This window comes from Centroberyx gerrardi, chromosome 5 (assembly GCF_048128805.1).
Source record: "Centroberyx gerrardi isolate f3 chromosome 5, fCenGer3.hap1.cur.20231027, whole genome shotgun sequence".
Classification (NCBI taxonomy): domain Eukaryota; kingdom Metazoa; phylum Chordata; class Actinopteri; order Beryciformes; family Berycidae; genus Centroberyx; species Centroberyx gerrardi.
Window position 1 is genome coordinate 7,371,921 of NC_136001.1, and position 141,448 is coordinate 7,513,368.

Genomic DNA, 141,448 nt, shown 5'->3' on the forward strand with positions numbered 1-141,448 from the left:
AGCAACATGTGCGCCTCTCATGTGCCTACCGTGTACCAAGACACAGAAACCGTAGCATTCTCCCTTCATCTACAAAAGGCAAAACTCGACGGAAACACCACAAAAACACTCAACAGTTACTCTCCTGTGATGACAACATATACACAATGGGCCTCATTCACGAAACGTGCGTACGATCAGATTTGATCTTAAAGTGTACTTACGAACGTTTCCACGAACATTTCGGCATTCATCATTTTTTTTCTTACCTGAATTTGTTCTTTGGTACAATCAAAATCTACGTGTGTTTGGAAACATGCGTGGGGCATTACGCATGAAGTGGTTTCTGCTTAAAATGCCTTATTCTTTAAGGGAAATCTATTAAAGCAGTCCCAGACCTCATATCAACAACAAAATGTGTTTCAGGCCATTTGTAAGCCTGGTGATAATAATCATATTAACAAAGCTAGGGATATGAACAAATTCATAGGCAATTCTATTCAATTGGAAACATGAGTGATTAAAGTGATTAATTAGTATCGTATATATATTATCATATTATATTATTATATTATTTATTGATCAATAAAGTTCTATCTTATCTTACCACAGGAGCAATAGACTGTGCACATCAAAGCACCATATCCAAACGCATTTCCCTATTTAAATCGCAAACAATAACACACCATAAACATTCAATTAGTTTGTGACGCCAACCTAAACCTCCTACATGTGGTTTCCAGCTGTCCAGCAGGGAGCCACGACTTGTTGGTGCTGCAGAACAGTAGGGTGTCGTGCGTCTTGAGCAGGTGCTGCTGGAGACGCACGGCGCATATTGGACTGAATGGAAGTTAAATTAACCAGAGTCTCAAGACTAACTAGTTTGTCATGATTATGAGATACTAAGTCATAATTATGAGATACGGAAGTCATAATTATGAGAAACCATCTCTGATTTTTTTTTTTCTTTGGTGAATGCAATACGCTTCCCTACAATACCTCATAATGACAAAGCGAAAACATGTTTTTTTAGGAATTTTAGCAAGTTTATTAAAAATAAAAAAACTGAGTTATCTGTTGTTGTTCTACTCTGTTATTGTTAATTATAATTATAATTTATGTGTGCCCCATATTGGACGATTTTCAGTTTGATTTTGTATGGTTCCACACACTATTATTTTCATTTATCAATATCTGAATGTATAAATATGCAACTTCAATGCAATTGAATCATTATTATGATAATGTAATTGCGAAAAACCTTAACAAAAAGAGAAAAATCTCTGACAATTTCATCAGACAGTCTAGAGGGAACATTGGTTCTGAACACTCTCCTGATATTCCTGGCAATTTTTCCTTTCTGTTTGCTCGCCATGATTTCTTTCCTAAATTTGCAAAAGTCTAAAAGACCATTTTGTCTAAAACATGCTGTTCCACTTTATCTAGCTGGGTCTGATAAAGTGGCATAACTCAAAAGTAGATTACCTCAACAAAAACATCAATACTGTCAATTAGAGGTGCACAGTGATACCAGTCTAAAATGTAAATATTTGGCATTGGTGAAGTGAGCCGATGCCAAGAGATCCGTTACCGTATAGGCAGTGCGCACTCCTGCTTAGGCTGCAGCCTGGGGCTTATGTGTTTCAACTGTTTTAAATACCAAAATGTCAGCGATTTGGAAGCATTTTACTGTGAATGATGACAATACATCTTCAGACTGCTAGGTGTGTGGTGCTACTCTGAAGAGAGGAGGGGAGAATCTAAAATCGTTTGACACCTACAGTATGTACTTGGATTGGAACTCCTTATCGGGGAGTAGGCTACTCAAAATAAATTACTTGTACTTCTACTGTCTGAAAAAATGGTATCGGTGCACCCCTACTGTCAATGGTTTATTCACTTTTTTGTCTTTAGAACTTTATTTATCCTTATCTAGTACACCAACATAGTCACATATATCAAACGGATCAAAGTCACAAACAAGATACAGTCTCAAGTGTGCCCTTTCAGTGCAATCTGGGGATTGGTGCGTGCGCTCACTGTACACAGCAGGTACCTTTTCAAGTACCTCCTGAACGTCTGGTCTCGCAGCCCGTACACAATGGGACTGAGAAACCTGGGGAGGATCTGGATGATGATATAGCAACCAAAGAGTGTGTTTAAATAACTTTTAGGGAACCGGTACAGAAGAGCTTTAACTAACACAGGGCCTATATAGGTGAGCATACACAACAGTAGCTGAAAGCCATGAAGCAGGATAGTATTCCTGGCCTTCTTAGCATCTCCTTCAGCTGCTTTAGCAGCAAACAGGATCTTGAAGTATATATAGAGGAGAGTGAGCCAAATAACAAGTAGGAAAATGATGTAGGACACTTCCCTCTTGTGTATGATTAAGGGGTGTGTGAATATGTTATCCCTCTCACAGACGATTCTGGAATAGAAGAATCCTAGAGATTCTGTAGCTATCATAATGAACAAATCTGGAAGGATGGACACTGCACTCGTGACCCAGATCAAACCAATCAGAATGTATGTTCTCTTGACTGTACAGAATTCAGCATGGCGGAGTGGTAAACAAATAGCGATGTAGCACTCTACTGCCATGCCAGCTAAATTTAATGGGGTGTTGAAGGTGGTGAAGATAGCAAGCATGATGAGGAGGAAACAGAGGGAGACATTAATTTTGTAGAAAGTGTAGGTAAGGATGAACAGGGTGATCGTTGTAGTAAGCTGGATGATATCGTTCACCACCAGGTGGATGAACAGGATGTAACGAGGATTCACATAAAATATCTGAGAGGAAGAGGAAAGGAAGGGAGAGGAGAAGAGAAGAATTTGTCACAGTCATCCTCCCTTTATATATCTTTATCTCTTTCTTCTGCACATAAAAAAGGCGTCTGACCTGGTGTTTGTTGAAGGTGTGGATCAGGGTGCCATTGATGTAGCTGATGGTGAGGCCTAGAGCCACAACAATCACATTCTTGGTCACAACTGTGCTGGAAGTTTCCCGATAGCTCAGAACAATCGACACATTATTGCCTTCTGATGAAAAATTCATCAGGCTTACTTGAGGAAGCTGCAAGTAACCCAGTTACAAAAGACATGAATATATTGACATGTTATGTGAATGTTAGTTTTACATGCCAAATTTAAGCTTTTACAAAATAGATCTCATCTATTTTGTACCAAAAATAATCTTGAAATGTGAACAAAGTTGCACAATACTGTATGTCAGACATTCAAATTATACTAGAAAAGGTACATTTACAATTTAAAACCTACTTGGTACATATGAAGGGTTTCATTTCCAAACTGTCCATTTTGGAAACTTTTTTTAACTTCATCATGAACATTTCAAAACCACAGATGATTTTATGCTGATTCTAACTGTTTTGAACGCAGAGGTCTTAAGATTAGGGGTGTGCATCTCATCATCCGAGCACGATTTGATTTGCATCTCGATACGCGATCCACGATCCGATGCACCTACATACATTCTAAGCAGCCAACAGATTGATACAATTCAATTCAGCCCTGTCTCAATGCGATATGATACGATGCTGTGCAATACGATGCGGTATAATATGTGTAACATATAAGCAACTGTGACTGGTTGCAAGAGGAAATCCTAATAGGTATACATCTTCTCAATCCAGTAACGGATGAGTGAGTGAAGGATTGTTTTCACACCCTATTTTGAATCCCGTTTGTATTAAAACATGAAAATCAGTCAAACAGGCAATTGTTTATTAACAAATCATTTCTGCAATGCGATAATTGCTAATAACAATGTGGAAACAAGACTAATAGTGTAACAGCCCCGCAACGTTGAATTTTGTGGAAGCGTCTCTGCCGGGAATCAAACTCGGGTCTCCTGATTGAGAGTCTGCAGTCCAATTCCCTGCGGGCCACGTGACCCATAAAGTGGTGAACAATGTTTTTATTTAAAAAAAGGCTGACTGCCAACCTACTGTATGTAGGCCCTAGACTATGTAGTGGACTTTAAGTTTTCAATAGTCCGTGTACAGATTAGTTGTGCTACCATCCTTGCAAAGGATGGGGGGGGCTTGACCCATTTGTGAGCCTTCACTCGCAGGAGGACCCACAGGCAGAGAGAGAGAGAGTGAGAGAGAGAGAAGCGGGTAGCTTTGGAGAAAACATGCCTGATACAAGCTGTCTGAATCGATGTAGCCGTATCTTAAACATTAAGCGTGATGCATCGCTTTAAATCATCAAATCGTCACACCCCTACTTAAGATGACTCACAACTTTAATACAACATAATAGGCTTTACCTTTATGCCAGCAATCATTTTCTTAAGTAGGCATCAGTTTTTTTCAATGATGGGTATCTTATTTTAGAATGAAACTCTCTCAATGCCCCGTCAATGTTTCCCAGAAAATATTGAATTACATTTCTTCCTGATCCACATACTACAGAAAATGTGATAGATTCAAATAGACCAACAGCAACAGATAATTAATTCATGTGAGAGAGTAAAGGGGAACAACTAATTAGCTTCTCTGAGCACACAAATAATTTGCATCTTTTTTTAAAGTTTATAATAGGATCATCAAATGTTTGAATGACTGAATAGATATGAAATAAATATTAAAACGATATGGAATTACAATTTTTAACAATACAGAGAATTCCAGTAAGTATCATTTGTGTATTTTGTAGTAGAGATCAACACTGTTTTCCACTGTATGGTTTAATACCCAATTTAAAAGAATTAGAAAAAGCGGTGCTCAGACATTTTATACACATACAGTGTAAATGCTACATATAATACAATAATAAAATACTGCAGTAATACAGTGTGATAGCACATATGATGTCCTTACCTCAGATATGCCACTTAGTTCTGGAGTCTAACCAGACATGAGTCTAAAATCACTTTTATGACTTTATATACAGTAGGTTGGTTCTTGAGTCCTGGGAATTAGAATCTCAGGGACTCCAGAACAGACATCGGATGCTGCGCATACTGCTACCAGTCACTGGAGATGATGTCATCCAGATATTCAGCAGCGTTGAATATCTGGATGACATATTGGGTGCCAGTCAATCAGTTTGAATGCAGTGGAGAATGACATTTTCTCCTCAGAGTCTGGTGACAAAGGAATCTGACAGTGGCCCTTGGTCAAATCCAGTGTCAAATAAAATTGAACAGTACCCAACCAAACTTTATCAACCCTGGACAATGGAGTGCAACCAAACTTGCCATCGAGTACACAGAACCGTATAGTGCAAGCACTGCTTCGAGCGTAATACCCGGAGTTTGCCAGCACAAACTGAATTTGAATTGCACATATTTGACTTTTTGATGCTTAAATGTAATCATTGTATGCAAAAAATGAAACTGAATGTAATGGTTTGAATTTGAATTTGGTCGTTGTTGCTTTCAACTTTTGTTTAGGTTAGGTTTACTCTTTTGTGGCGACATTCACCCCTGCTCAGGTCCCAGCAACACCTCAAAATTAAACATTTGTCCGACATGCGAAAAGGCCGTAAGAAAAAACAGCAAATCGGGTGCATGCGACAAATTCTGACTTTTTTGTTCACATTAAATGTGGAAACATCAATGTCTCAACATACAACAGGGCAATAAAGGAAGGAGGATACATGCCATTTGTTTGCAACGGATGCAGTCTGAAAGCAGTGGCCAACGTGGAGTGCCTGGATTCCAGCATGTACAAGTGTCATGTCGAGGATGCGGAGAGTGCGCCACCTGTTACGCCGGTGGCTGACCAGTTTGCTGTTTTTCGCGGGAGGGGGCTTAATTTCATTCATGTGAATGCTCGGAGCCTGATCCCCAAAATGGACAAGATACACTAAATTGCAACTCGTTCCAAGGCTGCGGTGATAGCTGCGTCAGAGACTTGGCTAGATGAATGTGTGCTGGAGAGTGAGATTGATCTTCCGGATTACGTCATCCTATACAATCCGATCGCAATTGAAATGGAGTTGGAGTCTGTCTGTTTATTAGATGTGATGTTATGTTTAAGCATCGTCCTGATATCTATACAACAGGACTGGAAACTATCTGGGTTGAGATTCTGCTCCCTAAAACACGACCGCTCCTTGTTGGTGTCTGCTACAGACCTCCCAAACATAGCGATTTTTATGAACTATTAGAATTGGCTTGCAACAAATGTAAAGATTTTATGAAATTTCAATCTATTATTCTTGGTAATTTTAATACAAATGTACAGTCATCTTCAAAGAAAAATGGCCTGGTGGACTCTTTGTGCAATTTTAATAGATTGTTTGGCCTCCAACAGCTTATAACAGAACCAACTAAGGTGTGTGCTAACAGTGAGTCAGCTTTAGATTTGATATTGGTTTCAGACATCGTTAAAATCCGTCAGTCAGTTTTAGATATTGTGATCAGTGACCACAAAATTAGCTTTTGTACTCATAAGGTAACCAAATCAAAAGTCAACCCAGGACAGCAAAATTCAGTCAGGATTAGATCAATGAGAAAATGCTCAAAGGAGTTATTTGTACAACAGTTAAATGAGATAGATTGGTCTGCTCTTTTGGAACATGATGATGCTGGAGGTCAGAATAACACCTAGGAGTGGTAAATGGATCACTACTGAGATTCTAGATTTGATTAGGCAGAGGGATAGGCATCTGGTGAACTTCAAAAAATCTAAACTTCAGGCAGACCATGAGGCATATGTAAGGTGTAGAAACCATGCTAGATACAGGATTCAGAGTCGCAATTCTATATTGATGCAGTGAATGAAAATGTACAAAAAATCTTTGGAAAGTCCTAAAAGACCTTGGTTGTTCAAACAAAAGTAAAACCAAATCTTGTAACATTAGCCTGAACATTGACAATGTTAATAAAATGAAGATTGCTGGGTATTTTAATTCATTCTTTACAACCATCGCTGCTTCTCTTGTTGTAAAGCTTCCAGCTGGTACAGGACAATATGGATTGCTTTTCCGTAAATGTTTTTATCATAGGTTTATAAAGCGCTACGTTTATAAAGCGCTAAATGGCATTGCACCAATTTATATCAGAGACATGCTTGCCACTTACGAACCACAACAAGCCCTCAGGTCATCAGGCAGGGGCCTTTTATCCATTCCCTGGGTAAGCTCTAAAGCAGGGGAAGCTGCTTTCAGTTGCGGTGCACCCAGAAAGTGGAATGCTCTGCCAGAGGACCTGGGATGTGCCCCAACGCTAACTTCTTTCAAAAGCAAACTGAAAGCAAAGGAGCTAGCCTTGAGAGAGTTTTAAAAGTGATTAATAAAATGTTTAAATCAATCCTGAATTTTAAACAGGCTATAATAGGGGTAATGTGATCCCTTTTCCTGGTGTTGGTCCAAAGTCTGGCTGCGACATTTTAAACTAGAAAATATGCTCAGTAGAGCACATACCTCTGCCATGTCTGGCAACACCCCATGTTACAGTTTAATTCTTTTCTTTTTTTTTTTCTTTTTTTTTTTATTTATTGAGTGAGTAAGGGTCTGAATACAATACATTCAATATTTCAACATGTTACATAATCATCATTTCTTCAAGAAATCAAATTTCATGATTTGACCCTGTTTGAGTTGCTCATCCACAAGTATCATACAGTCACATACGGTTGTCATCACAGGTAATATAGCATCCCCACCCACACGAACATATACACACTTATCACACATACACACACACACACATACATACATACACGCAAACACACACACACACACACACCAAAACAGAACAAAATAAAAACGAAAACAGGGTTCCTTAAATTTTATGGATGTTGGCTGATTGTGATTTTGCGGCTCCACTATCTACAGAGCTTCGTAAATTGAGCTCCATATCTTGTGAAATTGTTTCTCTTTGTTGCTGTCCTCCGACATTGTCCTTTCAATACTCAAGTAATATTTCATTAATGTTTTCCATTTTTGAAGTGTAGGTGCTTCTTTATTTTTCCAGTTTTGCAATATTAGCTTCTTATAAACTAATGACGAAAAAAGAATTTGCCATCCAGTTGGGTATCTTATTTTCCCAACATTTTGAAAGAGACAAATCATTGGTGAAAATGCTACTTTACAATTACAAGTTCTTCAAAATCCATCTTTCAATGTTCTCCCAAGTCTTTCTAATTTTCTCACAATACCAAAAGGCATGTATGAGGGAGTCACTCTGTGTGGCACATTTTAAACATCTATCAGCGGAGCTGGTGTCAAACTTATGAATTTTGTCTCTACTATAGTATATTCTTGTCATGAATTTATACTGTATTAGACGTACATTTTCATTAGTGGTAATTTTATATGTGAGTTGTAAACATTCCTTCCATTTTTTTTTTGCATCTACCATACAAAGATCTTTATTCCATTTGTTATATATATTTTGTAGCAGTTTTTCATTGCCCTCACCTTTGGTAAGAATATTGTATACAGCACCTGCTAATCGTCTCTTTTTATCCTTTTTATTTAGAATTTCCCCTATCTCAATTGAAACTCTATTTCCGAGGTCAAAGTTATCTGTTATCCAGTTTTTCAATTGCAAATACTTAAAAAATTCTATGTCTTTTAGTTTATATTTATTTTTTAGTTCCTGAAATGAAAGTACTGAGTTATGGTTTATAATATCCGATAATTTCTGAATTCCACAGTTTATCCACGTCTCCCAGTGTAGTTGGGCGTTTTGAATAGTTATTGATGGGTTATTCCAAATTTGCATATGTTTGGGGATTTCTATTGCTTGACCTAGTATTTTTTTTTTTCTTTCCCAAGCATTTAATGTACTATTAATTACAAAATTTACTGTTTTGATTTTTTGCTTGGCGAAAAGAGCTAGAAGAAAACTATTAGGCTGTAGCTGATGATTTTCAATATCTATCCACGGTTCCTCATTTGTATTGTTAATTATATGGTCGATATAAAACATTTGAGCTGCGTTGTGATAAAGCTCCAAATTAGGAAGGTTTAGGCCTCCCTCCTCTCGAGGATAATGCAATAATTTTCTCCTTAATCTGTGAGCTTTATTAGACCAAATAAACGAAGAAATAAGTGAGTTCACTTCTTTAAAGAAAGATTTAGGTGGGGTAATAGAAATAGTCTGAAATATGTATAGAAATTTTGGCAGCCACATCATCTTGAACAGGTTTATTCTACCTATTACAGTTTTTTACGATTGCTAGCAACCTTTTATCAGTTCTGTAGTCACATTTTCATAACTCTTAACACAGTTAGCACAACATCGGTCTGTTGCGGGCCATACCATTAACACATTTCTTGTTCCTTTGACACAAAATGCATTCAGTGAACACATTTTAAAAACTCTGGAATTTCTTTTACACACAAGCTCAACCAAGACCAAAACTATGGATTTTTACTGCCAAATTTACAAATGCTTGCACACTGTATGTCAGAACAGATAACCTCATGTTCTAAACCTAACTTATAGGCTACAGTTGAAGTGAACAGCAGTTCACATTGTATATTGAAACACAAATATATGTCCTATATTTTTTTTATTGCTATTGAGAAACAACTGATTGAAGTTATGCAAATAGACCAATCACAGCTGATTCCCATCTAAGTTGAAGACATACGGTGTTGAGGTTATTTCAATTGCATGACCATATACGTAAAAAGGGGAGCTCTTTGGACTGATCTTGTTCAATGTGGACACAGAACAATATAGAGCAGCAGAAAGAGAGGGAAAGACGCCAAATGCAGAAGACCGGGTAGATTAGAAAAGGACTGTGTATTTTTCTTTTTTTTTCTTCTGTGCCTTTTTCTGTTTGTATATTTTATTTTTACACAACTGTAACCAGCAGCTATATTACAGATTTTTGTTGATCTCTTGCAGTAATTTCCTATTGCAAATAAAGCCTTTACTGCAGCAATTCTGTCACTTATTCCTTTTTCATATAGTGTACATTCTATAAAGTAAAGATGAGTCATTCACTTTTGATATAGAATGTTTTCAAAAAAGAAGACAAAAAATACGTACATTTACTACACTCAAAAGAAAAATGTAGAGTGACTTCAAAAGAAACTGCAGTGCGAAAAACAATTGACTATCAATATACTGTCTATTGTATAAGGGTAGAACTGACACATGTAAAGTAATACATTTTCTGTAATACCATCTGCTGTTAGTATTTTGTATGTCATTGTGCTGTGATTGACTAAATGTTCCTGTTGGAAGAAAACATGTGTTAGAGTTTTGAAAGAATTATTTGATTTTGAGACATGTTTGCAGTGTTTTGGTAGAGTTAGTGTATTTTGACAAAGTATTCTTGCATTTTGAAAATTAGTGTTGGTGTTTAGTTTACAATATGTGATTTTGAGCATAAAATTAACTGTTTTGCCAGCTGTGTGTTGTAGGTGAGTTGGTGTGTGAAGAGTTTAGAAAAAGTATTATAAGTATTGAAAAACGCTTGCTAGCGATCGTAAAAAACTGTAAAATAATCTTCAAATCAGACCACCTTTCAATGTCTTGCTTAAGGTCTTTAATTAATGGGAGAAAATTGTCTTTATACAGCTGTAACTTATCTGCACTAATATAGCAACCAAGGTATTTAATATTCCTTGTTTGCACTTTAAATTGTTTTAGGTTTTCCAAGTTATTTATACTTTTGTCAATTACCATTAATTCTGTTTTTCCTTCATTCATTTTATAACCTGATAGCTTCGAAAATTCTGTCATAATTTCAATTACATATGGAATGGAAGTGTTTACATTACTTAAATAGAGTAATAAGTCATCAGCAAATAAACTAAGTTTGTATTCCTTCTTACCAATTGTAATGCCACTTATTTTTTCTGTCTGTCTAATTTTTTGAGCCAATGGTTCGATTGCTAATGCAAACAGGGAGGGCGATGAAGGTCATCCTTGAGCTGTGCCTCTACTTAAGGGATAGGGCTCAGAAAGAATTCCATTTGTATATACTTGTGCCTTTGGTGATTTGTAGATTGTTTTTACCATATTAATAAATTTCACTGGAAAGTCATAAACCTCTAGCACTTTATACAGATAAGACCATTCAACTCGGTCGAAAGCTTTTTCTGCATCAACCGCCATTAGTGTTAAATCCTTCTTATACTTCTTTGCATACTGTATTAAAGATAGACATGTTCTAGTATTGGTTTTTAAATCTCTGTTTTGTATAAATCCGGTTTGATTATGATAAATAATATTTGGTAAGATTTGTGCTAGTCTGTTATTTATGACTTTAGTAATTTTTTTTATCACAGTTGATTAAACTAATAGGTCTGAAATCAGAGGGCCTATCACAATCTCTGCCTGGCTTCGGTTGCAGTGTAATTCTAAATGATGTTTCAGCACCTCGGACAGCGCTCTAAGGAAGTGCGCTATGCTTCATTAGTAGTAACTCTGCACACCTGAGAGATAGAGAGAGAGAGAGAGAGAGAGAGAGAATTCGGCTGGACGGTGGACAGGCCTATATTTAGTGTTGTCCTGGTTGGGGAGCACTGAATCAAAGATAACATTTATGTTACAGTAGGATACTGGAGACATGATTAGGACAGTTTTATTACATTTTGTATGTAACTATCGAATTTTGTATTTGCTTGTATATTGCTTGTCATCAGACAAGCAATGAAAATACTGTCTGATCCTTCCCATGTTCTCCACCAGCTCCTGCCCTCTGGCAGATGTTATAGAGTCCCTCACTGTAAACTCAATTGTTTTAAAAATTCATTTGCACCTACCTCAGTTAGGTTTTTGAATAAGTAGTGTAGTATAAGGCTATAATGGCTGTGCAACATTACATCAAATGTGGCCAAAAAGGCTGTGCAATAATAGCAATAGGCTACAGGGGTTGTGTGTTTAGTGCATTAGTTACACAATATGATGCGATGGGGCTGTGCAATGGTTGCTTTGCATTCTTTGTATTGGTAGGTAGGAATATGTATGTTAAATTGTATGTATGTGTGCGTTTTTAATTATGCATGTAGAACTGATATGCATAAAGCAACACAGAGTCCAAGACAAATTTCCCCCATGGGTACAATAAAGTATATCTTATCTTATTATCTTATTATCCAACTTCTGTAGTTTGATTATCTAGCTATTTATAGCTAAGGCAAAGCTAAATGGCTCATGTTTGCTATCTAAGCCTGTAAACTCTTGTTGACATCTTTAAAACATATCTTTAACCTTAGCCTTGTTATTGTTAACACAATAACATTTATTAACTCTTGTATATGAATTCACATACAGTGGTTCTGGAAAGTATTCAGACCTCTTCACTTTTTCTGCACTTTGTTGTGTTATACATTTGATTTAAAATGAAGTTATATAGTTTTTTTTGCCATCAATCTATTTGAAATAGATTATTAAAAAATAAACTAAGTCATGTGTTGTTAGTCTTCTCTGTTATTGTTAATTATAATGTATGAGTGCCACACATTGGACAATTTTGAGTTGCATACTATATTTCTATGGGCCCACACACTATTATTTTCATTTATCAATATTTGAATGTATAAATATGCAAATTTAATGCAATTGAATCATTATTATTTATAATGTAATTGTGGAAAGCCTTAATAATAATAGGCAAAAAAATGCAATGCGCTCTGCAACAATTTCGTCAGACAACAGTCACAGTCGTTTTTTAGATGTGACATCCAAATAGATTTCTTGCAATTTTTTCCTTTCTGTTTGCTCGCCATGATTTCTTTCCTAAATTTGCAAAGGGTCTAAAAGACCATTTTGTCTAAAACATGCTGTTCCACTTTATCTAGCTGGGTCTGATAAAGTGGCATAACTCAAAAGTAGATTACCTCAACAAAAACATCAATACTGTCAATTAGAGGTGCACAGTGATACCAGTCTAAAATGTAAATATTTGGCATTGGTGAAGTGAGCCGATGCCAAGAGATCCGTTACCGTATAGGCAGTGCGCACTCCTGCTTAGGCTGCAGCCTGGGGCTTATGTGTTTCAACTGTTTTAAATACCAAAATGTCAGCGATTTGGAAGCATTTTACTGTGAATGATGACAATACATCTTCAGACTGCTAGGTGTGTGGTGCTACTCTGAAGAGAGGAGGGGAGAATCTAAAATCGTTTGACACCTACAGTATGTACTTGGATTGGAACTCCTTATCGGGGAGTAGGCTACTCAAAATAAATTACTTGTACTTCTCGTCTGAAAAAGTGGTATCGGTGCACCCCTACTGTCAATGGTTTATTCACTTTTTTGTCTTTAGAACTTTATTTATCCTTATCTAGTACACCAACATAGTCACATATATCAAACGGATCAAAGTCACAAACAAGATACAGTCTCAAGTGTGCCCTTTCAGTGCAATCTGGGGATTGGTGCGTGCGCTCACTGTACACAGCAGGTACCTTTTCAAGTACCTCCTGAACGCCTGGTCTCGCAGCCCGTACACAATGGGACTGAGAAACCTGGGGAGGATCTGGATGATGATATAGCAACCAAAGAGTGTGTTTAAATAACTTTTAGGGAACCAGTACAGAAGAGCTTTAACTAACACAGGGCCTATATAGGTGAGCATACACAACAGTAGCTGAAAGCCATGAAGCAGGATAGTATTCCTGGCCTTCTTAGCATCTCCTTCAGCTGCTTTAGCAGCAAACAGGATCTTGAAGTATATGTAGAGGAGAGTGAGCCAAATAACAAGTAGGAAAATGATGTAGGACACTTCTCTCTTGTGTATGATTAAGGGGTGTCTGAATATGTTATCCTTCTCACAGAAGATTCTGGAATAGAAGAATCCTAGAGATTCTGTAGCTATCATAATGAACAAATCTGGAAGGATGGACACTGCACTCGTGACCCAGATCAAACCAATCAGAATGTATGTTCTCTTGACTGTACAGAATTCAGCATGGCGGAGTGGTAAACAAATAGCAATGTAGCACTCTAGTGCCATGCCAGCTAAATTTAATGGGGTGTTGAGGGTGGTGAAGATAGCAAGCATGATGAGGAGGAAACAGAGGGAGACATTAATTTTGTAGAAAGTGTAGGTAAGGATGAACAGGGTGATCGTTGTAGTAAGCTGGATGATATCATTCACAACCAGGTGGATGAACAGGATGTAACGAGGATTCACATAAAATATCTGGAGGAGAGGAGAGGAAAGGAAAAGAGAGGAGAAGAGATTGTCACAGTCAAACCAGCTTATACATTTTCATACTTCCTTTCATGTATCATTATCTCTTTCTTCTGTATATAAAAAAAGGCGTCTGACCTGGTGTTTGTTGAAGGTGTGGATCAGGGTGCCATTGATGTAGCTGATGGTGAGGCCTAGAGCCAAAACAATCACATTCTTGGTCACAGCTGTGCTGGAAGTTTCCCGATAGCTCAGAACAATCGACACATTATTGCCTTCTGATGAAAAATTCATCGGGCCGTTTTGAGGATGCGGCAAGTAACTCTGTTACAAAAGACATGAATATATTGACATGTTATGTGAAGGTTAGTTCTACATGTACGGGATACATTTTGGAAACTTTTTTAACTTCATTATGAACATTTCAAAACCACAGATGATCCTATTCTGATTCTAACTGTTTTGTAAGCAGAGGTCTTAAGATGACTCACAGCATAATATGATTTACCTTCATGCCAGCAATTATTTGCTTCTGTAGGCATCAGGGTTTTTTTCCAATGATGTGTATCTTATTTTAGAATGAAACCATCTCAATGCCCTGTCAAAGTTTCCCAGCAAATATTGAATTACATTTCTACCCGATCCACATACTACAGAAAATGTGACAGATTCAAATAGACCAACAGCAACAGATAATTAATTCATGTGAGAGAGTAAAGGGGAACAACTAAGTAGCTTCTATGAGCACACAAATAATTTGAATAGATATGAAGTAAATATTAAAATGATATGGAATTAACATTTACATAACATAAGTTGATATAGACTGTCATTTTTGTATTAAGTTGAGATCAATCATTTTCCACTGTATGGTTTGATCCCCAATTTAAAAGAATCAGAAAAAAAAAATTGATTCTCACAGTGGCAGTGCTTAGACATTTTATACACATACAGTTTAAAAGCAGTACAATATATGCTACATATAATACAATAATAAAATACTGCAGTAATACAGTGTGATAGCACATATGATGTCCTTACCTCAGATATGCCACTTAGCTCTGGAGTCTAACCAGACATGAGTCTAAAATCACTTTTATGACTTTATATACAGTAGGTTGGTTCTTGAGTCCTGGGAATTAGAATCTCAGGGACTCCAGAACAGACATCGGATGCTGCGCATACTGCTACCAGTCACTGGAGATGATGTCATCCAGATATTCAGCAGCATATGAGTTATGAGGTCGCAGTCAGTCGATTCAAATAGAGTGGAGAATGACATTTTCTCCATAGAGTCTGGCGACAAGTGAATCTGACAGTGGTGAAATCTTTGTCAAATAAAATTGACCAGTACCCAACCAAACTTTATCAACCCTGGACATTGGAGTGCCATCAAACTTGGACACTGCATTCACCTTGCAGTGTACGTGTTGTACCCCTCAAAAGGGGGAGAAAATGACACAGTGACTCGATGCGGTGTTTCTTCACTAAAGCCTTTATCACGAGTTTTATGAAGTATTAAACAATACATTTTTCCATACTTTCAATATCCTAGAAACACATTCCATTCCTAATCCAAATAAACATACGTTTACATTTTGTTTCAGTTTGGATGAAATAATTGTCTAACCAAAGCTTTTACTCTTTTTTTACATGTTACTCTTTTACACTTACAAAATATATTTTCTTTTTATAAATGCTAGAAACAACACAAAAACAAACATTGTGAACTAGCAACATGTGCGCCTCTCATGTGCCTACCGTGTACCAAGACACAGAAACCGTAGCATTCTCCCTTCATCTACAAAAGGCAAAACTCGACGGAAACACCACAAAAACACTCAACAGTTACTCTCCTGTGATGACAACATATACACAATGGGCCTCATTCACGAAACGTGCGTACGATCAGATTTGATCTTAAAGTGTACTTACGAACGTTTCCACGAACATTTCGGCATTCATCATTTTTTTTCTTACCTGAATTTGTTCTTTGGTACAATCAAAATCTACGTGTGTTTGGAAACATGCGTGGGGCATTACGCATGAAGTGGTTTCTGCTTAAAATGCCTTATTCTTTAAGGGAAATCTATTAAAGCAGTCCCAGACCTCATATCAACAACAAAATGTGTTTCAGGCCATTTGTAAGCCTGGTGATAATAATCATATTAACAAAGCTAGGGATATGAACAAATTCATAGGCAATTCTATTCAATTGGAAACATGAGTGATTAAAGTGATTAATTAGTATCGTATATATATTATCATATTATATTATTATATTATTTATTGATCAATAAAGTTCTATCTTATCTTACCACAGGAGCAATAGACTGTGCACATCAAAGCACCATATCCAAACGCATTTCCCTATTTAAATCGCAAACAATAACACACCATAAACATTCAATTAGTTTGTGACGCCAACCTAAACCTCCTACATGTGGTTTCCAGCTGTCCAGCAGGGAGCCACGACTTGTTGGTGCTGCAGAACAGTAGGGTGTCGTGCGTCTTGAGCAGGTGCTGCTGGAGACGCACGGCGCATATTGGACTGAATGGAAGTTAAATTAACCAGAGTCTCAAGACTAACTAGTTTGTCTCTAGGTGATAGAGGTTATGCCTTGACCACATTGCTAATGACACACCTGATAAACCTTCAGACCCCTCAGCAGAGATCATATAATTATCATACGTGCACTCGCTCCGCCACAGAGCGAGCGCAGCATACTGAGCTGGAAGGCTGTTGGATGTGCTTGGACACCGCAGGAAGAAAGCTCCTGTCAAGAGCTACAGTCAAAACCAGCAATATTATTATAAAGCCTAAAGTCTGAGCTTACCATCAGATGGAGATGCTGCTTGAATTAAACCAGTGTCCAACTCCGCTGATGACTGGACACCTGACAGCACAGTCTCCATATTATTTCCCCACACATTTTGGCAGCGCCCTGCCGTCCACCTGGAGCTAGTAAACTGCATCTATTTGGAGTTAGACTATTGCCCTCGCTTTTTAGATTCTAACTGAAAGTCAAACTGTTTCTTTTTAATTTAATTCAAGGTGTGTGTTTCTGATGTTGCAGCATTGACAGCATCAGTAATTTCTTGCCATGTTTTCTTTCTCAGTTGCTGTCACTCCACCGCTTACACTTTTAAAAAGTATATATATTTTTTTCTCTCACTCCCGACAACAACACTTCTATTTCAGAGTTTGAATTTTTCTTCTTGGGTCTGTTTGCCATTCTCCACCACTCCAGTAATGCTTTCCATTTGCGCACGACCCTTCAGACAGCAGGCCTTTTATGGAGTTGTCAGGGCGTCTACCTATGCTAATCAGCATCAACAGGCACGCGCATCCAATTAAGGAACAAGTGGCATTCATCATCAGATACACCTGGAATACGCAAAAATCGAGACTCTGCGCATGCTTTATGAATCCCACGTTGGTTTTGCGTAGGCATGTTTCTTAAGAACAAAAGTAAGAACAATTTAAGAAAAGTTTCGTGAATGAGGCCCAAAGAGTCTACAACTATTTTAACACTATTAAAAGCAACACATACCTGAAAAGGGGGAGAAAATGACACAGTGACTCGACGCGGTGTTTCTTCACTAAAGCCTTTATCACGAGTGAAGAAAACAGCGCGAGCTCCCCCTACTGCACAAAGGCAGGCATAAGCAACCAATTATAGATTGTCGAAGGCTTTTCAGTAGATTACTGATTTTACGATTACTGAACTTACTTAAAAGATACATAACATAACATAACATAACAAAAAAAAAAGTTTCTTTTAACTTGTACTCTCATGAACTAACATCAACCATGTAATATCCCTATATAATAAAAACATGTTCATTATTATAGAAGTTAATACATGCACACATTGTTTTCAACTATCACACATACGCAGAACTGTATAATGCCATCGGGCTTCAGCACAAACATGATATGGGTACACCAGTTCCTGCATGACTCTAACCCACACATTGTTTTCAACTATCACACACACACTACAAAATGAATGTCGTCCTGACATTATCACAAATGTATATGCCCCACAGTCTCTCAGGAACTAAGTTCTGAAGCCTTCTTTCCTGTATTCTGTGAGCAGGTGCCCACCGAGGTCAAAAGTCACAGTCCATTCAAATGTCCAACACGTAGTGGGTCAACTGTCCATGATCTATAATCTGGCAACAGTCCATGCAGAATGTCAAAAGGTCATTGCACGATCTCATATCAACAGTCCATAAACACAGTTGTTTCCAACATGTTATGCATTGGTTGTAACAGTCAAAGTCAACAGTTCACAAATTGTCAATAGTCAGTGTCAACAGTATGTCACATGTCCACAGTCTGTAGGCTCACAGTCACTGGAGTCCATACACATAGGGAGGCTGGTAGAAATATGGCTGAGGTGGAGGCAGCCATGAAACCAGTCTGGGCGTGGTGAAAAGGGGCAATAGTTGTGGGGGCTGGGCACTGTTTGCTTGCCCAGCACTGTAGCAGACAGGAGTCCCTAACTGGTCATACGTGAAGACTCGAGGCGGCCGTCTCTCTCTCAGAGGTACTCGCTAGGCTTGTCCTTCAGTATCACTAGCATCACTCGACGAAGGAGATGGAGGCACTGGTTCGTCAGCAGGTAAGTTGAGCTCCTCCTCCTGATTCTCCTCAGCTGGTGGTGTTGGCGGTGCAGCTTGTTCCAGTACTCCATCATTTTGCTCCTCTGGCAGGGCCCTATCCTCAGGCTCTGCCTCTCGTTCATCCTGTTTGCCATGTCTGTCGTCAGTGATATTTTGACCTGTGTGACCTTGGGCTGGCATATAATGAAAGTCATACTCATCATCACTCTCTTCATCAAAGTCCCGAGGAGGAGAAGGGAGCTGCTGCAACATTTTTTGTTTTGGCTGTCTTTTACTGACTGTAGAGTCTGGTGGCACCTCAAAAGGCAAATGATCACAGGGCATTAGAAGATTTCTGTGCAAAACTCTGGAGCGCCCTTTACCATGTTCTGGTCTCACTTCGTAAATGGGCAAGTCAGGCCCGACCTGTCGCACAACGGTGTGGATATTATCTTCCCAGTAATTGTGGAGTTTACCTGGTCCCCCTCTGGGTGTGATTCTTTATCAGCACCCGCTCGCCTGGCTGTAGCACTGAGCTCCTGACCTTGCTGTCGTAGTGTTTTTTACTCCTTTCCGCAGCCTTCTGGGCGCTTTTGCTCGCAATAGCATATGCTTCTTCCATACCACGCTTCCATGTCTCTACGTAGTCTCGCTGGTTGCTTGAGTCTGACTCTGAAGTCAGGCCGAACAGCATGTCAACTGGAAGTCTGGGTGAACGCCCATATAGGAGGTAAAACGGTGAGGAGGTTGGCAGCTGTCTTCCCTGACTTTGATGTGGTGGCGTACGCTTGGCCAAAGCGTGTGAAATGGTCTACAATGATGAGTATATACTCATATCCGCCTTTACATCTGTCGAGATGAAGAAAATCAAGAGACACAAGCTCAAAGGGCTGTGTTGTCACTATGTTTGTTAATGGGGCTCTTGTGTCATGACTGGGCTTCTTCTGCTTGAGACAGGTGCATGCTTTAGTTACATAATGCTCTATCTCTGACTGCATGTACGGCCAAAAGAAACGATCACGTACCAGAGATACTGTGCGGTCGACACCTTGGTGGCCCATATCATTATGGCGTTCCTGCAGTACAGTCATTTTCTATTGCTCTGGTAGGACTAGTTGTTTGTGTGCTGCAGTGGTTCTGTGCAGAATGCCTTCACTGTCTAATTTGAGTTTTTCCCATTCTCTGAGGAGGCATCTTGTTTTTGGACTGAATGTTTTCAGTTCTTTCGCTGGTGGCTTAGAACCTGATAGGATTGTAGTCTAGCACTGGGCAGATGGTTGAGTCAGACTTTTGTGCCTCTCTCAATTCCTTGTTTGACAAGGGGACAATGGATGCAGTGGCTGAATCAGTTTCAACTGATGACGACTTAGCTGCAATTGACAGTGACCAAGAGGCATTAGAGTCTTTCTGTACCTCAACAGCTTGAATGGTGGCTCCAATGGCATCAGATGACAGCTCTTGACAACACCCCTTCATCAGTGACTCCACATCAAGAGGCATCCTGGACAAAGCATCTGCGTCAATATTCTCCTTCCCTGGTCTGTATTAGATTGTAAAGTGAAACTCTGCTAACTCTGCTACCCATCTGGAAGTGGTGGCGTTCAACTTCGCAGTTGACAAGACATAGGTTAGAGGATTGTTATCACTATACACGGTGAAGGTTGGGGCGTAGTATAAATAATCACAAAATTTTTCAGTGATTGACCATTTCAAGGCAGAAACTCTAGCTTTCCAGAGTGGAGGTGGTAGTTCTTCTCAGCTGCAGTTAGGGTACGAGAACCATAAGCAATCACTCTAAGCTTGTCATCTTGCCTTTGATACAATACTGCCCCCAAGCCTTGGTTAGATGCATCCGTGTGTAAGACAAACGGAAGAGAGAAATCAGGAAAACCTAGCACAGGTGGATGAAGCAGGCAGTCAATCAGTTGTTCAAGTACACTCTGGTGCATGTCAGTCCAAGTGATGGGCTTACTTGAAGGCACAACGTGGTTGTTTGTCTTTGATTTCGCTTTTCTGGTATTGTGAGGCACAGCGGCACCATCTTCTGGGCTCCATTTCTGCAAATCATACAGAGGGCTGGCTATTCTAGAGAAATCTTTGACGTACTGTCGGTAGTAGCTCAGTAGACCAAGTATTTTCCATAGCTGGCCCACAGATTGTGGTCTGACATCTTTCAATGCTCGCACAGCTTCAAAGTCAGCAGGATCAACCCTACTGCCCTCAGCTGAAACAATTCGCCCCAAGTAGTGGACCTCATGTTTGAATATATCGCATTTACTTGGCTTGAGCTTGATGCCATACTCTTGGAGGCACTGCAGCACTTTTCATATGTCACTCACATGTACGTCGGAGGTTTTGCTGAAAACCAGTGTATCGTCCAGGTACGGAATGCAAATTTCATCCCGGAGACCCTCCAAGCACTCCTCCATACATCGCTGAAAGGCAGCCGGGGCATTCATTAAGCCAAAAGGAATGCGGACCCACTCATAGAGTCCCCAGGGGGTAACAAAGGCTGTCAGTGGTCTGCTGTCTTCAGACATGAACCCCTGGTGATATGCTTTTCCTTGGTCAAGCAGGGAAAACCAGGAATTACCACCTAAGCTGTCCATGATGTCTTGGACCCTTGGGATGGGCTGGCGATCTGGATGTGTCTTCCTGTTGAGGTCTCTGTAATCGATACACAAGCGGCGAGTGCCATCTTTTTTTCGAACACAAACAACAGGGGAGGAGTATGGGGAGTTAGACTTCCTGAACCAGCCTCGTGCGATGAGGTCATGCAGATATCTCTTCATCTCCTGGTACAGAGGCTTTGGCACTGACATATATGTGCGTCTGACTGGCTCTGGGTCTTTAAGGGAAATACGCATTTGCAACTTCTCAATGCAGCCAATGTCATTGTCTGATCTTGAAAAGGAGTGGCATTCCTCTCTGAGCATCTGTTGTGCTACCTGTCTCTGATTTTCATTCAAATGGCTTAGATCAACAGGTGGATCCCAAACCTCATCAGTTGTGCTGGCAGGGTCTGGTTCACAGTGGCGGGTTTTCAGGCTCTCTCGTGGACCTGTGCAGGCAAGACTGTCATGACTGGTTGCACTGTGCCAATTTGGGTCCGCCCTGCTAAGACAATGTCATGATCAGTTGGATTACAAACATCAATTGTAATGACTGGAAAAGCCCCCTTTCTGATGTTGACAAGGGTGTCATAAAACTCAAGACCTTCTGTCCACTGAGGGTTCACATCTGGTTCAAAGATCATAGTTATGTCCTCTCTGAATGGTTGTGCGAACACTCTGCACTCAATCATTGTACAGCCGTGTGCTTTGGGACTTCAACCACCTCTTTCTTTGTTTTCACAGCATACTCACACATCTGCTCTGTGCCAACAAGCTGTATGAATGCCCTGACTTTATTCTTCTTGAGACTTGGGAAAGCTTTCCTCACTGTTCTGTACTGTTGGGTCTTCTCCGTATTGGTTATGATATGCTCAATTACATTAAAGCCAATAATAGGGTGGGAGAGGTGTCGACCCTTCATCACCAGTACTGGGATGATGAGCTCCTTGCTTTGGTCCAGTTCAGATGCGAGTCTGAAAGTGGTTTCAACCCACCCCAAGTATGGCATGTCCAATCCGTTTGCAGCTGTCAGTGTCAAGTCATCAGGTGAGTCAATAATTTCTGAAACATCTCTCAACTTTGCGGTTGGTAAGTACTCCTCTCTGTATTGTTCATCAATAACACAGACCTGGGACCCAGTGTCCCACAGTGCTTGAATTTTGCGACCATGGAAATAGCACTCAACAAGGCATTGTCTGCCAACTAATGAGGTAGCTCGGTGGTGTCTATTAACTTGGGCTGAGGACAGTGCAGTTTGGACACTCACTCCTCTGGATGGATGCTGATCACTGGATTCTGGCAGATGAGTACATTTTTCCTTATGTTTATGCCAGTGGTCTTTTTGACATGGTTTGGAGCAGTACAGGGTTCTCTTACAGGATGAGCATTGCTTCAGTCTCTCAATTTTGTCTGCACTCCCACAGGTTGTACAACTTTGGGACTGATCACTGCCTCTGGTTAACACCTGTCCCGTGGTGATAACCATTTCCCGTTTAAAGGACTCTCTCTCGAAGGTTTAACTCCCCTGATCCTGCAACCTGCTTGAAAAAGCTCACCACTACCACACCGATAGCAATGCATGCAGCGTTCATCTATTCCTCTCTGCTGACAATTGAAACATCGCCTTGGAGCATGGCTAGAGCTGTTGTAGTACTGCCTAGGAACATAGTGAGACTGTATTGGGGTAGGCTCCCAGGCCTGGCTATGGCTATAGATTGGTTGGTACTGCTGTGGCATCACTAGTGGTTTCTGACACACAGGCTCTCTATCAGGCCTTCTATATGGGGGCAGAGCACAGGGCTGCAGCACAAACACAGGCTGCTGAATTGTCTCTTTAATCTGGGCTATCTCAGCACTGAGAGTTTTCAGTGAAGCTACATCAGTTCTTAGCTCTTTTAATTCTGACAATACATCAGAGGGTACTTTTGGGACAGCTCCTTTGACTGAGCTCTTATCAGCATGTATATCTTCTGACTTAACTACATGAACAGCTGTGGCTGGCTGTGGAGTATTGAATTTCTTTTTGTTCCTTCTCTCAGCTTCATTTGCACACGCTACATTCAGCCTCTCCAATAACAGTTCATCTGAAGTCTTAGTATCTAGGAGGAGCGGCTTCATATCTACCTTGATACTGTCATTCTGGAGATCAGTAAGTACAGTGTGCAAAAACATACTCTGAACTAAAGCTGGATCATACTTGAGCCCTGATTCTGCTTCTTGGGAGGCAAACAATACTTTCTGCCGCAAGTCCAGAGCACGCATAAGGAAATTCTGAGGGGTCTCCTTGCCGTTCTGAGTTTCAGAAGTGAGTTGCTTGTACAGCTCTGTAGCACTCTTTTCTTGGAAATGGGAGTGCAGAATTCGTCTGAGTGTGGGAAGAGTTAGGTTAGGTTTCCCCTCTAAGTAGCTGCGCAATTGTGAGCCTGGAGAGATGGCCCTAATCACGGCATCCACTATCTCTATCTCAGGATAGCCCCTGCTCAGTCCATTCTCAATCTGGTGAGCTAGGCTGGAAAAGTTAAGCTTATCCTTTTGACCCGGTTCGCTTATCTGACCAGAGATTTTGAAATCCTTGCGCCAAGGTGGACTTGATGACTGAGGCTGAGCGTTTTGACTAGTGGCTACAGTGCCCAACTGTTGAACTTCAGCTTCTTTTTGTCTAACAGCATTTTGCAGTTCCTCCAATTCCTTCTGCAATTTCTGTCTCTCCTGATCTGGGTCAACTGCCACACTTTCAATGACACTAATCAGTTCTGTAATTTTATCCTTCAATTCCAGTAATTCTGACATCCCTCCATCCTCTAATGTGATCAGGGACATGCAGGATTTTCCTGTTACATTAGCTCTTTGTACTCCTGATATGTCAAGGAAATCACTGACTTTAATTAAATTGTCTTTAGTCAAGGTGTACAGCATTTCAATCACCTCATCTTGCAGTTCTTCTAGCACGGTGGTCGACATCTTTGCTGTATGGAAACTGACCTTAAACTGAATGGACTTGACAGCACTTGATGATCTCTAACTGGCCCTAAGTGGTATGCACTTTGCCATCAGCTTCTCTGTCTTTCCTTGACACAGCAACGTCTTCCTTACTGTGGACTGCCTGGGTAGTATTATGGGGTAAGCTGCATCAGAAGTCGTCCGCCTGGTTGTGGACAGCTGGCTTCAGAAGAGCTGATCCCGGCGGTGCCTCCAAAATGTTGTACCCCTGAAAAGGGGGAGAAAATGACACAGTGACTCGATGCGGTGTTTCTTCACTAAAGCCTTTATCACAAGTTTTATGAAGTAATAAACAATACATTTTTCCATACTTTCAATATCCTAGAAACACATTCCATTCCTAATCCAAATAAACATACGTTTACATTTTGTTTCAGTTTGGATGAAATAATTGTCTAACCAAAGCTTTTACTCTTTTTTTACATGTTAAAAAATAGTTTCTTTTAACTTGTACTCTCATGAACTAACATCAACCATGTAATATCCCTATATAATAAAAACATGTTCATTATTATAGAAGTTAATACATGCACACATTGTTTTCAACTATCACACATACGCAGAACTGTATAATGCCATCGGGCTTCAGCACAAACATGATATGGGTACACCAGTTCCTGCATGACTCTTCTATTACTCCCTTTCAGACCCAGGCCTGGACATTGGAGGGCTCTGATGATGAGTTCACACAGTCAGCTATCTATTCTTTCTCTGTGGGTCAGATTTAAGTGCTTGTGCTTAGCAATGTACTTGGCTAACCATGTGCTTAGCTAGCCAGCTAGCTTACTGGAATATAATATGACATCAAACAAATGTCAACATGACATGAGTTAATAATACTTGCACCAAACATTTTGCTTCCATTCTGTCGTCCTCTTTCCTTTTTTCGTTTTTGTGCCCTTGACTAATAGTTCAGTAAAAGATAGGTGGTTACCAGCCAGCCAGTACATGACCACCACCATAAAGGTTCTTACTCCCTGTATCTTGCTGATGTGCAAGCTTGTGGCCAGGTTAGGTCAATGAATGCATCATAGTGCTAGAGGCTCTTTAGTGGCAAGCGGGGCCCTAAGCAGCTGCTTAAATTGCTTAATTGGTCGTCATTTAAACATCAGTTTAATTAATAATTTTATCAGTTGTTTTTAACTGTATTCATTAATCAAAGATAATTAATTACTGAAATAGACGATATCATTATAATTACAGCAGGTTGGCACAAAAATGCTAAAAAAGTAGGTAGCATAGTCTTTCTTTGAAGCCAGATTAATTGTTTCTGATACTAGGGTGCTTGGTGGTTCTCACTCGGCAAACATGATGCTTTAGTGGTTGAAACAGTGGTGCACTTTGTCATTCTTTTTGCTTTGTTATGATAGGGACTTGACTGTTCTCCGTGGTGCATTCTAATTATTTAATTAGTACATTGTTATACATTGTAGTGTTGTTACCTCCGCCAAGGAGGTAATGTTTTCACCTGCGCCTGTGTGTTTGTCCATTAGTCCGTCCGTCTGTTAGCAGGATATCTCAAAAAGTTGGGGACGGATTTGCACAAAACTTGGTATGAAGGTTGGTTATGGGCCAAGGAAGAACTGATTAACTTTTCAAGTCGATTGTCGATTGGGGCATGGTGTTGGGCGTGGCACCAAAAGCATAACTTCCTTGCGGGGTGGTCTGTGCTCTACTGAGCATATTTTCTAGTTATATCTTGTGATTGTTTATGGTTGTATGTTACATTTTAGAGCAGTTAGTAGGATCTATTGATAGTATTTTAATGCCCCTTGTAAAGCCTTCTAACCATGTTGTGGGATGTTTCAGTTGGCACATTTTTAATCTGTCCTTGAAATGGGAGGGTCTATTAGTGAAGTATGCAATTTTGAGGAACTTTGACTGAACACCTTTTATACAAAGGTCATGAATTTGATATCTGTCTCATATTGGAGTCAAATATTGTAATCTAAATGTTTTGATTGTTTCATTGTTTTTTCAATGGAGGCCAGCTGCTCCTTAAAAATTAGAATTATGGGGGACCTTAATGCTGAAGCATGTAAGGAGTGGAATGTAAAGATGTCACATATTCCAATGTGCATGTGTAATAATATGCCAGCAATATTATTACTGTTGCTAATAATGGGTTAGTATGTTAATAATGTTTTTCTCAAAATTTATTAAGCAAAAGACTAACCCAAACACAATATGAAAAGCATCATGTAAAACATTATTTTAACAGTGAAGTCTGTGGATGGGTGCTTATGGTTACTGTACACAGGAGATGCCTTTGGAGGTACTTCCTGAAAGTCATATCTCGTAGCCCGTAAACGATAGGACTGACAAATCGTGGGAGGATTTGGTTTATAGTAAAGATGGCAAAGTTTGCCGATGCTACCCCTGCAGGGAACAAGTACGTCAGAACTTGAATTAACATAGGACGCACATAGGTGATCATACACAACAGTACCTGAAAGCCATGTAGGAGGATAGTATTTCTCGCCTTTGTAGCATCTGCATTAGCCGCTTTGGCAGCAAACAAAATCTTGAAGTAAGTATAGAACAGAGTGAGCCAAACCAACACCAGGAATATTATGTGGGATGCATCCCTCTTCTCGAGGCTGTAGGTGCTCCTGAACACGTTATCCCTGGCGCAGTACACTCTGGCATGGAAGAACGTTAGAGGTTCAGTGGCCAAGAGGATGAAGAGATCTGGTAGGACAGAAAGCACACTCATTGCCCAGATCAAACCAATCATAACATGTGTTCTCTTGACTGTACATATGCGGGCATGGTGGAGGGGAATGCAGACGGCAATGTAGCATTCCACTGCCATAAAAGTTACATTCAGGGGAGTGTTTTGTGTGGTGAAAATGGCAGGCAGGATAAGGAGGCAACAGAGTGAAACATTGATGGTATCGAAGACGTAGGTGAAGATGAAGAGGGAAATGCTGATTGTCAGCTGGATCATGTCGTTGATCACCAGGTGGATGAAAAGGATATAGCGAGGGTTCATTTTGAAGATCTGAATAGAATAGAATAGAATGAGTTATTTTGCAGTATATTGCTCATCTGAATTTGCATTAATTAAATATGATGTAGTGAGAACTGAACCCAGTTTCGGCAATTTCCCTAACAGGAATGACCAGTATTTTTCTCACAGCCTTTGCTCTTTATAGCCCATTTGTGTTATCCAAATTTATTTTATTCTAGTTGACAGTCCCACCTAGTTTGCATGCAGCATTATTTCAGTTGCCCTTCCATGTTGCCCACATATTATCAAAGTGAAGTCAAAGTGAAGCTTATGTGGATGTGTGTCTTAAACAGCAATTAAAGATGAACACTCTTGTGTAACTCGTGCTTTGGATATGAGCCTCCACCAAAAGTCATATGTTATATTTGTGTTTATGTCAGTTAATCATACAGACTCTATGCATGCAGACATTGGAATGGTATGGAATGGAAAATAAAACAATAACAAGCGCGAATTCGCAATAACTGGGGAAATTTTTGTGGGCCAACCAACCAACCGCCCGACCAACAGAGCGAGCTATAGAGCTGCTGGTTGCAGCTAAAAATATAAACAAGGTGAATTTGAGTAGAAATGGAAAGAATAAAATTATACATCAGATGTTGTTCACCATCATCAGATGGAGACAAGTATGGGGGTTCAGGTTAATAATGTTCCTTCAAGTAGTTAGGTTTCACATAAAAAGCAGTAGGGAGGGGAAATAATGAAATATGCCAATAGAAAGATGTTTGCAGCTATACAACAGTGCTGATAGCAATTATAATTAATTTGAGAATCGTCATGTTCACTTGAATTCTAAGTTATGTTTAATCACCTGTCTGGGAGGAGAAGAGAGTAGAGCAGAGGTGAGAGAGGGGTGGAGAAAAAAGGAAGGGAGAGGTGTTTGTCACTCTATAAACATTTTTTACATTCTTTTCCCCTCTTTTCTTCCCTAACTTCCCCTTTTGCAGGTAAATCAATAGATTTAGCAGAACACACACTTGCTGTTTGTTGAACGTGTGGATCATGGTAGCATTGATGTAGTTGATGGAGATGCCAAGGACAACAACAATCACATTCTTGCTGACAGCCATAATGAATGTGTCCCGGTATACCACCATTGTCACATTACTGACCCCGGATGAGTAGTTCATTTGTCAGGTGTCAGATGTCAGCATCCTATAAACTTGTTTCAAAAGAGAAAGGAATACATTGTGGTATAATATACATAAATATCCTCTAAATTCTGTTAACAAACATTCATTTAACTTTTTAAGTAAACACACTTTAAGTCTTAACACAGAGTTTACCCCTTAATGTATGAAATAAGTCCCTGGGAAAAAGTAGAAGGCAAACAATTAGACAAAAATTATGGAATGACTCAATATGCATTAAAACATCACATTACAGAAACATCATTTGTTTATCTCAGTATAGACCAGCATTGCTCTCAACTATTCTACTCTACATGGCTACATCTATCATGCCTTCTTGCTTTACTTGAATGTTTAAATGCACTGCAATCAAGTATTAGAAGCACACAATTCAATACTAACCTCAGGTAATGCAATCAGATCTGGAGCTAGTCTGACTCAGTATGATTCTGCTATCGCAAGAGTAGACTTTATATACAACTGGTTGATAAATAAGTCCTGGTCAGATGTGTGTGTGTGTTTGTGTGTGTAGGTTTTTTCATTTGAGCACCTGTCCCTGAAGAACTCTCTGCACGTCCTTGATGCCCATTTTGGATCAGCTCAATTTGTCACCCTTAATGAAGGAGGTTTTAGGTCTATCTCATGCCTCATAATGTGTCTGCAACAAATGTCCCCAGCGGCTGCTGGCAACATAGCAACAGCTCAAAGCGTTCACATTTATATCCAAATATCGCTTGCTCATCTCTCTGGATGAGAATACTTCAAGTAAGCGTTACTGTGGGCAGTAAGCTTTCCTTTCACCCTCCCGTGCCAGGACAACACAACCATCCAGGCTCCAGGCCAAACTTCTTCAGAGTCTCACCCCCATTCCTCCCCTCTTTCCAAAATTGATCAATAAATTTCCTGTCTCAGAAGTCTCTCGCTTAGAGCACTCCCGCATTCAAGTTTTCTGAGGCTTTTCTGACATCACTCTGCACTGCCTCTGATGTTCCCCCGACAAAATATATGAAGAGATGAGGAATTACCTCTTCTTTTAAACACCACCTGCTATAATATGATACTATTGTACCTGATAAGATTGAAAAAAATCTAAACCTTATGCCTCACCTTGGCTAAATGAGCATACTTACCACCATAATCCTTTTCAATGTTATTAATTCTGTTGTTGGCAAAATTTTCACCAAAAAGGTGGAATATGTAAGGTCACATGGTCCATCTATGGTGGGAATTTTGTTAACTTATTATAACAGAAAAAAAATTTGATCACAAACCGAAAAACTATTTTTGCAACCTAAAACTATGACCATTGCAAATATGAGCTAAAATGTGCAAGAAAAAGACATCAGATTTACATCCAATACCATAGTTTTTGTGAACTAAATTGAAAATTTTAATTTGAACCAGTGCAATTAAATTTTATATTTCTATTGCTTCAGCCTCTCTCAGACTGCAATTTCATTCCTCATGCAACTGCATCATTTTTTGTTTGAACATTAGATGGTGCTGAAGTGCGACTACATTGCTGGGATTTTTTTCCTGGGAACTTTTTGGAACTCAAGTATTAGGGGCGGGGCTTTGGAATTGTGTGTGTCTTTCTGCTCTTCTACTGGTCAGATCAGGGATTGAGTGGCAGGCTTCTCAATCCCTCCCAGGCAGTTACCTCTGTCTGTGTAGATGAGAAGTGGAAAGGCCGTAATGAGAGGTGTTGCAGAATAGACTTATCTACCGTCCTCATAGGAATGTAACATTTGTTGTTTTATATAATTCATAATTCACTGCCAATACCAACTAATTACCACCATATTGTTTTACATCATTATATCCACTTCTCTTATCATCCTGATAGTAAACACCTTCTTGTCATCACTTGTGTTGCAGATACATACTAATAATACTAATAATACAGATAGCTCGACTTGCAATTAAAAAAATGACTTTAATCAAAACATGATTTCATACTTTAATACCAAAGATGCTTTAAAAAGTAAACAATTTAGTCAATAGAAATGATTGGTCTGATATAGAACAAGAACATTTGCAACATCAAACAACATTAGTAGTGGCAATGGAAAAGCGTGGTAATTCATCCCTCCAGCCACATCTGCATGTATTCTAAACAATTGACAATTGATCAAGTGTGCTTCAGACAGTCTTTTGTTGAGGATAGGTGCTCACGGACATGGACAATACTTGTAGGTCTATTTTACTAGGGCACTTGGCCAGGTAATGACTACCCAAAGCAGCACAGACCCTGTGTGACTCTGAGGAAGACGCACAGTCGAAACGTCAGTCCAATAAACACGCTAGATGTACTGAGTGCACCAGTGTGTTGCTTTGGGTAGTCGTTTCCTGGCGAAGTGCCCTAAGTAAAATAGACCCACATCTGTATGTATGTCTGGCAGCAAGAGGCCATTTGTTCTAGTCATAGATTAAAACCACAGTATGCCATTATGATCCATGGTTTCCTCCTACCCAGGCAGTTTTCCACGGGATTGTACCATGTTTCTGTTTTTGGATAGCTAGCCGGCTGGATGTATGTGAGGTAATGAGGGTGCAGTGATCCAGGAGGCGGGACACAAAGCCCAGGACATTACCACGGCAAACCGCAGTATTTACAGCTGCAGCTGGAGATTCAAGGCCAGAGCGCAGCAACTACTCCTACTGCATTCTGCCTTGGATTTAGCTGGTTTTTTTGTTACTGCAAATTTGACATGCAGTTTTGTCTCAAACTAAACATAAATGAGCCAAAACAGTTTGTTACAAGATAAAACAGAGGCTGGTGAACAAAGTCTGATTCCAGTCTTAATTCAATTTTGACCAAACTTGTAGTTACTACATTTTGCCTTTGCACGTCAGTATTGCGTAAACATTTAATGAAACCTGATGCAAAGATTTCATCAGTATTCATGTATGTGACATGTAGCTGCTATGAAGCTCTTATTTACTCCATATGATTGTGTTACACGTTTACATTTTAGACATTTAGCTGACACTAATCCAGAGCACCTTACAATGAGTGCAGCAGTAGAATGAGCTTTATTTATAGTTGAAAGCATAGAATAACTCAATTTATAGAACCAAAGTCCTGGCTGGAGTGCTTAGATCATAGCACCACTGGGGAACCAAGAGGGATAACAATCATCGGCCCGGACTATGGCCTGGAGGCATGGCGATGTAGCTCCCTTAGCAGCCTTGGGTTGTCAATGACATGAGCAGCAGAGCGAGTGGAGAGAGTGCTGGAGAAGGGCGACATGGGCTAATTTGGGGAAAGTGAATGCAAGGTGGGCTTAGGATGCTCAGGAAAGCCTTCCAGAGTTCATGAAGTGTCACCTTTTTTTTTTTAAATAAAGACCTCCTAATTGCAGTCTGTGGATGGGTGATTACTGTATTCTCACTTTACACAACAGATACCTTTTCAAGTACCTCCTGAAAGTCTTGTCCCGTAGGCCATAGATGATTGGACTAATGGATCGTGGCAGGATGTGTATAATAATATAGCAAGCAAAGAGGGAGTCCGCATAATGTTCAGGGAACCAGTACAGCAGAGCTTTTTTTAACACGGGGAGGGCATAGGTAGCCATACACAACAGCAGCTGAAATCCATGGAGGAGGATAGTTTTCTGGGCCTTCTTAGCATCGGTGCTTGCCTCCTTGGCAGTGAACAGGATCCTGAAGTAAGTGTAGAAGATAATGAGCCAAACTATGACTAGGAACACTATATAGGTGATATCCCTCTTCTTGATAATGGTGGGATTCCTGAAGACGGTTTCCCTGAGACAGAAGACTCGGGTATGAAAAAACTCCAGGGGTTCTGTGGCCAGGGCGACGAAGAGGTCGGGGAGGACAGACAACATGCTCGTCGCCCAGATCAGACCAATCAGCATGTGTGTTCTTTTGACTGTACAGATCTGCGCATGGCGGAGGGGGACGCAGACGGCAATGTAGCACTCTACCGCCATGCAGGCCAGGTTCAGAGGGGTGTTTTCGGTGGTGAAAAGAGCAAGCAGGATGGCACAGCAGCAGAGGGAGACATTTATTGTGTAGAGGGTGTAGCTGAGGAGGAATAGCATGATAGTGAGCATCAGCTGGATCATATCGTTGACCACCAGGTGAATGAAAAGGATGTAGCGAGGATTCATGTAGAAGATCTGGTTGGCGGGAATGAAGAGGAGAGGGGTATGGGGAGATGGAAGGAGAGGAGGATGGAGGGGAAAATTGAGAGAGGAGAGTGGGGAGGAAAGAAAATAGTTGAGTGGAGCAGAGTTCAGTAGAAGAGGGGCAAGGGCAAGACTAGAGAAAACAGCACATGGGAAGTGGGGAAAGGTGTAGAGAAAAGGGGAGTTTCTCCAAAGAATCATCATTACAGAACATTGATGCTTTTTTTGGAAACCAAAATCTCTATGTTTTTGTACTGGATTTACATATTTCTAAGAGCACACATTGTAGTATCGTAATTAAGTTTTCTCATTCTGACATAAATGGCATTTACTTGATCATTGCTGCAGTGTTTACAATGAACACATTAGCAAACATTGTACAGATTCAAAATATAGTGCATTTAATATTGACTTGACTAGTGCAGTGCCCGTTCAAAATGTGCTTGTCCGGAACGGGCCAATTGCTGCTTGCTGCTTTCTCGAGAACCGTGTGTGCCCGTACCGCTTGTATTCAAAGTTTAGTAATATTGAACGTGTCGCGTGTCCAAATTGCACCAAATCCGACACTGCACATCCTTGGGTCCCCAGCAATACACTCGCCAAGTGTGAAGTCGATCGGACGAACAGTTCTCGAGATATGCGAAGGACACACACACACTCACTCACAGACAGAGATTCCTCGAATTAGTAGATAGATGTTTACAATAACTTTATCCTTGTGCCGCTCCTTTATCAAGAGCTGACAATCACCCGCAGAAGCATTTATAGATGGACAATGCTTTTTCACCACTAGACCTAGGATTGGACTTGTAATACCTGAAAGGTGTGCTGCTAATTCTGGTGAATCAAACATTAGCTAGACACAGCACTCTTCTTCTTTCTGCCTGTAGTTTTACAGTGACTGTCCACTGACAACACCCACACTCCTTGCCAACGCTGTGCTCGTAAATTTTGGACGCTTCATGGGTGTGGAAATCGGTGTAGGCAAATTTGATGGTATAGGACTTATCCTAGATAAATGCTCAACTGAACACAAACACTATTTTTTTTCAGATTTTTTTTTTTTTTTTATTATTATTTATTTCTAATTCCTAAATTATTTTTTTCAAAAAAGTTAATATGGGTCATGGATGTTATTGTAGGCCTAACTCCTTGTTTTTCTATGTTGAGAATTGTCAGGTAATGATCATTTACATCCTGGTCCTCCTGCTAATAAATAAAATAAAGTGAATTTTAATTTGTGAAAAGATGCATCATACAAAATTGGATGTGTAGGAACAGTAATAATTATTTTTCCGCCATGCTCTGTCTGGTGGGACAGGTGGAACATCAAGGGGGATACTTCATGAACAGACATGAATCAAACTGACACCTGCTGTTCTACTTATTAATGCTTGCTTCAGACGCGTAAAATTTGCATGAAATAGACTTTAGTTCATCTTTTGGCACCGCCCTGTCAATGTTGAGCTTGGAATTTTTTGACGCTCACCTTCCCACAATTTTCCACATAATCTCTACGCCTGCAAATTTGGCTGTTCAGTGGACACTCACTGTTAATCCAGCAGCAGAGGTGGTGGTGATATAAATATTAATTTCTGCCATATCTCCTCATTAAATTGATCATAAGGGGTTGGTTGACAGTGAAGGAATGTCAAACCTGATGTTTGCGGAAGGTGTGAATGAGACTGGCATTGATGTAGTTGATGGAGATGCCGAGAGCCACAACAACCACATTTTTGGTCACAGCTGTGGCGAAGGAGTCTCGATATTGTATAACCACTGTTACATTGGCAGATGACACGTTCATCTCTTGGAAGCTGAAGTTGAAGTCTAACAAAAGAGAGACAACGTAATATTCATCAACTATCATGAGAAACATTAACCCAAATATGCAACTTGTATGCAACATTATAGAGTTGCTATAAGTAATGTCATCATTTATTTACCATTGATCATATATTTATCATTGACTGGTTGAATACCATATTATATAACAGTAGTTACAATAATTATACAACAAATGCAATAATTCTATACAAAAATACACAACATAATCACACTTAGTAAACTGAGGAAGAACTCTTGGCTGGGTGGCATTGCACATTGTGGAAAAATGTGTGGAAAAATCTCATGCAAATTTTAGATAACGTACAATAAACACTTTAGGAATAACTTCAGTTACATTATCAGGTTCATCATAGGCCTTTAGAGTGAGTCTTAGACATATACCATTAACAATTTGATCATGATAATTTCCACGCATGGTTATTTTTCAATAGTCTTTGCTATTTGCACCACAATCGTTGGCTTCATTACAGCTTTGTTGAAAGTTGCATTTTTAAAACTACTGGGCACTTTTCGACATTGTGGAACCGCTGGATGAATTCAATTTTGTTAGAGAGCCTTCCGTCCTCCTTACCAGGCCCACTCAATGATAAGAGCACAAGAAAGTAGTACTCACCTCAGGCAGAAGATCAGGGCATCAACTTGAAAGATAAAAATCAATATAATATTTTGAAAATACAATTAAAATAACCACAGTAGTGGAAAGAACAACATGAACGGCCCTTTTTTAATCATCATTATTTTCAGTGTGGTTCCAATTTCCACTTCATTCAGTTCATTGTTTTGACACTTTGTCTTGAAACTGTGAAGGTGAGGCTGAGTAAGAATTCCAAAACGATATCCATTTTGGGAAGGAAGTTCATCATTGATTATAGATGATCAGTCTGTAAAACTAGTATTATTTTCAACCAAGGACTTACAAGAAGTTACCTAAGATCCTTTAAAAAGCATCATAATTATTTTCAACTTTTTGCTTTCAATTGTCAAGCTATTGTGATGTTTTTCAAATGGTGGAGATCTCAGTTTCAGAATGCTGTGCTGGGAGTGTGGATGAGGGAAGTGCCTCAGGACTGATAATAACATGGATTTCAAAATACAAATTATCCTGCAACAGGAGAAAAGACAAATCTCAGAAAAAAAAAAAAAAACACACTAGAGTAAGATAGGATCATGTAGCCATAACCAGCATGTTTGCTGCCACACATGGACAATGCACACCTCAGGTAAAGACCAACCTGGTGATATACATCATCAGTCAAGTCAGACTATACATTATCGGTCAAGTCAGAATATGATAAGGAAATATGAATGAGTTGATGAAAATGTATTTCACTATCATAGCATTGCAGCACTTCATTCAACTCTATTGTGACATTCCTCTGTGGCTATATGACTGTAGTGAAAGTTCACAGGTGGTACTTACCTTAGTTAATGCAGTCAGACCAGGATGCCAACGTGACATAACAGAGAGTGGCTCCAGAAAATCTATCAGATACTTTTATATGTGCTGGGGTTGGCAAACATCTAAGGATACAGGGGTGTGTGTATACATGTGTAGGTGTAGGTGTGAATGCATGCAGGTGGGTAGTAGATGTGTGTGTGTGTGTGTGTGTGTGTGTGTGTGTGTGTGTGTGTGAGTGTGCGTGCGTGCATGGATGTATGGTTGTGTACACATTAGGGCTGTCAAAATTGGCCAAAAATGACGTTCCATTATTCCTTCTAAAAAAACACATAGGTTCGAACCATTCGAATATCTATTTTTGCGCATTATGTCCATAAGAGGGCAAACCAATACAATGAGAGACATAACTACTTGTATAGGTATATACAAGTCTCTCTCTCTCTCTCGCTCTCTCTCTCTGCGCCGTGGTTGGTGCTAGAGTGAGAACTGAGAACGCGCTGTCTCTCGGAGCAAGATCAAATGAATGATTCGTAATTGATATGTTATTCGATAGCCTAATTTTTATACAGGTTAGGTAATATTCATACTGGTTTAAATAAACAATTTGATACAACTTTATCTCGAGGTTCCACAATTTTGCCGTCTGACCAAAATCCGAAGTATTTCCAAACAGGGCTTTTTAGATTGCTCGGAGGGGGTTGTGAACTCTCTGCCATCATTACCACACGGTTGTTGTTGAATTATTCGCTCGTTTCAGCTTGACCTATATTTCATTTTCAATCAATGAAAGTGACGTTGTGTGACTTCTGTCCATCATGCAGTGCATTCAGTGCAGCGGCCCAGGCCCACGCAAGAACTCGCGAGGCGGACAGCTGCGGTAGTGCTGCTTTTTTTTTTTTTTCACAATCGAATATTAATTTTCATAATCGAATGTCTGTTTTTTTTTACAATTCGATTATATAATCGAATTTAGAATATTCGTTGACAGCCCTAGTACGCATGCACATGGGTCCGTGTGTGTGTGCTCACACTATCTGCCTTATTGACTCTGACTCTCCAGCCATAGCATAGAGCTGTAGTTTGAGTTGAAAATGATATTTAACTTTGATACGATGTTCATATCTTTCATCACACTTACATATGTGGACATGAACAACCATGGAAATCACAGGAGGTAGATGATCTATAGTCATTTTCTGTCTATTGTTTCCAATAATTGCAACCAGGCAAAATTATACAATTTCTTACTGAGAACATAAACACAAACTTAATTTGTATTTGTATTACCACGGCAGACCGCAGTATTTACAGCTGCAGCTGGAGATTCAAGGCCAGAGCGCAGCAACTACTCCTACTGCATTCTGCCTTGGATTTAGCTGGGTTTTTTTGTTACTGCAAATTTGACATGCAGTTTTGTCTCAAACTAAACATAAATGAGCCAAAACAGTTTGTTACAAGATAAAACAGAGGCTGGTGAACAAAGTCGGTTTCCAGTCTTAATTCAATTTTGACCAAACTTGTAGTTACTACATTTTGCCTTTGCACGTCAGTATTGCGTAAACATTTAATGAAACCTGATGCAAAGATTTCATCAGTATTCATGTATGTGACATGTAGCTGCTATGAAGCTCTTATTTACTCCATATGATTGTGTTACACGTTTACATTTTAGACATTTAGCTGACACTAATCCAGAGCACCTTACAATGAGTGCAGCAGTAGAATGAGCTTTATTTATAGTTGAAAGCAAAGAATAACTCTATTTATAGAACCAAAGTCCTGACTGGAGTGCTTAGATCATAGCACCACTGGGGAGCCAAGAGGGATAACAATCATCGGCCCGGACTATGGCCTGGAGGCATGGCGATGTAGCTCCCTTAGCAGCCTTGGGTTGTCAATGACATGAGCAGCAGAGCGAGTGGAGAGAGTGCTGGAGAAGGGCGACATGGGCTAATTTGGGGAAAGTGAATGCAAGGTGGGCTTAGGATGCTCAGGAAAGCCTTCCAGAGTTCATGAAGTGTCACCTTTTTTTTTTTAAATAAAGACCTCCTAATTGCAGTCTGTGGATGGGTGATTACTGTATTCTCACTTTACACAACAGATACGTTTTCAGGTACCTCCTGAAAGTCTTGTCCCGTAGGCCATAGATGATTGGACTAATGGATCGTGGCAGGATGTGTATAATAATATAGCAAGCAAAGAGGGAGTCCGCATAATGTTCAGGGAACCAGTACAGCAGAGCTTTTTTTAACACGGGGAGGGCATAGGTAGCCATACACAACAGCAGCTGAAATCCATGAAGGAGGATAGTTTTCTGGGCCTTCTTAGCATCGGTGCTTGCCTCCTTGGCAGTGAACAGGATCCTGAAGTAAGTGTAGAAGATAATGAGCCAAACTATGACTAGGAACACTATATAGGTGATATCCCTCTTCTTGATAATGGTGGGATTCCTGAAGACGGTTTCCCTGAGACAGAAGACTCGGGTATGAAAAAACTCCAGGGGTTCTGTGGCCAGGGCGACGAAGAGGTCGGGGAGGACAGACAACATGCTCGTCGCCCAGATCAGACCAATCAGCATGTGTGTTCTTTTGACTGTACAGATCTGCGCATGGCGGAGGGGGACGCAGATGGCAATGTAGCACTCTACCGCCATGCAGGCCAGGTTCAGAGGGGTGTTTTCGGTGGTGAAAAGAGCAAGCAGGATGGCACAGCAGCAGAGGGAGACATTTATTGTGTAGAGGGTGTAGCTGAGGAGGAATAGCATGATAGTGAGCATCAGCTGGATCATATCGTTGACCACCAGGTGAATGAAAAGGATGTAGCGAGGATTCATGTAGAAGATCTGGTTGGCGGGAATGAAGAGGAGAGGGGTATGGGGAGATGGAAGGAGAGGAGGATGGAGGGGAAAATTGAGAGAGGAGAGTGGGGAGGAAAGAAAATAGTTGAGTGGAGCAGAGTTCAGTAGAAGAGGGGCAAGGGCAAGACTAGAGAAAACAGCACATGGGAAGTGGGGAAAGGTGTAGAGAAAAGGGGAGTTTCTCCAAAGAATCATCATTACAGAACATTGATGCTTTTTTTGGAAACCAAAATCTCTATGTTTTTGTACTGGATTTACATATTTCTAAGAGCACACATTGTAGTATCGTAATTAAGTTTTCTCATTCTGACATAAATGGCAATTACTTGAGTCATTGCTGCAGTGTTTACAATGAACACATTAGCAAACATTGTACAGATTCAAAATATAGTGCATTTAATATTGACTTGACTAGTGCAGTGCCCGTTCAAAACGTGCCTGTCCGGAACGGGCCGATTGCTGCTTGCTGCTTTCTCGAGAACTGCTCGTGCCCGTAGTGCTGCTTTCTCGAGAATCGCGTGTGCCCGTACCGCTTGAGCCCCGCTGCCGCACAGAGCGCTGTCCGCTTGTTTATTCAAAGTTTAGTAATATTGAACGTGTCGCGTGTCCAAATTGCACCAAATCCGACACTGCACGTCCTTGGGTCCCCAGTCCCCAGACTTCACCAGTGAGACTAAACTGCGCTTGAACCGTAGAAGCAGTTTACGGCCTTCCATTGGTTGATTCTGCTGCCAATCAAACGTGTCTGCGCTCCTATTGGCTAGTTTTACTGCCTCCGCCTCTGTTATTTTCTCCTGTGTGTGCTCGTTCTTCTCTCTCGGGCATGAGCGGGGCGCGTGCCTTTGTCCCGCTCAGCCAGTCAGAGCCCTGAAGCCCCCCCCCCCGCTGCACTCAGACACAGAGCTGAGAGGCTCGCTGTTCGCTTGTTTAGTCGGTTTATTAATATTGAACGTGTCACGTGTCCAAATTGCACCAAATCCGACACTGCACATCCTTGGGTCCCCAGCAATACACTCGCCAAGTGTGAAGTCGATCGGACGAACGGTTCTCGAGATATGCGAAGGACACACACACATACACACACACTCACTCACAGACAGAGATTCCTCGAATTAGATAGATGTTTACCATAACTTTATCCTTGTGCCGCTCCTTTATCAAGAGCTGGCAATCACCCGCAGAAGCATTTATAGATGGACAATGCTTTTTCACCACTAGACCTAGGATTGGACTTTTAATACCTGAAAGGTGTGCTGCTAATTCTGGTGAATCAAACATTAGCTAGACACAGCACTCTTCTTCTTTCTGCCTGTAGTTTTACAGTGACTGTCCACTGACAACACCCACACTCCTTGCCAACGCTGTGCTCGTAAATTTTGGACGCTTCATGGGTGTGGAAATAATCGGTGTAGGAAAATTTGATGGTATAGGACTTATCCTAGATAAATGCTCAACTGAACACAAACACTATTTTTTTTTTCAGATTTTTTTATTTTTTATTATTATTTATTTCCAATTCCTACATTTTTTTTTTCAAAAAAGGTAATATGGGTCATGGATGTTATTGTAGGCCTAACTCCTTGTTTTTCTATGTTGAGAATTGTCAGGTAATGGTCATTTACATCCTGGTCCTCCTGCTAATAAATAAAATAAAGTGAATTTTAATTTGTGAAAAGATGCATCATACAAAATTGGATGTGTAGGAACAGTAATAATTATTTTTCCTCCATGCTCTGTCTGGTGGGACAGGTGGAACATCAAGGGGGATACTTCATGAACAGACATGAATCAAACTGACACCTGCTGTTCTACTTATTAATGCTTGCTTCAGACGTGTAAAATTTGCATGAAATAGACTTTAGTTCATCTTTTGGCACCGCCCTGTCAATGTTGAGCTTGGAATTTTTTGACGCTCACCTTCCCACAATTTTCCACATAATCTCTACGCCTGCAAATTTGGCTGTTCAGTGGACACTCACTGTTAATCCAGCAGCAGAGGTGGTGGTGATATAAATATTAATTTCTGCCATATCTCCTCATTAAATTGATCATAAGTGGTTGGTTGACAGTGAAGGAATGTCAAACCTGATGTTTGCGGAAGGTGTGAATGAGACTGGCATTGATGTAGTTGATGGAGATGCCGAGAGCCACAACAACCACATTTTTGGTCACAGCTGTGGCGAAGGAGTCTCGATATTGTATAACCACTGTTACATTGGCAGATGACACGTTCATCTCTTGGAAGCTGAAGTTGAAGTCTAACAAAAGAGAGACAACGTAATATTCATCAACTATCATAAGAAACATTAACCCAAATATGCAACTTGTATGCAACATTATAGAGTTGCTATAAGTAATGTCATCATTTATTTACCATTGATCATATATTTATCATTGACTGGTTGAATACCATATTATATAACAGTAGTTACAATAATTATACAACAAATGCAATAATTCTATACAATAATACACAACATAATCACACTTAGTAAACTGAGGAAGAACTCTTGGCTGGGTGGCATTGCACATTGTGGAAAAATCTCATGCGAATTTTAGATAACGTACAATAAACACTTTAGGAATAACTTCAGTTACATTATCAGGTTCATCATAGGCCTTTAGAGTGAGTCTTAGACATATACCATTAACAATTTGATCATGATAATTTCCACGCATGGTTATTTTTCAATAGTCTTTGCTATTTGCACCACAATCGTTGGCTTCATTACAGCTTTGTTGAAAGTTGCATTTTTAAAACTACTGGGCACTTTTCGACATTGTGGAACCGCTGGATGAATTCAATTTTGTTAGAGAGCCTTCCGTCCTCCTTACCAGGCCCACTCAATGACAAGAGCACAAGAAAGTAGTACTCACCTCAGGCAGAAGATCAGGGCATCAACTTGAAAGATAAAAATCAATATAATATTTTGAAAATACAGTTAAAATAACCACAGTAGTGGAAAGAACAACATGAACGGCCCTTTTTTAATCATCATTATTTTCAGTGTGGTTCCAATTTCCACTTCATTCAGTTCATTGTTTTGACACTTTGTCTTGAAACTGTGAAGGTGAGGCTGAGTAAGAATTCCAAAACGATATCCATTTTGGGAAGGAAGTTCATCATTGATTATAGATGATCAGTCTGTAAAACTAGTATTATTTTCAACCAAGGACTTACAAGAAGTTACCTAAGATCCTTTAAAAAGCATCATAATTATTTTCAACTTTTTGCTTTCAATTGTCAAGCTATTGTGATGTTTTTCAAATGGTGGAGATCTCAGTTTCAGAATGCTGTGCTGGGAGTGTGGATGAGGGAAGTGCCTCAGGACTGATAATAACATGGATTTCAAAATACAAATTATCCTGCAACAGGAGAAAAGACAAATCTCAGAAAAAAAAAAAAAACACACTAGAGTAAGATAGGATCATGTAGCCATAACCAGCATGTTTGCTGCCACACATGGACAATGCACACCTCAGGTAAAGACCAACCTGGTGATATACATCATCAGTCAAGTCAGAATATACATTATCGGTCAAGTCAGAATATGATAAGGAAATATGAATGAGTTGATGAAAATGTATTTCACTATCATAGCATTGCAGCACTTCATTCAACTCTATTGTGACATTCCTCTGTGGCTATATGACTGTAGTGAAAGTTCACAGGTGGTACTTACCTTAGTTAATGCAGTCAGACCAGGATGCCAACGTGACATAACAGAGAGTGGCTCCAGAAAATCTATCAGATACTTTTATATGTGCTGGGGTTGGCAAACATCTAAGGATACAGGGGTGTGTGTATACATGTGTAGGTGTAGGTGTGAATGCATACAGGTGGGTAGTAGATGTGTGTGTGTGTGTGTGTGTGTGTGTGTGTGCGTGCGTGCATGGATGTATGGTTGTGTACACATTAGGGCTGTCAAAATTGGCCAAAAATGACGTTCCATTATTCCTTCTAAAAAAACACATAGGTTCGAACCATTCGAATATCTATTTTGGCGCATTATGTCCATAAGAGGGCAAACCAATACAACGAGAGACATAACTACTTGTATAGGTATATTTATTTCAACATAAACATGTCTTTTAAAAGATCTACATACCTACACATTACAAAATAAACAAATAAAATAATGTCCTATACCGTAAAACTTCATTTAAAGACCTCTCTCTCTCTCACTGAGGACGCGCTGTCTCTCGGAGCAAGATCAAATGAATGATTCGTAATTGATATGTTATTCGATAGCCTAATTTTTATACAGGTTAGGTAATATTCATACTGGTTTAAATAAACAATTTGATACAACTTTATCTCGAGGTTCCACAATTTTGCCGTCTGACCAAAATCCGAAGTATTTCCAAACAGGGCTTTTTAGATTGCTCGGAGGGGGTTGTGAACTCTCTGCCATCATTACCACACGGTTGTTGTTGAATTATTCGCTCGTTTCAGCTTGACCTATATTTCATTTTCAATCAATGAAAGTGACGTTGTGTGACTTCTGTCCATCATGCAGTGCATTCAGTGCAGCGGCCCAGGCCCACGCGAGAACTCGCGAGGCGGACAGCCGCGGTAGTGCTGCTTTTTTTTTTTTTTTCACAATCGAATATTAATTTTCATAATCGAATGTCTGTTTTTTTTTACAATTCGATTATATAATCGAATTTAGAATATTCGTTGACAGCCCTAGTACGCATGCACATGGGTCCGTGTGTGTGTGCTCACACTATCTGCCTTATTGACTCTGACTCTCCAGCCATAGCATAGAGCTGTAGTTTGAGTTGAAAATGATATTTAACTTTGATACGATGTTCATATCTTTCATCACACTTACATATGTGGACATGAACAACCATGGAAATCACAGGAGGTAGATGATATAGTCATTTTCTGTCTATTGTTTCCAATAATTGCAACCAGGCAAAATTATACAATTTCTCACTGAGAACATAAACACAAACTTCATTTGTATTTGTATAACCACGGCAGACAGCAGTATTTACAGCTGCAGCTGGAGATTCAAGGCCAGAGCGCAGCAACTACTCCTACTGCATTCTGCCTTGGATTTAGCTGGTTTTTTTGTTACTGCAAATTTGACATGCAGTTTTGTCTCAAACTAAACATAAATGAGCCAAAACAGTTTGTTACAAGATAAAACAGAGGCTGGTGAACAAAGTCGGTTTCCAGTCTTAATTCAATTTTGACCAAACTTGTAGTTTCTACATTTTGCCTTTGCACGTCAGTATTGCGTAAACATTTAATGAAACCTGATGCAAAGATTTCATCAGTATTCATGTATGTGACATGTAGCTGCTATGAAGCTCTTATTTACTCCATATGATTGTGTTACACGTTTACATTTTAGACATTTAGCTGACACTAATCCAGAGCACCTTACAATGAGTGCAGCAGTAGAATGAGCTTTATTTATAGTTGAAAGCAAAGAATAACTCTATTTATAGAACCAAAGTCCTGACTGGAGTGCTTAGATCATAGCACCACTGGGGAGCCAAGAGGGATAACAATCATCGGCCTGGACTATGGCCTGGAGGCATGGCGATGTAGCTCCCTTAGCAGCCTTGGGTTGTCAATGACATGAGCAGCAGAGCGAGTGGAGAGAGTGCTGGAGAAGGGCGACATGGGCTAATTTGGGGAAAGTGAATGCAAGGTGGGCTTAGGATGCTCAGGAAAGCCTTCCAGAGTTCATGAAGTGTCACCTTTTTCTTTTTAAATAAAGACCTCCTAATTACAGTCTGTGGATGGGTGATTACTGTATGCTCACTTTACACAACAGATACCTTTTCAGGTACCTCCTGAAAGTCTTGTCCCGTAGGCCATAGATGATTGGACTAATGGATCGTGGCAGGATGTGTATAATAATATAGCAAGCAAAGAGGGAGTCCGCATAATGTTCAGGGAACCAGTACAGCAGAGCTTTTTTTAACAGGGGGCCTGCATAGGTAGCCATACACAACAGCAGCTGAAATCCATGGAGGAGGATAGTTTTCTGGGCCTTCTTAGCATCGGTGCTTGCCTCCTTGGCAGTGAACAGGATCCTGAAGTAAGTGTAGAAGATAATGAGCCAAACTATGACTAGGAACACTATATAGGTGATATCCCTCTTCTTGATAATGGTGGGATTCCTGAAGACGGTTTCCCTGAGACAGAAGACTCGGGTATGAAAAAACTCCAGGGGTTCTGTGGCCAGGGCGATGAAGAGGTCGGGGAGGACAGACAACATGCTCGTCGCCCAGATCAGACCAATCAGCATGTGTGTTCTTTTGACTGTACAGATCTGCGCATGGCGGAGGGGGACGCAGATGGCAATGTAGCACTCTACCGCCATGCAGGCCAGGTTCAGAGGGGTGTTTTCGGTGGTGAAAAGAGCAAGCAGGATGGCACAGCAGCAGAGGGAGACATTTATTGTGTAGAGGGTGTAGCTGAGGAGGAATAGCATGATAGTGAGCATCAGCTGGATCATATCGTTGACCACCAGGTGAATGAAAAGGATGTAGCGAGGATTCATGTAGAAGATCTGGTTGGCGGGAATGAAGAGGAGAGGGGTATGGGGAGATGGAAGGAGAGGAGGATGGAGGGGAAAATTGAGAGAGGAGAGTGGGGAGGAAAGAAAATAGTTGAGTGGAGCAGAGTTCAGTAGAAGAGGGGCAAGGGCAAGACTAGAGAAAACAGCACATGGGAAGTGGGGAAAGGTGTAGAGAAAAGGGGAGTTTCTCCAAAGAATCATCATTACAGAACATTGATGCTTTTTTTGGAAACCAAAATCTCTATGTTTTTGTACTGGATTTACATATTTCTAAGAGCACACATTGTAGTATCGTAATTAAGTTTTCTCATTCTGACATAAATGGCATTTACTTGATCATTGCTGCAGTGTTTACAATGAACACATTAGCAAACATTGTACAGATTCAAAATATAGTGCATTTAATATTGACTTGACTAGTGCAGTGCCCGTTCAAAATGTGCTTGTCCGGAACGGGCCAATTGCTGCTTGCTGCTTTCTCGAGAACCGTGTGTGCCCGTACCGCTTGTATTCAAAGTTTAGTAATATTGAACGTGTCGCGTGTCCAAATTGCACCAAATCCGACACTGCACGTCCTTGGGTCCCCAGCAATACACTCGCCAAGTGTGAAGTCGATCGGACGAACAGTTCTCGAGATATGCGAAGGACACACACACACTCACTCACAGACAGAGATTCCTCGAATTAGTAGATAGATGTTTACAATAACTTTATCCTTGTGCCGCTCCTTTATCAAGAGCTGACAATCACCCGCAGAAGCATTTATAGATGGACAATGCTTTTTCACCACTAGACCTAGGATTGGACTTGTAATACCTGAAAGGTGTGCTGCTAATTCTGGTGAATCAAACATTAGCTAGACACAGCACTCTTCTTCTTTCTGCCTGTAGTTTTACAGTGACTGTCCACTGACAACACCCACACTCCTTGCCAACGCTGTGCTCGTAAATTTTGGACGCTTCATGGGTGTGGAAATCGGTGTAGGCAAATTTGATGGTATAGGACTTATCCTAGATAAATGCTCAACTGAACACAAACACTATTTTTTTTCAGATTTTTTTTTTTTTTGTATTATTATTTATTTCTAATTCCTAAATTATTTTTTTTCAAAAAAGTTAATATGGGTCATGGATGTTATTGTAGGCCTAACTCCTTGTTTTTCTATGTTGAGAATTGTCAGGTAATGATCATTTACATCCTGGTCCTCCTGCTAATAAATAAAATAAAGTGAATTTTAATTTGTGAAAAGATGCATCATACAAAATTGGATGTGTAGGAACAGTAATAATTATTTTTCCGCCATGCTCTGTCTGGTGGGACAGGTGGAACATCAAGGGGGATACTTCATGAACAGACATGAATCAAACTGACACCTGCTGTTCTACTTATTAATGCTTGCTTCAGACGCGTAAAATTTGCATGAAATAGACTTTAGTTCATCTTTTGGCACCGCCCTGTCAATGTTGAGCTTGGAATTTTTTGACGCTCACCTTCCCACAATTTTCCACATAATCTCTACGCCTGCAAATTTGGCTGTTCAGTGGACACTCACTGTTAATCCAGCAGCAGAGGTGGTGGTGATATAAATATTAATTTCTGCCATATCTCCTCATTAAATTGATCATAAGGGGTTGGTTGACAGTGAAGGAATGTCAAACCTGATGTTTGCGGAAGGTGTGAATGAGACTGGCATTGATGTAGTTGATGGAGATGCCGAGAGCCACAACAACCACATTTTTGGTCACAGCTGTGGCGAAGGAGTCTCGATATTGTATAACCACTGTTACATTGGCAGATGACACGTTCATCTCTTGGAAGCTGAAGTTGAAGTCTAACAAAAGAGAGACAACGTAATATTCATCAACTATCATGAGAAACATTAACCCAAATATGCAACTTGTATGCAACATTATAGAGTTGCTATAAGTAATGTCATCATTTATTTACCATTGATCATATATTTATCATTGACTGGTTGAATACCATATTATATAACAGTAGTTACAATAATTATACAACAAATGCAATAATTCTATACAAAAATACACAACATAATCACACTTAGTAAACTGAGGAAGAACTCTTGGCTGGGTGGCATTGCACATTGTGGAAAAATGTGTGGAAAAATCTCATGCAAATTTTAGATAACGTACAATAAACACTTTAGGAATAACTTCAGTTACATTATCAGGTTCATCATAGGCCTTTAGAGTGAGTCTTAGACATATACCATTAACAATTTGATCATGATAATTTCCACGCATGGTTATTTTTCAATAGTCTTTGCTATTTGCACCACAATCGTTGGCTTCATTACAGCTTTGTTGAAAGTTGCATTTTTAAAACTACTGGGCACTTTTCGACATTGTGGAACCGCTGGATGAATTCAATTTTGTTAGAGAGCCTTCCGTCCTCCTTACCAGGCCCACTCAATGATAAGAGCACAAGAAAGTAGTACTCACCTCAGGCAGAAGATCAGGGCATCAACTTGAAAGATAAAAATCAATATAATATTTTGAAAATACAATTAAAATAACCACAGTAGTGGAAAGAACAACATGAACGGCCCTTTTTTAATCATCATTATTTTCAGTGTGGTTCCAATTTCCACTTCATTCAGTTCATTGTTTTGACACTTTGTCTTGAAACTGTGAAGGTGAGGCTGAGTAAGAATTCCAAAACGATATCCATTTTGGGAAGGAAGTTCATCATTGATTATAGATGATCAGTCTGTAAAACTAGTATTATTTTCAACCAAGGACTTACAAGAAGTTACCTAAGATCCTTTAAAAAGCATCATAATTATTTTCAACTTTTTGCTTTCAATTGTCAAGCTATTGTGATGTTTTTCAAATGGTGGAGATCTCAGTTTCAGAATGCTGTGCTGGGAGTGTGGATGAGGGAAGTGCCTCAGGACTGATAATAACATGGATTTCAAAATACAAATTATCCTGCAACAGGAGAAAAGACAAATCTCAGAAAAAAAAAAAAAAACACACTAGAGTAAGATAGGATCATGTAGCCATAACCAGCATGTTTGCTGCCACACATGGACAATGCACACCTCAGGTAAAGACCAACCTGGTGATATACATCATCAGTCAAGTCAGACTATACATTATCGGTCAAGTCAGAATATGATAAGGAAATATGAATGAGTTGATGAAAATGTATTTCACTATCATAGCATTGCAGCACTTCATTCAACTCTATTGTGACATTCCTCTGTGGCTATATGACTGTAGTGAAAGTTCACAGGTGGTACTTACCTTAGTTAATGCAGTCAGACCAGGATGCCAACGTGACATAACAGAGAGTGGCTCCAGAAAATCTATCAGATACTTTTATATGTGCTGGGGTTGGCAAACATCTAAGGATACAGGGGTGTGTGTATACATGTGTAGGTGTAGGTGTGAATGCATGCAGGTGGGTAGTAGATGTGTGTGTGTGTGTGTGTGTGTGTGTGTGTGTGTGTGTGTGTGAGTGTGCGTGCGTGCATGGATGTATGGTTGTGTACACATTAGGGCTGTCAAAATTGGCCAAAAATGACGTTCCATTATTCCTTCTAAAAAAACACATAGGTTCGAACCATTCGAATATCTATTTTTGCGCATTATGTCCATAAGAGGGCAAACCAATACAATGAGAGACATAACTACTTGTATAGGTATATACAAGTCTCTCTCTCTCTCTCGCTCTCTCTCTCTGCGCCGTGGTTGGTGCTAGAGTGAGAACTGAGAACGCGCTGTCTCTCGGAGCAAGATCAAATGAATGATTCGTAATTGATATGTTATTCGATAGCCTAATTTTTATACAGGTTAGGTAATATTCATACTGGTTTAAATAAACAATTTGATACAACTTTATCTCGAGGTTCCACAATTTTGCCGTCTGACCAAAATCCGAAGTATTTCCAAACAGGGCTTTTTAGATTGCTCGGAGGGGGTTGTGAACTCTCTGCCATCATTACCACACGGTTGTTGTTGAATTATTCGCTCGTTTCAGCTTGACCTATATTTCATTTTCAATCAATGAAAGTGACGTTGTGTGACTTCTGTCCATCATGCAGTGCATTCAGTGCAGCGGCCCAGGCCCACGCAAGAACTCGCGAGGCGGACAGCTGCGGTAGTGCTGCTTTTTTTTTTTTTTCACAATCGAATATTAATTTTCATAATCGAATGTCTGTTTTTTTTTACAATTCGATTATATAATCGAATTTAGAATATTCGTTGACAGCCCTAGTACGCATGCACATGGGTCCGTGTGTGTGTGCTCACACTATCTGCCTTATTGACTCTGACTCTCCAGCCATAGCATAGAGCTGTAGTTTGAGTTGAAAATGATATTTAACTTTGATACGATGTTCATATCTTTCATCACACTTACATATGTGGACATGAACAACCATGGAAATCACAGGAGGTAGATGATCTATAGTCATTTTCTGTCTATTGTTTCCAATAATTGCAACCAGGCAAAATTATACAATTTCTTACTGAGAACATAAACACAAACTTAATTTGTATTTGTATTACCACGGCAGACCGCAGTATTTACAGCTGCAGCTGGAGATTCAAGGCCAGAGCGCAGCAACTACTCCTACTGCATTCTGCCTTGGATTTAGCTGGGTTTTTTTGTTACTGCAAATTTGACATGCAGTTTTGTCTCAAACTAAACATAAATGAGCCAAAACAGTTTGTTACAAGATAAAACAGAGGCTGGTGAACAAAGTCGGTTTCCAGTCTTAATTCAATTTTGACCAAACTTGTAGTTACTACATTTTGCCTTTGCACGTCAGTATTGCGTAAACATTTAATGAAACCTGATGCAAAGATTTCATCAGTATTCATGTATGTGACATGTAGCTGCTATGAAGCTCTTATTTACTCCATATGATTGTGTTACACGTTTACATTTTAGACATTTAGCTGACACTAATCCAGAGCACCTTACAATGAGTGCAGCAGTAGAATGAGCTTTATTTATAGTTGAAAGCAAAGAATAACTCTATTTATAGAACCAAAGTCCTGACTGGAGTGCTTAGATCATAGCACCACTGGGGAGCCAAGAGGGATAACAATCATCGGCCCGGACTATGGCCTGGAGGCATGGCGATGTAGCTCCCTTAGCAGCCTTGGGTTGTCAATGACATGAGCAGCAGAGCGAGTGGAGAGAGTGCTGGAGAAGGGCGACATGGGCTAATTTGGGGAAAGTGAATGCAAGGTGGGCTTAGGATGCTCAGGAAAGCCTTCCAGAGTTCATGAAGTGTCACCTTTTTTTTTTTAAATAAAGACCTCCTAATTGCAGTCTGTGGATGGGTGATTACTGTATTCTCACTTTACACAACAGATACGTTTTCAGGTACCTCCTGAAAGTCTTGTCCCGTAGGCCATAGATGATTGGACTAATGGATCGTGGCAGGATGTGTATAATAATATAGCAAGCAAAGAGGGAGTCCGCATAATGTTCAGGGAACCAGTACAGCAGAGCTTTTTTTAACACGGGGAGGGCATAGGTAGCCATACACAACAGCAGCTGAAATCCATGAAGGAGGATAGTTTTCTGGGCCTTCTTAGCATCGGTGCTTGCCTCCTTGGCAGTGAACAGGATCCTGAAGTAAGTGTAGAAGATAATGAGCCAAACTATGACTAGGAACACTATATAGGTGATATCCCTCTTCTTGATAATGGTGGGATTCCTGAAGACGGTTTCCCTGAGACAGAAGACTCGGGTATGAAAAAACTCCAGGGGTTCTGTGGCCAGGGCGACGAAGAGGTCGGGGAGGACAGACAACATGCTCGTCGCCCAGATCAGACCAATCAGCATGTGTGTTCTTTTGACTGTACAGATCTGCGCATGGCGGAGGGGGACGCAGATGGCAATGTAGCACTCTACCGCCATGCAGGCCAGGTTCAGAGGGGTGTTTTCGGTGGTGAAAAGAGCAAGCAGGATGGCACAGCAGCAGAGGGAGACATTTATTGTGTAGAGGGTGTAGCTGAGGAGGAATAGCATGATAGTGAGCATCAGCTGGATCATATCGTTGACCACCAGGTGAATGAAAAGGATGTAGCGAGGATTCATGTAGAAGATCTGGTTGGCGGGAATGAAGAGGAGAGGGGTATGGGGAGATGGAAGGAGAGGAGGATGGAGGGGAAAATTGAGAGAGGAGAGTGGGGAGGAAAGAAAATAGTTGAGTGGAGCAGAGTTCAGTAGAAGAGGGGCAAGGGCAAGACTAGAGAAAACAGCACATGGGAAGTGGGGAAAGGTGTAGAGAAAAGGGGAGTTTCTCCAAAGAATCATCATTACAGAACATTGATGCTTTTTTTGGAAACCAAAATCTCTATGTTTTTGTACTGGATTTACATATTTCTAAGAGCACACATTGTAGTATCGTAATTAAGTTTTCTCATTCTGACATAAATGGCAATTACTTGAGTCATTGCTGCAGTGTTTACAATGAACACATTAGCAAACATTGTACAGATTCAAAATATAGTGCATTTAATATTGACTTGACTAGTGCAGTGCCCGTTCAAAACGTGCCTGTCCGGAACGGGCCGATTGCTGCTTGCTGCTTTCTCGAGAACTGCTCGTGCCCGTAGTGCTGCTTTCTCGAGAATCGCGTGTGCCCGTACCGCTTGAGCCCCGCTGCCGCACAGAGCGCTGTCCGCTTGTTTATTCAAAGTTTAGTAATATTGAACGTGTCGCGTGTCCAAATTGCACCAAATCCGACACTGCACGTCCTTGGGTCCCCAGTCCCCAGACTTCACCAGTGAGACTAAACTGCGCTTGAACCGTAGAAGCAGTTTACGGCCTTCCATTGGTTGATTCTGCTGCCAATCAAACGTGTCTGCGCTCCTATTGGCTAGTTTTACTGCCTCCGCCTCTGTTATTTTCTCCTGTGTGTGCTCGTTCTTCTCTCTCGGGCATGAGCGGGGCGCGTGCCTTTGTCCCGCTCAGCCAGTCAGAGCCCTGAAGCCCCCCCCCCGCTGCACTCAGACACAGAGCTGAGAGGCTCGCTGTTCGCTTGTTTAGTCGGTTTATTAATATTGAACGTGTCACGTGTCCAAATTGCACCAAATCCGACACTGCACATCCTTGGGTCCCCAGCAATACACTCGCCAAGTGTGAAGTCGATCGGACGAACGGTTCTCGAGATATGCGAAGGACACACACACATACACACACACTCACTCACAGACAGAGATTCCTCGAATTAGATAGATGTTTACCATAACTTTATCCTTGTGCCGCTCCTTTATCAAGAGCTGGCAATCACCCGCAGAAGCATTTATAGATGGACAATGCTTTTTCACCACTAGACCTAGGATTGGACTTTTAATACCTGAAAGGTGTGCTGCTAATTCTGGTGAATCAAACATTAGCTAGACACAGCACTCTTCTTCTTTCTGCCTGTAGTTTTACAGTGACTGTCCACTGACAACACCCACACTCCTTGCCAACGCTGTGCTCGTAAATTTTGGACGCTTCATGGGTGTGGAAATAATCGGTGTAGGAAAATTTGATGGTATAGGACTTATCCTAGATAAATGCTCAACTGAACACAAACACTATTTTTTTTTTCAGATTTTTTTATTTTTTATTATTATTTATTTCCAATTCCTAAATTTTTTTTTTCAAAAAAGGTAATATGGGTCATGGATGTTATTGTAGGCCTAACTCCTTGTTTTTCTATGTTGAGAATTGTCAGGTAATGGTCATTTACATCCTGGTCCTCCTGCTAATAAATAAAATAAAGTGAATTTTAATTTGTGAAAAGATGCATCATACAAAATTGGATGTGTAGGAACAGTAATAATTATTTTTCCTCCATGCTCTGTCTGGTGGGACAGGTGGAACATCAAGGGGGATACTTCATGAACAGACATGAATCAAACTGACACCTGCTGTTCTACTTATTAATGCTTGCTTCAGACGTGTAAAATTTGCATGAAATAGACTTTAGTTCATCTTTTGGCACCGCCCTGTCAATGTTGAGCTTGGAATTTTTTGACGCTCACCTTCCCACAATTTTCCACATAATCTCTACGCCTGCAAATTTGGCTGTTCAGTGGACACTCACTGTTAATCCAGCAGCAGAGGTGGTGGTGATATAAATATTAATTTCTGCCATATCTCCTCATTAAATTGATCATAAGTGGTTGGTTGACAGTGAAGGAATGTCAAACCTGATGTTTGCGGAAGGTGTGAATGAGACTGGCATTGATGTAGTTGATGGAGATGCCGAGAGCCACAACAACCACATTTTTGGTCACAGCTGTGGCGAAGGAGTCTCGATATTGTATAACCACTGTTACATTGGCAGATGACACGTTCATCTCTTGGAAGCTGAAGTTGAAGTCTAACAAAAGAGAGACAACGTAATATTCATCAACTATCATAAGAAACATTAACCCAAATATGCAACTTGTATGCAACATTATAGAGTTGCTATAAGTAATGTCATCATTTATTTACCATTGATCATATATTTATCATTGACTGGTTGAATACCATATTATATAACAGTAGTTACAATAATTATACAACAAATGCAATAATTCTATACAATAATACACAACATAATCACACTTAGTAAACTGAGGAAGAACTCTTGGCTGGGTGGCATTGCACATTGTGGAAAAATCTCATGCGAATTTTAGATAACGTACAATAAACACTTTAGGAATAACTTCAGTTACATTATCAGGTTCATCATAGGCCTTTAGAGTGAGTCTTAGACATATACCATTAACAATTTGATCATGATAATTTCCACGCATGGTTATTTTTCAATAGTCTTTGCTATTTGCACCACAATCGTTGGCTTCATTACAGCTTTGTTGAAAGTTGCATTTTTAAAACTACTGGGCACTTTTCGACATTGTGGAACCGCTGGATGAATTCAATTTTGTTAGAGAGCCTTCCGTCCTCCTTACCAGGCCCACTCAATGACAAGAGCACAAGAAAGTAGTACTCACCTCAGGCAGAAGATCAGGGCATCAACTTGAAAGATAAAAATCAATATAATATTTTGAAAATACAGTTAAAATAACCACAGTAGTGGAAAGAACAACATGAACGGCCCTTTTTTAATCATCATTATTTTCAGTGTGGTTCCAATTTCCACTTCATTCAGTTCATTGTTTTGACACTTTGTCTTGAAACTGTGAAGGTGAGGCTGAGTAAGAATTCCAAAACGATATCCATTTTGGGAAGGAAGTTCATCATTGATTATAGATGATCAGTCTGTAAAACTAGTATTATTTTCAACCAAGGACTTACAAGAAGTTACCTAAGATCCTTTAAAAAGCATCATAATTATTTTCAACTTTTTGCTTTCAATTGTCAAGCTATTGTGATGTTTTTCAAATGGTGGAGATCTCAGTTTCAGAATGCTGTGCTGGGAGTGTGGATGAGGGAAGTGCCTCAGGACTGATAATAACATGGATTTCAAAATACAAATTATCCTGCAACAGGAGAAAAGACAAATCTCAGAAAAAAAAAAAAAACACACTAGAGTAAGATAGGATCATGTAGCCATAACCAGCATGTTTGCTGCCACACATGGACAATGCACACCTCAGGTAAAGACCAACCTGGTGATATACATCATCAGTCAAGTCAGAATATACATTATCGGTCAAGTCAGAATATGATAAGGAAATATGAATGAGTTGATGAAAATGTATTTCACTATCATAGCATTGCAGCACTTCATTCAACTCTATTGTGACATTCCTCTGTGGCTATATGACTGTAGTGAAAGTTCACAGGTGGTACTTACCTTAGTTAATGCAGTCAGACCAGGATGCCAACGTGACATAACAGAGAGTGGCTCCAGAAAATCTATCAGATACTTTTATATGTGCTGGGGTTGGCAAACATCTAAGGATACAGGGGTGTGTGTATACATGTGTAGGTGTAGGTGTGAATGCATACAGGTGGGTAGTAGATGTGTGTGTGTGTGTGTGTGTGTGTGTGTGTGCGTGCGTGCATGGATGTATGGTTGTGTACACATTAGGGCTGTCAAAATTGGCCAAAAATGACGTTCCATTATTCCTTCTAAAAAAACACATAGGTTCGAACCATTCGAATATCTATTTTGGCGCATTATGTCCATAAGAGGGCAAACCAATACAACGAGAGACATAACTACTTGTATAGGTATATTTATTTCAACATAAACATGTCTTTTAAAAGATCTACATACCTACACATTACAAAATAAACAAATAAAATAATGTCCTATACCGTAAAACTTCATTTAAAGACCTCTCTCTCTCTCACTGAGGACGCGCTGTCTCTCGGAGCAAGATCAAATGAATGATTCGTAATTGATATGTTATTCGATAGCCTAATTTTTATACAGGTTAGGTAATATTCATACTGGTTTAAATAAACAATTTGATACAACTTTATCTCGAGGTTACACAATTTTGCCGTCTGACCAAAATCCGAAGTATTTCCAAACAGGGCTTTTTAGATTGCTCGGAGGGGGTTGTGAACTCTCTGCCATCATTACCACACGGTTGTTGTTGAATTATTCGCTCGTTTCAGCTTGACCTATATTTCATTTTCAATCAATGAAAGTGACGTTGTGTGACTTCTGTCCATCATGCAGTGCATTCAGTGCAGCGGCCCAGGCCCACGCGAGAACTCGCGAGGCGGACAGCCGCGGTAGTGCTGCTTTTTTTTTTTTTTTCACAATCGAATATTAATTTTCATAATCGAATGTCTGTTTTTTTTTACAATTCGATTATATAATCGAATTTAGAATATTCGTTGACAGCCCTAGTACGCATGCACATGGGTCCGTGTGTGTGTGCTCACACTATCTGCCTTATTGACTCTGACTCTCCAGCCATAGCATAGAGCTGTAGTTTGAGTTGAAAATGATATTTAACTTTGATACGATGTTCATATCTTTCATCACACTTACATATGTGGACATGAACAACCATGGAAATCACAGGAGGTAGATGATATAGTCATTTTCTGTCTATTGTTTCCAATAATTGCAACCAGGCAAAATTATACAATTTCTCACTGAGAACATAAACACAAACTTCATTTGTATTTGTATAACCACGGCAGACAGCAGTATTTACAGCTGCAGCTGGAGATTCAAGGCCAGAGCGCAGCAACTACTCCTACTGCATTCTGCCTTGGATTTAGCTGGTTTTTTTGTTACTGCAAATTTGACATGCAGTTTTGTCTCAAACTAAACATAAATGAGCCAAAACAGTTTGTTACAAGATAAAACAGAGGCTGGTGAACAAAGTCGGTTTCCAGTCTTAATTCAATTTTGACCAAACTTGTAGTTTCTACATTTTGCCTTTGCACGTCAGTATTGCGTAAACATTTAATGAAACCTGATGCAAAGATTTCATCAGTATTCATGTATGTGACATGTAGCTGCTATGAAGCTCTTATTTACTCCATATGATTGTGTTACACGTTTACATTTTAGACATTTAGCTGACACTAATCCAGAGCACCTTACAATGAGTGCAGCAGTAGAATGAGCTTTATTTATAGTTGAAAGCAAAGAATAACTCTATTTATAGAACCAAAGTCCTGACTGGAGTGCTTAGATCATAGCACCACTGGGGAGCCAAGAGGGATAACAATCATCGGCCCGGACTATGGCCTGGAGGCATGGCGATGTAGCTCCCTTAGCAGCCTTGGGTTGTCAATGACATGAGCAGCAGAGCGAGTGGAGAGAGTGCTGGAGAAGGGCGACATGGGCTAATTTGGGGAAAGTGAATGCAAGGTGGGCTTAGGATGCTCAGGAAAGCCTTCCAGAGTTCATGAAGTGTCACCTTTTTCTTTTTAAATAAAGACCTCCTAATTACAGTCTGTGGATGGGTGATTACTGTATGCTCACTTTACACAACAGATACCTTTTCAGGTACCTCCTGAAAGTCTTGTCCCGTAGGCCATAGATGATTGGACTAATGGATCGTGGCAGGATGTGTATAATAATATAGCAAGCAAAGAGGGAGTCCGCATAATGTTCAGGGAACCAGTACAGCAGAGCTTTTTTTAACAGGGGGCCTGCATAGGTAGCCATACACAACAGCAGCTGAAATCCATGGAGGAGGATAGTTTTCTGGGCCTTCTTAGCATCGGTGCTTGCCTCCTTGGCAGTGAACAGGATCCTGAAGTAAGTGTAGAAGATAATGAGCCAAACTATGACTAGGAACACTATATAGGTGATATCCCTCTTCTTGATAATGGTGGGATTCCTGAAGACGGTTTCCCTGAGACAGAAGACTCGGGTATGAAAAAACTCCAGGGGTTCTGTGGCCAGGGCGATGAAGAGGTCGGGGAGGACAGACAACATGCTCGTCGCCCAGATCAGACCAATCAGCATGTGTGTTCTTTTGACTGTACAGATCTGCGCATGGCGGAGGGGGACGCAGATGGCAATGTAGCACTCTACCGCCATGCAGGCCAGGTTCAGAGGGGTGTTTTCGGTGGTGAAAAGAGCAAGCAGGATGGCACAGCAGCAGAGGGAGACATTTATTGTGTAGAGGGTGTAGCTGAGGAGGAATAGCATGATAGTGAGCATCAGCTGGATCATATCGTTGACCACCAGGTGAATGAAAAGGATGTAGCGAGGATTCATGTAGAAGATCTGGTTGGCGGGAATGAAGAGGAGAGGGGTATGGGGAGATGGAAGGAGAGGAGGATGGAGGGGAAAATTGAGAGAGGAGAGTGGGGAGGAAAGAAAATAGTTGAGTGGAGCAGAGTTCAGTAGAAGAGGGGCAAGGGCAAGACTAGAGAAAACAGCACATGGGAAGTGGGGAAAGGTGTAGAGAAAAGGGGAGTTTCTCCAAAGAATCATCATTACAGAACATTGATGCTTTTTTTGGAAACCAAAATCTCTATGTTTTTGTACTGGATTTACATATTTCTAAGAGCACACATTGTAGTATCGTAATTAAGTTTTCTCATTCTGACATAAATGGCAATTACTTGAGTCATTGCTGCAGTGTTTACAATGAACACATTAGCAAACATTGTACAGATTCAAAATATAGTGCATTTAATATTGACTTGACTAGTGCAGTGCCCGTTCAAAACGTGCCTGTCCGGAACGGGCCGATTGCTGCTTGCTGCTTTCTCGAGAACTGCTCGTGCCCGTAGTGCTGCTTTCTCGAGAATCGCGTGTGCCCGTACCGCTTGAGCCCCGCTGCCGCACAGAGCGCTGTCCGCTTGTTTATTCAAAGTTTAGTAATATTGAACGTGTCGCGTGTCCAAATTGCACCAAATCCGACACTGCACGTCCTTGGGTCCCCAGTCCCCAGACTTCACCAGTGAGACTAAACTGCGCTTGAACCGTAGAAGCAGTTTACGGCCTTCCATTGGTTGATTCTGCTGCCAATCAAACGTGTCTGCGCTCCTATTGGCTAGTTTTACTGCCTCCGCCTCTGTTATTTTCTCCTGTGTGTGCTCGTTCTTCTCTCTCGGGCATGAGCGGGGCGCGTGCCTTTGTCCCGCTCAGCCAGTCAGAGCCCTGAAGCCCCCCCCCCGCTGCACTCAGACACAGAGCTGAGAGGCTCGCTGTTCGCTTGTTTAGTCGGTTTATTAATATTGAACGTGTCACGTGTCCAAATTGCACCAAATCCGACACTGCACGTCCTTGGGTCCCCAGCAATACACTCGCCAAGTGTGAAGTTGATCGGACGAACGGTTCTCGAGATATGCGAAGGACACACACACACTCACTCACAGACAGAGATTCCTCGAATTAGTAGATAGATGTTTACAATAACTTTATCCTTGTGCCGCTCCTTTATCAAGAGCTGACAATCACCCGCAGAAGCATTTATAGATGGACAATGCTTTTTCCACCACTAGACCTAGGATTGGACTTGTAATACCTGAAAGGTGTGCTGCTAATTCTGGTGAATCAAACATTAGCTAGACACAGCACTCTTCTTCTTTCTGCCTGTAGTTTTACAGTGACTGTCCACTGACAACACCCACACTCCTTGCCAACGCTGTGCTCGTAAATTTTGGACGCTTCATGGGTGTGGAAATCGATGTAGGCAAATTTGATGGTATAGGACTTATCCTAGATAAATGCTCAACTGAACACAAACACTATTTTTTTTTCAGATTTTTTTTTTTTGTATTATTATTTATTTCTAATTCCTAAATTATTTTTTTTCAAAAAAGTTAATATGGGTCATGGATGTTATTGTAGGCCTAACTCCTTGTTTTTCTATGTTGAGAATTGTCAGGTAATGATCATTTACATCCTGGTCCTCCTGCTAATAAATAAAATAAAGTGAATTTTAATTTGTGAAAAGATGCATCATACAAAATTGGATGTGTAGGAACAGTAATAATTATTTTTCCGCCATGCTCTGTCTGGTGGGACAGGTGGAACATCAAGGAGGATACTTCATGAACAGACATGAATCAAACTGACACCTGCTGTTCTACTTATTAATGCTTGCTTCAGACGTGTAAAATTTGCATGAAATAGACTTTAGTTCATCTTTTGGCACCGCCCTGTCAATGTTGAGCTTGGAATTTTTTGACGCTCACCTTCCCACAATTTTCCACATAATCTCTACGCCTGCAAATTTGGCCGTTCAGTGGACACTCACTGTTAATCCAGCAGCAGAGGTGGTGGTGATATAAATATTAATTTCTGCCATATCTCCTCATTAAATTGATCATAAGTGGTTGGTTGACAGTGAAGGAATGTCAAACCTGATGTTTGCGGAAGGTGTGAATGAGACTGGCATTGATGTAGTTGATGGAGATGCCGAGAGCCACAACAACCACATTTTTGGTCACAGCTGTGGCGAAGGAGTCTCGATATTGTATAACCACTGTTACATTGGCAGATGACACGTTCATCTCTTGGAAGCTGAAGTTGAAGTCTAACAAAAGAGAGACAACGTAATATTCATCAACTATCATAAGAAACATTAACCCAAATATGCAACTTGTATGCAACATTATAGAGTTGCTATAAGTAATGTCATCATTTATTTACCATTGATCATATATTTATCATTGACTGGTTGAATACCATATTATATAACAGTAGTTACAATAATTATACAACAAATGCAATAATTCTATACAATAATACACAACATAATCACACTTAGTAAACTGAGGAAGAACTCTTGGCTGGGTGGCATTGCACATTGTGGAAAAATCTCATGCGAATTTTAGATAACGTACAATAAACACTTTAGGAATAACTTCAGTTACATTATCAGGTTCATCATAGGCCTTTAGAGTGAGTCTTAGACATATACCATTAACAATTTGATCATGATAATTTCCACGCATGGTTATTTTTCAATAGTCTTTGCTATTTGCACCACAATCGTTGGCTTCATTACAGCTTTGTTGAAAGTTGCATTTTTAAAACTACTGGGCACTTTTCGACATTGTGGAACCGCTGGATGAATTCAATTTTGTTAGAGAGCCTTCCGTCCTCCTTACCAGGCCCACTCAATGATAAGAGCACAAGAAAGTAGTACTCACCTCAGGCAGAAGATCAGGGCATCAACTTGAAAGATAAAAATCAATATAATATTTTGAAAATACAATTAAAATAACCACAGTAGTGGAAAGAACAACATGAACGGCCCTTTTTTAATCATCATTATTTTCAGTGTGGTTCCAATTTCCACTTCATTCAGTTCATTGTTTTGACACTTTGTCTTGAAACTGTGAAGGTGAGGCTGAGTAAGAATTCCAAAACGATATCCATTTTGGGAAGGAAGTTCATCATTGATTATAGATGATCAGTCTGTAAAACTAGTATTATTTTCAACCAAGGACTTACAAGAAGTTACCTAAGATCCTTTAAAAAGCATCATAATTATTTTCAACTTTTTGCTTTCAATTGTCAAGCTATTGTGATGTTTTTCAAATGGTGGAGATCTCAGTTTCAGAATGCTGTGCTGGGAGTGTGGATGAGGGAAGTGCCTCAGGACTGATAATAACATGGATTTCAAAATACAAATTATCCTGCAACAGGAGAAAAGACAAATCTCAGAAAAAAAAAAAAAAACACACTAGAGTAAGATAGGATCATGTAGCCATAACCAGCATGTTTGCTGCCACACATGGACAATGCACACCTCAGGTAAAGACCAACCTGGTGATATACATCATCAGTCAAGTCAGACTATACATTATCGGTCAAGTCAGAATATGATAAGGAAATATGAATGAGTTGATGAAAATGTATTTCACTATCATAGCATTGCAGCACTTCATTCAACTCTATTGTGACATTCCTCTGTGGCTATATGACTGTAGTGAAAGTTCACAGGTGGTACTTACCTTAGTTAATGCAGTCAGACCAGGATGCCAACGTGACATAACAGAGAGTGGCTCCAGAAAATCTATCAGATACTTTTATATGTGCTGGGGTTGGCAAACATCTAAGGATACAGGGGTGTGTGTATACATGTGTAGGTGTAGGTGTGAATGCATGCAGGTGGGTAGTAGATGTGTGTGTGTGTGTGTGTGTGTGTGTGTGTGTGTGTGTGTGTGTGTGTGTGTGTGCGTGCCTGCATGAATGTATGGTTGTGTACACATTAGGGCTGTCAAAATTGGCCAAAAATGACGTTCCATTATTCCTTCTAAAAAAACACATAGGTTCGAACCATTCGAATATCTATTTTTGCGCATTATGTCCATAAGAGGGCAAACCAATACAATGAGAGACATAACTACTTGTATAGGTATATTTATTTCAACATAAACATGTCTTTTAAAAGATCTACATACCTACACATTACAAAATAAACAAATAAAATAATGTCCTATACCGTAAAACTTCATTTAAAGACCGTAGACCTCTCTCTCTCTCTCTCTCTCTCTCGCTCTCTCTCTCCCTCTGCGCCGTGGTTGGTGCTAGAGTGAGAACTGAGAACGCGCTGTCTCTCGGAGCAAGATCAAATGAATGATTCGTAATTGATATGTTATTCGATAGCCTAATTTTTATACAGGTTAGGTAATATTCATACTGGTTTAAATAAACAATTTGATACAACTTTATCTCAAGGTTCCACAATTTTGCCGTCTGAGCAAAATCCGAAGTATTTCCAAACAGGGCTTTTTAGATTGCTCGGAGGGGGTTGTGAACTCTCTGCCATCATTACCACACGGTTGTTGTTGAATTATTCGCTCGTTTCAGCTTGACCTATATTTCATTTTCAATCAATGAAAGTGACGTTGTGTGACTTCTGTCCATCATGCAGTGCATTCAGTGCAGCGGCCCAGGCCCACGCGAGAACTCGCGAGGCGGACAGCCGCGGTAGTTCTGCTTTTTTTTTTTTTTCACAATCGAATATTAATTTTCATAATCGAATGTCTGGTTTTTTTTTACGATTATATAATCGCATTTAGAATATTCGTTGACAGCCCTAGTACGCATGCACATGGGTCCGTGTGTGTGTGCTCACACTATCTGCCTTATTGACTCTGACTCTCCAGCCATAGCATAGAGCTGTAGTTTGAGTTGAAAATGATATTTAACTTTGATACGATGTTCATATCTTTCATCACACTTACATATGTGGACATGAACAACCATGGAAATCACAGGAGGTAGATGATCTATAGTCATTTTCTGTCTATCGTTTCCAATAATTGCAACCAGGCAAAATTATACAATTTCTTACTGAGAACATAAACACAAACTTCATTTGTATTTGTATTACCACGGCAGACAGCAGTATTTACAACTGCAGCTGGAGATTCAAGGCCAGAGCGCAGCAACTACTCCTACTGCATTCTGCCTTGGATTTAGCTGGGTTTTTTTGTTACTGCAAATTTGACATGCAGTTTTGTCTCAAACTAAACATAAATGAGCCAAAACAGTTTGTTACAAGATAAAACAGAGGCTGGTGAACAAAGTCGGTTTCCAGTCTTAATTCAATTTTGACCAAACTTATAGTTACTACATTTTGCCTTTGCACGTCAGTATTGCGTAAACATTTAATGAAACCTGATGCAAATATTTCATCAGTATTCATGTATGTGACATGTAGCTGCTATGAAGCTCTTATTTACTCCATATGATTGTGTTACACATTTACATTTTAGACATTTAGCTGACACTAATCCAGAGCACCTTACAATGAGTGCAGCAGTAGAATGAGCTTTATTTATAGTTGAAAGCAAAGAATAACTCAATTTATAGAACCAAAGTCCTGACTGGAGTGCTTAGATCATAGCACCACTGGGGAGCCAAGAGGGATAACAATCATCGGCCCGGACTATGGCCTGGAGGCATGGCGATGTAGCTCCCTTAGCAGCCTTGGGTTGTCAATGACATGAGCAGCAGAGCGAGTGGAGAGAGTGCTGGAGAAGGGCGACATGGGCTAATTTGGGGAAAGTGAATGCAAGGTGGGCTTAGGATGCTCAGGAAAGCCTTCCAGAGTTCATGAAGTGTCACCTTTTTTAAAAAAAATAAAGACCTCCTAATTACAGTCTGTGGATGGGTGATTACTGTATTCTCACTTTACACAACAGATACGTTTTCAGGTACCTCCTGAAAGTCTTGTCCCGTAGGCCATAGATGATTGGACTAATGGATCGTGGCAGGATGTGTATAATAATATAGCAAGCAAAGAGGGAGTCCGCATAATGTTCAGGGAACCAGTACAGCAGAGCTTTTTTTAACACGGGGAGGGCATAGGTAGCCATACACAACAGCAGCTGAAATCCATGGAGGAGGATAGTTTTCCGGGCCTTCTTAGCATCGGTGCTTGCCTCCTTGGCAGTGAACAGGATCCTGAAGTAAGTGTAGAAGATAATAAGCCAAACTATGACTAGGAACACTATATAGGTGATATCCCTCTTCTTGATAACGGTGGGATTCCTGAAGACGGTTTCCCTGAGACAGAAGACTCGGGTATGAAAAAACTCCAGGGGTTCTGTGGCCAGGGCGACAAAGAGGTCGGGGAGGACAGACAACATGCTCGTCGCCCAGATCAGACCAATCAGCATGTGTGTTCTTTTGACTGTACAGATCTGCGCATGGCGGAGGGGGACGCAGACGGCAATGTAGCACTCTACCGCCATGCAGGCCAGGTTCAGAGGGGTGTTTTCGGTGGTGAAAAAAGCAAGCAGGATGGCACAGCAGCAGAGGGAGACATTTATTGTGTAGACTGTGTAGGTGAGGAGGAATAGCATGATAGTGAGCATCAGCTGGATCATATCGTTGACCACCAGGTGAATGAAAAGGATGTAGCGAGGATTCATGTAGAAGATCTGGTTGGCGGGAATGAAGAGGAGAGGGGTATGGGGAGATGGAAGGAGAGGAGGATGGAGGGGAAAATTGAGAGAGGAGAGTGGGGAGGAAAGAAAATAGTTGAGTGGAGCAGAGTTCAGTAGAAGAGGGGCAAGGGCAAGACTAGAGAAAACAGCACATGGGAAGTGGGGAAAGGTGTAGAGAAAAGGGGAGTTTCTCCAAAGAATCATCATTACAGAACATTGATGCTTTTTTTGGAAACCAAAATCTCTATGGAGCTTTAGCGAAGGTTCAGTCTGGAAGACTATCTTTTGCATGCTTAGGCTGTAGTTTTACTTCTCATACCATCCTGCCATTCACATCTCTCACGCATGCTCACTCATTATTTCCTTGCTGTCATTTCCTGGGTCCGTCAATTGAGATATCAGCTGTTCACATCAGCTGGTCACATCTATCCAATAGCACAGCGACACACCTCCATTGTTAGCCTATCATCTTGCTGCTGTCTTTTTAAATATGTTTCTCTCTCTCCACTTTAGTCCGTTCATGCTGCTGTTCTGCGCTCATTTGTCATCGTGCAGGTCGTGTATGGCGAGTTTACGTTTTGTATTGCTGCTAATTCTCGGCCTGTCATCTTATTTCATGATGTCAGACTCAGAAACGGAACTGTTCGATGCTGAATTAATTGAATCGGCTTCTACCTCATCGGCAGCTTGGCGCAATGCTCGGATTGCTGCTCGTCAAGGAGAGTCAGGTTCAGAAATTCTGGAGATGTTAAAAGCTCAAGGCATTACTCCGGCTCCGGGTCTGGAGCTCTCGCAGCTCCATGACCTGGCTAACGAAGTGGTTTGTGAAACACCAGTCCGGGATGAGCCCCCTGCAACCTCTGGCCTTTCAACAGCTCCTGGTCGCAAACACACAAAGAAAACTCATCATGTAGCTCCTCAAGCCAACCGCAAGAATGTCTCTGCCAGCCTGGCTCATCCCGATCAACCAAATGCTGCCTTTCATCCATCACATAATACCTTCACATCAACTCTACAGTCTCAGTGGTAAATTCTATTCAGGCAATTGATGCTCACCTCCAGTCTCTGGAGAACACCCAAGCCTCATCATCTTCCTCTGCAATGCTTACTGCCTCTCAGATCCCGCTGATTCATGCACCAGCTCCTGCACCTGCACCTCAGCCATTCATTCCCACCGCAAGTGCCCCATACGTGCCACAGCATTCTCTGGCCTCTGCTGTCTCTGCTTCGATGTTAGGTATTTAAGAGTCTTTGCCCAGAAGCCAGCCCAACGCCCATAGCAGTTCCCCCTCTAGAAGCATTAGCCCTCTATTAAACCAGCTTTCCCTGCAGTCATATTTAGAATCTGCCAGGTTTTATATGAGAAAGGGTCTAGCTGCCTCTACCCTGAAATCCTATGATTTTGCTTGGAAAACCTTTGCCTTGTTCTGCGTTTCTCTGAATTTGCCACTAAAACCTGTTACAATCAGTGCTGTTTGCGCATTTATTTGTCATTGCATGGATGTGCGTCATTTTAAGCCTCAGTATATAAGAGGTCTGGTCGCTGGTATCCAGTTTAATGCTAGATGTTCTGATCCATCCATCCATCCAGCCTATTTTCCAATCCGGCCATTAAACTGTTACTTAAAGGCATTTCAAAAGTTTCCCCCTCTAGCATTGATAATAGACTCCCTATTGCTCTTTCCATCTTGCATAAAATGCTTTCAGTCTTGAGACATGGTTATTTTTCTCCCTATGTCGACTCTCTCTTGGATTGTTCTTTTTTATTCGCTTTTTATGGGTTTTTAAGGAGTGGTGAATTTACCACTTCTTCAAATTCATTTGATCCAGGTAAAGACGTTACCTTTTCGGATTTATCTTTCCACCCAGAATTCTTTAGTCTTTTCCTTAAACACTCTAAAGCTGGAGGTGCTTGCGCTGTAATCATTGCTCACATTGATTATTTAATTCTGTCCTTTTAAATCAATGTGTACATTTTTTAAAAACAGGCCTCTCTCCGACCCTTGTGCCCCTCTTTTTCTGACCCCAGATAACAATCCCATGTCCAAATCTTGGTTTAGCTATCATTTAGAGCAGATTCTTCTGATATGTAACATACCCCCAAAGCTTTATTCAGGTCATTCATTTAGAATAGGTGCTGCAACCTCCGCAGCCATGCAAGGTCTATCAGCAGCTTTCCTTCAACAACTGGGCCGTTGGTCATCCTCTGCCTATGCCTCCTACGTGCGTCCTGATGGCACTGCAATCATTAAAGCTCAAAGATCTCTAAAGCCTTAAAGGGTAACTTCTGTATTTTTCAACCTGGACCCTATTTTCCCATCTTTTTGTGTCTAAGTGACTAAAGGGGACAACAATTTTTGAAATTGGTCCAGTATTGAGCGAGATCGCTTCAGCCGGCAGCCGCAAAACGAGCTGCAATGTAATCCGACGGGGTAAATCGCACCGTCAATGTACGTCCACTAAAAGTGTTTGTTTTTGCCACTGACAGGCTCAGATTGTTATTATAAGTGTCTGACAACATTATGGAAAGGACCCTACAGAGAAATGAAACGTTTTTCTTTACCTTTCGCTTGATCCGGTCTGTCTGTAACCAAGTCTCGCTCAAGTCTCGCGAGAGTTGAGTTGTTGCAGGAAGTTACACACAGACCGGATCAAGCGAAAGGTAAAGACATTTTTTTTTCAGATTTTTTTTTTGTATTATTTATTTCCAATTCCTAAATTTTTTTTTTTCAAAAAAGGTAATATAGGTCATGGATGTTATTGTAGGCCTAACTCCTTGTTTTTCTATGTTGAGAATTGTCAGGTAATGATCATTTACATCCTGGTCCTCCTGCTAATAAATAAAATAAAGTGAATTTTAATTTGTGAAAAGATGCATCATACAAAATTGGATGTGTAGGAACAGTAATAATATTTTTTTCCTCCATGCTCTGTCTGGTGGGACAGGTGGAACATCAAGGGGGATACTTCATGAACAGATATGAATCAAACTGACACCTGCTGTTCTACTTATTAATGCTTGCTTCAGACGCGTAAAATTTGCATGAAATAGACTTTAGTTCATCTTTTGGCACCGCCCTGTCAATGTTGAGCTTGGAATTTTTTGACACTCACCTTCCCACAATTTTCCACATAATCTCTACGCCTGCAAATTTGGCTGTTCAGTGGACACTCACTGTTAATCCAGCAGCAGAGGTGGTGGTGATATAAATATTAATTTCTGCCATATCTCTTCATTAAATTGATCATAAGTGGTTGGTTGACAGTGAAGGAATGTCAAACCTGATGTTTGCGGAAGGTGTGAATGAGACTGGCATTGATGTAGTTGATGGAGATGCCGAGAGCCACAACAACCACATTTTTGGTCACAGCTGCGTTGAAGGAGTCTCGATATTGTATAACCACTGTTACATTGGCAGATGACACGTTCATCTCTTGGAAGCTGACAGTCTAACAAAAGAGAGACAACGTAATATTCATCAACTATCATAAGAAACATTAACCCAAATATGCAACTTGTATGCAACATTATAGAGTTGCTATAAGTAATGTCATCATTTATTTACCATTGATCATATATTTATCATTGACTGGTTGAATACCATATTATATAACAGTAGTTACAATAATTATACAACAAATGCAATAATTCTATACAAAAATACACAACATAATCACACTTAGTAAACTGAGGAAGAACTCTTGGCTGGGTGGCATTGCACATTGTGGAAAAATGTGTGGAAAAATCTCATGCAAATTTTAGATAACGTACAATAAACACTTTAGGAATAACTTCAGTTACATTATCAGGTTCATCATAGGCCTTTAGAGTGAGTCTTAGACATATACCATTAACAATTTGATCATGATAATTTCCACGCATGGTTATTTTTCAATAGTCTTTGCTATTTGCACCACAATCGTTGGCTTCATTACAGCTTTGTTGAAAGTTGCATTTTTAAAACTACTGGGCACTTTTCGACATTGTGGAACCGCTGGATGAATTCAATTTTGTTAGAGAGCCTTCCGTCCTCCTTACCAGGCCCACTCAATGACAAGAGCACAAGAAAGTAGTACTCACCTCAGGCAGAAGATCAGGGCATCAACTTGAAAGATAAAAATCAATATAATATTTTGAAAATACAATTAAAATAACCACAGTAGTGGAAAGAACAACATGAACGGCCCTTTTTTAATCATCATTATTTTCAGTGTGGTTCCAATTTCCACTTCATTCAGTTCATTGTTTTGACACTTTGTCTTGAAACTGTGAAGGTGAGGCTGAGTAAGAATTCCAAAACGATATCCATTTTGGGAAGGAAGTTCATCATTGATTATAGATGATCAGTCTGTAAAACTAGTATTATTTTCAACCAAGGACTTACAAGAAGTTACCTAAGATCCTTTAAAAAGCATCATAATTATTTTCAACTTTTTGCTTTCAATTGTCAAGCTATTGTGATGTTTTTCAAATGGTGGAGATCTCAGTTTCAGAATGCTGTGCTGGGAGTGTGGATGAGGGAAGTGCCTCAGGACTGATAATAACATGGATTTCAAAATACAAATTATCCTGCAACAGGAGAAAAGACAAATCTCAGAAAAAAAAAAAAAAACACACTAGAGTAAGATAGGATCATGTAGCCATAACCAGCATGTTTGCTGCCACACATGGACAATGCACACCTCAGGTAAAGACCAACCTGGTGATATACATCATCAGTCAAGTCAGAATATACATTATCGGTCAAGTCAGAATATGATAAGGAAATATGAATGAGTTGATGAAAATGTATTTCACTATCATAGCATTGCAGCACTTCATTCAACTCTATTGTGACATTCCTCTGTGGCTATATGACTGTAGTGAAAGTTCACAGGTGGTACTTACCTTAGTTAATGCAGTCAGACCAGGATGCCAACGTGACATAACAGAGAGTGGCTCCAGAAAATCTATCAGATACTTTTATATGTGCTGGGGTTGGCAAACATCTAAGGATACAGGGGTGTGTGTATACATGTGTAGGTGTAGGTGTGAATGCATGCAGGTGGGTAGTAGATGTGTGTGTGTGTGTGTGTGTGTGTGTGTGTGTGTGTGTGTGTGTGTGTGTGTGTGTGTGTGTGTGTGCGTGCCTGCATGGATGTATGGTTGTGTACACATTAGGGCTGTCAAAATTGGCCAAAAATGACGTTCCATTATTCCTTCTAAAAAAACACATAGGTTCGAACCATTCGAATATCTATTTTTGCGCATTATGTCCATAAGAGGGCAAACCAATACAATGAGAGACATAACTACTTGTATAGGTATATACAAGTCTCTCTCTCTCTCTCGCTCTCTCTCTCTGCGCCGTGGTTGGTGCTAGAGTGAGAACTGAGAACGCGCTGTCTCTCGGAGCAAGATCAAATGAATGATTCGTAATTGATATGTTATTCGATAGCCTAATTTTTATACAGGTTAGGTAATATTCATACTGGTTTAAATAAACAATTTGATACAACTTTATCTCGAGGTTCCACAATTTTGCCGTCTGACCAAAATCCGAAGTATTTCCAAACAGGGCTTTTTAGATTGCTCGGAGGGGGTTGTGAACTCTCTGCCATCATTACCACACGGTTGTTGTTGAATTATTCGCTCGTTTCAGCTTGACCTATATTTCATTTTCAATCAATGAAAGTGACGTTGTGTGACTTCTGTCCATCATGCAGTGCATTCAGTGCAGCGGCCCAGGCCCACGCAAGAACTCGCGAGGCGGACAGCCGCGGTAGTGCTGCTTTTTTTTTTTTTTCACAATCGAATATTAATTTTCATAATCGAATGTCTGTTTTTTTTTACAATTCGATTATATAATCGAATTTAGAATATTCGTTGACAGCCCTAGTACGCATGCACATGGGTCCGTGTGTGTGTGCTCACACTATCTGCCTTATTGACTCTGACTCTCCAGCCATAGCATAGAGCTGTAGTTTGAGTTGAAAATGATATTTAACTTTGATACGATGTTCATATCTTTCATCACACTTACATATGTGGACATGAACAACCATGGAAATCACAGGAGGTAGATGATCTATAGTCATTTTCTGTCTATTGTTTCCAATAATTGCAACCAGGCAAAATTATACAATTTCTTACTGAGAACATAAACACAAACTTAATTTGTATTTGTATTACCACGGCAGACCGCAGTATTTACAGCTGCAGCTGGAGATTCAAGGCCAGAGCGCAGCAACTACTCCTACTGCATTCTGCCTTGGATTTAGCTGGGTTTTTTTGTTACTGCAAATTTGACATGCAGTTTTGTCTCAAACTAAACATAAATGAGCCAAAACAGTTTGTTACAAGATAAAACAGAGGCTGGTGAACAAAGTCGGTTTCCAGTCTTAATTCAATTTTGACCAAACTTGTAGTTACTACATTTTGCCTTTGCACGTCAGTATTGCGTAAACATTTAATGAAACCTGATGCAAAGATTTCATCAGTATTCATGTATGTGACATGTAGCTGCTATGAAGCTCTTATTTACTCCATATGATTGTGTTACACGTTTACATTTTAGACATTTAGCTGACACTAATCCAGAGCACCTTACAATGAGTGCAGCAGTAGAATGAGCTTTATTTATAGTTGAAAGCATAGAATAACTCAATTTATAGAACCAAAGTCCTGACTGGAGTGCTTAGATCATAGCACCACTGGGGAGCCAAGAGGGATAACAATCATCGGCCCGGACTATGGCCTGGAGGCATGGCGATGTAGCTCCCTTAGCAGCCTTGGGTTGTCAATGACATGAGCAGCAGAGCGAGTGGAGAGAGTGCTGGAGAAGGGCGACATGGGCTAATTTGGGGAAAGTGAATGCAAGGTGGGCTTAGGATGCTCAGGAAAGCCTTCCAGAGTTCATGAAGTGTCACCTTTTTTTTTTTAAATAAAGACCTCCTAATTGCAGTCTGTGGATGGGTGATTACTGTATTCTCACTTTACACAACAGATACGTTTTCAGGTACCTCCTGAAAGTCTTGTCCCGTAGGCCATAGATGATTGGACTAATGGATCGTGGCAGGATGTGTATAATAATATAGCAAGCAAAGAGGGAGTCCGCATAATGTTCAGGGAACCAGTACAGCAGAGCTTTTTTTAACACGGGGAGGGCATAGGTAGCCATACACAACAGCAGCTGAAATCCATGAAGGAGGATAGTTTTCTGGGCCTTCTTAGCATCGGTGCTTGCCTCCTTGGCAGTGAACAGGATCCTGAAGTAAGTGTAGAAGATAATGAGCCAAACTATGACTAGGAACACTATATAGGTGATATCCCTCTTCTTGATAATGGTGGGATTCCTGAAGACGGTTTCCCTGAGACAGAAGACTCGGGTATGAAAAAACTCCAGGGGTTCTGTGGCCAGGGCGACGAAGAGGTCGGGGAGGACAGACAACATGCTCGTCGCCCAGATCAGACCAATCAGCATGTGTGTTCTTTTGACTGTACAGATCTGCGCATGGCGGAGGGGGACGCAGATGGCAATGTAGCACTCTACCGCCATGCAGGCCAGGTTCAGAGGGGTGTTTTCGGTGGTGAAAAGAGCAAGCAGGATGGCACAGCAGCAGAGGGAGACATTTATTGTGTAGAGGGTGTAGCTGAGGAGGAATAGCATGATAGTGAGCATCAGCTGGATCATATCGTTGACCACCAGGTGAATGAAAAGGATGTAGCGAGGATTCATGTAGAAGATCTGGTTGGCGGGAATGAAGAGGAGAGGGGTATGGGGAGATGGAAGGAGAGGAGGATGGAGGGGAAAATTGAGAGAGGAGAGTGGGGAGGAAAGAAAATAGTTGAGTGGAGCAGAGTTCAGTAGAAGAGGGGCAAGGGCAAGACTAGAGAAAACAGCACATGGGAAGTGGGGAAAGGTGTAGAGAAAAGGGGAGTTTCTCCAAAGAATCATCATTACAGAACATTGATGCTTTTTTTGGAAACCAAAATCTCTATGTTTTTGTACTGGATTTACATATTTCTAAGAGCACACATTGTAGTATCGTAATTAAGTTTTCTCATTCTGACATAAATGGCAATTACTTGAGTCATTGCTGCAGTGTTTACAATGAACACATTAGCAAACATTGTACAGATTCAAAATATAGTGCATTTAATATTGACTTGACTAGTGCAGTGCCCGTTCAAAACGTGCCTGTCCGGAACGGGCCGATTGCTGCTTGCTGCTTTCTCGAGAACTGCTCGTGCCCGTAGTGCTGCTTTCTCGAGAATCGCGTGTGCCCGTACCGCTTGAGCCCCGCTGCCGCACAGAGCGCTGTCCGCTTGTTTATTCAAAGTTTAGTAATATTGAACGTGTCGCGTGTCCAAATTGCACCAAATCCGACACTGCACGTCCTTGGGTCCCCAGTCCCCAGACTTCACCAGTGAGACTAAACTGCGCTTGAACCGTAGAAGCAGTTTACGGCCTTCCATTGGTTGATTCTGCTGCCAATCAAACGTGTCTGCGCTCCTATTGGCTAGTTTTACTGCCTCCGCCTCTGTTATTTTCTCCTGTGTGTGCTCGTTCTTCTCTCTCGGGCATGAGCGGGGCGCGTGCCTTTGTCCCGCTCAGCCAGTCAGAGCCCTGAAGCCCCCCCCCCCGCTGCACTCAGACACAGAGCTGAGAGGCTCGCTGTTCGCTTGTTTAGTCGGTTTATTAATATTGAACGTGTCACGTGTCCAAATTGCACCAAATCCGACACTGCACATCCTTGGGTCCCCAGCAATACACTCGCCAAGTGTGAAGTCGATCGGACGAACGGTTCTCGAGATATGCGAAGGACACACACACATACACACACACTCACTCACAGACAGAGATTCCTCGAATTAGATAGATGTTTACCATAACTTTATCCTTGTGCCGCTCCTTTATCAAGAGCTGGCAATCACCCGCAGAAGCATTTATAGATGGACAATGCTTTTTCACCACTAGACCTAGGATTGGACTTTTAATACCTGAAAGGTGTGCTGCTAATTCTGGTGAATCAAACATTAGCTAGACACAGCACTCTTCTTCTTTCTGCCTGTAGTTTTACAGTGACTGTCCACTGAAAACACCCACACTCCTTGCCAACGCTGTGCTCGTAAATTTTGGACGCTTCATGGGTGTGGAAATAATCGGTGTAGGAAAATTTGATGGTATAGGACTTATCCTAGATAAATGCTCAACTGAACACAAACACTATTTTTTTTTTCAGATTTTTTTATTTTTTATTATTATTTATTTCCAATTCCTACATTTTTTTTTTCAAAAAAGGTAATATGGGTCATGGATGTTATTGTAGGCCTAACTCCTTGTTTTTCTATGTTGAGAATTGTCAGGTAATGGTCATTTACATCCTGGTCCTCCTGCTAATAAATAAAATAAAGTGAATTTTAATTTGTGAAAAGATGCATCATACAAAATTGGATGTGTAGGAACAGTAATAATTATTTTTCCTCCATGCTCTGTCTGGTGGGACAGGTGGAACATCAAGGGGGATACTTCATGAACAGACATGAATCAAACTGACACCTGCTGTTCTACTTATTAATGCTTGCTTCAGACGTGTAAAATTTGCATGAAATAGACTTTAGTTCATCTTTTGGCACCGCCCTGTCAATGTTGAGCTTGGAATTTTTTGACGCTCACCTTCCCACAATTTTCCACATAATCTCTACGCCTGCAAATTTGGCCGTTCAGTGGACACTCACTGTTAATCCAGCAGCAGAGGTGGTGGTGATATAAATATTAATTTCTGCCATATCTCCTCATTAAATTGATCATAAGTGGTTGGTTGACAGTGAAGGAATGTCAAACCTGATGTTTGCGGAAGGTGTGAATGAGACTGGCATTGATGTAGTTGATGGAGATGCCGAGAGCCACAACAACCACATTTTTGGTCACAGCTGTGGCGAAGGAGTCTCGATATTGTATAACCACTGTTACATTGGCAGATGACACGTTCATCTCTTGGAAGCTGAAGTTGAAGTCTAACAAAAGAGAGACAACGTAATATTCATCAACTATCATAAGAAACATTAACCCAAATATGCAACTTGTATGCAACATTATAGAGTTGCTATAAGTAATGTCATCATTTATTTACCATTGATCATATATTTATCATTGACTGGTTGAATACCATATTATATAACAGTAGTTACAATAATTATACAACAAATGCAATAATTCTATACAATAATACACAACATAATCACACTTAGTAAACTGAGGAAGAACTCTTGGCTGGGTGGCATTGCACATTGTGGAAAAATCTCATGCGAATTTTAGATAACGTACAATAAACACTTTAGGAATAACTTCAGTTACATTATCAGGTTCATCATAGGCCTTTAGAGTGAGTCTTAGACATATACCATTAACAATTTGATCATGATAATTTCCACGCATGGTTATTTTTCAATAGTCTTTGCTATTTGCACCACAATCGTTGGCTTCATTACAGCTTTGTTGAAAGTTGCATTTTTAAAACTACTGGGCACTTTTCGACATTGTGGAACCGCTGGATGAATTCAATTTTGTTAGAGAGCCTTCCGTCCTCCTTACCAGGCCCACTCAATGATAAGAGCACAAGAAAGTAGTACTCACCTCAGGCAGAAGATCAGGGCATCAACTTGAAAGATAAAAATCAATATAATATTTTGAAAATACAGTTAAAATAACCACAGTAGTGGAAAGAACAACATGAACGGCCCTTTTTTAATCATCATTATTTTCAGTGTGGTTCCAATTTCCACTTCATTCAGTTCATTGTTTTGACACTTTGTCTTGAAACTGTGAAGGTGAGGCTGAGTAAGAATTCCAAAACGATATCCATTTTGGGAAGGAAGTTCATCATTGATTATAGATGATCAGTCTGTAAAACTAGTATTATTTTCAACCAAGGACTTACAAGAAGTTACCTAAGATCCTTTAAAAAGCATCATAATTATTTTCAACTTTTTGCTTTCAATTGTCAAGCTATTGTGATGTTTTTCAAATGGTGGAGATCTCAGTTTCAGAATGCTGTGCTGGGAGTGTGGATGAGGGAAGTGCCTCAGGACTGATAATAACATGGATTTCAAAATACAAATTATCCTGCAACAGGAGAAAAGACAAATCTCAGAAAAAAAAAAAAAACACACTAGAGTAAGATAGGATCATGTAGCCATAACCAGCATGTTTGCTGCCACACATGGACAATGCACACCTCAGGTAAAGACCAACCTGGTGATATACATCATCAGTCAAGTCAGAATATACATTATCGGTCAAGTCAGAATATGATAAGGAAATATGAATGAGTTGATGAAAATGTATTTCACTATCATAGCATTGCAGCACTTCATTCAACTCTATTGTGACATTCCTCTGTGGCTATATGACTGTAGTGAAAGTTCACAGGTGGTACTTACCTTAGTTAATGCAGTCAGACCAGGATGCCAACGTGACATAACAGAGAGTGGCTCCAGAAAATCTATCAGATACTTTTATATGTGCTGGGGTTGGCAAACATCTAAGGATACAGGGGTGTGTGTATACATGTGTAGGTGTAGGTGTGAATGCATACAGGTGGGTAGTAGATGTGTGTGTGTGTGTGTGTGTGTGTGTGTGCGTGCGTGCATGGATGTATGGTTGTGTACACATTAGGGCTGTCAAAATTGGCCAAAAATGACGTTCCATTATTCCTTCTAAAAAAACACATAGGTTCGAACCATTCGAATATCTATTTTGGCGCATTATGTCCATAAGAGGGCAAACCAATACAACGAGAGACATAACTACTTGTATAGGTATATTTATTTCAACATAAACATGTCTTTTAAAAGATCTACATACCTACACATTACAAAATAAACAAATAAAATAATGTCCTATACCGTAAAACTTCATTTAAAGACCTCTCTCTCTCTCACTGAGGACGCGCTGTCTCTCGGAGCAAGATCAAATGAATGATTCGTAATTGATATGTTATTCGATAGCCTAATTTTTATACAGGTTAGGTAATATTCATACTGGTTTAAATAAACAATTTGATACAACTTTATCTCGAGGTTACACAATTTTGCCGTCTGACCAAAATCCGAAGTATTTCCAAACAGGGCTTTTTAGATTGCTCGGAGGGGGTTGTGAACTCTCTGCCATCATTACCACACGGTTGTTGTTGAATTATTCGCTCGTTTCAGCTTGACCTATATTTCATTTTCAATCAATGAAAGTGACGTTGTGTGACTTCTGTCCATCATGCAGTGCATTCAGTGCAGCGGCCCAGGCCCACGCGAGAACTCGCGAGGCGGACAGCCGCGGTAGTGCTGCTTTTTTTTTTTTTTTCACAATCGAATATTAATTTTCATAATCGAATGTCTGTTTTTTTTTACAATTCGATTATATAATCGAATTTAGAATATTCGTTGACAGCCCTAGTACGCATGCACATGGGTCCGTGTGTGTGTGCTCACACTATCTGCCTTATTGACTCTGACTCTCCAGCCATAGCATAGAGCTGTAGTTTGAGTTGAAAATGATATTTAACTTTGATACGATGTTCATATCTTTCATCACACTTACATATGTGGACATGAACAACCATGGAAATCACAGGAGGTAGATGATATAGTCATTTTCTGTCTATTGTTTCCAATAATTGCAACCAGGCAAAATTATACAATTTCTCACTGAGAACATAAACACAAACTTCATTTGTATTTGTATAACCACGGCAGACAGCAGTATTTACAGCTGCAGCTGGAGATTCAAGGCCAGAGCGCAGCAACTACTCCTACTGCATTCTGCCTTGGATTTAGCTGGTTTTTTTGTTACTGCAAATTTGACATGCAGTTTTGTCTCAAACTAAACATAAATGAGCCAAAACAGTTTGTTACAAGATAAAACAGAGGCTGGTGAACAAAGTCGGTTTCCAGTCTTAATTCAATTTTGACCAAACTTGTAGTTTCTACATTTTGCCTTTGCACGTCAGTATTGCGTAAACATTTAATGAAACCTGATGCAAAGATTTCATCAGTATTCATGTATGTGACATGTAGCTGCTATGAAGCTCTTATTTACTCCATATGATTGTGTTACACGTTTACATTTTAGACATTTAGCTGACACTAATCCAGAGCACCTTACAATGAGTGCAGCAGTAGAATGAGCTTTATTTATAGTTGAAAGCAAAGAATAACTCTATTTATAGAACCAAAGTCCTGACTGGAGTGCTTAGATCATAGCACCACTGGGGAGCCAAGAGGGATAACAATCATCGGCCCGGACTATGGCCTGGAGGCATGGCGATGTAGCTCCCTTAGCAGCCTTGGGTTGTCAATGACATGAGCAGCAGAGCGAGTGGAGAGAGTGCTGGAGAAGGGCGACATGGGCTAATTTGGGGAAAGTGAATGCAAGGTGGGCTTAGGATGCTCAGGAAAGCCTTCCAGAGTTCATGAAGTGTCACCTTTTTCTTTTTAAATAAAGACCTCCTAATTACAGTCTGTGGATGGGTGATTACTGTATGCTCACTTTACACAACAGATACCTTTTCAGGTACCTCCTGAAAGTCTTGTCCCGTAGGCCATAGATGATTGGACTAATGGATCGTGGCAGGATGTGTATAATAATATAGCAAGCAAAGAGGGAGTCCGCATAATGTTCAGGGAACCAGTACAGCAGAGCTTTTTTTAACAGGGGGCCTGCATAGGTAGCCATACACAACAGCAGCTGAAATCCATGGAGGAGGATAGTTTTCTGGGCCTTCTTAGCATCGGTGCTTGCCTCCTTGGCAGTGAACAGGATCCTGAAGTAAGTGTAGAAGATAATGAGCCAAACTATGACTAGGAACACTATATAGGTGATATCCCTCTTCTTGATAATGGTGGGATTCCTGAAGACGGTTTCCCTGAGACAGAAGACTCGGGTATGAAAAAACTCCAGGGGTTCTGTGGCCAGGGCGATGAAGAGGTCGGGGAGGACAGACAACATGCTCGTCGCCCAGATCAGACCAATCAGCATGTGTGTTCTTTTGACTGTACAGATCTGCGCATGGCGGAGGGGGACGCAGATGGCAATGTAGCACTCTACCGCCATGCAGGCCAGGTTCAGAGGGGTGTTTTCGGTGGTGAAAAGAGCAAGCAGGATGGCACAGCAGCAGAGGGAGACATTTATTGTGTAGAGGGTGTAGCTGAGGAGGAATAGCATGATAGTGAGCATCAGCTGGATCATATCGTTGACCACCAGGTGAATGAAAAGGATGTAGCGAGGATTCATGTAGAAGATCTGGTTGGCGGGAATGAAGAGGAGAGGGGTATGGGGAGATGGAAGGAGAGGAGGATGGAGGGGAAAATTGAGAGAGGAGAGTGGGGAGGAAAGAAAATAGTTGAGTGGAGCAGAGTTCAGTAGAAGAGGGGCAAGGGCAAGACTAGAGAAAACAGCACATGGGAAGTGGGGAAAGGTGTAGAGAAAAGGGGAGTTTCTCCAAAGAATCATCATTACAGAACATTGATGCTTTTTTTGGAAACCAAAATCTCTATGTTTTTGTACTGGATTTACATATTTCTAAGAGCACACATTGTAGTATCGTAATTAAGTTTTCTCATTCTGACATAAATGGCAATTACTTGAGTCATTGCTGCAGTGTTTACAATGAACACATTAGCAAACATTGTACAGATTCAAAATATAGTGCATTTAATATTGACTTGACTAGTGCAGTGCCCGTTCAAAACGTGCCTGTCCGGAACGGGCCGATTGCTGCTTGCTGCTTTCTCGAGAACTGCTCGTGCCCGTAGTGCTGCTTTCTCGAGAATCGCGTGTGCCCGTACCGCTTGAGCCCCGCTGCCGCACAGAGCGCTGTCCGCTTGTTTATTCAAAGTTTAGTAATATTGAACGTGTCGCGTGTCCAAATTGCACCAAATCCGACACTGCACGTCCTTGGGTCCCCAGTCCCCAGACTTCACCAGTGAGACTAAACTGCGCTTGAACCGTAGAAGCAGTTTACGGCCTTCCATTGGTTGATTCTGCTGCCAATCAAACGTGTCTGCGCTCCTATTGGCTAGTTTTACTGCCTCCGCCTCTGTTATTTTCTCCTGTGTGTGCTCGTTCTTCTCTCTCGGGCATGAGCGGGGCGCGTGCCTTTGTCCCGCTCAGCCAGTCAGAGCCCTGAAGCCCCCCCCCCCGCTGCACTCAGACACAGAGCTGAGAGGCTCGCTGTTCGCTTGTTTAGTCGGTTTATTAATATTGAACGTGTCACGTGTCCAAATTGCACCAAATCCGACACTGCACATCCTTGGGTCCCCAGCAATACACTCGCCAAGTGTGAAGTTGATCGGACGAACGGTTCTCGAGATATGCGAAGGACACACACACACTCACTCACAGACAGAGATTCCTCGAATTAGTAGATAGATGTTTACAATAACTTTATCCTTGTGCCGCTCCTTTATCAAGAGCTGACAATCACCCGCAGAAGCATTTATAGATGGACAATGCTTTTTCCACCACTAGACCTAGGATTGGACTTGTAATACCTGAAAGGTGTGCTGCTAATTCTGGTGAATCAAACATTAGCTAGACACAGCACTCTTCTTCTTTCTGCCTGTAGTTTTACAGTGACTGTCCACTGACAACACCCACACTCCTTGCCAACGCTGTGCTCGTAAATTTTGGACGCTTCATGGGTGTGGAAATCGATGTAGGCAAATTTGATGGTATAGGACTTATCCTAGAAAAATGCTCAACTGAACACAAACACTATTTTTTTTTCAGATTTTTTTTTTTTGTATTATTATTTATTTCTAATTCCTAAATTATTTTTTTTCAAAAAAGTTAATATGGGTCATGGATGTTATTGTAGGCCTAACTCCTTGTTTTTCTATGTTGAGAATTGTCAGGTAATGATCATTTACATCCTGGTCCTCCTGCTAATAAATAAAATAAAGTGAATTTTAATTTGTGAAAAGATGCATCATACAAAATTGGATGTGTAGGAACAGTAATAATTATTTTTCCGCCATGCTCTGTCTGGTGGGACAGGTGGAACATCAAGGAGGATACTTCATGAACAGACATGAATCAAACTGACACCTGCTGTTCTACTTATTAATGCTTGCTTCAGACGTGTAAAATTTGCATGAAATAGACTTTAGTTCATCTTTTGGCACCGCCCTGTCAATGTTGAGCTTGGAATTTTTTGACGCTCACCTTCCCACAATTTTCCACATAATCTCTACGCCTGCAAATTTGGCCGTTCAGTGGACACTCACTGTTAATCCAGCAGCAGAGGTGGTGGTGATATAAATATTAATTTCTGCCATATCTCCTCATTAAATTGATCATAAGTGGTTGGTTGACAGTGAAGGAATGTCAAACCTGATGTTTGCGGAAGGTGTGAATGAGACTGGCATTGATGTAGTTGATGGAGATGCCGAGAGCCACAACAACCACATTTTTGGTCACAGCTGTGGCGAAGGAGTCTCGATATTGTATAACCACTGTTACATTGGCAGATGACACGTTCATCTCTTGGAAGCTGAAGTTGAAGTCTAACAAAAGAGAGACAACGTAATATTCATCAACTATCATAAGAAACATTAACCCAAATATGCAACTTGTATGCAACATTATAGAGTTGCTATAAGTAATGTCATCATTTATTTACCATTGATCATATATTTATCATTGACTGGTTGAATACCATATTATATAACAGTAGTTACAATAATTATACAACAAATGCAATGATTCTATACAATAATACACAACATAATCACACTTAGTAAACTGAGGAAGAACTCTTGGCTGGGTGGCATTGCACATTGTGGAAAAATGTGTGGAAAAATCTCATGCGAATTTTAGATAACGTACAATAAACACTTTAGGAATAACTTCAGTTACATTATCAGGTTCATCATAGGCCTTTAGAGTGAGTCTTAGACATATACCATTAACAATTTGATCATGATAATTTCCACGCATGGTTATTTTTCAATAGTCTTTGCTATTTGCACCACAATCGTTGGCTTCATTACAGCTTTGTTGAAAGTTGCATTTTTAAAACTACTGGGCACTTTTCGACATTGTGGAACCGCTGGATGAATTCAATTTTGTTAGAGAGCCTTCCGTCCTCCTTACCAGGCCCACTCAATGATAAGAGCACAAGAAAGTAGTACTCACCTCAGGCAGAAGATCAGGGCATCAACTTGAAAGATAAAAATCAATATAATATTTTGAAAATACAATTAAAATAACCACAGTAGTGGAAAGAACAACATGAACGGCCCTTTTTTAATCATCATTATTTTCAGTGTGGTTCCAATTTCCACTTCATTCAGTTCATTGTTTTGACACTTTGTCTTGAAACTGTGAAGGTGAGGCTGAGTAAGAATTCCAAAACGATATCCATTTTGGGAAGGAAGTTCATCATTGATTATAGATGATCAGTCTGTAAAACTAGTATTATTTTCAACCAAGGACTTACAAGAAGTTACCTAAGATCCTTTAAAAAGCATCATAATTATTTTCAACTTTTTGCTTTCAATTGTCAAGCTATTGTGATGTTTTTCAAATGGTGGAGATCTCAGTTTCAGAATGCTGTGCTGGGAGTGTGGATGAGGGAAGTGCCTCAGGACTGATAATAACATGGATTTCAAAATACAAATTATCCTGCAACAGGAGAAAAGACAAATCTCAGAAAAAAAAAAAAAAACACACTAGAGTAAGATAGGATCATGTAGCCATAACCAGCATGTTTGCTGCCACACATGGACAATGCACACCTCAGGTAAAGACCAACCTGGTGATATACATCATCAGTCAAGTCAGAATATACATTATCGGTCAAGTCAGAATATGATAAGGAAATATGAATGAGTTGATGAAAATGTATTTCACTATCATAGCATTGCAGCACTTCATTCAACTCTATTGTGACATTCCTCTGTGGCTATATGACTGTAGTGAAAGTTCACAGGTGGTACTTACCTTAGTTAATGCAGTCAGACCAGGATGCCAACGTGACATAACAGAGAGTGGCTCCAGAAAATCTATCAGATACTTTTATATGTGCTGGGGTTGGCAAACATCTAAGGATACAGGGGTGTGTGTATACATGTGTAGGTGTAGGTGTGAATGCATGCAGGTGGGTAGTAGATGTGTGTGTGTGTGTGTGTGTGTGTGTGTGTGTGTGTGTGTGTGTGTGTGTGTGTGTGTGTGTGTGTGCGTGCCTGCATGGATGTATGGTTGTGTACACATTAGGGCTGTCAAAATTGGCCAAAAATGACGTTCCATTATTCCTTCTAAAAAAACACATAGGTTCGAACCATTCGAATATCTATTTTTGCGCATTATGTCCATAAGAGGGCAAACCAATACAATGAGAGACATAACTACTTGTATAGGTATATACAAGTCTCTCTCTCTCTCTCGCTCTCTCTCTCTGCGCCGTGGTTGGTGCTAGAGTGAGAACTGAGAACGCGCTGTCTCTCGGAGCAAGATCAAATGAATGATTCGTAATTGATATGTTATTCGATAGCCTAATTTTTATACAGGTTAGGTAATATTCATACTGGTTTAAATAAACAATTTGATACAACTTTATCTCGAGGTTCCACAATTTTGCCGTCTGACCAAAATCCGAAGTATTTCCAAACAGGGCTTTTTAGATTGCTCGGAGGGGGTTGTGAACTCTCTGCCATCATTACCACACGGTTGTTGTTGAATTATTCGCTCGTTTCAGCTTGACCTATATTTCATTTTCAATCAATGAAAGTGACGTTGTGTGACTTCTGTCCATCATGCAGTGCATTCAGTGCAGCGGCCCAGGCCCACGCAAGAACTCGCGAGGCGGACAGCCGCGGTAGTGCTGCTTTTTTTTTTTTTTCACAATCGAATATTAATTTTCATAATCGAATGTCTGTTTTTTTTTACAATTCGATTATATAATCGAATTTAGAATATTCGTTGACAGCCCTAGTACGCATGCACATGGGTCCGTGTGTGTGTGCTCACACTATCTGCCTTATTGACTCTGACTCTCCAGCCATAGCATAGAGCTGTAGTTTGAGTTGAAAATGATATTTAACTTTGATACGATGTTCATATCTTTCATCACACTTACATATGTGGACATGAACAACCATGGAAATCACAGGAGGTAGATGATCTATAGTCATTTTCTGTCTATTGTTTCCAATAATTGCAACCAGGCAAAATTATACAATTTCTTACTGAGAACATAAACACAAACTTAATTTGTATTTGTATTACCACGGCAGACCGCAGTATTTACAGCTGCAGCTGGAGATTCAAGGCCAGAGCGCAGCAACTACTCCTACTGCATTCTGCCTTGGATTTAGCTGGGTTTTTTTGTTACTGCAAATTTGACATGCAGTTTTGTCTCAAACTAAACATAAATGAGCCAAAACAGTTTGTTACAAGATAAAACAGAGGCTGGTGAACAAAGTCGGTTTCCAGTCTTAATTCAATTTTGACCAAACTTGTAGTTACTACATTTTGCCTTTGCACGTCAGTATTGCGTAAACATTTAATGAAACCTGATGCAAAGATTTCATCAGTATTCATGTATGTGACATGTAGCTGCTATGAAGCTCTTATTTACTCCATATGATTGTGTTACACGTTTACATTTTAGACATTTAGCTGACACTAATCCAGAGCACCTTACAATGAGTGCAGCAGTAGAATGAGCTTTATTTATAGTTGAAAGCATAGAATAACTCAATTTATAGAACCAAAGTCCTGACTGGAGTGCTTAGATCATAGCACCACTGGGGAGCCAAGAGGGATAACAATCATCGGCCCGGACTATGGCCTGGAGGCATGGCGATGTAGCTCCCTTAGCAGCCTTGGGTTGTCAATGACATGAGCAGCAGAGCGAGTGGAGAGAGTGCTGGAGAAGGGCGACATGGGCTAATTTGGGGAAAGTGAATGCAAGGTGGGCTTAGGATGCTCAGGAAAGCCTTCCAGAGTTCATGAAGTGTCACCTTTTTTTTTTTAAATAAAGACCTCCTAATTGCAGTCTGTGGATGGGTGATTACTGTATTCTCACTTTACACAACAGATACGTTTTCAGGTACCTCCTGAAAGTCTTGTCCCGTAGGCCATAGATGATTGGACTAATGGATCGTGGCAGGATGTGTATAATAATATAGCAAGCAAAGAGGGAGTCCGCATAATGTTCAGGGAACCAGTACAGCAGAGCTTTTTTTAACACGGGGAGGGCATAGGTAGCCATACACAACAGCAGCTGAAATCCATGAAGGAGGATAGTTTTCTGGGCCTTCTTAGCATCGGTGCTTGCCTCCTTGGCAGTGAACAGGATCCTGAAGTAAGTGTAGAAGATAATGAGCCAAACTATGACTAGGAACACTATATAGGTGATATCCCTCTTCTTGATAATGGTGGGATTCCTGAAGACGGTTTCCCTGAGACAGAAGACTCGGGTATGAAAAAACTCCAGGGGTTCTGTGGCCAGGGCGACGAAGAGGTCGGGGAGGACAGACAACATGCTCGTCGCCCAGATCAGACCAATCAGCATGTGTGTTCTTTTGACTGTACAGATCTGCGCATGGCGGAGGGGGACGCAGATGGCAATGTAGCACTCTACCGCCATGCAGGCCAGGTTCAGAGGGGTGTTTTCGGTGGTGAAAAGAGCAAGCAGGATGGCACAGCAGCAGAGGGAGACATTTATTGTGTAGAGGGTGTAGCTGAGGAGGAATAGCATGATAGTGAGCATCAGCTGGATCATATCGTTGACCACCAGGTGAATGAAAAGGATGTAGCGAGGATTCATGTAGAAGATCTGGTTGGCGGGAATGAAGAGGAGAGGGGTATGGGGAGATGGAAGGAGAGGAGGATGGAGGGGAAAATTGAGAGAGGAGAGTGGGGAGGAAAGAAAATAGTTGAGTGGAGCAGAGTTCAGTAGAAGAGGGGCAAGGGCAAGACTAGAGAAAACAGCACATGGGAAGTGGGGAAAGGTGTAGAGAAAAGGGGAGTTTCTCCAAAGAATCATCATTACAGAACATTGATGCTTTTTTTGGAAACCAAAATCTCTATGTTTTTGTACTGGATTTACATATTTCTAAGAGCACACATTGTAGTATCGTAATTAAGTTTTCTCATTCTGACATAAATGGCAATTACTTGAGTCATTGCTGCAGTGTTTACAATGAACACATTAGCAAACATTGTACAGATTCAAAATATAGTGCATTTAATATTGACTTGACTAGTGCAGTGCCCGTTCAAAACGTGCCTGTCCGGAACGGGCCGATTGCTGCTTGCTGCTTTCTCGAGAACTGCTCGTGCCCGTAGTGCTGCTTTCTCGAGAATCGCGTGTGCCCGTACCGCTTGAGCCCCGCTGCCGCACAGAGCGCTGTCCGCTTGTTTATTCAAAGTTTAGTAATATTGAACGTGTCGCGTGTCCAAATTGCACCAAATCCGACACTGCACGTCCTTGGGTCCCCAGTCCCCAGACTTCACCAGTGAGACTAAACTGCGCTTGAACCGTAGAAGCAGTTTACGGCCTTCCATTGGTTGATTCTGCTGCCAATCAAACGTGTCTGCGCTCCTATTGGCTAGTTTTACTGCCTCCGCCTCTGTTATTTTCTCCTGTGTGTGCTCGTTCTTCTCTCTCGGGCATGAGCGGGGCGCGTGCCTTTGTCCCGCTCAGCCAGTCAGAGCCCTGAAGCCCCCCCCCCCGCTGCACTCAGACACAGAGCTGAGAGGCTCGCTGTTCGCTTGTTTAGTCGGTTTATTAATATTGAACGTGTCACGTGTCCAAATTGCACCAAATCCGACACTGCACATCCTTGGGTCCCCAGCAATACACTCGCCAAGTGTGAAGTCGATCGGACGAACGGTTCTCGAGATATGCGAAGGACACACACACATACACACACACTCACTCACAGACAGAGATTCCTCGAATTAGATAGATGTTTACCATAACTTTATCCTTGTGCCGCTCCTTTATCAAGAGCTGGCAATCACCCGCAGAAGCATTTATAGATGGACAATGCTTTTTCACCACTAGACCTAGGATTGGACTTTTAATACCTGAAAGGTGTGCTGCTAATTCTGGTGAATCAAACATTAGCTAGACACAGCACTCTTCTTCTTTCTGCCTGTAGTTTTACAGTGACTGTCCACTGACAACACCCACACTCCTTGCCAACGCTGTGCTCGTAAATTTTGGACGCTTCATGGGTGTGGAAATAATCGGTGTAGGAAAATTTGATGGTATAGGACTTATCCTAGATAAATGCTCAACTGAACACAAACACTATTTTTTTTTTCAGATTTTTTTATTTTTTATTATTATTTATTTCCAATTCCTACATTTTTTTTTTCAAGAAAGGTAATATGGGTCATGGATGTTATTGTAGGCCTAACTCCTTGTTTTTCTATGTTGAGAATTGTCAGGTAATGGTCATTTACATCCTGGTCCTCCTGCTAATAAATAAAATAAAGTGAATTTTAATTTGTGAAAAGATGCATCATACAAAATTGGATGTGTAGGAACAGTAATAATTATTTTTCCTCCATGCTCTGTCTGGTGGGACAGGTGGAACATCAAGGGGGATACTTCATGAACAGACATGAATCAAACTGACACCTGCTGTTCTACTTATTAATGCTTGCTTCAGACGTGTAAAATTTGCATGAAATAGACTTTAGTTCATCTTTTGGCACCGCCCTGTCAATGTTGAGCTTGGAATTTTTTGACGCTCACCTTCCCACAATTTTCCACATAATCTCTACGCCTGCAAATTTGGCCGTTCAGTGGACACTCACTGTTAATCCAGCAGCAGAGGTGGTGGTGATATAAATATTAATTTCTGCCATATCTCCTCATTAAATTGATCATAAGTGGTTGGTTGACAGTGAAGGAATGTCAAACCTGATGTTTGCGGAAGGTGTGAATGAGACTGGCATTGATGTAGTTGATGGAGATGCCGAGAGCCACAACAACCACATTTTTGGTCACAGCTGTGGCGAAGGAGTCTCGATATTGTATAACCACTGTTACATTGGCAGATGACACGTTCATCTCTTGGAAGCTGAAGTTGAAGTCTAACAAAAGAGAGACAACGTAATATTCATCAACTATCATAAGAAACATTAACCCAAATATGCAACTTGTATGCAACATTATAGAGTTGCTATAAGTAATGTCATCATTTATTTACCATTGATCATATATTTATCATTGACTGGTTGAATACCATATTATATAACAGTAGTTACAATAATTATACAACAAATGCAATAATTCTATACAATAATACACAACATAATCACACTTAGTAAACTGAGGAAGAACTCTTGGCTGGGTGGCATTGCACATTGTGGAAAAATCTCATGCGAATTTTAGATAACGTACAATAAACACTTTAGGAATAACTTCAGTTACATTATCAGGTTCATCATAGGCCTTTAGAGTGAGTCTTAGACATATACCATTAACAATTTGATCATGATAATTTCCACGCATGGTTATTTTTCAATAGTCTTTGCTATTTGCACCACAATCGTTGGCTTCATTACAGCTTTGTTGAAAGTTGCATTTTTAAAACTACTGGGCACTTTTCGACATTGTGGAACCGCTGGATGAATTCAATTTTGTTAGAGAGCCTTCCGTCCTCCTTACCAGGCCCACTCAATGACAAGAGCACAAGAAAGTAGTACTCACCTCAGGCAGAAGATCAGGGCATCAACTTGAAAGATAAAAATCAATATAATATTTTGAAAATACAGTTAAAATAACCACAGTAGTGGAAAGAACAACATGAACGGCCCTTTTTTAATCATCATTATTTTCAGTGTGGTTCCAATTTCCACTTCATTCAGTTCATTGTTTTGACACTTTGTCTTGAAACTGTGAAGGTGAGGCTGAGTAAGAATTCCAAAACGATATCCATTTTGGGAAGGAAGTTCATCATTGATTATAGATGATCAGTCTGTAAAACTAGTATTATTTTCAACCAAGGACTTACAAGAAGTTACCTAAGATCCTTTAAAAAGCATCATAATTATTTTCAACTTTTTGCTTTCAATTGTCAAGCTATTGTGATGTTTTTCAAATGGTGGAGATCTCAGTTTCAGAATGCTGTGCTGGGAGTGTGGATGAGGGAAGTGCCTCAGGACTGATAATAACATGGATTTCAAAATACAAATTATCCTGCAACAGGAGAAAAGACAAATCTCAGAAAAAAAAAAAAAACACACTAGAGTAAGATAGGATCATGTAGCCATAACCAGCATGTTTGCTGCCACACATGGACAATGCACACCTCAGGTAAAGACCAACCTGGTGATATACATCATCAGTCAAGTCAGAATATACATTATCGGTCAAGTCAGAATATGATAAGGAAATATGAATGAGTTGATGAAAATGTATTTCACTATCATAGCATTGCAGCACTTCATTCAACTCTATTGTGACATTCCTCTGTGGCTATATGACTGTAGTGAAAGTTCACAGGTGGTACTTACCTTAGTTAATGCAGTCAGACCAGGATGCCAACGTGACATAACAGAGAGTGGCTCCAGAAAATCTATCAGATACTTTTATATGTGCTGGGGTTGGCAAACATCTAAGGATACAGGGGTGTGTGTATACATGTGTAGGTGTAGGTGTGAATGCATACAGGTGGGTAGTAGATGTGTGTGTGTGTGTGTGTGTGTGTGTGTGCGTGCGTGCATGGATGTATGGTTGTGTACACATTAGGGCTGTCAAAATTGGCCAAAAATGACGTTCCATTATTCCTTCTAAAAAAACACATAGGTTCGAACCATTCGAATATCTATTTTTGCGCATTATGTCCATAAGAGGGCAAACCAATACAATGAGAGACATAACTACTTGTATAGGTATATTTATTTCAACATAAACATGTCTTTTAAAAGATCTACATACCTACACATTACAAAATAAACAAATAAAATAATGTCCTATACCGTAAAACTTCATTTAAAGACCTCTCTCTCTCTCACTGAGGACGCGCTGTCTCTCGGAGCGAGATCAAATGAATGATTCGTAATTGATATGTTATTCGATAGCCTAATTTTTATACAGGTTAGGTAATATTCATACTGGTTTAAATAAACAATTTGATACAACTTTATCTCGAGGTTCCACAATTTTGCCGTCTGACCAAAATCCGAAGTATTTCCAAACAGGGCTTTTTAGATTGCTCGGAGGGGGTTGTGAACTCTCTGCCATCATTACCACACGGTTGTTGTTGAATTATTCGCTCGTTTCAGCTTGACCTATATTTCATTTTCAATCAATGAAAGTGACGTTGTGTGACTTCTGTCCATCATGCAGTGCATTCAGTGCAGCGGCCCAGGCCCACGCAAGAACTCGCGAGGCGGACAGCCGCGGTAGTGCTGCTTTTTTTTTTTTTTCACAATCGAATATTAATTTTCATAATCGAATGTCTGTTTTTTTTTACAATTCGATTATATAATCGAATTTAGAATATTCGTTGACAGCCCTAGTACGCATGCACATGGGTCCGTGTGTGTGTGCTCACACTATCTGCCTTATTGACTCTGACTCTCCAGCCATAGCATAGAGCTGTAGTTTGAGTTGAAAATGATATTTAACTTTGATACGATGTTCATATCTTTCATCACACTTACATATGTGGACATGAACAACCATGGAAATCACAGGAGGTAGATGATCTATAGTCATTTTCTGTCTATCGTTTCCAATAATTGCAACCAGGCAAAATTATACAATTTCTTACTGAGAACATAAACACAAACTTCATTTGTATTTGTATAACCACGGCAGACCGCAGTATTTACAGCTGCAGCTGGAGATTCAAGGCCAGAGCGCAGCAACTACTCCTACTGCATTCTGCCTTGGATTTAGCTGTTTTTTTTGTTACTGCAAATTTGACATGCAGTTTTGTCTCAAACTAAACATAAATGAGCCAAAACAGTTTGTTACAAGATAAAACAGAGGCTGGTGAACAAAGTCGGTTTCCAGTCTTAATTCAATTTTGACCAAACTTATAGTTACTACATTTTGCCTTTGCACGTCAGTATTGCGTAAACATTTAATGAAACCTGATGCAAATATTTCATCAGTATTCATGTATGTGACATGTAGCTGCTATGAAGCTCTTATTTACTCCATATGATTGTGTTACACGTTTACATTTTAGACATTTAGCTGACACTAATCCAGAGCACCTTACAATGAGTGCAGCAGTAGAATGAGCTTTATTTATAGTTGAAAGCAAAGAATAACTCAATTTATAGAACCAAAGTCCTGACTGGAGTGCTTAGATCATAGCACCACTGGGGAGCCAAGAGGGATAACAATCATCGGCCTGGACTATGGCCTGGAGGCATGGCGATGTAGCTCCCTTAGCAGCCTTGGGTTGTCAATGACATGAGCAGCAGAGCGAGTGGAGAGAGTGCTGGAGAAGGGCGACATGGGCTAATTTGGGGAAAGTGAATGCAAGGTGGGCTTAGGATGCTCAGGAAAGCCTTCCAGAGTTCATGAAGTGTCACCTTTTTTAAAAAAAATAAAGACCTCCTAATTACAGTCTGTGGATGGGTGATTACTGTATTCTCACTTTACACAACAGATACGTTTTCAGGTACCTCCTGAAAGTCTTGTCCCGTAGGCCATAGATAATTGGACTAATGGATCGTGGCAGGATGTGTATAATAATATAGCAAGCAAAGAGGGAGTCCGCATAATGTTCAGGGAACCAGTACAGCAGAGCTTTTTTTAACACGGGGAGGGCATAGGTAGCCATACACAACAGCAGCTGAAACCCATGGAGGAGGATAGTTTTCCGGGCCTTCTTAGCATCGGTGCTTGCCTCCTTGGCAGTGAACAGGATCCTGAAGTAAGTGTAGAAGATAATAAGCCAAACTATGACTAGGAACACTATATAGGTGATATCCCTCTTCTTGATAACGGTGGGATTCCTGAAGACGGTTTCCCTGAGACAGAAGACTCGGGTATGAAAAAACTCCAGGGGTTCTGTGGCCAGGGCGACAAAGAGGTCGGGGAGGACAGACAACATGCTCGTCGCCCAGATCAGACCAATCAGCATGTGTGTTCTTTTGACTGTACAGATCTGCGCATGGCGGAGGGGGACGCAGACGGCAATGTAGCACTCTACCGCCATGCAGGCCAGGTTCAGAGGGGTGTTTTCGGTGGTGAAAAAAGCAAGCAGGATGGCACAGCAGCAGAGGGAGACATTTATTGTGTAGACTGTGTAGGTGAGGAGGAATAGCATGATAGTGAGCATCAGCTGGATCATATCGTTGACCACCAGGTGAATGAAAAGGATGTAGCGAGGATTCATGTAGAAGATCTGGTTGGCGGGAATGAAGAGGAGAGGGGTATGGGGAGATGGAAGGAGAGGAGGATGGAGGGGAAAATTGAGAGAGGAGAGTGGGGAGGAAAGACAATAGTTGAGTGGAGCAGAGTTCAGTAGAAGAGGGGCAAGGGCAAGACTAGAGAAAACAGCAAATGGGAAGTGGGGAAAGGTGTAGAGAAAAGGGGAGTTTCTCCAAAGAATCATCATTACAGAACATTGATGCTTTTTTTGGAAACCAAAATCTCTATGGAGCTTTAGCGAAGGTTCAGTTTGGAAGACTATCTTTTGCATGCTTAGGCTGTAGTTTTACTTCTCATACCATCCTGCCATTCACATCTCTCACGCATGCTCACTCATTATTTCCTTGCTGTCATTTCCTGGGTCCGTCAATTGAGATATCAGCTGTTCACATCAGCTGGTCACATCTATCCAATAGCACAGCGACACACCTCCATTGTTAGCCTATCATCTTGCTGCTGTCTTTTTAAATATGTTTCTCTCTCTCCACTTTAGTCAGTTCATGCTGCTGTTATGCGCACGCCATTCATGCTGCTGTTATGCGCTCATTTGTAATTGTGCAGGTCGTGTATGGCGAGTTTACGTTTTGTATTGCTGCTAATTCTCGGCCTGTCATCTTATTTCATGATGTCAGACTCAGAAACGGAACTGTTCGATGCTGAATTAATTGAATCGGCTTCTACCTCATCGGCAGCTTGGCGCAGTGCTCGGATTGCTGCTCGTCAAGGAGAGTCAGGTTCAGAAATTCTGGAGATGTTAAAAGCTCAAGGCATTACTCCGGCTCCGGGTCTGGAGCTCTCGCAGCTCCATGACCTGGCTAACGAAGTGGTTTGTGAAACACCAGTCCGGGATGAGCCCCCTGCAACCTCTGGCCTTTCAACAGCTCCTGGTCGCAATCACACAAAGAAAACTCATCATCTAGCTCCTCAAGCCAACCGCAAGAATGTCTCTGCCAGCCTGGCTCATCCCGATCAACCAAATGCTGCCTTTCATCCATCACATAATACCTTCACATCAACTCTACAGTCTCAGTGGTAAATTCTATTCAGGCAATTGATGCTCACCTCCAGTCTCTGGAGAACACCCAAGCCTCATCATCTTCCTCTGCAATGCTTACTGCCTCTCAAATCCCGCTGATTCATGCACCAGCTCCTGCACCTGCACCTCATCCATTCATTCCCACCGCAAGTGCCCCATACGTGCCACAGCATTCTCTGGCCTCTGCTGTCTCTGCTTCGATGTTAGGTATTTAAGAGTCTTTGCCCAGAAGCCAGCCCAACGCCCATAGCAGTTCCCCCTCTAGAAGCATTAGCCCTCTATTAAACCAGCTTTCCCTGCAGTCATATTTAGAATCTGCCAGGTTTTATATGAGAAAGGGTCTAGCTGCCTCTACCCTGAAATCCTATGATTTTGCTTGGAAAACCTTTGCCTTGTTCTGCGTTTCTCTGAATTTGCCACTAAAACCTGTTACAATCAGTGCTGTTTGCGCATTTATTTGTCATTGCATGGATGTGCGTCATTTTAAGCCTCAGTATATAAGAGGTCTGGTCGCTGGTATCCAGTTTAATGCTAGATGTTCTGATCCATCCATCCATCCAGCCTATTTTCCAATCCGGCCATTAAACTGTTACTTAAAGGCATTTCAAAAGTTTCCCCCTCTAGCATTGATAATAGACTCCCTATTGCTCTTTCCATCTTGCATAAAATGCTTTCAGTCTTGAGACATGGTTATTTTTCTTCCTATGTCGACTCTCTCTTGGATTGTTCTTTTTTATTCGCTTTTTATGGGTTTTTAAGGAGTGGTGAATTTACCACTTCAAATTCATTTGATCCAGGTAAAGACGTTACCTTTTCGGATTTATCTTTCCACCCAGAATTCTTTAGTCTTTTCCTTAAACACTCTAAAGCTGGAGGTGCTTGCGCTGTAATCATTGCTCGCATTGATTCTCAATTCTGTCCTTTTAAATCAATGTGTACATTTTTTAAAAACAGGCCTCTCTCCGACCCTTGTGCCCCTCTTTTTCTGACCCCAGATAACAATCCCATGTCCAAATCTTGGTTTAGCTATCATTTAGAGCAGATTCTTCTGAGATGTAACATACCCCCAAAGCTTTATTCAGGTCATTCATTTAGAATAGGTGCTGCAACCTCCGCAGCCATGCAAGGTCTATCAGCAGCTTTCCTTCAACAACTGGGCCGTTGGTCATCCTCTGCCTATGCCTCCTACGTGCGTCCTGATGGCACTGCAATCATTAAAGCTCAAAGATCTCTAAAGCCTTAAAGGGTAACTTCTGTATTTTTCAACCTGGACCCTATTTTCCCATCTTTTTGTGCCTAAGTGACTAAAGGGGACAACAATTTTTGAAATTGGTCCAGTATTGAGCGAGATCGCTTCAGCCGGCAGCCGCAAAACGAGCTGCAATGTAATCCGACGGGGCAAATCGCACCGTCAATGTACGTCCACTAAAAGTGTTTGTTTTTGCCACTGACAGGCTCAGATTGTTATTATAAGTGTCTGACAACATTATGGAAAGGACCCTACAGAGAAATGAAACGTTTTTCTTTACCTTTCGCTTGATCCGGTCTGTCTGTAACCAAGTCTCTCTCAAGTCTCGCGAGAGTTGAGTTGTTGCAGGAAGTTACACACAGACCGGATCAAGCGAAAGGTAAAGACATTTTTTTTTCAGATTTTTTTTTTGTATTATTTATTTCCAATTCCTAAATTTTTTTTTTTCAAAAAAGGTAATATAGGTCATGGATGTTATTGTAGGCCTAACTCCTTGTTTTTCTATGTTGAGAATTGTCAGGTAATGATCATTTACATCCTGGTCCTCCTGCTAATAAATAAAATAAAGTGAATTTTAATTTGTGAAAAGATGCATCATACAAAATTGGATGTGTAGGAACAGTAATAATATTTTTTTCCTCCATGCTCTGTCTGGTGGGACAGGTGGAACATCAAGGGGGATACTTCATGAACAGACATGAATCAAACTGACACCTGCTGTTCTACTTATTAATGCTTGCTTCAGACGCGTAAAATTTGCATGAAATAGACTTTAGTTCATCTTTTGGCACCGCCCTGTCAATGTTGAGCTTGGAATTTTTTGACACTCACCTTCCCACAATTTTCCACATAATCTCTACGCCTGCAAATTTGGCTGTTCAGTGGACACTCACTGTTAATCCAGCAGCAGAGGTGGTGGTGATATAAATATTAATTTCTGCCATATCTCTTCATTAAATTGATCATAAGTGGTTGGTTGACAGTGAAGGAATGTCAAACCTGATGTTTGCGGAAGGTGTGAATGAGACTGGCATTGATGTAGTTGATGGAGATGCCGAGAGCTACAACAACCACATTTTTGGTCACAGCTGCGTTGAAGGAGTCTCGATATTGTATAACCACTGTTACATTGGCAGATGACACGTTCATCTCTTGGAAGCTGACAGTCTAACAAAAGAGAGACAACGTAATATTCATCAACTATCATAAGAAACATTAACCCAAATATGCAACTTGTATGCAACATTATAGAGTTGCTATAAGTAATGTCATCATTTATTTACCATTGATCATATATTTATCATTGACTGGTTGAATACCATATTATATAACAGTAGTTACAATAATTATACAACAAATGCAATAATTCTATACAAAAATACACAACATAATCACACTTAGTAAACTGAGGAAGAACTCTTGGCTGGGTGGCATTGCACATTGTGGAAAAATGTGTGGAAAAATCTCATGCGAATTTTAGATAACGTACAATAAACACTTTAGGAATAACTTCAGTTACATTATCAGGTTCATCATAGGCCTTTAGAGTGAGTCTTAGACATATACCATTAACAATTTGATCATGATAATTTCCACGCATGGTTATTTTTCAATAGTCTTTGCTATTTGCACAACAATCGTTGGCTTCATCACAGCTTTGTTGAAAGTTGCATTTTTAAAACTACTGGGCACTTTTCGACATTGTGGAACCGCTGGATGAATTCAATTTTGTTAGAGAGCCTTCCGTCCTCCTTACCAGGCCCACTCAATGACAAGAGCACAAGAAAGTAGTACTCACCTCAGGCAGAAGATCAGGGCATCAACTTGAAAGATAAAAATCAATATAATATTTTGAAAATACAATTAAAATAACCACAGTAGTGGAAAGAACAACATGAACGGCCCTTTTTTAATCATCATTATTTTCAGTGTGGTTCCAATTTCCACTTCATTCAGTTCATTGTTTTGACACTTTGTCTTGAAACTGTGAAGGTGAGGCTGAGTAAGAATTCCAAAACGATATCCATTTTGGGAAGGAAGTTCATCATTGATTATAGATGATCAGTCTGTAAAACTAGTATTATTTTCAACCAAGGACTTACAAGAAGTTACCTAAGATCCTTTAAAAAGCATCATAATTATTTTCAACTTTTTGCTTTCAATTGTCAAGCTATTGTGATGTTTTTCAAATGGTGGAGATCTCAGTTTCAGAATGCTGTGCTGGGAGTGTGGATGAGGGAAGTGCCTCAGGACTGATAATAACATGGATTTCAAAATACAAATTATCCTGCAACAGGAGAAAAGACAAATCTCAGAAAAAAAAAAAAAAACACACTAGAGTAAGATAGGATCATGTAGCCATAACCAGCATGTTTGCTGCCACACATGGACAATGCACACCTCAGGTAAAGACCAACCTGGTGATATACATCATCAGTCAAGTCAGACTATACATTATCGGTCAAGTCAGAATATGATAAGGAAATATGAATGAGTTGATGAAAATGTATTTCACTATCATAGCATTGCAGCACTTCATTCAACTCTATTGTGACATTCCTCTGTGGCTATATGACTGTAGTGAAAGTTCACAGGTGGTACTTACCTTAGTTAATGCAGTCAGACCAGGATGCCAACGTGACATAACAGAGAGTGGCTCCAGAAAATCTATCAGATACTTTTATATGTGCTGGGGTTGGCAAACATCTAAGGATACAGGGGTGTGTGTATACATGTGTAGGTGTAGGTGTGAATGCATGCAGGTGGGTAGTAGATGTGTGTGTGTGTGTGTGTGTGTGTGTGTGTGTGTGCCTGCATGGATGTATGGTTGTGTACACATTAGGGCTGTCAAAATTGGCCAAAAATGACGTTCCATTATTCCTTCTAAAAAAACACATAGGTTCGAACCATTCGAATATCTATTTTTGCGCATTATGTCCATAAGAGGGCAAACCAATACAATGAGAGACATAACTACTTGTATAGGTATATACAAGTCTCTCTCTCTCTCTCGCTCTCTCCCTCTGCGCCGTGGTTGGTGCTAGAGTGAGAACTGAGAACGCGCTGTCTCTCGGAGCAAGATCAAATGAATGATTCGTAATTGATATGTTATTCGATAGCCTAATTTTTATACAGGTTAGGTAATATTCATACTGGTTTAAATAAACAATTTGATACAACTTTATCTCGAGGTTCCACAATTTTGCCGTCTGACCAAAATCCGAAGTATTTCCAAACAGGGCTTTTTAGATTGCTCGGAGGGGGTTGTGAACTCTCTGCCATCATTACCACACGGTTGTTGTTGAATTATTCGCTCGTTTCAGCTTGACCTATATTTCATTTTCAATCAATGAAAGTGACGTTGTGTGACTTCTGTCCATCATGCAGTGCATTCAGTGCAGCGGCCCAGGCCCACGCAAGAACTCGCGAGGCGGACAGCCGCGGTAGTGCTGCTTTTTTTTTTTTTTCACAATCGAATATTAATTTTCATAATCGAATGTCTGTTTTTTTTTACAATTCGATTATATAATCGAATTTAGAATATTCGTTGACAGCCCTAGTACGCATGCACATGGGTCCGTGTGTGTGTGCTCACACTATCTGCCTTATTGACTCTGACTCTCCAGCCATAGCATAGAGCTGTAGTTTGAGTTGAAAATGATATTTAACTTTGATACGATGTTCATATCTTTCATCACACTTACATATGTGGACATGAACAACCATGGAAATCACAGGAGGTAGATGATCTATAGTCATTTTCTGTCTATTGTTTCCAATAATTGCAACCAGGCAAAATTATACAATTTCTTACTGAGAACATAAACACAAACTTCATTTGTATTTGTATTACCACGGCAGACCGCAGTATTTACAGCTGCAGCTGGAGATTCAAGGCCAGAGCGCAGCAACTACTCCTACTGCATTCTGCCTTGGATTTAGCTGGGTTTTTTTGTTACTGCAAATTTGACATGCAGTTTTGTCTCAAACTAAACATAAATGAGCCAAAACAGTTTGTTACAAGATAAAACAGAGGCTGGTGAACAAAGTCGGTTTCCAGTCTTAATTCAATTTTGACCAAACTTGTAGTTACTACATTTTGCCTTTGCACGTCAGTATTGCGTAAACATTTAATGAAACCTGATGCAAAGATTTCATCAGTATTCATGTATGTGACATGTAGCTGCTATGAAGCTCTTATTTACTCCATATGATTGTGTTACACGTTTACATTTTAGACATTTAGCTGACACTAATCCAGAGCACCTTACAATGAGTGCAGCAGTAGAATGAGCTTTATTTATAGTTGAAAGCATAGAATAACTCAATTTATAGAACCAAAGTCCTGACTGGAGTGCTTAGAACATAGCACCACTGGGGAGCCAAGAGGGATAACAATCATCGGCCTGGACTATGGCCTGGAGGCATGGCGATGTAGCTCCCTTAGCAGCCTTGGGTTGTCAATGACATGAGCAGCAGAGCGAGTGGAGAGAGTGCTGGAGAAGGGCGACATGGGCTAATTTGGGGAAAGTGAATGCAAGGTGGGCTTAGGATGCTCAGGAAAGCCTTCCAGAGTTCATGAAGTGTCACCTTTTTTAAAAAAAATAAAGACCTCCTAATTACAGTCTGTGGATGGGTGATTACTGTATGCTCACTTTACACAACAGATACCTTTTCAGGTACCTCCTGAAAGTCTTGTCCCGTAGGCCATAGATGATTGGACTAATGGATCGTGGCAGGATGCTTATAATAATATAGCAAGCAAAGAGGGAGTCCGCATAATGTTCAGGGAACCAGTACAGCAGAGCTTTTTTTAACAGGGGGTCTGCATAGATAGCCATACACAACAGCAGCTGAAATCCATGGAGGAGGATAGTCTTCCGGGCCTTCTTAGCATCGGTGCTTGCCTCCTTGGCAGTGAACAGGATCCTGAAGTAAGTGTAGAAGATAATGAGCCAAACTATGACTAGGAACACTATATAGGTGATATCCCTCTTCTTGATAATGGTGGGATTCCTGAAGACGGTTTCCCTGAGACAGAAGACTCGGGTATGAAAAAACTCCAGGGGTTCTGTGGCCAGGGCGATGAAGAGGTCGGGGAGGACAGACAACATGCTCGTCGCCCAGATCAGACCAATCAGCATGTGTGTTCTTTTGACTGTACAGATCTGCGCATGGCGGAGGGGGACGCAGATGGCAATGTAGCACTCTACCGCCATGCAGGCCAGGTTCAGAGGGGTGTTTTCGGTGGTGAAAAGAGCAAGCAGGATGGCACAGCAGCAGAGGGAGACATTTATTGTGTAGAGGGTGTAGCTGAGGAGGAATAGCATGATAGTGAGCATCAGCTGGATCATATCGTTGACCACCAGGTGAATGAAAAGGATGTAGCGAGGATTCATGTAGAAGATCTGGTTGGCGGGAATGAAGAGGAGAGGGGTATGGGGAGATGGAAGGAGAGGAGGATGGAGGGGAAAATTGAGAGAGGAGAGTGGGGAGGAAAGAAAATAGTTGAGTGGAGCAGAGTTCAGTAGAAGAGGGGCAAGGGCAAGACTAGAGAAAACAGCACATGGGAAGTGGGGAAAGGTGTAGAGAAAAGGGGAGTTTCTCCAAAGAATCATCATTACAGAACATTGATGCTTTTTTTGGAAACCAAAATCTCTATGGAGCTTTAGCGAAGGTTCAGTCTGGAAGACTATCTTTTGCATGCTTAGGCTGTAGTTTTACTTCTCATACCATCCTGCCATTCACATCTCTCACGCATGCTCACTCATTATTTCCTTGCTGTCATTTCCTGGGTCCGTCAATTGAGATATCAGCTGTTCACATCAGCTGGTCACATCTATCCAATAGCACAGCGACACACCTCCATTGTTAGCCTATCATCTTGCTGCTGTCTTTTTAAATATGTTTCTCTCTCTCCACTTTAGTCCGTTCATGCTGCTGTTCTGCGCTCATTTGTCATCGTGCAGGTCGTGTATGGCGAGTTTACGTTTTGTATTGCTGCTAATTCTCAGCCAGTCATCTTATTTCATGATGTCAGACTCAGAAACGGAACTGTTTGATGCTGAATTAATTGAATCGGCTTCTACCTCATCGGCAGCTTGGCGCAGTGCTCGGATTGCTGCTCGTCAATGAGAGTCAGGTTCAGAAATTCTGGAGATGTTAAAAGCTCAAGGCATTACTCCTGCTCCGGGTCTGGAGCTCTCGCAGCTCCATGACCTGGCTAACGAAGTGGTTTGTGAAACACCAGTCCGGGATGAGCCCCCTGCAACCTCTGGCCCTTCAACAGCTCCTGGTCGCAAACGCACAAAGAAAACTCATCATCTAGCTCCTCAAGCCAAGCGCAAGAATGTCTCTGCCAGCTCGGCTCATCCCGATCAACCAAATGCTGCCTTTCATCCATCAGATAATGCCTTCACATCAACTCTACAGTCTCAGTGGTAAATTCTATTCAGGCAATTGATGCTCACCTCCAGTCTCTGGAGAACACCCAAGCCTCATCATCTTCCTCTGCAATGCTTACTGCCTCTCAGATCCCGCTGATTCATGCACCAGCTCCTGCACCTGCACCTCATCCATTCATTCCCACCGCAAGTGCCCCATACGTGCCACAGCATTCTCTGGCCTCTGCTGTCTCTGCTTCGATGTTAGGTATTTAAGAGTCTTTGCCCAGAAGCCAGCCCAACGCCCATAGCAGTTCCCCCTCTAGAAGCATTAGCCCTCTATTAAACCAGCTTTCCCTGCAGTCATATTTAGAATCTGCCAGGTTTTATATGAGAAAGGGTCTAGCTGCCTCTACCCTGAAATCCTATGATTTTGCTTGGAAAACCTTTGCCTTGTTCTGCGTTTCTCTGAATTTGCCACTAAAACCTGTTACAATCAGTGCTGTTTGCGCATTTATTTGTCATTGCATGGATGTGCGTCATTTTAAGCCTCAGTATATAAGAGGTCTGGTCGCTGGTATCCAGTTTAATGCTAGATGTTCTGATCCATCCATCCATCCAGCCTATTTTCCAATCCGGCCATTAAACTGTTACTTAAAGGCATTTCAAAAGTTTCCCCCTCTAGCATTGATAATAGACTCCCTATTGCTCTTTCCATCTTGCATAAAATGCTTTCAGTCTTGAGACATGGTTATTTTTCTCCCTATGTCGACTCTCTCTTGGATTGTTCTTTTTTATTCGCTTTTTATGGGTTTTTAAGGAGTGGTGAATTTACCACTTCTTCAAATTCATTTGATCCAGGTAAAGACGTTACCTTTTCGGATTTATCTTTCCACCCAGAATTCTTTAGTCTTTTCCTTAAACACTCTAAAGCTGGAGGTGCTTGCGCTGTAATCATTGCTCACATTGATTCTCAATTCTGTCCTTTTAAATCAATGTGTACATTTTTTAAAAACAGGCCTCTCTCCGACCCTTGTGCCCCTCTTTTTCTGACCCCAGATAACAATCCCATGTCCAAATCTTGGTTTAGCTATCATTTAGAGCAGATTCTTCTGATATGTAACATACCCCCAAAGCTTTATTCAGGTCATTCATTTAGAATAGGTGCTGCAACCTCCGCAGCCATGCAAGGTCTATCAGCAGCTTTCCTTCAACAACTGGGCCGTTGGTCATCCTCTGCCTATGCCTCCTACGTGCGTCCTGATGGCACTGCAATCATTAAAGCTCAAAGATCTCTAAAGCCTTAAAGGGTAACTTCTGTATTTTTCAACCTGGACCCTATTTTCCCATCTTTTTGTGTCTAAGTGACTAAAGGGGACAACAATTTTTGAAATTGGTCCAGTATTGAGCGAGATCGCTTCAGCCGGCAGCCGCAAAACGAGCTGCAATGTAATCCGACGGGGTAAATCGCACCGTCAATGTACGTCCACTAAAAGTGTTTGTTTTTGCCACTGACAGGCTCAGATTGTTATTATAAGTGTCTGACAACATTATGGAAAGGACCCTACAGAGAAATGAAACGTTTTTCTTTACCTTTCGCTTGATCCGGTCTGTCTGTAACCAAGTCTCGCGAGAGTTGAGTTGTTGCAGGAAGTTACACACAGACCGGATCAAGCGAAAGGTAAAGACATTTTTTTTTTCAGATTTTTTTTTTTTTGTATTATTATTTATTTCTAATTCCTAAATTATTTTTTTTCAAAAAAGTTAATATGGGTCATGGATGTTATTGTAGGCCTAACTCCTTGTTTTTCTATGTTGAGAATTGTCAGGTAATGATCATTTACATCCTGGTCCTCCTGCTAATAAATAAAATAAAGTGAATTTTAATTTGTGAAAAGATGCATCATACAAAATTGGATGTGTAGGAACAGTAATAATTATTTTTTCCTCCATGCTCTGTCTGGTGGGACAGGTGGAACATCAAGGGGGATACTTCATGAACAGACATGAATCAAACTGACACCTGCTGTTCTACTTATTAATGCTTGCTTCAGACGCGTAAAATTTGCATGAAATAGACTTTAGTTCATCTTTTGGCACCGCCCTGTCAATGTTGAGCTTGGAATTTTTTGACGCTCACCTTCCCACAATTTTCCACATAATCTCTACGCCTGCAAATTTGGCTGTTCAGTGGACACTCACTGTTAATCCAGCAGCAGAGGTGGTGGTGATATAAATATTAATTTCTGCCATATCTCCTCATTAAATTGATCATAAGTGGTTGGTTGACAGTGAAGGAATGTCAAACCTGATGTTTGCGGAAGGTGTGAATGAGACTGGCATTGATGTAGTTGATGGAGATGCCGAGAGCCACAACAACCACATTTTTGGTCACAGCTGTGGCGAAGGAGTCTCGATATTGTATAACCACTGTTACATTGGCAGATGACACGTTCATCTCTTGGAAGCTGAAGTTGAAGTCTAACAAAAGAGAGACAACGTAATATTCATCAACTATCATAAGAAACATTAACCCAAATATGCAACTTGTATGCAACATTATAGAGTTGCTATAAGTAATGTCATCATTTATTTACCATTGATCATATATTTATTATTGACTGGTTGAATACCATATTATATAACAGTAGTTACAATAATTATACAACAAATGCAATAATTCTATACAAAAATACACAACATAATCACACTTAGTAAACTGAGAAAGAACTCTTGGCTGGGTGGCATTGCACATTGTGGAAAAATGTGTGGAAAAATCTCATGCGAATTTTAGATAACGTACAATAAACACTTTAGGAATAACTTCAGTTACATTATCAGGTTCATCATAGGCCTTTAGAGTGAGTCTTAGACATATACCATTAACAATTTGATCATGATAATTTCCACGCATGGTTATTTTTCAATAGTCTTTGCTATTTGCACAACAATCGTTGGCTTCATTACAGCTTTGTTGAAAGTTGCATTTTTAAAACTACTGGGCACTTTTCGACATTGTGGAACCGCTGGATGAATTCAATTTTGTTAGAGAGCCTTCCGTCCTCCTTACCAGGCCCACTCAATGACAAGAGCACAAGAAAGTAGTACTCACCTCAGGCAGAAGATCAGGGCATCAACTTGAAAGATAAAAATCAATATAATATTTTGAAAATACAATTAAAATAACCACAGTAGTGGAAAGAACAACATGAACGGCCCTTTTTTAATCATCATTATTTTCAGTGTGGTTCCAATTTCCACTTCATTCAGTTCATTGTTTTGACACTTTGTCTTGAAACTGTGAAGGTGAGGCTGAGTAAGAATTCCAAAACGATATCCATTTTGGGAAGGAAGTTCATCATTGATTATAGATGATCAGTCTGTAAAACTAGTATTATTTTCAACCAAGGATTTACAAGAAGTTACCTAAGATCCTTTAAAAAGCATCATAATTATTTTCAACTTTTTGCTTTCAATTGTCAAGCTATTGTGATGCTTTTCAAATGGTGGAGATCTCAGTTTCAGAATGCTGTGCTGGGAGTGTGGATGAGGGAAGTGCCTCAGGACTGATAATAACATGGATTTCAAAATACAAATTATCCTGCAACAGGAGAAAAGACAAATCTCAGAAAAAAAAAAAAAAACACACTAGAGTAAGATAGGATCATGTAGCCATAACCAGCATGTTTGCTGCCACACATGGACAATGCACACCTCAGGTAAAGACCAACCTGGTGATATACATCATCAGTCAAGTCAGAATATACATTATCGGTCAAGTCAGAATATGATAAGGAAATATGAATGAGTTGATGAAAATGTATTTCACTATCATAGCATTGCAGCACTTCATTCAACTCTATTGTGACATTCCTCTGTGGCTATATGACTGTAGTGAAAGTTCACAGGTGGTACTTACCTTAGTTAATGCAGTCAGACCAGGATGCCAACGTGACATAACAGAGAGTGGCTCCAGAAAATCTATCAGATACTTTTATATGTGCTGGGGTTGGCAAACATCTAAGGATACAGGGGTGTGTGTATACATGTGTAGGTGTAGGTGTGAATGCATGCAGGTGGGTAGTAGATGTGTGTGTGTGTGTGTGTGCGTGCGTGCATGGATGTATGGTTGTGTACACATTAGGGCTGTCAAAATTGGCCAAAAATGACGTTCCATTATTCCTTCTAAAAAAACACATAGGTTCGAACCATTCGAATATCTATTTTTGCGCATTATGTCCATAAGAGGGCAAACCAATACAATGAGAGACATAACTACTTGTATAGGTATATTTATTTCAACATAAACATGTCTTTTAAAAGATCTACATACCTACACATTACAAAATAAACAAATAAAATAATGTCCTATACCGTAAAACTTCATTTAAAGACCGTAGACCTCTCTCTCTCTCTCTCTCTCTCTCGCTCTCTCTCTCCCTCTGCGCCGTGGTTGGTGCTAGAGTGAGAACTGAGAACGCGCTGTCTCTCGGAGCAAGATCAAATGCATGATTCGTAATTGATATGTTATTCGATAGCCTAATTTTTATACAGGTTAGGTAATATTCATACTGGTTTAAATAAACAATTTGATACAACTTTATCTCGAGGTTCCACAATTTTGCCGTCTGACCAAAATCCGAAGTATTTCCAAACAGGGCTTTTTAGATTGCTCGGAGGGGGTTGTGAACTCTCTGCCATCATTACCACACGGTTGTTATTATTCGCTCGTTTCAGCTTGACCTATATTTCATTTTCAATCAATGAAAGTGACGTTGTGTGACTTCTGTCCATCATGCAGTGCATTCAGTGCAGCGGCCCAGGCCCACGCAAGAACTCGCGAGGCGGACAGCCGCGGTAGTGCTGCTTTTTTTTTTTTTTCACAATCGAATATTAATTTTCATAATCGAATGTCTGTTTTTTTTTACAATTCGATTATATAATCGAATTTAGAATATTCGTTGACAGCCCTAGTACGCATGCACATGGGTCCGTGTGTGTGTGCTCACACTATCTGCCTTATTGACTCTGACTCTCCAGCCATAGCATAGAGCTGTAGTTTGAGTTGAAAATGATATTTAACTTTGATACGATGTTCATATCTTTCATCACACTTACATATGTGGACATGAACAACCATGGAAATCACAGGAGGTAGATGATCTATAGTCATTTTCTGTCTATTGTTTCCAATAATTGCAACCAGGCAAAATTATACAATTTCTTACTGAGAACATAAACACAAACTTCATTTGTATTTGTGCTAGTAGTGTGACTTGTGTGAATGTGTGTTAATTAATACAATTAGAAAAAATGAAATTGCTCTACTAAAATGAAATATTGTTGGACCCTAAACGCCAAACACGTCAGGCTGGTAAATGACCCCTTATGTTACATAATCAATCTACTCACTATGAATTCACTTACTTTCCCAGTGGACCTTTTCCAAAACTCATATTCGACTCCAGCACCACCTCACAAATAACCTTTTGTATGGCTTTTCCTCTAAAGGCTAACTACATAAAATCGTCTTTCAGTTGGTCTCAGTACCCAAGTGGGGATTATGAAATGCATTGCTAAAATTAACTTCCATACTAATGCTCCAGGTAAGCTTTTTTGGCCTGGTCTGCATGTTTTTTTTAGCCAAAGCTAACATGAATATCGGTTAGAACTTATGTGTACCTTAAGATGGACATTATGTACTTAAGGTGTGTGTGTGTGTGTGTGTGTGTGTGTGTTGGCAATGCTATCTGTGGTGGAGAGAGCCAAGTAGGCAGAAGGTCAGACCCCATGCCAGAAGGGAAAAGAGCAGAGGAGGGGATGGAATAGAAGAGGTCAGGAAACTCAGGATGGCAGGGAAGGAGAGGTAGAGGAGAACGGCATGGATGGCAGGGGATGAGAGAAGAGAAACTTAATGACAGACAAATAGGCAGGAGGCCGAACCTAATACCTGTCTGCCACAGGAGAGGTTTCAGGACATAAACACACATCTTGTTTTACTTAAAACTAATAAATTGCCATAGATCAAATTCAGGAATTGCGACTGTTCTCAGGATTCAGGGGATCAGATTTGATTTATATTGTTTTGAAGCTCTACCGCATGGAAAATGGACATTTGCATCTATTGTTTTAATTAAGTCTTTCTCTTCCAGGAGAGCCTTATGCATACATTCTTAGTATGGGCCCCATTATAATTGAACACAAGTATGTACTATCTAAGCACTGCCAAAATAAAGTGAAATGCTTGAGTGAAATGGATTTCAAAGTATATTGAAGGAAAGTGGAGGAATTTGCATGGTTTAAGTCCGGTTCTGCCTTAAACTGGTTTTCTTCATATTTATCTAACAGATCTTTCAGTGTCTCTATTAGCGACTCATCTTCTTCCTCTGCCCCCATGTCCTGTGGTGTCCCCCAAGGTTCCATACTTGGTCCAATCCTCTTCTCCATCTATTTGCTTCCGCTAGGCCACATTATTCAAAGACACAACATTTCTTTTCACTGTTATGCGGATGATACACAGATCTACCTCCCCCTAGAGCCTAATAACTACACCAAACTAACTGACCTCAATAACTGTCTTCAAGACATCAAATCCTGGATGGCTGCAAACTTTCTTCAGCTCAATGAGAATAAAACTGAAGTTATCTTATTTGGACCACAGCATTTGACCAACATTATTTCTCCTCATCTGGAGTCATATTCGATTCAGGATTGAAGTTTGACAAACAAATCAATCAGGCAGTAAAATTAAGCTTTATGCAGTTCCGCATCATCTCCAAACTCAGATCAATTCTCTGTACTGCTGACCTGGAGAAAGTCATCCATGCCTTCATATCATCCCGCCTTGATTATTGCAACTCGTTATATTTTGGTATCACTCAGTCTTGTTTATCCCGTCTCCAACTAGTTCAAAATGCAGCAGCAAGAGTTTTGACAAGGTCAAAAAAGAGGGAGCACATTACTCCCATTCTTGCCTCCCTACACTGGCTGCCTGTTAGCTACAGAATTGATTTTAAAATCCTGATGTTTGTTTACAAGGTGTTAAATGGTTTCGCCCCCTCTTACATTACAGAACTCCTGTCCCCATATCACACTGTCAGAGTACTGAGATCGTCTGACCAAAGACTTCTGTCTGTCCCGAGATCCAGGACTAAGTGTTATGGGAACAGGGCCTTCTCTATCGCTGCCCCAAAACTCCCACCAACTCCTCCCACCATCCGATTCTCCCCCACTATTGAGATCTTCAAGAGTCATCTTAAAACATACTTCTACTCACTAGCTTTTAACTGTGCCTAACTTAACTTAACTAGCTCAGGTATTTCTCCTGGAGTCTCTGTAGGTCTGTGTTGTCACTTTGGGCTCTGTGTGACCATGTGCCTTTACTATTATTATTATTATTATTATCATTATTATTTATCATCACTCTGATCTTTTCTCCTCTTCTATTGTGTTTGTTTCCTTCTTTTGTTTTGTTTTCCTCTGTGTGTGTTGTAAAGCACTTTGGATCAACTGTGTTGTGTGTAAAGTGCTATATAAATAAAGTTGAGTTGAGTTGAGTTGAGTTAAGTCTACTCAGCCCTTTAGAGGTTGAGGTAAACACCAACAATCACAAAAGCTGTCCGAGTGATCACTTTCTTCCCATGGTGAAGTATTTCTATCCTGATGGGAATGGTCTCTCCCTGCTTGATAATACTTCCTTCTAAAGGGCAAGAGCGATCACTGAATAATTTAATGAGCAATGAAATGATATAGATCATATTCAAGACCACCTCCCGCGGCTCCTTAAAAAGTCTTCAAAGGTCTTAAAATAAAATCAGGGAAATTAAGGTCATAAATTGTCTTAAATTTACCGTAAATTTGCTGTATGTATTAAATTTGCAGATGGTGCGTTTAAGGCTGATGGGAAAATTGTCACGCACAGTGGCCTACCGTAAAAAGTCTAATAGCGTATATTTGTTTGATTAACTTGAGAGACTCCGCCATCTTTTCATCATCTTTTTTGTCATCATTTCAATGTAAGTAAGGCTGTGTTCGAAATCGCATACTAACGTACTATTCATACTAAGTATGAAGTCAAATTGAGTATGTAGTGCGGTCCAAAGCTCCTGTGCTAGCGGTGTAAACACCAACACTCCCCCGGTGCTCCAAGCTCCCAGTCCGGGCAGAGTCAGCTAATAGGACCGCTAGCTGCACGGCTAACTGAGCTAACCAGCTAACGGCAGCTACAGTTAGCAGCAGTTAGCGGTTACTTTAGCAACAAGTAAAGCTATCTGTCCATCAGGAAACTTCGTAAATCACCGAGAGTTGAGGCAGAGCAGCCGTCATTATTATCACAATTAAGTTATCAATGGGTCTTGTTTTGATGGATGTTTTTGATCTCTCTCTCTCTCTGTCTCTCTCTCTCTCTCTGTCTCTCTCTGCTATATAAGCACAACCATTGTTATTATTATTATTGTTATTATTATTATTGTTGTTATTTGTTGTTACTTTTTGGCATGGGACAGGCTGTTGTGAGGACTTTTATTATTAAGCTTATTAATATGCTTGAACTGTTCTCTGATTGGTTAATGGTGTGAATGGAAAAGTTTGAATTGACAGTATTCTCAGCACTGAACAAAAGAAAGGAAAAGTTAAGTTTTGTTTTCCAAAGTAGGATTCAATAAATTGTCTCTATCAAAGAAATTGTTTCGACATTTTTTGGGTCTTAAATTATATTTGTTGAGGTCTTAAAAAGGTCTTAAAAAGCATTGAATTTGACTTTAAAAATGGTGCAAGAACCCTGTAGATCCTAATCCAGTAGAAGGCTTGAATGGGTAATGCTGTGTTCCCACTACTTTGAATGACTAAAACAAAAAAAAAAATAATTTCTTGTGAAAGAATGGTGTCGGATCCCTCAAATATACAGTAGTTCCAGAAACAACATAAAAATTATTTTGAGGTATTATTTGATAGGCCAATGCTCTGCTGTGTGTATTAAAAATGCCAATATAAGCCAATATATTTTAAAAGCTTATATTTCATGGCTAGTTCAAAACAGCATATTAAAAACAACTCCAACACATTTCGGCAATGCCACACGTTCTTCATGCAGTTTGGTGTGCTACTCCCTGATCAAAGCCACAGCATGGCTGAAACACATGATTTGTTTTTAATATGTTCTTTTGACCTAGTCATAAAATAAAGGCTTTTGAATGTTTTTTGCTTGAGTCCATTTGATTGATGCCTTGGAACGTCTTCCTTTTTCACTAAGCAGCAACTCCTTCAACAAAAGCCTCCACACACTAAAACCCAATAGAAGCACTCTCTATCCTCTCTTCTTTGAGCTCTGTTGTGTATGAGAAAATGTGCAATACTTTACTTTATCCCTATTTGGAAATTCTCTTTTCACTTGCCCACATCCACAGGGAGGTCAGAGGTCAGGCTCAGCTGCAGAACTGCAGCCCTAGAGCTGGTAGAGATTCCGTGTCTTGCTCAAGGACACTTCAGATTCTTGCTGACTCCCATTGAGTTACGCAGGCCCAGTGGCCTCAAGGCCTTACAATCATATTTAGTTTTACACTACACATGTAGAAATTCCAGTTAAAGTATTTGTAAACCTTGAACATGATGTGGAAAAGTGCTCAAATTTTCACCAGCTCCAGAGGTTGAGCTGCATGTGATCCAACCAAGCGTTCAAAACGAATTTTCAAGTAAATCCTGAAGTGTAGCAGCAGTTCCTCTAACGTCCGCTAGAGGCTCAAAAAAGACACCAAACCATCCAACTCCATGCAAGTCAATGGACCACAACCCAACTTCTTACTAGAAATAAAAAGTCTGTATTTTTTTTGACAAGAGGTTATGGCCTCAGTAACTAATTTCACTTCTTCTAATGTGTGTCCTTTGGTGATTTTCAAAATAATTGTGTAATTAACGCAGGGCTCCAGAGTGCGACCATTTGGTTGCATTTTGCCGCCATTTTTCATGCAAGTGCGAATATAACTGGTCACACCAGTGTGAGTGGAAAAATGTGCCAGATAACTAATAACCATTGTGATCTTCCTTTCTTTGGGAGAATCCTAAAGTGCATTCAAATACTCTTTTGTTCGTGAACATTTGCAAAATCGTTTCTGTTTGGAATGTGCTCACGGTAAACACAAGCTACGGTAGTTGCGATTTGACCCGTTACTATAGTAACCCAGACTCGTTCAGACCCAAGGCGGGTCGCGTACGTACTCACCCTCATGTCAGTCAAAACACCGGTAAAGTTAGTTCATATATAAGACACAGCAAGTTTCCTAGCGCAGCTCCATGGTAGGCTTCAAAACAACACAGGTTGCTGGATACCATTTCTTTAGAGTTCCAAAAACGGCAAATGAAACGGCTATACAGTTTCTCCAAACAGATTAATCCAAGCCTTCTGCAGACAAATTATTGCAAAGTGAGTCCAAAAGTCTAATATTTACGTCATTATCTCCAAGATTTGCCGAACTTGTTCTGCACCTTGCCGACAAAACCCATTTTTTAGGCTTCAACACGGCCCTATGCCAATGGGTGACGTCACAGTCACTACGTCCATCTCTTTTTTACAGTCTTTGGATCCAACACTATAAATTTTGTTGTGTATTAGGACAGTGTACTTTTTGTGTTTTCACTCTTTTTTCCCTCCTTCATTCATGATGTCTGTCTCAAGGCCTCTTTCTACTTGAGTTTATTCATATGGCAGTGATTCTTACAAGTACTTACGACTATACAAGTGCAGCACTGTAAATAATGCGAGTACAATTTGTAAAATGATCATACAGTGGTGGGGGTGGAAACCAAGTGCATATGTCGGCCCCAGAATTACAAATTTGTAAAAAAACAAAATGAACAAAACCTGTTTTTCTCCTTTTTCATAAGAATCTCTCTGTGGTCTTGGCCCCCAGGAATAGTTGACACGTATGGGAGAAAGGGGAAAACTACACTGAAACTAAACTGAAAGAGTATTTTTTCTCCTCCCCCATCTCTTCCCATCCTAATCCCTTCAGCAGCCTCATTCATGGGGTCACAGGTAGGTTGCTCTGTTCCTGGCCTTCTGCCACAATATATGGACAATCTGATCCAAAACTAATGGCTCAATTGGCTGAAAATTTGAGCCTCTTCAGTTCACCGTTCTGTGACCAAACATTTGTGAAGTTGAACATTCTGTTCTCAGTGAGGGACGGGGTTCATCCAGGCAGGGGTCTCTCTCGCTGAAACTAATGATAAAATGTTTTATTTTGCCAAATACCTTCCATATAAGTCCAAAGGGACCTACACATCAACAGGCCACATCAAAACAAAAACATTAATCAGTGAAAATGTTGAGTTTGTGTGATTTACTTTGCTGAGATATGCAGACTTTTCTTTTGAGAGAAACCTTTTCCCTGGCTAAGTGCTGAAGAGGTTAGGTCATGCAACTCAATATCTTCCACAGCTTAGAACGACTGGGTCCTGTAATACTAGAAGGAAAATAGAGATTATGCATCTGTGACAGCTCTTTCGCATACCTTTTTCTTTTCTCTTTTCTCTGTTTAAATCTCTCTTTCTCCATGACATTACATCACTCAAAGTACTGTGTTCTTTGACTTGTTTCGTTTTTTTTAATCAAGGGAGGAGAATTGGCTGCTTCTTCTCTTTAACTCAACACAATATTGCACTTGCTCAAGTAAACTTCAGTTGGACTTTGTTGCTCAAAACTAAAACCACCACTTTCTTTCGTGGTTTGACCTCTAAGGGAAAGACAGCATGCTACTTCTATCTACTGGGGCTGTTGCACCCTTTACAGCAAGGACTTGAGGGACAACCTGACATTTCCCATAATCCTCAGAGTGTATCCAGGAAGTGAAGTATGCAGGATGACACAGGAGGAGCAACCATCCCATCAGCCCTCATTAGGCTCTAGCAGTAAAGGTCACACACACTGGGGTAGCTCGTTGCAATGCATGCATGCAGTGCACACATGCATGTGCGCGCGCACACAGCATCAAAGGGATTTATTAGATATGTCTTCTGAGAGAGGATCTTAAAGTTTCTCATCATTAAGAGTGATTAGCTAGAACCAGTTTACTCTGGCTGGGATATTAAGGTTAATCACACCTATTACTCTAAATGGGTGTGCATTGGAAAATTTTAAACGAGTTACATAACAGTCTCTGGAGAAAAAGTGTTGAAGTTCATTGACATTAAGAAGGTCTGTGTATGAAAACAGTAATTATTCTCTGTGGAGATGCTCTTTGAACACATCAATTAGTAATCCACAGAGAGAAGCTTTGTTCCTTTGATAGTTATGGTCACTTGTCAGGCTTGTTTGCTCTTTTCTTTATCTAAACTTTCAATATACCCATTGAGAAGAAACTTTTGTCATCAGAGCAGTTGGCTAAATTATGCTTGTGTTGTTGAAAATGTCTCTAGAAGTTGTTGCATCATTTCATTTCGGACACTTGTTATACTCACTTCATCAATAAGCCACAAGTAAAAGTTTGCGTCTGAAACATTTATCTGTAATTGTCTTCTATGTCTTTTTAGCATTTAAACTTGTCATCGCAGTGCTTCTCAAACTTATACTTGTGTTGTTGAAGGCATTTCTGTATAAGCTTTTCTATCATTTCAAAGAATGTCATCATTTTTTGGGAACACTATTGGTTTACTTGGATGTGTATTTTGAAATAAACAAGAAGCCAGCTGGAACAAACTTTTCCATTCTCTTGTGTCACAGTCCATGGAGAAAAAGTGTTGAAGTTCATTGTCAGTAATGAAGCTCTGTGTTTGAAAGCAATAACTAATCCCTACGGAGCTGCTCTTTACACACAGTAATTGGTAATCCACAAGGAAGTTTGCCTTGTTGCTATGATAACGTTATGCTCACTTGGGACTCTTTTCTTTCCATAAACTTTTACTTTTTACCCAGGCGAAGACAAAACTAAGACAAAACTTTTGTCATTGTCTAAGTTATACCAGTGTTGACAACTTGTTTTATCATCGCAGATGTCATTTAAACACACTTCTCAATAATCCACAAGGAAAGCTGTGTGTCTTTGATGGGTGTGTGTGTAATTGTCCTGCTTTTCCTTTTATGAACTTTTTTCCTTTCCACCTGCTTTCCAACCCTAACCCTAACCCAAAACATTGGCCCCCACACTTCTCAAACTTATAGCTGTGTTGTTAAAGACATAATTTTCTCTGTGTAAATTCCCCCTCGTTTAATAAAAGTAATCCATTTTTTTCAAAACTATTTCTACCTGTATGTAGATTTTAAAATAAACAAGAAGTTACTGAGACAAACTTCTCCATCCTCTTGCGTCACAGTCTGTGGAGAAAAAGTGTTGGGATTTATTGTCATTATGAAGCTCTGTGTTTGAAAACGATAACTAATCTCTGTGGAGCTGCTCTTTGAACACATGGATCAATATTCCACAAGGACAGGAGTTTGTTCCTCTGACTGGCAGACAGGCTTACACCCACTTGTCATGGGATGTCTGCTGTTTTCTTCCCATAAACTTTTAGGCCCTACTTTTTATCCACTGAGAAAAAAAACTTTTGTCATTAGAACAGTTGTCTGAGTTATACCAGTGTTGTTGAAAAGTTCTCCATAACCTATTAAATCATCTAAGAAGTCCTTTAAACACGCTTGATCTACACAGAGGTTTGTGTCATGATAGGGTTATTTGTAATTGTCTTAGTATTTTCCCTCCATTACTGTTAAATGAGACTTTTGCCATCACAGCACCTGTGTGAATTTCCCATCATTTCAAATAAACGTATATTAGTTAAAACTTGCTATAAGTGTTTTTTTGGGGTTTTTTTTTTTTTTTTTTTTAAAGCTAGGATGAACTTCTCCATTCTCTTCCATCACAGTCGATGGAGAATACATGTTGAAGTTTATTGTCATTAAAAAGGTCTGTGTTTGAAAACATGTATTATTCTCTATGGAGCCGCTCTTTGAACACATTGCCCCTGATTTACCAAATCCTTTCATGGGTGCAAAAACTTTTAGCATGTGCACAACCACTGACATAGCCACTGACTGGTCAAGCAAATTGTCTTGCACCCATCACAAGTCTTAGTGCTGACTTGCATTGAACATTGCAAAGGTTTGTGTACCTACTAGGATTTAGTAAATCTGGGCCAATGATTGGTAATCCACAAGAAAATGAGCTTTGTTTCTTTGAAAGAGTTATGCTCACTTGTCAGGCTTGCTCTTTTTTCCCAATTAACTTTTATTATCCCATTGAGAAGAAACTTGTCATCAGAGCAGTTGTCTAAGTTAATTAAGTTATTTCTCTAGAACTTGTTGCATCCTTTCAGACTCTTTAAATTCACTTCATCAATAAGCCACAAGTAAAGCAGCCTTGGGTCTTTGATATATTTCACTGTAATTGTCTTCTATCATCTGGTCTTTTTAATGTTAAAAGATTCACTTTAAAGAACACCATCATCATTTTCAACTAAATCATTGGTATACCTGGATGTGTATTAGAAAATAAAGAACCAGCCATTAGAACAAACTTCTCCATTCTCCTGCATCACAGTCCATGGAGAAAAGTTAATTGTCTGTTGCTATTGTCAGTTGGTTTGTATTTGGAAATGATAAACAAGGTGGCCTTAGAGTCAACTGCTCTTTCCTCTTGCATCACAGTCTATAGAGAAAACGTTTTAAAGTTCATTCTCATTATGAGGCTTTGTTTTTGACAAACATGAATTAAGCACTATGGAGATGCTCTTTAAATGCACTTAATGAGTAATCCACAAGGAAATAAATGTTCCATTTGATAGGTTATTCTTGTAATAGGCTTGTTTACTCTTGTCTACTCTTGTCTGTCTAGGAACTTTTTTTACCTGACGAGAAGAAACTTTTGTCATCAGAGCAGTTGTCAAAGTTACACCTGTGTTGTTGAATGCTTCTCATTGTTATAATTACATCATTTGGAGTCTGGAAATGTATGGAAAATTCATTTGACTATTTCTAGGCCTTGAAAAAGTTGTATTTTACGCAAATAAGCCTGGCGCTTGTAACATGTTTGGGCCTAACGAACATCAATATTTGATCGTTAACTTGAGTGCAAATCGTCCAAGATTTTTTTTGAAAATGTGCATCCCTATTACAAAGTTTCCCAACAAACGCATCACACAGACATGAAAAGTTCACTCTTTATTGCCTTCTGTGCTGCGATACAGAGAGTCCTCAGAACAATACAAAAAAAAGGTAAGGTTATTAGAAAATATACAAAAAAGTACAGGCAACCAAATATAAAGGGGTATAAATCTGCGGTGGCCTTTTCCATACAAAACTAAAACAGCGAGACAGCTCATCATAGTTTCGGCGGTCATGTTATTTTACATACAATGCCCTGTGATAGCTTCTCACCTGCTGTCACTGTAATGTGACACGATGTATGACAGACTGGACAGGCGACGCCAATGACTTGACACACAGATGGGGAGGAATGAGGATGGCTTGTTAACACAAATTGTGACATGCATACCCGTTATTTTAAGTTGATATTAAAGAGGGTCAAATAATATTTTTCTCCCTTGCTATTCCACCCATTAACATATTGATGGGTATTGCTATAGGCAGTGCATTCTGCAACTGGGATGGGCATGGATAATGTGAACCACTGTAGGCAATGTTTCACATGTATCAGCAGAGTAACCAACAAGCATCTAAAGGCACTGTAGACTTAAATCTGCACAGTGCAGAGAGATGAACACATTTGTTTTAAAAGTAAGACCATATTTACTATGGGTAAAATACTGTGTACTGAGCATGGATCTTTGTGTTTATAGAAAACAAAACAACGGCCTTCACATTTTCCTCCATTGACAGCAGAGTCGACCACAGCTGCAGTGGGCAGTGATACTTTAAAACTTCCCTTTTTTCGTCTATACAATGGTTCTGCAAATAAGGCGGTGGCCTAAATCAGTATCACATTCAGCTGTACTCACTACTGCACAGCCAGCACTACGACCAAATGTGTCTCTAAGGCCTAATGATTTATCTTGTTTAATTCCACTAAAGCTCTTTTCTACATCTAGCACAACAGTAACTGTGTTTGGGACACCGTGGTTGTTTTACATTATTTTTATTAATTTTTTTGCTGAGATGAATTTCAGAAACCTAGTCACGTTCAGAAACCTGTATAGCAGGTTTGAGGTTTTATGTCTGACGTTGCTGTGGAAATAGCACAGGCCTTATTTAAATCCTGTACTGGAGAGTCCTTGGTCAGCAGGCACTCTCCAGCAAGCTAAAGCAAATGTTCAACACTAGGAAAAGCATTTCAGAGATAATAGTTTGTTCCAAGTCTGGTTCAGATCTAATCTACAGTACTTGATATTCACTTTAGTACAACTGTGACTCATAAAGTAACCAATATCTATAATTGTTACAGTATCTCACTGGCTGCACACTAAAACATTTTTGACTTAAAAACAAATGCAATGCTTTTGTTTTGAAATGACCCTGGCCAATTCCATATTGGGAGTGGTAATAACACTTCATTTTTCCTCTCCTCTCCTCTCCTCTCCTCTCCTCTCCTCTCCTCTCCTTGTTTTTCTCTGCTATAACTACCGCTGGTATAAAATCTGCTATAAATACATCATATTTAACAAACCATACAAAACAGATCAAGTATAAATAGGGCACTATAAGACAAACAGACAAACGGCTTGTGACTATGAAACAACACTGTGGGAGGAGAGATACTGCTCATATTTTCACTGTATAATGTTTTGTGCTTATATCTACAGTACATTGATTACACTTTACATTTTACAGACACAGCCAACAGGCCCAGAATCCCCTTTGTGCGTGTGACTGCACAGATGAAGCGCTATAACATATGTTATACGTAATGTAAATAACATATGTTAAATTTATTGATGATATACTGTATCCATTATTCTGTTCATTAACAGGTGCATGTACATACAGATATGCACATGTACTCAAGTTCCCAGATATGAGGTTGCATAATTGATGTCCTGGGAATCCTGTTTCTTTGGGTCTGGAAATGTAATATCCATCTAGGGCTGATTCCCCAAAGCGTTTGTAGATATTTTTCTTCCTATAACAACTATCTTGCACAAGACAGAAATTATTGGAGAAATTAATGTTGTTTTTTTTTTGCTTTTTGCTTTTTTTTTTTAAGAAACAGAAAACTTGCCAATTAGATAATTTACAACTCTAGGAAAAATATGAAGTTATGCCAGCAACTTTTAGATAAAGAGTTAAAATATTGTACTCAGAGTGAAGCGAAACAGACCTACTGAAGGCTACAAACGCTTTGGGAAACGAGTCTTTGGTTTGTCCTATGATTGGTAGGATTTCTGATTTCTCCTTTTATAGATCTAGCCAGGATGTGCCCTCCTCCTCCTCCTCCTCCTCCTCATCCACTACTTCTTCTTGTGTGACTTCCTGTTCGGTCACCGTGACAACCACATCACTTCCTGGAGAGCAGCTGGTTCTCCAGGTCCTCCAGACGAGCCGTCATCCCGGACAGTGGAAAGTTGATTAAGGAATAATACATATGCATAAAGAAATACAGGTGTTTATGTTTGTTTGCACATACATTTTCGAGTAGTAAAATGTCAGATAATTTGATTAGGGCAATTTGTACATCCAAAATGTTTGTTTTAAACCTCATAGTCAGTGTGTCTGTAAAGCATCTTGGCCTTAAATCCAAAGCAAGCAACTTACCAAGTCAGTAAGTCTCAAGTCAGTAAGTCAGTAAGTCTCTTTATTTGAACACAGCTACATGGATAGATAGAGAATGTGACACTATCCATGCATTTAAGGTGCAAGCAGCATGAGAGCCCATTCATTTCCTACAACCAGAGAAATGTTGGCCATCGTTAATCATTTGGTTCCTCAACTGTAGGCTGCAGCTGAACTTTTGGACGACATTGCATATTGGCAACCCATTACACACCAGCGTGGCTGTGTGTCCCGCCTATTGCAATTTGTTAGCTCGAACCGGCCATCGGGCAGCAGCATGATGATGATGTTGCTGCTAGCGGTGTGAACACGGAGTAACAGACAAAGCGTTCCTCTGTCTCTGAGAAGCCACGGTGTCCACTTTCCTTCAACCCTACAGCCGCTTCCTTAAGAAAATAAACAGCTGTTCTTCACAGACAAAATATCCCTCCAAGAGAAGTCGTCTTTTCAGAAGATGTCTCAGTTCAAACACATCTGCTTCTGGATTCCATGAGTGGACAATGACAGACACAGACGCACGCATACACACTAGTGCACATGCGTGAGACACACACACAGATACAATCACACACACACACACACACACAGTTTCTAAACTTGCTTACCAGACAAGGGGCCATTTTGCCAAGTGATGAATTGGCTTCAGTTATAGACGGTGAGAGTCAGTCTTGGGTTTGCTACATCAGTGAGATCTCTACTGTAGGTATTTCTACGTTTGAGACAACAATGGCTTATTGATGGACCAGAATAAGAGAAGTGATAGTCTGTCATGAAGACTAGAACAGATGTGGTCATTTGGTCATTTTAATGGACCCCTACAAGCATACTGGCATTAGTTATATGTCCCATTTCTCTCTTTCTTTCTCTGTCTATCTCTACCGGTCTCACTCACACACCCATACATGCAAGCAGGTACATTTACTTTGAAATGGCAGCCATGTTTAATCAAAATGAAATGTGAATGGGTCCTTAAAAAGTCTGAGAAAATCTTAAAATAAAGTATCTAAAGTATAAAGCTTATTTCATGATATTTTTAGTCAAATTATCTCACTGCACTGGCAGATAATCTTGCTGGTTTCATCCTTTTAATGTTCAATTCAAATTGTCTTTCTGAAGCTTGCAGATACCCTGTACAACACTAACAAAATTTGGTATATGCTGCCCTCTTAGCCAGGCCTCACATGAAAAAGAGTTGTGAATACCCTGGTTCCCAAATTCTTACCAGAGATCCAAATGAGAAATTGAGCCTCACCCTGGCACCTGGCCTCGAGAAATTTAGTCTGGTCCTGCGACCCAGGCTCATAAAAAACATTTTATTATTTAGGGACTCACTGGAAAAAGTCTGTAGTTTAAGAATCGCTCCCCAGGTTTAGATGAATGTTTTTGTTTTTTTACAAAGGATATGTTTCTGTGTGAGCTGCTCCAGGGTGCTCATGGTGGCCTGCTGGAACTCCACCAGGCTCTCACAGGCACATGGGTCCTTCACCTCGATCTCCCCCTGACTCTCCTCTGCAGAGGTGAGGAGAGAGGGGAGAGACAGGGAGGGGGCAGAGAGAGAGAGAGAGGAAGAGAGGTGGAGGGAACAAAGGAACAGAAGGGAGAAAAACATTATGTATGTATTCTCAATTTGGGACACTAGATGGAGCTATAGAATAAGACAATGGTAATAGAATACAATGGTGATAGAAAACAATTAGTACAACAATAATAATCACAACAATGAATAAATGAAGATAAAATTATGACATGTATGCATATTAAATCAAACAGTGATGATGGTGATAATAATATGATAATTTACGACCAAGGAGAGAAATTATGACCACTTTGGTCACTTTGGCAGGTGACCAGCCATCATTTGGAGGTCTTTTTCTGTTCCAAAAACCAATTTGGCTGGTAAAATAGTGAAATGGCTTTTGGATTTACCAGTTACTGTGGCCTGCAATCAAAAAAGTTAGTTCCCCGCCCTGTTCAGGACCCCAGTGAAACCTGTTATGTTATATTCTGTTTCATCTTTCATCCGGATCCTGGAAATTGCTAATATATTGTCGCACAACAAATGAGAAATTACAGTATTTTTACAAAAGGTGTACTTTCAATAATGCAGACTAGAGTGGTGTTTTTGGGATGTTCCATACATTCTACACTAGGTCTAGGTCTGGAGGAATATTGTACCTGGGCAGACATTGAGTTTGAGGTTCTCAGCGATGTTGCTGATGGCGGAGAAGTCGGTGGTGTAGTAGAAATGTTTCTCCACAGGCTCCGAGGCAATCTCACGAAGCTCGTCCTCCACAGCTTTACCAACACCCACTGCGTACATGGTGATACCTGTATATTTAAAACACACAGACGTTTTGCTATCGTTAGAACATAAATCAGTGGAATATTATTACAGAAAACATGTCATCATGACAGATTTATTGTTGATAAAGTATTTAAAGGTATTTTTTACTGGTATGAACACTAGAGAAGGGAAACTACGGCACAGAGCACAGACAGGTCCATCAGGCTTAGCTAGTGAATGGCTCAGAGTGTCTTACCAGCTTCCTTGGCCTTCTTGGCCCACTCTGTGATGTCGTCCTGGGAGCGTCCGTCTGTGAAGACCAGGCCGATGCGGGGGATGTTGCGGTTGGGAGGGCGAGCGCCGTCGGCCTCTGAGAAGCTGTTCTCCACCATGTGCTTTAGGGCCAGGCCAGTCATAGTGCCTTTCTCCATGTAATCCACCTAGGCGAGGAGAGCAACAACAATTCAAATCCCAAATATAATTTAGACCAGCATTGCTGAAACAGAGGGTCAGGGCCCAGAAGGAGTCAATGGCCTGTGTCTGGATGGAGCATTTCTCAATTTATATTACAAATACAGGTCATTTAAATCAAGGCTACTCTCCTTGGTCACCCACTCGACACACACTGTTAAAACACTGTGGCACCTCTAAATGAGGTATTATTTGTTGCAAACTTTATATATGCCCACTTTCAATTCCAGTTGTACTGTTGCAAATGTTGTGAAGGCAATTTCATGGCTAGAGTTAGGGAGATATAGTTGGTGATACTTCTGGTGTTAAAAGTTAAAAAGAAGATTAATTAATGTTAATGTTAATGTTGGGTGTGGAAACAAATATCCAGAAAACCAATAATTTTACCTTCATGACGGCAGCTTTGATCTCGTCAGCGGTGTGGTACATGTTGAGAGGGAACTCGGTCCTGACCCGGCTGGAGTACTGGACTAGGCCGACCCTGGTGCCATGAGTAGACACATCCAGAGAGTCCACCACCTGATGCACAGGAGTAGGAGGAGGATATCAGAGGGGTAGATTATTTATCTGATACTGACACAAATGAGTTTCATTCCAAAATGCTATTTATCTATCTTGGAAAAAATGCTACCTGAAATCATGAATATGATGATGAAGATGATCTTTCCTCAAATACATAACTAATTTACCTTTATTAGCAATCCACAATGTACTTTACTTCCATGCCAGAAAGCATTTTCCAAGAATAGGCTTCAGTTTTTTCAACTGAGCTCATGTTGTAATAAACACTGAATCACATTGACTGGACTAATAATCCATTTGCAAGATACTCATTGCAATGCAGGAGGCAATTGTATTTAATGCAATGTGTTATTTGAGGTAAAACATGTCTAATAACAAATGTACAATTGCATTTATGAAAAAATGCCCCACCTGGTTGACAAACTTTTTGACCAGCTCAAAGTTTTGAGGGCGGACACTCTTGGAGCCGTCAATCAGGAGCACCAGGTCAATGTTGGCCGACTTGCAGGCTGGAGGAAAAAGTAGAGGAGGAAAAGAGAGTTAATAATATTATTAATAATAATAATAATATATGTATATTGCACAGATAATGAGTCAGAGAGTGTACGTACTGCCGCAGCTCTTGCCGTCGTCCTGCAGCAGCTGACCCTCTGGGCAGATACAGTAGTAAGATCCTGGAGTGCTCACACACTGGTGCTCACAGCCGTGCTCCACTGTGTTACACAGGTCCAGGTCTGGAAATGCACAGTGCTTAAATTAATAAACGCATGTTACATACAAAGTACACACATACATGCAAACATATTGTTACACCAGCAGCGCTACACAGATCATGAGAATACAGACACTGACAGGGTGTTATACACACACATGCAAAGACACAAATACTTACTAGACTTGGGCCGATAAACGATAATATCGAATATCGTGATATTCACGAAATATTGCGATAATTTCCGCAATATCGAATACCTCCGCCCCCACCCACAACTTTTCCCCACCCCACCCGGCTGCGGCGCCATGTGTTGCTTAAATCACAATTGTGCAAGCTTTTAAACTTATAAACCTATAATCTACTAGTGGTAGGATAGTAAAAAACAAATAATCATACTGGTAATGAAACATTTTCCACAATCACTCAGTTTTCCTGGAAATAGCGGGAATGAGCAATAAGGCTATTAATAATGATTATTAATTTCTGCCTGCCTCTCCTCAATCTATCCTTACTTAATGATCTGAAAATATCTTTGAATATGAAACACTTTAACTATATTTGAAGTAGATTTGCATTTAGGGACACCCGGGGAAGACAAACGATGAGGCTACACAGAGGAGATAGACTGATGAGATGCACACGGTGAAGAAAAACTTATTTTCTTCACTGACTTGTGCAGGTCTTCTTGTCCTTGTTGAGTTTGAATCCTTTGTTGCAGTCGCAGGTGAAGACGCCAGGCGCACTGATGCAGATTTGTTGACAGTCATGCTTCCCCTGAGCACACAGGTCTATGGCTAAATAACACACACACACACACACACACACACAAACATGTTGGTTATTTCCACTGTGCGTTTGAACAGTGCAACAGCATGCATGCTTGCATGCACTTTTGCTGTGTGTAAATAAATAGGTATTTTCTGTGTGTATGTTGTTCTATTTGTATGCACCCATGAGCATAGATGTTGCCATTGCACAAGTCCCACTTATTATTGCATGCAAGAACCTACTGTATAAGGCACTGTTGTTCTGTTTGTGAGAGGAGTTGTTTGGAAAATTCAAATTTTCTACTTTCATCCATTAGAAAGCACAAGGGATGTTTTGCTAACCAGTAATTTGAGAAACACAATTTTTGTGTTACAAAATGTTGATTCTTTTCTACTTCATTGAAATTGAGAAAGAATAGGCTGCAGTGCTAATATAGATGCCTGATGAGGGACGTACACAATGGCTGTATTACTGTATATGTGTGTTTCTGATTGTGTGTGTGTGTATGTGTGTGTGTATTTGCGTGAGGGCCTGACTAACGTGTGCAGGTCTTCTTGTCTTCGTTGAGTGTGTATCCTTCGTTGCAGTCGCAGGTGAAGACGCCCGGCGCGCTGACACAGATTTGTTCACAGTCATGTTTCCCCTCAGCGCACAGGTCAATGGCTAAATAACACACACACGCATTGGGTTAATACGGGGGTGTGTGTGTGTGCGTGTGTGTGTGTTGACCAAAAGAAGACATGGCCAGTTGAGCATTGCTGTGGCAGAAAGGCCTTTCTCATTAAGAGGGGCACAAACGTTCTCTGTGAATGCATCATTAAAACATGAATCAATATCGATCAAAGAGCATTTCTTGTTTTCCAAAAATTGATTTCTTTCTTATGTTTTCCCCAGCAAGTGACTGTGTTTGTAAGAGCTGACATGATTTCAGTTTGTAAAGCTTATTTTGTGGGACATAGTAGGTAGGGCATATACCATGTACTGTGCTCTCATTTCTGGCAATGGGAGAAAATGTATCTAAACAAAACTATCAGAGAGAATGGCGAGAAACATATGCAAAAAATGAGTGATATTCCCTTTTTTTCAGTGATATTCCCTTACATAGTATACATTTCTAAGAACACTCCCATTAAAACCAGTCGCTTCAATATGACTCGCACATACAAGTACCACTCATTGTTTATAACCTCTAAATGACCATGTATGTAACATGTAAACCAGCTGTTTTTAAATAGCCAAGAATAGCTGAACCAGCAGGCGTGTAAGGATGCATTCCTCCAAAATGCGCTGTGGTATTTGGGTTAAATGGATGGCTCAATTACATGGCGTTACCGGTGTTTTGAGGGTTTGTCATGGCTTCAAGGGAATAGCAAGTCTCTGGGGGTTATCTGGGGGTTGTGAATGGTCTTCATTTAACAGTTTTCTGTCAACAAGATCCTATATTCTGTTCCTGCAGGTGTTGGTATGTAACTGCTTATAAGCGTGTGGGCACTTGTACATAAACTTATGTGCCTGCATGCATGGCTACTGCCTTGTGCAAACATGCTGTACTCGTGTGTACGTGCAAACATGCTTGTTCGTGCACATGTATCTTCTGTGTGTGTGTGTGTGTGTGTGTGTGTGTGTGTGTGTGCGTGCGTGTATGGCTGTAGACATGTTTATTCCTTATGTCACTGTGTTTAAATTAGGGTTCGATCAATATGGGTTTTTGATGGCTGATACTGATACCAATATTTTTGCATTAAAGCTGCCGATAGCTGATATTTTGTGCCAGTATACTTTATATAGAATTTTGACCATTTTCATGCCAAAAAAATTACACAGATTCAGTGTTTTCTCTAGAATTGTATTCTTGTCAGGGTGGAAAAGCCTCTGAAACAACATTCAATAATCATGAGACACTAAAACTCATTAAAACCCATGCTAATGAAATTCTTAAAACCCATGGCAATGAAATTCTTAGGTGTTGGCAGGTTGCATTGCAGGTTGCCACTCATATCCACAGTATGCATCGACTAGCTGATATCCGATTTTTATTGAAAGGTCAATATCATATCAGTCTAACCCTAGTTTAAGTGTGTGTGAGGTTATCTGTGTGGTAAACAGTATGCGTGCTACTTACGCTGGCAGGTCTTGCCATCTTCCAGCAGCCTGTATCCCTCGTTACAGCGGCAGTGATAGCCATTGAGCACGCTCACACACTCATGATCACAACTGTGGTTCCCAAACGAACAGTAGTCGATCACTGAGGGGGAGAAAAGCAGCGAGGCCATAAGCAGCAGGGCGATCAGCAGAGAAATGTGTGGGATCACATCTATGTTCCCCTGGCCTCACCCTGAGCTTTACCTTAACCAAGCCATGATCCATGTTCAACTACTCTAGCCCTTATTTGAAGAGTTTTGTTCCAAAATGAGATATATGCCATTTGAAAAAAGTGGCACCTAGTCTTACAAAATGATTGCTAGCACAAAATTAAATCCATGTTATGGTACTTTTAAATGATAGTAGGTAACTCAAGTCGGTTGACAAAGTGACAACTCTTTGGACCCTTAGTATTTGACACATATTAAATGGTGAACTTCAGGCTATGATACTTGTTTTGTTTTTTCAAAATGGATATATAGTGTTTTTTCGAACAAAACCAAGATCGGGACAAAGTGTTTGTCCTGATCAGAGTTCAAGCACCAAAGGCAAGGAACCCTACACTACTAAAAGCTGAAGAGATACTTCAGATACTTTTTTATATGCAATTGCAGCATCTCCAGCTAATCCTTTTCTTGAGGGAAACTCAGGCGGGAGGGAACATAGTGCAAAACCACTGTGTGCTTCATGAAGCAGCAAAGAAACAAGAATCACCATCTCGTGAGGGTCAGTTGACGAAGCATGTGTAACAGAACAGATTTGAAGCCGGGTCTAACATGCGGCAAAAAAACTCTGCTGGTCAAACACAGGGGAATCCTCACTGGGCGAGGGAGCTGTTTTGGCTTTCAGGGCTTCATGCAGGGAAACTGTACTGCTGCACGCTCAACGTTGACCTCTCCCCGCAGAGAAGCCTTTCCCGTTTTGAACCCAAGCCTTTCACGTGGCAGACTCTACTACTTGGCCGCAGGAGACATTTAAGCGTACAAGGCCAGATTCCTTTTCCTCACAGGAAAGAACCTGAAATCCCTCTCAACCCATGGTTTCGTCTGCTTTAATTAGCAGTCGATTGCATCTTCAAAGAGTCTTTACAGTGAGGCAAAGCTATTTATGTTAGATCAGATTTCTGCCAGCAATATGACCCGCTCATATCCTGTCTGAAATACTATCCATACAAATAAATGCTGATTACCAAGAATTTATCAAGTAAACAACCTTTGATTCTTCAAGATTTATGCCTTACTAATAATATGAACTGAATAAAAACAACATGAGAGGAGTTGTTTTGTATTCTCTTTGGAGCAAAATATGTTTGGGGAAAAAACAAGATGCTTTTTCTCAAGGTTAAATTTTGCATCACAGCAAAAGCTTTAGCCAAAACCAATAAAATGGGGTTCTGGGTTCTGGAGGGCCTGAATGTAAAGCCAAGAGCTATCAGCACTTATTTTGTGTGTGTGTGTGTGTGTGTGTGTGTGTCCGTGAGTGTGTGACTAACTTGTGCAGGTCTTCTTGTCGTCGTTGAGTTTGTATCCTTTGTTGCAGTCGCAGGTAAAGGAGCCAGGAGAGCTGACGCAGATTTGCTCACAGTCATGTTTCCCCTCAGCACACAGATCTATGGCTGAAGCACACAAAGACACACACATGCATTCACATCAAGCATGTTTGGAGCGGTTTATTCAAACTATGGACTGTTTACTCCTTTAGTTCAGATTGTTTGGGCAGGTGAGAATGAGGCCATCGGGTGATACCAAACGACGGCATCAAGACGCCTTAAAATGTGGTACCATGAGAACTGTGGTACCATTCGTTACAAATGACCCCAAAACACAAGGCTTTATGGGTAGAAGGAGACAGATGTTGACATCTGATAACGAGCAGTTCCTCATGCTTGCAAAGCCTAGCATAACAAAATTGAGGGCAAACTGCAGTCTGGACTGATGCTCAGCCATTTCTTCATGTGTTCTTAACTGGTATGAACACCAGAGAAGAAGAGACAGACAAGTCCATCATGCTTAGCGAAAGTTACTGAGACTGGAATCAGGTTTGGTAAAATCTCTAACCTGGCAGGATGACAGGTTACCAAAAGTGTGTCCAATGAACAAGCTACTTGTGAGTCCATGTGACTTTTGTTTACAAGTCCTGGCTCACGTGTAATTAGGCTTAAACAGTGTAAACCTGAACAAACCAAATACAAAAATGCAGCAAAGTAAACTTTTCTTTTAGTTTGGTAGTTTGGTTTTGGTTTGGACCAATGAGATCAAACTGTAGATGTGATCACACCCTTAATGTGGAAAATACATTTGCCCATATATGTGTCATTATAGTCACCTGAGCATGTTTTCTCGTCGTCGTTCAGAGTGTATCCAGGCAGACAGAGGCAGTGGTAGGAGCCTGGGGAACTCTCACAGATGTGCTCACAGCCGTGGTCCGACTCCAGACACAGGTCCACTCCTATACCAGATGACATCAGCGTCATCATCATCATCATCACCATTATTGGCTACAATATCAGCTCCCTCATCATTAGCTGATTAGCTGCATGGTAATCATCATGACAGCAATTCTCTTAACAACAAGAATCACATCATCATGTTGCCATCATTATGATCAGCATCATTATTGTCAACAACAACCAATAGAAAATTAACAGCATGAAAAAAAGCAGTTCAGTTGGTTCATTCATCCATTTTGGGGGCAGTTTAAAAATTATTTTGAATGCCCGATGAAGGAAATGGAAAAAAAAAATCATAGGGCTGGGCTTAGTGAAATCTACCTGTACTCATTGACTTATTAATAGTTTGTCTTTCTGCCTTCCCTTTCCTTTTCCCTCTGTCACTGAGGACAGACAGAGAGAAGAGAGTTCAGACTTCTTTACAGCAGCAGTCTTGTCTGGGATGATAATATCGGCATGAGGAAATATCATGCACTTAATGGATTTAAGGATGTTGTTATGAGAAAGTATTAAGTTCTGTGAGGTTAGATGGGCATGCTGATTGTTTGTATTCAGGCTAGACGTGCATAGTGTTTTAATTACATGCAGAATCTAGCGATGCCACACATGAAGCCAGTAGCGTGAGCTGAAAATCCCAGGGATTCCGCTGCAGCTTTTTTCTTGCTTCATGCTGTGAGTTAAATCAAAAGTAATCCATTACTGGTGCAAAACGTGACACTCTTCTCTGGTTTCAGATTGAGATTTTACATAAATATGATGCCAAACCCATAAAGAATCCACTTCCCTCATTCCTCACTTTTATTTTAATCTTTTTTATTTTGCATTCTTTACTCACATCAATAACATTTTAAAACTCTTAACCACCAATGGCACCAGTAAACACCTGTTTCTGGAGGTGTAATATATGAATTAAAAATTTTTGACTAAAAGGTCAGGATGGACCTCATAATTTCAAGGTCATGGTTTCCTGTAATTGCTGATAAAACTGGTGAATCAAATCCAACAAGCAGTTCAGCTCCAGGACTCAAATATATCAAATGTTCAACTCCAAGTCTTACCAAATCTAATGAATCTAATGACACAGCTCAACACTTCACAGGCTGTTTTCCAGCTTGTCCACGGGGCTTATTTTGGAACTGGAAATAAAACTGGTGAATCAATTCAAATAACTCAACAGCACAACTCCTAGTCGCACTTCCAAACAAATAACTGCAATAAAATAACATGACTGTAATACTAAACTAAACCAAATTAACATCAGCCATCAGGTAAATGCTGGTAAATTTTGGTTGTGGCTGGCAAGTTTGTCTACTCTACTAATCCCTTTAACAGGTAACCAACCATCATTTAAAGTTCCTGTTCTGTTTGAAAACTCAAAAATGAAAACTGAAAATGTCTGATGTATTTTGGGATTCACCAGACAGGATGGTTTGTTTCCTGCCCTGCAGTCTTACCACAGAGCTTATCCTGGAACTGCAGTCCGAACTGGTGGATCAGATCGAACGACTCGACCAGGAAGACGTGGTCCTCGAAGGGCGGGGAGGCCATGGCTCTCAGTGATGTCATGTCAGCTCTGGCCACTCCCACAGCGTAGATCTCAATGCCTTTCTCCCTGGCCTCGGCTGCCACCTCCGCCACGCGGTCCTGAGGACGTCCGTCTGTCACGATCACAGCCACGTTGGGGACCTGAGGGGGGAGAAGACATCAGGATCAGAGCTAAGAGACCTAGAACAGTGATTCTCAACCTTTCTCACATCAAGGACCCCTAATTTAGTACACATTAGGGCCACGGACCCCCATTTGATGAGATTTAGTCTCTCAAACCCAAATCTGAGAATATTTGTATTGTTAGATATGATTTTGAACAGTAATTCTTCTACATTCTCTAATTGTGTTAACTCCTTGTAAATGAAATAATGGTGAAGTTTAACGATTCATCAATTTGCTGGGGACCCCCTGGAACCCTTTCAAGGACCCCTGGTGGTTCCCGGACCCCATGTTGAGAACCACAGACCTAGGAGATACTTGGGGGAGGATTTGGTATGGGTGGCAGACTCGCCAAATGCTTAGACAGACCATCCTGTAACCATAAGGTCACAGGTTCAATCCCCATAGCAAATTATTGGCAGTGAGTATGCAGTAAAACCCAGAGTATGAGCTAAAGGTATTTCAAAGCCATAGTTCTTTGTGTTTACCACAGGTTAAATAAGTTAGAGTAATGCAAACAATTAAACAATTTGCCATTTTGTCCTAAGATTTTTTTCAGAGACTGTGAATCTATTATGCAGTACCTTTGGCCTGTCTCCCTCCTCAGCGCTGAAGGCTACATTCATGGTGTATTTGATGGCCAGTCCGGTCATGGTGCCCTGAGCCAGGGGAATGATCTGGTTGATGCCTTTCACCATAGACTCTATCTTGTTATGGGCCTTCAGAGAGAACTCATTGTGGACCTGGAGAGGAGATGGGAGACGGCCACAGCAATGATTAATGAATTAGAGGAAAGGAGAGGAAGAGGACGAGAGGATGAAAAGGGGGAGAAGAGAGGTGAGCAGATGAAAACTAAGCTTTGAAGAGGCACTAGGCCCTATGCCAGAATTCATAACTATGTACCATATTTCCTCTAATAGTGGCCCGGGCCTTTATTTACCTCAACTGCAGAGGGTACCAGGCCTTTATTGGAAGCAGGCTTATATTAGAGACAGGCCTTTATTTCTGATTCCCTCTGTTTGATAAGTATATTTGCTCCTATTTTAGTACGAAGCCTCCTTGTTTTCTGATCTGCTTCTGTTACGGTACGTTAGGTAGACGTTTTTTTGTTACTGCAATGCATTACGATAATTACGGTAATCGACGACGGCATGCTCCAGAGACTTCCGCCGGCCGAGCCGTCTTGTGGCACTTGTACGTTACTACAAACTACAGTTACATGTATAACAGGCACCAGGAGTTTACCGGTATCCACCGTTGTTTGCATGTAAGCTGAAGCTAACTGAAGCTAACTGAACCTGGGCACCGATGTGTTCCCGGTGATCTGGCCGAGATTTCGGCGGGGGTCCGGGGCTTGGATCGGGAGGATCAATGCGGGCCGTGGGCGCGGTGGAGAGGCAGCGGCGGAGAGAGGAGACGGACACGGTGCAGCCATATACTAGGTTTTGACCTTGTCTTGTTTCCTTTGTTTTTTCCCCTGGCCTGTATTTGAGACCGGCCTTTATTTGTTCGTGTCGACGACCATTATCGGAGACCCGGCTTTTAATTGACTACAGGCCACTATTAGAGGAAATACGGTATGCTATAATAACCAATAATACGAATTTTGACTGCATATTCCTTTATTAACTTCATCACTAGTGACATATATGTTTACTAGTACTCGTAATATACACGTTTGTTTGGCCTCATTGTGTCCATTGAGGTGTCATGAGTAATAATTAATGTTTTGGTCTCTTTTCCTTTGTGTTGATTTATTTTCAGATCATGTGACTTCTGGTCTATTGATATATACCTAAGAGGAAGTGTTTACTCTGACATGACCTGATGAAAATCTGACTGATCAAAACGTCAATTAAAAGTGGTAAAACGCAGTTTAGTGTGCGGACTCTTCCACCTTTCTAAGAAGAGAGGATTACCATAAATATAAACAGTCTTCAAGGCAATTTATTCTGCACATTTGAGAGAAGAGGCAGAGGTAGAAGTGGGCGATAAAGAAGAGGGAGAGAATGATGAGGAGGAGGAATGAAATGAAGGAAAACAAGAGGGTGAAGAGAGGAGACGCTGTGCACCCACCTGGCTGGAGTACTGAACCACTCCGACTCTGGTGGCGTTGAGTCCGATGTCCAGAGTGCTGAGGATGTCAATCATAAACTTCCTCATGGTCTCAAACTCATGAGGCCGAACGCTGCGAGAGCTGTCGATGATGAAGATCAGATCCACCGGACCAGACTTGCATTTCTGCTCAGGACCTGGGATAGGAGTAAGTGGAAGAGGGTTAGAGGATCTAGGATGGAGGGATGGGAGAGATCGACACTGGATGGGTAAATGACAACAAAATAAAGGGAGAGAGTGGCTAGAGGAGACGTCAGCTCTACTGGCAAATAGAAAATGGTCAATTTTGAGCTAAAAAAATGGGATTTTCTTCTGGGTTTCTGGTAGAGAAGAGGATGGAGATGGAACATAAGGGAAAAAAACAGAAAAACAGATACAGAAAAAAGTGGAAAACAAATGCATATTTTACAAATGTAGAAAAGGTTTTTGTACAGTAAGAGTCTCCTACTGAACATATACATGGGATGGTAAACTAGTTTTTCTTTTGTGGATATGTAAATGTGTGTGTGTGTGTGTGTGTGTGTGTGTGTGTGTGTGTGTGTGTGTGTGTGTGTGTGTGTGTGTGCATGTGTGTGTGTGTGTGTGTTTTTCATTCGGGTTATTTTTTTTCAGATTTGTCTGGAATAATGCAATGGCAGACAAATAATGCCTTATTGTCAAACCAATATCACTTTCACATTATTTACCACCTAACCCCGACATCTCCATGACTTCAGCTGCCACAAAGAACCTGTTTTTGTCTTTATTTTCTGCGAATGTACTCCCACGTTGTAACATCATCTCGGTTCAAAAACACAGCAGTCTCGGATGAGGTATGAAGTGAGCCTGTGTTTGTGGTGTGGCTTTATGAGTTGGAAGCGAGACGTTCGATTTATGCACATCCAAAATCTCTTCGCAAGAGCTGGACTAGAAGTGAAGGCCGTAACACAAAAGAAGAGTCTTACAATGTCAGTAAAAAAATAGACATGAGAAATTGTCGTGGAATGCTACTTTTGTGCAGACATGCTTGAAAAAACTCGATTGATTTTTATGATCCTGCAAGTAATGTGTCCAGTTTTTAGTCTCTTTGGTTGTCTGGAAATATAAATCAAGTCAATCTTAAGCTGCAGATCTACTGTAAACCACGTCCAAATGTATAGTTTTATTGTGTCCTGAAATCCAACCGCCATTTGGGAGGAAATTAATCAAAACAGTGAACAGGACATTCCTCTTTTTTTCTCTCCTCTTTCTCTCTTTCCTCTTATTTCTCACAATATTGTTAGGCTGACCTGCTTTCGGTCTGGCGGTGGCGATGGCGGCCAAGGCCAGCAGGATGAACCCACACACTGCGCTGAGATGTCTCATCTTCATCCTGATGATACTGATCTGGGAGATGGGTCGCTCACAGCTGGACTGGACTGGGCTGGAACTGGATCAAACTGTGAGGGGAGATGGGGGAAGAGAGAGAGAGACAGATGGGGTTATTTGTGGTAACATGACAGGGTGTTTGAACAGTGGGCTAGCAGGGTGGTAGTGAGCGGAGACACCAGACGACCCGGGTTCAAGTCGGCAAGCATCCGCCCTGCTGCAGTGTCCTTTAGCAAGACACTGGCTCTGTTCCAAACCGTTCCCTATTACAGAAATAATGCTCTATATAGTGTGTCCGCCATTTTGTGCTAGTGTCCGAAACGATGAATTTGATCCACTATATAGTTCACTATAAAATACCCACAATGCACTGTAAACTGTAGTGAACAGACAATGTACCCTACAATTTATATGCAATGTGATCGTGTCTTACCGAAGAAGAAGAAGAAGAAGAAGAAGAAGAAGAAGAAGAAGAAGTTGCTAGCTAACGTTAGCTCACAAGCTTATTGTTTTGCAAACCAAAGAGAATCAAGTATCAGAATATTAACTCTTAAGTTTGTGTAACGGCATTATGTGTATAAGGTAACAGATTGGCTGTAGCTGTTGGCGCTATATTGGGTCACACTTTATTTGGATAGTCCAATGCTGATACTCAACTATAATGTGTCAGTAAAAAGTCTGCTGAGTTTCAGCTGATACTCACAATAATGTGAAAAGTACTGTATAGATATTCAATGTCTTTTTTAGGATTAATTTTAGGGTTAGGATTACATAGTCTAGAGTGGAGATGCACCAAATAGGCAAGTGACACTTTACGTTACTTCTGCCACCTGATACTTTGTTGGGTATCAACATTGGACTATCCAAATGAAGTGTTACCCTATGTTGAAAAAAGACACCCTGACCTCACTACAACACAAGCAGAGAGTACAATTAGAGTCTTGTGGTGGACAATTTGATCCAATCTAATAGTGTAAAAACTCAAACTCCTAACCCTGACAGTGTTGGTTCCATGTTCTACCCATTGAGCTACACAGGAGAACACAAATCTATGCTACAATGAGAAATTAGAGTGTGTAAAAACACCAGAAAATTCCTGTTGTGTGTGTGTGTGTGTTTGTGATGATGATGATGATGATGATGATGGGAGTGTGTTGCAGTGGGACATTCCAGTCCTGCCCCATCGTAAAACACTCAGCTCCAAACACCTGGCTAGGGAACACAGCAATTGTTGCTAATATAGGGCTATACACACACTCACAAAAACAGTACACACACACACACACACACACACACACACACACACACACACCTATCCTAATCTGCCCCGGCAGTCTTCCTGTAGGCCATCAGTTCTAACAGCAGCAGCAGAAGGATAATGATGATGTCTGGGAAGTGTTTATGTTCAGGGCACACAGTCAATTCAAACAGGCAGCATGAAAGCCAGTTCTCTTCCTCGGGTCCTTCGGGGGGTTTATCGCTGCCGGACCACCAGCCAGACCTTGTGGTCATCCTCTGGCTCCGGGCTGAGTGATGACTCAGCACCCTGCGTACGGCACAATGGCTCCTTTCTCTGTTTACGTCTCTGTTTGTCTCTTTGTCTTTGTGTCTCCAATTCCCTCTCCTTGCCCACTTCTCTCATCTCTCTCTCTCTCTCTCTCTCTCTCTCTCTCTCTTTCTCTCTCTCTCTCTCTCACACACACACACACACACACACACACACTCCTACACACACATTTACACACTCCACACAGACAGGCAGTAGATGAAAGACAGTAGATATCACCAGTCGCATGTCAGATTTAAGGGGAGTGCAAGAAACAAGGGAAGGTGTGGGAGGAGGAGGAAAGTCCAAATGAGAGGAGACGACAGATGAAAAGAGTGAGAGTGAGCCTTGAGGTAAAAGTGAGGAGCGAGGAAATAAGTTTTCAAAGTTTAAAACCTAATGAAAGAGAGAAGAAGGGATGGAAAGTGATGTGATGAGCAGAGAGGGAAACACAAACAAACAGTATTATTGGCAATATAAAGGAGGTTCCTCCCTGACTACAGTTACATGTAAAATTGAACCTTAACGAGCTGCTAACCCTCTCAAAAGAATTTCATTAGTTTGGGTTTCAGTGGAGAGTTTTAGTGTCCCAAGATGATCTAAATGCTGTTTCAGAGGCTTTTCCAATGAAATTCTTGGGGAAACACTGAATACTTGTAATTTTTGGCATGTAAATTCATCAGATTTAAAGATATTGAATATCGACACAAAATATCAGCAACTTCAGTTGAAAGATATTGGTATCGGCCTTCGAAAACCTATATCGGTCGAACCTTACAGGCAAGCACACATCACCAAAAAAGAGATACTGTAACAGATTCAGATATTTGAAATTAAATTGCTCCAAAAATAATAAATAAATAATAAATTTATCTTAACACACAGAAAGACAAGTCCAATCTCTCTTGATGTTTGTCTCAGAGTGTGGTCTCCCACTAAATCCTACGAGCCTGAAGCTGTTTGACTAACCTCCTACCATACCGGACCATGGGACATGTGTGTGTGTGTGTGTGTGTGTGTGTGTGTGTGTGTAGGGGGGCACAAAGACTCCTTAGTATGCCTCTCTCTACCTAAATGGCAGCAACCGCCCCCCCTCACCCCCACCCCCCTCCAACCCCTTTCCTGTCTCCCTCACAGTCCGTCCTCTGCAACCATACACTGTCCGCCAGTCTACTGCAATCCCACTACTGCTGCAGTCCATCCACCACACACACACACACACACACACACACACACACACACACACACACACACACACACACACACACAACATTGCTCCCCCACACACCATGGATCACAGAGCAACATATGTTCTATAATTATCCTCTAAAAGAAACATTCAGCTGCGTCTTAATACTTTCTCGTTAAACATTTCATTGACTGGATGGTGGTTGACTGCCGCCTTCCTGGAGGCATTCAGACTGCTAGCAGTAGTGACAGTGTGTTTCTTACCTAGCTGAGGTGTAAATAAAGGACTGGAGATTTCCCTCTTCACTGGGATCATTTAGAGGACTGTTGTATTTAATGTAGCTATAGGGGAAAGAAAAATGTGTTGTTCTCCTTACTGGCTCTGGAAGTATATTCACACTGCCAAAATCCTAAATATAAACGATCCTACTATCATACATCATACTCTAATTGTAAAACTATATCATATTATATAACTATTCTATGAATTCACTGAACATGAACTCACTGAACCTGCATTGCAATACTGAATTTGCTTTCAATATCGCAATGCAGGCAAAATGCATATCATGGAGTAGTTTGACGCCACATAGTAGAGTGCTAACCAACCGCACGGTTTACATAGCTACTTATTGAGAAGGAGCGACAAAAGTTGTTGATGTTGGCATGAGTGAGAGATTTCTATGACAAATTAAACAGTGGCTGTTTCTTGAAAGGTCTATTCAAGTCTAGGAATGAAAAATAAACTGTTGGATTTCATGCTCCCTGATTTTCCTCGCAGGGGAGCTTCAGGATGGGAAAAGGTTGAAATAAATATCATAATTTTATTGTAACTTTCCAAGCTACCATACAACCTCTTCTATAGAAGCCTGAAGTTGCTGAGGCAGGATGGAAACTTTAAAACATATTCTTCTCACGGTGCAATGCACAGTCAAATCAGTGTTTTGGGGATAGTCTGGAAGATAGCATGAAATCCTGGGTCCAGCTCCAGGACTTTTTGAAGACAACTGCCCTTGTTCCCCTCATCCCGGGACAAGTTTGAGCACTTTGGGCTTTTTAAAGACAGCCTTCTTGGATGTGCTCTTGCATCTCGTTGCGTTCTTCCCTTCCTAAATGAAGTCTAACAGAGGGATTGGTCTGTCAGCTTTACATGCTCAAGAAGACAAAGCACAAAAGATCAATGATCACTTCATTAGAGAAGAGGAGATGAAGAAAGAAAGCAAGGGAAGAAAAGAGCAAGAGATGAAGGAAAAAAGAAGGAAGGAGGAATTTGAGGACAGTGTCACAAAAGAAACAGAGTGACTGCATTTTAGGAAGCATTTTTGGCATCTTTGTGCTGTTTACAATCCTGTTCTACATTTTATCCAGAAGCAACAACTACAACAACAGCGTCCCATGATGCTGAAACTGACAAATCCATATCTGAGAGGCCTGGCCTGGATTTCACTTTAATGCTGCCCCCTAGGGAGCAGGAGATGTTAATGCATTCTCCAGATTTCCTCCCCTGATGTCCACTCAAACTACACTTGGTGGACTGGAGGAACTCTCACCTGACCCTAACATCACTCTGTGGCTTCTGCAGAACACATTACTATACAACAAGTTACAGCTGCACTAGGCAAGATTTTTATATAAAAATAGGTAGGACTGCAACAGAGAAGACCGTCCCATTTCCGCTAATTGAGACGATTTAGATTCATCGTTTGCCCAAATGAGATTCTGGTGTTGGGTATGGACACTCTTCGGCCCATAGGAAGTGATGAATCAAAACCTAAGTGAAAAACAATCTGTTTCCTAAACAGCAGTGAGCAGAGAAAGCTGGACTCACCAGTGTTAGATCTTCTCCTCTCTCGTCTCTTTGGTGTCTTTGGTATAAAGCATCACAGACCGGCCGGTTGCTAAACAGGAGCGAGCTGTGTGACGTTTACTGACATCTTACAGCTCGTTGACATTTAGAGCTCCTAACATTGAAGTTGCCTGGTGCAGCTTTGAAATATTTTTCAATTCAAGGGGTTAAAATAAGGTTAAGATAAATAAATAAAAAGAATTCCCACAAATGTGATATTACAAATTATGACGCTATTCTTTTAATGCAACCAAAACCTCATCAACCAACTGTATTTGCATTTAGTACAGATAAGTCCATGAATTCATTCAGATTTAATTGGAGATGCAGTCTTTTTTCCTTTACCTGTCCCTGGATCCAGCCCCATTGGCTTCTCATGTCCGCTCATTAATCATTTAAACTTTGGAATTTCGTAATTCATAACTGCAAAATTCAAATAGTCATGCGGTTAATGAGAAATCTGGAGGTTTAATCCAGGCAAGCCATGCTCATGTGTATGCAGGGCCAAGGAAAAGATACAGAGAAGACACATTTATTTCAATCAGCTTCTTTTTCAACTCTGGATCAATCCCTTCCAAACTCTTTACATCCCTGCTCGATTGAGTTTGACTGATGTGACACATCCAATCGATCTGGGAAGTTCAAACTGTTCCTCTGGCAGCTCAGGTTGGCTCAAACAAACCAAAGACCTTTCACAGAGCTTCTAAATGTCCATTAATCTCACTCTGGGTCACAGTTGGCGATGAATAATGTCAGCTGTAGCATGTATGAAGTATGTATTTCTGGAACAGTCACTGTGGCTGGTATTCGGCTTTATTCTCCCTGCCGTCTGATAGCAATCACAGGCGTCTTGTTGAGCCCCGCTGTTTGTTTTCTTCAGACACAAGCTCCCCCAGGCTGTAATGTGCTTAGCAGCCTCTGTCACTGACTGTGTAACACACAGACAGACTGCAGCACACATCAGCATGGAAGATAAGGGTTAACTTGGGCTAGTTAATCATTAGCTGTAATAAAAGGAAAACACTGAAATAGAGTATTGGAAAAATCCGAGAAAATGTTTTTAAAGTTTTTAGAGTTTAATTCAGAGAAGTGTAGTCAAGTGTGTGAAGATAGGCTGTAATCGGTTTTGGTTTTGGTTGCAGATCCTGAGCATTAAGAATATACAAACCCTATCAGCCTAGTTCCCTGGAAATATGTAGCATGTTGGGGTTACACTATACCTACTTCCTCAAATACCACTGGTATTACTGGTAATACCAAACATTACTGGTTGGTTATGTTGTTTACAAGTCATATTTAACTTTCATTATCAAGTTTGATCCTTTACAGTTAATGTAAAAGTCCTATCCATGATTCTGACAAACTACTGGAAACAAAACTCAAATTAAACCAAAACACAAATTAGCAGTCTTTCTCCACTTTCATGGATTTATCCTGCATCTATCTTGCATTAATACTGCAGACAATTTCTTTCTTAAATGACACACTGAACTAAATTACTTTCTTGGAAAAAAAATTATAGGCTTTTCCTCACAAAACTTGTCCTGTCTCAAAGGTCCAGCAGTAGAACACCGTAAGAAGCAGGACTTTTAAAAATCTTTATGTCAATTCTCAACATTTTAAAGTTAATCAAGCTATAAGCAATAATACCAGAGAGGGTGCTCTTTACTGGAAATACAACTTGACTATGCATCACCAAAGTGACCATAAACACAACAAAGAACGTCCTCATGGGTATTTTGGCTTTTATACAACAGTTACCAATGTATGTGTTTTCTCCAAAGTAGTACATGCATATAAAAAAAACAGGAGAAAACAACAAAGATCTCAAACTAGATCTCTGGTTACCACAGGAATAACAGCACGGTTCAAACCCGACCAATCAGATTGCCTGACAGAAAATAAATGTTTTATAAATGTTAACTAAAAAACTCACAGCTTCCACTTATCTGCAGTGTTTGCCAAAGAGAAAGGTGTGTGTGAGAAAGCTGCAGTCCAGCAACAGGTGATTATCTCCTTATCCACACAAACAGAGATAGAGATACAGTAGCGTACACATTGCATTGTACACACACACACACACAAACTCTCTCTCTCTCGTGCACACCAAGACCAATGGTCAGATAACAGATCCGGGATGGAGTGCACACATACACACACACACTCACTTATACACATAAACATACACGTCAGCACCTTTTGCAGCTGACATCCCTTCTTACTGTAGATCCACTTTAAGGTGCAGTGAATGCATTGTAGAATACGCTCTCTGGCAAAGCTGATCGATTATTTAATTGATTGACTGGTTGATCAAGCTGTTTCCTTTACTGCTAAACTATGAGGATGGAAGATCTGTCTGTGGGATAAACGTACATCACTACAGCATATGGAACTTCTACATGGAAAGGAGCTGAAGAACCAGAATGAGAAGAAGAAGAACAAGAGGAACTTGACCAAAAAGCTACAGGAGGACAACTTGACTTCAGGTCAGCTCCCATAGGGAAAATTGAGAAGAAATCATAATTATTTATTGCTGAATTATTTATAGCCATTTCAAAGCTTTAGCAGCCCTAGTCTTACTGCTAAAGTAGTGCAGTAAATCTTATCTGTGTTTTAATTCAGAAATTGTTTTAGAAGAAAATAGTGCTGTCTCTTAGAATCCCTGAAACTCAAATTCTGGTATGTTTTTATATTTTTACTTCTTTTGTAAGTTTTCATGGTCTTCTGTAAACTAGGTTTCATGTCCTTTGGGTCCATAGAAGCCATTCAAAGCCACACCCGTGTATGGCCTCCAATTAGAAAAGGTTTTTTGTTAATTGTGGAAAAGATGACTTTGCACAGATAGTGGCTCCAACAGCAGAGGAATGTCCATCTGATTTCAACAGACCATCAAGATGCAAGATGAAGCCAGCTTGACCTAAAGTGGACAGCTGCCTGGGAAGCCTCTTTCTTTTGAATTTCAAGCTTTCAGACTTGCTGGACTCTTGCTGGACACTTCATTTAAGGTGTTTTCAATCCTCCAGAAAAACATCTGCATATGTTGAAACAACCTGTATTTTTATCATATTTTATCATCAGAAATATTATGAAAAACTACTTCATGAATTTCAACAAAGGGCACATAACTCTGAAACTGTTGCATGCCCATTCTATATACAAAGTAGATTTCCAATGCTAACCCTAAAATGATCTTTAAAGCAGTGACAAAGGAGCTGTGAAAACATCCTGGGACTGACGATGGTCCTGAGGAACGTTCCCTCCTAATATCAGCAGTCACTCCGCCCAGCATGGATGAGCCGGACATTGTGGAGGATGGCAGGAAAGGTGAGTAGAAGATGATGTTGCCATCCTACAGATATCAATAGACTAATGCATTGCTTAAGCTTGCAGCAGTTTGGACCCCAAAATAAATTAAATCAAATGCCCACAATGAGGGATGCAAAATCAGCATCAAGCGACATCAAAGAATTCTCCGGAATGGGGAGACAGCAATCGACTCCCCAATGGAAGATTTTACCGCATGAAGGTTCCTTGAAAACTTTTATTTAGAAAATGAATGATTGCCAGTGTGAAGGAAGCAGGTTTGAACCTCTCAGTCCACAAAAGTGTAACCATTAAAACCAAGAATCACCTGCTCACAACCCTCGGTGAACTGGGCACAATTATACAGAATCATAAACTCATGATACTTTCAATGTTCTCTTAAATGCTTGAGGAACTATTCAATATTTCACCAAAAAAAAGCATTTTGTTCCCATCACTCTAAATATAATTACATATTTATCTTATTCACTTTTTTTCACGTTCTATAAATCACTCATGACCCTGATACCATCCTGTGACCCCTTGGTGGGGTTGTGACCCTGAGGTTGAGAACCGGTGACAGGTGTTAGTGGATGACAGACATTTGACCCTGTTGTTGGTGTGCTGTGGGAAAGTTTCTACGGCTCAATTTGACAGTTTGTTAGAGGTTAGCATGACAGGAGTTTGCGTAGACTGGTTGGGCTTCACACTTGCATAATTTCTTGTGAACAAATAAAATCATCTCCACGTCAA

The 141,448-nt window shown here is 40.6% G+C and overlaps 16 protein-coding genes across 16 annotated transcripts in view; 1 reads left to right on the forward strand and 15 right to left on the reverse strand.

Annotated features, from left to right (window-relative positions):
* Positions 1-1,971: 1,971 nt before the first annotated feature.
* On the reverse strand, positions 1,972-3,037 carry LOC144539318 (odorant receptor 131-2-like). Its single transcript, XM_078283404.1, has 3 exons — positions 2,882-3,037; positions 2,529-2,772; positions 1,972-2,474 (listed from the first exon to the last, which is right to left on the reverse strand). Exons 1-3 carry the CDS (start codon positions 3,035-3,037, stop codon positions 1,972-1,974), a joined length of 903 nt encoding a protein of 300 aa, XP_078139530.1.
* A 10,230-nt stretch (positions 3,038-13,267) lies between these two features.
* Positions 13,268-14,353, reverse strand: LOC144539319 (odorant receptor 131-2-like). Its single transcript, XM_078283405.1, has 3 exons — positions 14,198-14,353; positions 13,825-14,068; positions 13,268-13,770 (listed from the first exon to the last, which is right to left on the reverse strand). Exons 1-3 carry the CDS (start codon positions 14,351-14,353, stop codon positions 13,268-13,270), a joined length of 903 nt encoding a protein of 300 aa, XP_078139531.1.
* A 10,059-nt stretch (positions 14,354-24,412) lies between these two features.
* Positions 24,413-28,392, reverse strand: LOC139932584 (odorant receptor 131-2-like). Its single transcript, XM_071926401.1, has 4 exons — positions 28,273-28,392; positions 27,068-27,286; positions 26,534-26,989; positions 24,413-24,490 (listed from the first exon to the last, which is right to left on the reverse strand). The coding sequence occupies exons 1-4, from the start codon at positions 28,390-28,392 to the stop codon at positions 24,413-24,415; spliced, it is 873 nt and encodes a 290-aa protein (XP_071782502.1).
* Positions 28,393-31,576: 3,184 nt separating this feature from the next.
* LOC139926018 (odorant receptor 131-2-like) lies at positions 31,577-34,389 on the reverse strand. The gene is made up of 3 exons (XM_078283411.1): positions 34,240-34,389; positions 31,821-32,573; positions 31,577-31,681 (listed from the first exon to the last, which is right to left on the reverse strand). Exons 1-3 carry the CDS (start codon positions 34,387-34,389, stop codon positions 31,577-31,579), a joined length of 1,008 nt encoding a protein of 335 aa, XP_078139537.1.
* Positions 34,390-37,674: 3,285 nt separating this feature from the next.
* LOC144539320 (odorant receptor 131-2-like) lies at positions 37,675-40,921 on the reverse strand. Its single transcript, XM_078283412.1, has 3 exons — positions 40,772-40,921; positions 37,919-38,671; positions 37,675-37,779 (listed from the first exon to the last, which is right to left on the reverse strand). The coding sequence occupies exons 1-3, from the start codon at positions 40,919-40,921 to the stop codon at positions 37,675-37,677; spliced, it is 1,008 nt and encodes a 335-aa protein (XP_078139538.1).
* A 3,536-nt stretch (positions 40,922-44,457) lies between these two features.
* Positions 44,458-47,042, reverse strand: LOC144539322 (odorant receptor 131-2-like). The gene is made up of 2 exons (XM_078283413.1): positions 46,893-47,042; positions 44,458-45,225 (listed from the first exon to the last, which is right to left on the reverse strand). Exons 1-2 carry the CDS (start codon positions 47,040-47,042, stop codon positions 44,458-44,460), a joined length of 918 nt encoding a protein of 305 aa, XP_078139539.1.
* Positions 47,043-50,327: 3,285 nt separating this feature from the next.
* Positions 50,328-53,573, reverse strand: LOC144539323 (odorant receptor 131-2-like). The gene is made up of 3 exons (XM_078283414.1): positions 53,424-53,573; positions 50,572-51,324; positions 50,328-50,432 (listed from the first exon to the last, which is right to left on the reverse strand). Exons 1-3 carry the CDS (start codon positions 53,571-53,573, stop codon positions 50,328-50,330), a joined length of 1,008 nt encoding a protein of 335 aa, XP_078139540.1.
* Positions 53,574-57,109: 3,536 nt separating this feature from the next.
* Positions 57,110-60,117, reverse strand: LOC144539324 (odorant receptor 131-2-like). The gene is made up of 2 exons (XM_078283415.1): positions 59,968-60,117; positions 57,110-57,877 (listed from the first exon to the last, which is right to left on the reverse strand). Exons 1-2 carry the CDS (start codon positions 60,115-60,117, stop codon positions 57,110-57,112), a joined length of 918 nt encoding a protein of 305 aa, XP_078139541.1.
* Positions 60,118-63,509: 3,392 nt separating this feature from the next.
* On the reverse strand, positions 63,510-67,944 carry LOC144539325 (odorant receptor 131-2-like). The gene is made up of 3 exons (XM_078283416.1): positions 67,795-67,944; positions 63,754-64,506; positions 63,510-63,614 (listed from the first exon to the last, which is right to left on the reverse strand). Exons 1-3 carry the CDS (start codon positions 67,942-67,944, stop codon positions 63,510-63,512), a joined length of 1,008 nt encoding a protein of 335 aa, XP_078139542.1.
* Positions 67,945-71,242: 3,298 nt separating this feature from the next.
* LOC144539326 (odorant receptor 131-2-like) lies at positions 71,243-74,489 on the reverse strand. The gene is made up of 3 exons (XM_078283417.1): positions 74,340-74,489; positions 71,487-72,239; positions 71,243-71,347 (listed from the first exon to the last, which is right to left on the reverse strand). Exons 1-3 carry the CDS (start codon positions 74,487-74,489, stop codon positions 71,243-71,245), a joined length of 1,008 nt encoding a protein of 335 aa, XP_078139543.1.
* Positions 74,490-78,023: 3,534 nt separating this feature from the next.
* LOC144539328 (odorant receptor 131-2-like) lies at positions 78,024-81,032 on the reverse strand. The gene is made up of 2 exons (XM_078283422.1): positions 80,883-81,032; positions 78,024-78,791 (listed from the first exon to the last, which is right to left on the reverse strand). The coding sequence occupies exons 1-2, from the start codon at positions 81,030-81,032 to the stop codon at positions 78,024-78,026; spliced, it is 918 nt and encodes a 305-aa protein (XP_078139548.1).
* Positions 81,033-84,335: 3,303 nt separating this feature from the next.
* LOC144539329 (odorant receptor 131-2-like) lies at positions 84,336-87,582 on the reverse strand. The gene is made up of 3 exons (XM_078283423.1): positions 87,433-87,582; positions 84,580-85,332; positions 84,336-84,440 (listed from the first exon to the last, which is right to left on the reverse strand). The coding sequence occupies exons 1-3, from the start codon at positions 87,580-87,582 to the stop codon at positions 84,336-84,338; spliced, it is 1,008 nt and encodes a 335-aa protein (XP_078139549.1).
* A 3,306-nt stretch (positions 87,583-90,888) lies between these two features.
* On the reverse strand, positions 90,889-95,345 carry LOC144539330 (odorant receptor 131-2-like). Its single transcript, XM_078283424.1, has 3 exons — positions 95,196-95,345; positions 91,133-91,885; positions 90,889-90,993 (listed from the first exon to the last, which is right to left on the reverse strand). The coding sequence occupies exons 1-3, from the start codon at positions 95,343-95,345 to the stop codon at positions 90,889-90,891; spliced, it is 1,008 nt and encodes a 335-aa protein (XP_078139550.1).
* A 3,491-nt stretch (positions 95,346-98,836) lies between these two features.
* Positions 98,837-103,037, reverse strand: LOC144539331 (odorant receptor 131-2-like). The gene is made up of 2 exons (XM_078283425.1): positions 102,888-103,037; positions 98,837-99,604 (listed from the first exon to the last, which is right to left on the reverse strand). The coding sequence occupies exons 1-2, from the start codon at positions 103,035-103,037 to the stop codon at positions 98,837-98,839; spliced, it is 918 nt and encodes a 305-aa protein (XP_078139551.1).
* Positions 103,038-117,698: 14,661 nt separating this feature from the next.
* matn4 (matrilin 4) overlaps positions 117,699-141,448 on the reverse strand; it is a 28,827-nt gene continuing 5,077 nt past the window's right edge. Inside the window, exons 2-14 of the mRNA XM_071909969.2 lie at positions 132,734-132,883; positions 131,427-131,602; positions 129,935-130,093; positions 129,098-129,329; positions 126,687-126,809; positions 125,175-125,297; positions 122,181-122,303; positions 121,981-122,078; positions 121,435-121,566; positions 120,833-121,016; positions 120,468-120,620; positions 119,697-119,801; positions 117,699-118,076 (exon numbers count right to left, since the gene is read on the reverse strand). Of these exons, the coding sequence (XP_071766070.1) occupies positions 118,018-118,076; positions 119,697-119,801; positions 120,468-120,620; positions 120,833-121,016; positions 121,435-121,566; positions 121,981-122,078; positions 122,181-122,303; positions 125,175-125,297; positions 126,687-126,809; positions 129,098-129,329; positions 129,935-130,093; positions 131,427-131,602; positions 132,734-132,815 (1,749 nt within the window). The 5' untranslated portion in view covers positions 132,816-132,883 and the 3' untranslated portion in view covers positions 117,699-118,017. The remainder of the gene's footprint in view (positions 118,077-119,696; positions 119,802-120,467; positions 120,621-120,832; positions 121,017-121,434; positions 121,567-121,980; positions 122,079-122,180; positions 122,304-125,174; positions 125,298-126,686; positions 126,810-129,097; positions 129,330-129,934; positions 130,094-131,426; positions 131,603-132,733; positions 132,884-141,448) is intronic.
* The window catches only part of rbpjl (recombination signal binding protein for immunoglobulin kappa J region-like), a 36,263-nt gene continuing 34,593 nt past the window's right edge, over positions 139,779-141,448 (forward strand). The window contains exons 1-2 of the mRNA XM_071909970.2: positions 139,779-139,878; positions 140,663-140,716. Coding sequence (XP_071766071.1) covers positions 139,779-139,878; positions 140,663-140,716 — 154 coding nt within the window. The remainder of the gene's footprint in view (positions 139,879-140,662; positions 140,717-141,448) is intronic.

Bases quoted from the DNA above. Each gene is read 5' to 3' on its own strand.
- LOC144539323 (XM_078283414.1), bottom strand. From the start codon at position 53,573: ATGAACGTGTCATCTGCCAATGTAACAGTGGTTATACAATATCGAGAC. The intron at 51,325-53,423 runs GTTTGACATTCC...CCCGCCAACCAG, and splicing joins ACACCTTCCGCAAACATCAG to ATCTTCTACATGAATCCTCG. The intron at 50,433-50,571 runs GTGAGAATACAG...TCCCCAAATTAG, and splicing joins AAACGTATCTGTTGTGTAAA to CCCATGTCGCCCTTCTCCAG.
- LOC144539318 (XM_078283404.1), bottom strand. From the start codon at position 3,037: ATGAATTTTTCATCAGAAGGCAATAATGTGTCGATTGTTCTGAGCTAT. The intron at 2,773-2,881 runs GTCAGACGCCTT...TCTTCCTCTCAG, and splicing joins ACACCTTCAACAAACACCAG to ATATTTTATGTGAATCCTCG. The intron at 2,475-2,528 runs GTACAGTCAAGA...TCACGAGTGCAG, and splicing joins ACTCCGCCATGCTGAATTCT to TGTCCATCCTTCCAGATTTG.
- LOC144539322 (XM_078283413.1), bottom strand. From the start codon at position 47,042: ATGAACGTGTCATCTGCCAATGTAACAGTGGTTATACAATATCGAGAC. The intron at 45,226-46,892 runs GTTTGACATTCC...CCCGCCAACCAG, and splicing joins ACACCTTCCGCAAACATCAG to ATCTTCTACATGAATCCTCG.
- LOC144539319 (XM_078283405.1), bottom strand. From the start codon at position 14,353: ATGAATTTTTCATCAGAAGGCAATAATGTGTCGATTGTTCTGAGCTAT. The intron at 14,069-14,197 runs GTCAGACGCCTT...CCTCTCCTCCAG, and splicing joins ACACCTTCAACAAACACCAG to ATATTTTATGTGAATCCTCG. The intron at 13,771-13,824 runs GTACAGTCAAGA...TCACGAGTGCAG, and splicing joins ACTCCGCCATGCTGAATTCT to TGTCCATCCTTCCAGATTTG.
- LOC144539328 (XM_078283422.1), bottom strand. From the start codon at position 81,032: ATGAACGTGTCATCTGCCAATGTAACAGTGGTTATACAATATCGAGAC. The intron at 78,792-80,882 runs GTTTGACATTCC...CCCGCCAACCAG, and splicing joins ACACCTTCCGCAAACATCAG to ATCTTCTACATGAATCCTCG.
- LOC144539325 (XM_078283416.1), bottom strand. From the start codon at position 67,944: ATGAACGTGTCATCTGCCAATGTAACAGTGGTTATACAATATCGAGAC. The intron at 64,507-67,794 runs GTTTGACATTCC...CCCGCCAACCAG, and splicing joins ACACCTTCCGCAAACATCAG to ATCTTCTACATGAATCCTCG. The intron at 63,615-63,753 runs GTGAGAATACAG...TCCCCAAATTAG, and splicing joins AAACGTATCTGTTGTGTAAA to CCCATGTCGCCCTTCTCCAG.
- LOC144539320 (XM_078283412.1), bottom strand. From the start codon at position 40,921: ATGAACGTGTCATCTGCCAATGTAACAGTGGTTATACAATATCGAGAC. The intron at 38,672-40,771 runs GTTTGACATTCC...CCCGCCAACCAG, and splicing joins ACACCTTCCGCAAACATCAG to ATCTTCTACATGAATCCTCG. The intron at 37,780-37,918 runs GTGAGAATACAG...TCCCCAAATTAG, and splicing joins AAACGTATCTGTTGTGTAAA to CCCATGTCGCCCTTCTCCAG.
- LOC144539331 (XM_078283425.1), bottom strand. From the start codon at position 103,037: ATGAACGTGTCATCTGCCAATGTAACAGTGGTTATACAATATCGAGAC. The intron at 99,605-102,887 runs GTTTGACATTCC...CCCGCCAACCAG, and splicing joins ACACCTTCCGCAAACATCAG to ATCTTCTACATGAATCCTCG.
- LOC144539326 (XM_078283417.1), bottom strand. From the start codon at position 74,489: ATGAACGTGTCATCTGCCAATGTAACAGTGGTTATACAATATCGAGAC. The intron at 72,240-74,339 runs GTTTGACATTCC...CCCGCCAACCAG, and splicing joins ACACCTTCCGCAAACATCAG to ATCTTCTACATGAATCCTCG. The intron at 71,348-71,486 runs GTGAGAATACAG...TCCCCAAATTAG, and splicing joins AAACGTATCTGTTGTGTAAA to CCCATGTCGCCCTTCTCCAG.
- LOC144539329 (XM_078283423.1), bottom strand. From the start codon at position 87,582: ATGAACGTGTCATCTGCCAATGTAACAGTGGTTATACAATATCGAGAC. The intron at 85,333-87,432 runs GTTTGACATTCC...CCCGCCAACCAG, and splicing joins ACACCTTCCGCAAACATCAG to ATCTTCTACATGAATCCTCG. The intron at 84,441-84,579 runs GTGAGAATACAG...TCCCCAAATTAG, and splicing joins AAACGTATCTGTTGTGTAAA to CCCATGTCGCCCTTCTCCAG.
- LOC144539330 (XM_078283424.1), bottom strand. From the start codon at position 95,345: ATGAACGTGTCATCTGCCAATGTAACAGTGGTTATACAATATCGAGAC. The intron at 91,886-95,195 runs GTTTGACATTCC...CCCGCCAACCAG, and splicing joins ACACCTTCCGCAAACATCAG to ATCTTCTACATGAATCCTCG. The intron at 90,994-91,132 runs GTGAGAATACAG...TCCCCAAATTAG, and splicing joins AAACGTATCTGTTGTGTAAA to CCCATGTCGCCCTTCTCCAG.
- LOC139926018 (XM_078283411.1), bottom strand. From the start codon at position 34,389: ATGAACGTGTCATCTGCCAATGTAACAGTGGTTATACAATATCGAGAC. The intron at 32,574-34,239 runs GTTTGACATTCC...CCCGCCAACCAG, and splicing joins ACACCTTCCGCAAACATCAG to ATCTTCTACATGAATCCTCG. The intron at 31,682-31,820 runs GTGAGAATACAG...TCCCCAAATTAG, and splicing joins AAAGGTATCTGTTGTGTAAA to CCCATGTCGCCCTTCTCCAG.
- LOC144539324 (XM_078283415.1), bottom strand. From the start codon at position 60,117: ATGAACGTGTCATCTGCCAATGTAACAGTGGTTATACAATATCGAGAC. The intron at 57,878-59,967 runs GTTTGACATTCC...CCCGCCAACCAG, and splicing joins ACACCTTCCGCAAACATCAG to ATCTTCTACATGAATCCTCG.
- LOC139932584 (XM_071926401.1), bottom strand. From the start codon at position 28,392: ATGGTGGTATACCGGGACACATTCATTATGGCTGTCAGCAAGAATGTG. The intron at 27,287-28,272 runs GTGTGTGTTCTG...TATTCTATTCAG, and splicing joins ACACGTTCAACAAACAGCAA to ATCTTCAAAATGAACCCTCG. The intron at 24,491-26,533 runs GTAACCATAAGC...CCCCCTTTTCAG, and splicing joins AAAGGCATCTCCTGTGTACA to GGGTACAACATTTTGGAGGC.